The sequence below is a fragment of the Athene noctua genome, chromosome 5 (genome assembly GCF_965140245.1).
Source record: "Athene noctua chromosome 5, bAthNoc1.hap1.1, whole genome shotgun sequence".
NCBI lineage: Eukaryota > Metazoa > Chordata > Aves > Strigiformes > Strigidae > Athene > Athene noctua.
This window is the reverse complement of record NC_134041.1, coordinates 13,500,808-13,644,986: the sequence shown is the minus strand read 5'-3', so window position 1 is coordinate 13,644,986 and position 144,179 is coordinate 13,500,808. Positions and strand designations below refer to the sequence as shown.

Sequence of the window (144,179 nt, the reverse complement as noted above, 5' to 3'; positions counted from 1 at the left end):
TTTTATGGAAACGTCTTCACATGGATTTCATAAATTTTTTCATGAAACATGCTGATCAGTTACACATGTGGCGTATTTTCTTCTAATGTCTTACCATTATAATAGAATAAACTTCTAAGTGTGGATTTTCTGTTTCATGTGTGTTTTAATAGCCTACAAGTAATTAAAAAAAATGGATGAACCAATGCTTGCTGTTAATATTATTGATATATTTCTTAAAGTATTTTGTGAATATATTTGAGTTTTCTTTGCTTGCTTAAGGATAGATCAACGTATACATATGCACATATACACATGCTCCTATACCTGTAAGTGTAAAAGAAGTTTTCAAGGTAATATAACCAAAATTAGTATGAAGGCTATAGTAGGAAAAATTCTGTAGGAGGGTACAATTTCACTAGTGTAACATTAGTTTAAAATAAATAAGGATGGCTGACAATATCAAAAGTAACTGCAGGTATAAATTGTGTTGGGAAGTCTTTAAATACATTGAAGTGCTATGCTTGGTAATTATAGTCCCTGTTTAGCAAGATATTTTAAAAAGAAGCTTTGAACAATATATTATTTGTTCATTTGAAAGGGTGGGGGGGGGCGGGTTGGCCATGCCTTTTGCCAGATTTTTCTGTTTTATAAAAAATGTTTTATTGCAAAATTATATTGCTCAAGACAGGTTTTCTTTGGTCTTGCATGATTTTTTCCTTCTTCCTCCAATTTTGGGAGGAAGATTGGGATTTTGTGTGGCATCCTGTGTTTCTTCTATGAGGAGCCTTCAACTATTAGTACCAGACTCTGCTTCTATCATTTCATGTTGTTTTCAGTAGAAGGCTACTTTGCTGAACTGACATATACTTATTCTCATGTATAATTTTAATAGGTATTGACATCAAAACAAACCTCTTGGTCTGTAGAGGTGCTGTGAAGCACATACAAGTCAACGGCAATATTTTTATTAACTTCAGCTACATGTTCTTCATAAGTGACTTGCATATGCCTAATTGACTTGTGCACATCATAGTGTTAGGTAATGGACAGGTCGTGTCTAAAATTGTTGCATGGCAGGTTTAGAGGGAGGTCTTAAGTAAATGTAGTAGATTTTAACTAGTAGATAGCTGAGAATATCCAGAAATCATAGCACATTCAGTCTAGGTTTTTTATTTCATTTTCCTTTGCCCAATCCTTTTCATACCTTTCCTATGTAGCATTCATTGTCTTCTTCACCTCTTCTCCCTTGTGTGATCTTTACCTGCTGTTATTTTTGCAGTTGAGTTGACTGCTGTATAATTTTAGTCTCCTGAAACGCTCGTTAGTTTTTCTAGTGCTCTTTATATGGAGCACTGGAAAGACTTTATATGGAGGTACTGGTTTGATCTTGCTTTGCTGTCCAGGTGCTAAGTACAAATTCATGTCTGTTTTTAGAGGTGCTTATGTAGTTGTGTACTGTATGTTGCTGCTCAAGAAGACCATGCAGACAGCTGTAGTATTTGGCATAAGTCTGACCAGGAAATATTTTCCTGTAATTTTGGCATATTTTCAGCACTTTGAGGTAGCATGATAAATTAAATAAAATTCTGTTACTATTATTAACTTCCTGTCAAAAGTACCAGAGCTGCTGTTGATGTTTGTTAGGATACACTTTTTATGTGATTAAGAAGAAAATTTCTAGGAGGTAGAAAAATTGGGGGCAAAGAGCAAACAAGCAGCGTGAAGCAGTGTCTATGGGACTGTTAGGTCTTTGGAATTTAGTGACCAAGTATACATTATCATGCCTTATGACCCAGAAGTGAATCTGGGCATGTAACTATTAAGTCTCTGGGACTCAAGCAACATTACTTTTCTTTTTTTTTTTTTTTAATATGGTATTAAGGCATATGCAAATGCTCTTAGTCTTTCCCTGTTTTGATATTGTGAAAAAGCTTACACTTGTTTTTTGAGTGCCTGAGGGATTACCTTCCAGATGGTCAGAGATTTCTGCCACTGAAAATTCATGTCTTGTCCAAAGCTGTGGGGGAGAAAGGGGCATTCTGCCTTCACAACACATTTATATAACTGATGGCTAAAAGACCATAAAATGATCTCTACCTGCATCTCCCAGCCCTCCAAATAGGAGAGACTCTTCTCAAGTCAGGTGTTTGGTGGACCAAAGCTCTTGTCATAGAGCTATTAAATTTGTTACTTATATGCAAGTCCTTGAAACACTATTGTTGATGTTGGTAAACTGCACAATGGTCTGGAAGATAGTAAGATATTGCCTTGCACTGCTTATTTCTGAAGGCTCTGTTACACTCAGAGAAGTTATGCTTCATAGTGAGCATACTAAGGGCCCTAGTTCTTTAGCAAAAAAGGGAAATGTGAGTTGTGAGAGCAGAAGAGCTGAGCTGCAAGAAAAAAAGCATTGTATTCTTGCAAGGCATTTCTTTTTTATCTGGTTAGCTGTTTGAATAGGCTAGTGTGAATTTCTGGCAACAGGAGAGGAAGGAAGTCACAATTGCATCAAAAGATGGAAAGAAAACTAGAGGTGATTATGCAAGGTGATTCTGATCACATAAAGAAATGGATTTACAGATGGCTTGCTGAACGCTGTTTAATATTACTTTACAAAATGAGATTTTTTTATGTGCTTGGTCAAGGGTATCAGAAATCTATAGAAACTGTGGGTGGGGAAATAACAGGTGCTGAATACGTCTACCAAAGTGCCCAAGCTACTGCTAAGATTATTGTATGAAATTTGTAGGACAGCAGAATATTATCTGTGTGGTAAGATTGATCTATCAGGAAAAGAAAGTAATTCTGTAAACAAAAAACTTACTGCAAGATGGGATTTATTCAGCATTTTTGCAGGCAGAAGACCATGAATGCATGAAAGGTTGCTATTGGTAAATACTAGGAGAAACAAGCATAAAATAATGAAACAGAATAGTGTTTTGCATCCTGTGAAAGCAGGGGGGGGAAAAAAAGAGAAAAGTGAGATACAAAGGGAGTTGGAGGAATAGCTGTTGAAGGGTTGGATATGTTGTAGTGTCTTTTGAATTCTAGTAAATTTAATTCACTTGTCTTCAGTTACTATTTAGAGGTTCCTGGGGCTGCAAGGGAGTATAGTGGCAACTGTGGATGTTCAGCTTTCATAGAATGGTGACAGCCCATCTCCACTGTGCCAGTTACTAATAAAAGCATGACTAAATTGGCCACAACTTTACATAATATTGAAAAACAATTAAAAAGCATTAAAACGCCTTAGTCATCTGCCTAGAGGTCAGATCTAACTTAAAGACAGACAGGATTTCTCTTTCACAAAATGAATTGCAAGTTCCTGCTGTGTAGAGGTGTTTTCATGTTTTGTAATATAGCACCAGAATTTATTACCACTGAAAGCAATATATTCTCATATCATAAATGGAACAAACATATTTTCATTGCAAACTGAAATTGCTAGGTTTTTATATAACCAAACTATATTTACGTTTCTTATGGATGCAGAAATGGTTCAAATCATTGGATGTCCAAAAATTATAAATTGAAACCACAAGTATTGTTTAGGAAATTCCACTTTCACTTTGTACATACTGTACGGAATTAGTGAGAGCACAGCATTACCTGCATGGTGTTCTGGTGACAGGCAGGAGAGAGGATTTAGAAGCAAATTTGAAGATGGAGAATGTGTCTTACTCCCACCTCTGCTAATTGTTTGGGCACAAATAGTTTAATCCAGTAGTTCCAAAGAGAAGGCAAGATCACAATGGAGGCTAGGATTTCCTGTTCTGTGGGGAAAGGAAGAATAAATGTTGAGTGCTGATATTCACAGTTGATTTAGCATGAGTTCCTTGAATTATTTGATAGCTATTTTAAGTTTCTGTTCCTACTAGTTAAAAAAATAATTGCTGTTGAAGTCTAGCTGATGTATACATTTGTTCTAGTAGTAAGGAAATGGTTGATCAGAAACTGAAGCAATTGTGTTGCACCTCCTGCCTCTTGTAGCTGAATTTTTAATCTTTCAGTGTAATTCTCTGTGTAACTGCTATGTAAAAAATATTTTAAAAATTAATTCCTCAGGGACCAGATGCAGAGGAAAGACTGAATAATACTGACCATGTGTTGGTACATTTTTATGCGCTCCGATTGATGATAAGGAAATACGCTGCTAATCTTTCAGAATAATCTTCAACAGATCATAATCTTTAAATTGATGGTATGTTCAGCCTTTGTATGTTTCTTACATCAATATTTTTAAAAATGTTTATTAGTTTATTGGTTTTTCAGTGATGAATGATAAATGACACGTTTGGATTCATACAGCTTCAGAAGGTGTGTGGACAGGTACTTTGTAGAAGTGGGCTACATCTTATTCTGCAAAAAGTTTGATTTCACATTTAAAATTAGAAATCTGAGTATGCCCATGAAGTTAACCATTACTGAAAGTAGTTTTGCTGGCCTGGGACATTGCATATTCTTAAGCCAAAGCTTTGCTCATTTATTCTGCTATGGGTTAATCAGAGTAAGCCACTAAAATGCATATCCCACATTATGTATCCATACCCTAGCTGGTCCCAGGTACTTTGTTAGTCTGTTTAACTTGTACTCCACTGGCATAGCAGAGCCTGCTGCCCTCGCTGGGAGGGAGATTAACTGCAAGGAGAGAACAGATGGTCCTTCTGCTCCTCACTGAGGAGGGGGCAGAACTAATCTGTGGCTAGGACGTGCTAGCCAGCATGGCTGAAGGCGGCCTGCTGGATGGCAGGACTTGCTTTTCAGTTTGCACAGACCCCATATGGGCTCTTAGAAGGACAGGAGGGCTTGGGCTGCTTGGTGCCAATATGTTTTCCCCATGGCTGCCTTCCTGGAACTGCGGTCCAGGGCGATGGTTCTGCTGGCAGAAGCTATCCTAAACTAGGGACAAATGTGGCCTGCAGATTATACATCTGAATTTCCTCCTGAGCAGCATGGCACTCTGAAGGATAGGAATGGTTAGATTTTCTATGCAATTGGAAAGATTACTTAAGTCTTATTTAAATTTGACAGGTGGGGCAGGGCATATAATATTATAATAGTATTAAATAACTCAAAAGAGATAAAGATCAGAAAGGGTTACTTGTATTCCTGGATGTTTTCTGGTCCTGTGTTACCTGCAAGTGAGACATGTTGCCATAGGCATGTTTCAACCACTCTAAAATTTCAGTAATATTTTTCTGTTTGAAATAGTAAGATGAAAGTTACATCTCTACCTATTTAGCAATTTATGATTCATTTTAGTTTGTGAGAATATAATGAACCCTGTAGTTACTATAAGGTTTATCTCAATTTAACTGTAGCATAATATTTAAGCTTCATGGCTCCCCACTGACTAGGGTTTTTTTTTTTTTCCATTGGTTACTTAAGAGTCTGAACCATGACTTCCCGCTAGAATAAAATAAGAATGAAGACTTCTTGCTGTAGGTCTAAATTTTATCTGGGGAATTGGAGCAGAACAACCACTAAGTGAAACTGCTCTAAATCTCAGCCATAGAGGACGTAACCTCTGTTTCTTCTTTAGCTGTCAAATAGAGTGCCCTAGTTCCTTTTTCTTTTGTTTGTGGTTTCCCTCTGATATAGTTTTTACTAATAGGTACTTTATTACAAAATATTCTGACTTCTATCTTACTAGATGCTTAGGAACTTTTACAAATGTCTCCATGAAAATATATGGTGTATCTGTAAAATGGATAAATCTGCACTCTGCTGTAATGTTTTAAAACTGGAAACTGTCTGTGCACAAAAAATATGGTTAGATGGAAAATTGTCCGTAGAACAGAATATTTCTATGTGGTTTGAAAACCTAATGGCACTACTGAAAAATGTTAGACTACATATTAATATGTGGGTTTAAAAAGTAATTTAGGAAGGACTGGAGAAAGTACTATGCTAGCTGTGGCAGGAAGACTCTTCATGCCATAGATTCAAAGGTCGTTTATGTCAGTGGTCGATCTAAATATTTTATAGTAATAATTGTAAACAAGTGATAGGTGTTTGTTCAGTTACTAATGAGCAAACATCTAAGCAGCACTATGAAGCAGCTTTCCCAGTTGCCATTCTCAGGGATGCTTCCAGGAGCACTGGTGGCTTTTGAAAGGCTATGGAGAGGGAAATGTTTTCGTTTTGGTGATGGAGGGTGGGGGGAAGAAAAAAAAAAGTACTTTTTTGTGGTGTGCATACTCTGCAAACAGAGGGCTTCCATTACTGGTCACAAAATTCTTATTATATTGCACTATCAGGGTTTTATGCAAACATAATTATTTCTTTAACACCATGAGAGAGTATGCATGAGTCATTTGGTAATTATGTGCCAAATTATGACTCTTCTTAAATTCAGCTAATACTAAATATAAAGCATTTAAAATTACAGTGCAGTTCTTAAAAGATTATCATTATCACTGTATTGAATTTTGTATACACCTATGTGAGTTTTATCGCTGGTAATAATAGATGCCAGAGATGCCTTAGAATAATAGTGATTAGTAACGTGACATGGAATTTATTTATGGTAGTACATCACCCAAGAGGTAAGTTGAGTTTTTAGATACCCTAGATAATTGTTTCTTACTGGTTTCTAACTGTTTCTTTTTCCTTTCTTTTTCTGGATGTAAAATGGAGTTCTTTACAAGACACATTGAGACTGAAAAAAAAATATAAAGGGAGGGAGAGCTCATTTTACATGTCAGTGATTTTATCATAAAATGCAGCTATGGAACAGACATAATCACTGTGCGACTATCGCCTATATCTGGGTGTGAGTATAAGAGAAAGCTGTAGAAACTATGGCTGACTAGATATCACTAGAAAGGAAATCCCACCTACTGAGGAAATTCCCCCCATCTTTTAATGTGCCAAATGAATATGCAACCTGCACATGGTAACAGACTGAAGTCTCAGTAAAGCTAGTGTACTATAAATTGAAACAGGGAATAATTAATGTATTAATGCATTTTGTGCCTACTGTGCTCATCTAGTAATCAGATTATTTTGCTAAATGTAATCAGAAGAGTACAAAAGAATAATTATGTAATAAAGCTAACTTCACCAGAAATTTGAAGAGAAACAAAATTGCTGAAATGAAGCAAATAGTAAATTATTTATTCTTACTGGTAATTGTCATTGTAAAATAAGAGTAATTTTTAGGTGTGCTTCTTTTCAAACTGAATTGAAAATAATAGGAGAAGAGGGAATCAGGAAATCAATATAATCAGAAATAACAGCAATGTACATGTTAGTTGACTACCCAAGTAAAAAAATGTGTTTCTGGTTATAAAATGTGAAATTAAGGAAAATTTACATATCTATAATATGTGATGAAAAGGTGAATTGTTATTGAGGCAAATGGATATTGAATGCAACCCATCCCCAAACAGACTAATGCAAAAACATTCTCAGAGTTGAATTCTATGAAATGGTAATTTTCTTAGTTTGTAAAGCCTTTCTATTTTTTCTTCATATTATTGATATTGCTTAAAAGGACAACAAAATTAAAGACAAATTCATTTTACCAGAGGTTGTTTCAGTGGCCCGCCCTACTGAACTGGACCAAGCTGTCTCCAGCATGGCCCTGCCTGTATACATTTCAGAGTAAAGTTAACGGCCCAGGCCCAGGTAACCATATTCAAGTAAAACTTTAGTCCAGGAATATTACTTCTGGACCTCATTTAGTGAGTGAAGTAATCTGTTTGTTGCTAATAGTTTGGTGTGGATTTCTGTTTCTAATGCTCAGTGCTGTATATTGGGTGAATTTTGTGTAATTGTTTAATCGTCTAAGTTTGACTGAATCCCTGTGTTTGAGTGGCTTTTCATGAGTAAGGTGTGAAGTACTCATGAAGAGTGCTTTGTATCTGGAACAGAAGAAGATGACATTGTCCTGTAGAAAATATCAAGAGAGCATCTTCTTTGCATTAATTCAAGGAATAGCAGAACTTAAAATCTGTATTGAAGAATATAGCCCTAAGCTTAAATATTTTTTGAAAAATAGTTTTAAAATAGAATCTTAGTGAAGAGAGTTTGGAAATGGCTCAAGCCTTTGCACATACTTCATCTGTTTGTTGGCATATGCAGTTTGTTTCCTGTAGGTTATAGACCAACTTGATAACAGACTGTGTGCTAATCTTAAGAAATATTTTATTAAAGTGACCAGAAGTATTTTTTTCAGTGACAGGGAGATTTGAGCTTATTGAGTTAATCTGTGATGGTAGTGCAGAAAACGCCATTCTCATTTTGTTTAGTTGGGTCCTGCTCAGTTTACATGAAACAGTGATTAGTTTTCTTTAAAAAAAAAAAAAAAGTTACCACACAAGGTCTTTTGTTCCTTAAGCATTAGTTTTTAAAAATTGCTTTATCTTACATTTACTGGTATGTTAATTAGTATATTTTACCTGCATAATATTCAGATTAAAAGAAAGAAATGTACTCAGAGGTTTAAAAAACAAACAAACAAAATCCCTAAAAAAAACCACTTCAATTGATAGTTTTCAGAATTTAGAAGAACTTACCATTTTTCCAGTTACTACTGTGAAATAGCAGGATTCTCATCTGGTACAGTATACACCACCTTAGTCAAGGAACTATTGTTATAGAGCAGATAAGATTAAAAAAAGTCATTGGATTTGATGAAAACCTGCATGAACAGTGGGGAAAAAAAAGCCAAAGTTACCATAGCAACCACCAGTGCTTTAGACAGAAGCTAAGTAAAAAGAGGAGAAATGTAACGGAAAATATGAGGGCCATTTCATAAAGCATTAAAAAATAAAAATGAAATTTTAAGGCAAATATGATTAATACTCAGCTTTTATCACTTAGAAATCCCTGATAAGTAGATTGTCTTTAAAATAAAAATATGAGGACCACTATTGATAAAGAAGTTTTAGTGAGGAGTCTCTTAAACCCTATTAAGGAGATACTTCTGTGAATTTGGTGAAAAATGGGCAAAAGTTTTATGAGTTGGGGGTTTTTTATTTTCTGAGTAACTGCAGTCTTAACCTGTGTGGTAGAATAGTCTCTGAAAATGCCTTGCATAATATGAACATGACCAAAAGTCTTCCAAATAAACATGGTCCTACAGTGGGAGTTCTTCATGGGATGGTATGATGGGTCAGCTGTCCATGTCATGCTCCCTTCAGTGCAGGAGTGGTAAAGGCAGCTTTAAAATGCTTGAACATCAAAATTTCAAGAAAGAGCAATGTTGGTAAATTTAGGGGTGCGAGTTGTCAGTACGTAACAGGTTTATGTAAAATAACGTGTAAAGTCAGTTGCCTGTGCCTTTGTGTCTGAACTGATGTTCTGATATCAGGGATTAATTCAAAGGCTGAGCTTTTATACACTTTTTTGAATGGAGTCAGCGTTCTGCAGTGATTTGATATTGGGTATGAAGTCTAGTGTTTTGCCTATATATTGCTTCACAGTTGTGCAGAATTAGATTTTATGTGGGTGAACATCAGATGCACATAGGATAAAATTGCAAGTGTAATTTCTTTTCTACTTCCTATGCAGCTGTTAAGTCTTAAATTTGATCGTAGTCTTCATAGAGCAAAACAGGCCATGTTGGAACAAAACTATGAAAAATGCACTTTAATGTTCTATCCTGAAAGAGTGCTTTGGATGAGTATTGAAACAGTCTAAAAGTTTGAGTACAAAAGGGGAAACAAAACCCACTTTATCCTTTCTTTAAAATACAGTCTGACTCACTTCTTGCCTTCTCTTCAAAGGACTGTGGTGGTGTCTGCTTGGTTGCAGCACAGTTATCCTCTGACATTGTTAGAATATAATTCTATTGTATAGTAGTAGATAGTACTTAACTGTCCTAGACAGTACTATAGCCTGGGGCTTTGCATACATATCAGTGTAGTTGTTACTAGTGTCTGTTTCTTCTGGGGAAAAAAAGGCATTGTTTTTTGAATAAACAGATTTTTGTTATTTTATAGATCACTGTGAAATGAAAATGTTTTCCTCTTTTCTCCTATAGAAGTTTATAGAAGGATAAAAAGTTTTGCATTATTCCTCAAAGTCTTCCTGTGAATCCAAGTGAAACATTTGTGGTTAGTTCCTTATTGTGAAGTGGGCATAGTATTTTTTTCTCCTCTGATATTCATAGAATCATTCAGGTTGGAAAAGACCCTTGGGATCATCGAGTCCAACCATCATCCCTACTCTACAAAGTTCTCCCCTACACCATATCCCCCAGCATCTCATCTAAATGACCCTTAAATACATGCAGGGATGGTGACTCCACCACTTCCCTGGGCAGCCTATTCCACTGTTTAACCACTCTTTCTGTGAAAATTTTTTTCGTAATGTCCAGTCTAAACCTCCCCTGTTGGAGTTTAAAGCCGTTCCCCCTTGTTCTGTCACCAATCACCTGTGAGAAGAAAGTAGCACCAACCTCTACACAGTGTCCTTTCAGGTAGCACGTGATGAGGTCTCCACTTAGCCTTCTCTTCCTCAAACTAAACAGTCCCAGCTTCAGTCACTCCTCAGAGGATCTGTTCTCCAGGCCCTTCACCAGCTTCGTTGCCCTCCTCTGCACTTGCTCCAGTACCTTGAGATCTCTCTCGTATTGTGATGCCCAAAACTGGATACAATACTCAAGGTGTGGCCTCACCAATGCAGAGTACAGTGGGACTGTCACCTCCCTACTTCTGCTGGTCACACTATTTCTAATACAAGCCAAGATGCCATTGGCTTTCTTGGCCACCTGGGCACACTGCCGGCTCATGTTCAGTTGCTTGTCAGTTAGAACCCCCAGATCCTTCTCTTCCACACAGCTCTCCAGCCGCACCTCCCCAAGCCTGTAGCCATGCAGGGGCTTGTTGTGGCCCAAGTGCAGGACCTGGCACTTGTCCTTGTTGAAACTCATCCCATTAACGTTGGCCCACCAATCCAATCTATCCAAGTCTCTCTGTAGAGCCTCCCTATCTTCATGCAGATCAACATTCCCACTTAACTTGGTGTCATCTGCGAATTTACTGATGATGCACTCTATGTCCTTATCAAGATCATCAGTAAAGATGTTGAACAGAAATGGTTCAACACCGAGCACAGTGTTGAATGGTTCAACACCCAACACCGAGCCCTGAGGAACACCACTTGTGACTGGCCGCCAGCTGGATTTAGCTACATTAACCACCACTCTCTGGGACCATCCATCCATCCGGTGCTTGATCCAGCAGACCATTCACTCATCCAGGCCATGGGCAGCCAGTTTTTCTATGAGAATCCTATGCAGAACTGTGTTGAATTATTTTTTAAAATCCAGGTAGACAATATCCATAGCTTTTCCCTCATCCAACAGTTGGGTCATTTGGTCATAGGAGGAGATCAGGTTTGTCAGGCAGGACTTGCCTTTCATAAACCCATGCTGACTAGGCTTGATCCTCTGGTTGTCCATTATATGACTTTTAATGGCAGAGATGACCCGCTCCATGACCTTCTCTGTCACTGAGGTCAGGCTGACAGGTCTATAGTTTCCTGGATTGTCCTTTCTGCCTTTCTTGTAGATGGTGTGTCACATTTGCCACCCTCCAGTCCAGTGGGACCTCCCCAGTTAGCCATGATTTCAGGTGAATCATGGACAGCGGCTTGGCAAGCACATCTGCCAAGTCTCTCAGCACCCTTGGGTGTAACCCATCCGGTCCCACAGACTTATGTGCATCCAAGTGGTGTAGCAGGTCTCTGACCACCTCCTCTTCAACTGTGCTGTCCTCAATCTGCTTCCCCTCCCCATTTCCCAGCTCATGAGGCTGGGTGTCCAGGGAACAGCCAGTTCCACTGCTAAAGACTGAGGCAAAGTAGGCATTGAGCACCTCAGCCTTTTCCTCATCCTTAGTTACCATGTTTCCCTCTGCATCCAGTAAATGAGGGAGATTTTCCCTAATCCTCCTTTTGTTGTTAATGAATTTATAGAAACACTTTTATTATCCTTAACAGCTGTAGCCAAGTTGAGCTCTAGCTGTGCTTTGGCCATCCTGATGTTCTCCCTGCTTAACTTTACTACATCTTTATAATCTTCATGAGAGACCTGGCCCCTCTTCCAAAGGCGATAGATTCTCCTTTTGTTCTTGAGATCCAGCCAAAGGTCCCTGTTTAGCCAGGCCGGTCTCCTTCCTCTCCTGCTTGTTTTTCAGCACACAGGAACAGACTGCTCCTCTGCCTTTAAGACTTCTCTCTTGAAGTATGTCCAGCCTTCCTGGACTCCCATATCCTTCAAGGCAGCCTCCCAAGGGATTTTGTTAATCAGTCTTTTGAACAGGTCAAAGTTAGCCCTACAAAAGTCTAAGGTGGCAGTTTTACTAACCCCTCTCTGTTTCTCTAAGGGTTGAAAATTTGATCATCTCATGATCACTGCACCCTAGATGGCCTCCAACCTTTACCCCCCCCACAAGCTCTTCCTGGTTCACAAGAAGCAGAACCAGGAGGGCACCTTTCCTGGTCGGCTCACTCACCAGCTGTGTGAGGAAGTTATCCTCCACACATTCCAGGAACCTCCTGGATTGTTCCCTCTCTGCTGTGTTGTGTTCCCAGCAGATATCTGGGAGGTTAAAGTCTCCCACAAGAACAATGGCAAGTGACTGTGAGATTTCTCCCAACTGTTAATAGAAAGCTTCATCCACCTCACTGCTTTGGTTGGGGGGTCTCTAGCAGACTCCCACAGCAAGATCTGCTTTATTGGCCCTTAACCTAATCCACACACTCAACCCCGTTATCACTATACTTGATTTCTGAGCTGTCGTAGCATTCTCTTACATACAGGGCCACTCCATCACCTCTCCTTCCCTGTCTATCCCTCCTGAAGAGCTCGTAGCCATTGATTGCAGCACTCCAGTTGTGTGAGGCATCCCACCATGTTTATGTTATAGCTACTATGTCATAGTTCTCATGCTGCATCATGGCCTCAAGCTCCCCCTGTTTGTTGCTCGTACTGTGTGCATTGGTACAGATGCATTTGAGATGAGCTAATGTATCCAATATCTTTTTGTGAGCGTGGGCCCCATTCCCTACCAGGCCCTTTTCAGGTGCTTCCACGGTTCCTAAACATCTTTCCTTTCTCTCAAATGAAGTGGCAGAGGGAGAGCCCTCACCAGTCCACCATCCTTCAAGCTTTGGCATGCTTCTTTTGAGCTTACTCCTAACAGGCCCACATATCACCCCCTCCCCCCCTCATATCTAGTTTAAAGCCCTGTCAGTAAGCCTGCTAACTCCTGCCCCGGAATCCTTTTCCCCCTCTGGGACAGCTGCATCCCACCTGTCTCCTTTGCCACTAGCAGACCAGGTGCCTTTTAAACTTCACCATGATCAAAACCCCCAAAATTCTGATGGTGGCACCAGTCTCTGAGCCATGTGTTAATCAGATATGTTTTCCACCCCCTTTCAGTGGTTTTCTCTTCCACTTGAGGGATTGATGAAAACACAACCTGAGCTCCTGAGCCTTCAATTAGCCACCCCAGTGCTTTGAAGTCCTTTTTGAGTCACTTAAGACTTCTCTCTACCACCTCATCGTTACCTGCCTGGATAACCAACAAAGGGTAGTAATCAGAGGGCCGCACCAGAGCAGTGACCTTCCTTTTAATCTCTAATATGTTTGTGTAATAAGTTTGTACGAGTTACAAATATATGTCTATATTGAAGTGAGAACTGAAACTGATTAAGCTGAAATCATGACATAACAGCTGTTGTAAAAAAGAAAGGTGGTTTTAATTTCTGTAAATGCTTAAGGTCCCTATTCTGGAAATTTAGGTGGGAGCTGTAGAAGCACACTTTAGTACTGATCTCTTGTTTATTTAATTGCCTCATCTAAAAGCCGTTCTGTAGTGCCTCTATAGCATGATTTCTTCTCCAGATGAAATGCAACAGACTTCTTACCACAGGGTGTGAATCTTTCCTTAGGAATAATTATGAGAAAAATGTATTCTGGATCCATTCAGTGTTTAAATATGAGTCCTAAATGGCATGTTTAATGAATTCTTGTCTATTATCAGGTTGGGATTTGACCTGAGAAAAGAATTTTTTCGGTGTGGCTGGACTTCACGTTGTAAAGTTTTGTGCTGGGGCAGCGCCTTATAAAGCAGCCAGTTTATAAGCACAAACTGGAGTGGAACAACCAGGAACTGTGATGGCAAAGGCTGTGTAGATGCTCGTTCCTGCTGAAGTTGGACTTTATTACAGGGAACTGCTGCTCCCTGATGATCCCTCTTTCCTGCAGACACTGCCCTTGGTGCCATTTGTCTGCCTCTGCCAGAGGTTTAATCCAAGAGTCCTGTAGAAATCTTCCAAATCTCAGTGTGCAGCCTTGTTATCACAGAACACAGTCTGTTAAGGCTGTTGAGATTAGATATGGTACACTCTGACAAGGTGCTGTTGACATGTACTTCAAATTAGAAACTCATAAACATTATGACATCTCTGTTGAGTTCCTACAGAACTTAATCCAAGCAAAATAGGTATTGTTTTATGGCATTTTTTTGGTGCTGTCTTGTTATAGATGTGTGGAAACTTAGAAGTGTAGTGCTGTTAGTGGGTCATGCTGTCTTGAAATATTAAGCACTTTGTGACAAAATGCAGTCCGTCACTAATGTCATGAGGTAGGAACACGACTGAGCTCTGTTTTGGTAGATTAAACTAAACCCCACTAGGTGGTGCAAGCAAATAAATCACCTTAGAAAATACTTCTCTCCAGATGAATAAATTTTGAGATAGGACGTCTTTCACTAAATTAAAATATAGTCTTTGGTTTTTCATTTGTGATTACGTACAATAGATAATAACATTTAACATTTAACTGTCTTAGACTGCTTTTCCACATAAAAGAAAAAAATGGACTCTGGTTTTGGCTTAGACTTGCGTATCTCCCTTTCTTATAGTGTAGGCTGGTGTCACGATGCTGTGTTCATAGCTGGGGTGGTGGCTGACATAGGAAGTAGCAGAGGACTTCTACTGTGTTTTGCTGTGCTATCAGAAGTGGCTGCTGTGAAATAATATCCTTCCTAGGGGCTTACTGAGACATTTTCAGCCTTACCATCTGCTTGGAGAAAAAAAAAATCTCTCAGGATCTCTCTTGTTGCAGTTTATCCTCTGCCAGTTTCACTTTGGATTTGCTTACCTTTACAGCAATATTGTGTACATAAAATTAAAACTTTTTAAAACGAGAAAAACAGATTTCAAACGGTAACTTACAGTAGTCTACTGTCAATTTACTGTCCTGATAGAAGTGGAATCAATTTCCATTAGGAAGTAATTTTTGAAATATAATGTACGTGGTTGGTTTTTAAGGGTTAATGTAGTATGTCAGATAGATCAGTGGTTCCATTATGTTTTGCTTTAAAAAAACTAAACCAGAAAACAAAATCCCAAACCTGGAAACACTCCGTTGTACTGGAGGTGATTATAGCATTATCAGTTTGTGTTGCACTGGCCATTGTCTTGATTTCAGACTATATAAACTCTCAATAACTCATTTTTAACTGTGTTTTCCTCCTTTTCCTCCACATTGAAAAGACCTCTTATGTAATAATGGTTTTAAAGATGCACTGACCCACAGCTGGTCAACATCTTTTTATAGCCATGAGATCAGTAGCAAAAATATTTGAATAACAAAAAACCCCAATGTTCTTGAGATAAGTAGAAATTCTTGGGGTCTTCCACTTATGGAGGACCATCAGCACTGTCTTTTTCTTGTCATAAATCCTATTTTATGGGAGTTTATATGGCTTCCCAGTGGACCCCAGTCTGCCAGTTCTGAGAAGGTGATGGCACCATAGTCTGCCATGATACTGAGGAGAAACCACTGCCTCTTGTAAAGGACAAGTGCTGCAGTGAAAATGTTTTTGGCTGCTTAGCAGTCAGCTTGTTCTTATGGCTGTTTTGCCTACTCCATGTCTTTCAGGCCTTTGTCTCTCAATGAATACAGTGCATCAGTAAATATTATGTTATCACATTTCAGGCCAGAACTCTGTAATGACAGTAACTGCAGACACTAAGCAGCTCTCTAGTGAAAATTCAGTACTTTACAGTGTGGTATATTTACTGAAATGTAAATGTTTCATTTTAAAGTGACTTATATATTCATTGGTGTGGATGGGTGTTCTTGCCACATTCAGCCTAGTCCTGATAAATGTAGCAGAAGCAGGTTTTTGATTTGTGGGGTTTTTTGGGGGGGAAATAAGGCAGGGAGATGTTGAAGTATAAAAAGCCTGTGTCCCTGAAATCTCAGTTGACCATCAGCCATGAAGAATACATATACTAGCCACAAGTAGTCAACACATACTCCGAGTTTTACAATAAGATTTTGTTAGAATGTATAGCCTCTGTAGGGTAGATGTAGAAAAATTACTATAGAGGTATTAGACTTAAAATGCAGAAAAAAAGTCTTTTTTTCTTAGTTTCCTTGGGTAGAGGACCAGCATACTTGATTGCCATCGTACACTTTTGGTTATCATTAATTCCAAAACCAGAGTAGAATTATATGATGATGAAAGTAGGACTTCATAGTATGTATATTAAAATACTTTGATATTGCTGCTGAAAACAGTTGCTGCCTATTGTTTTGGTTACTTATGTGACAGTAGTGTGTGGGAGTCCCACTCATGAATGAGATCCACTGTAGCTGAGCAATGAACATATGCAAGAAGGTTACACACCTGCCGCCATGGTGCTTACATTCAAAGTACTCTAACAGTTTTGGTGACAGATATGTCATGACCGACATTCATCAAAATATGAGAGAAAACAGATGATTTAGAAATCAAGTTTGTTTTCTACAATATTTGTAAAATATGAAGTTTAGAGGTGTAGGACAGAATGTATTTACTAGTCTTCATGTATTTGATAAGATGTAGCATGCAAAACTTTGTAGAAAGAAATCTTTTGGCTATTGCATGTCTTTGATTCCCTCACTCTGGATTTTTTTTTTTTTTGAGCATATTACTGTGCAATTGGAGTTGTTCCATTGTTTCTATAACTATTAGTTATTCCATTTGCAGGTGGCAAAAGAGAAATCTGGCCTCGTTATCTATAGTAAATGAACCAAGAAACTTTTACTTCTTGCCTTAGTTTCATAGTTGCGTTTTATGTATATGTGTATACATACAGAGACACATATATATATAGGATTGTGAAGGACCTTAGCAGCATTGGAGATTTTGTCCTTTTATGTAAGGTGTATTAAGAGCCTGGCTAAAAGCTGAGTGACAGATTGGCATTGTGATGTTTTCTGCTTTACATAGTCTTTTGCTGGTAGTTGATAAAGTATACTTAATGCTGATACAACGTTCTGTAGATTGTAAACATTTGCAGGAAATTAATTTCAAATAATGGTTAAATAATGGAAGAACCTACCACTGGAATGAGATAAAGACCAAGATTAGGTTAATAACACTAGGACTTCAATCTTAGTTAAAACTGCAAATCATTTTAATGTAAACCCTTACATTTGTTTAAAAAAAATAACAACATGAACTCTAACAAAAGAGTGAAGCAGATTTTTCTTTTTTCTGTGTTTTGTTTTTGTTTTGGAAATTAAAACCAGATCAACCCATTTAATATGTACTCTACTGCCATAAGACAGTCTTAGAAAGTGATGGTTAGCTTAAGTTTGGGCATGTTCTGGCTCAATACTGAAGGTTTAATTTCAAAAACTAAAGTAAAATTTAGTATTAGTCTTTGTTTGACATTTTTGTTAGCATAATAATGTTACTAACTCATAAATTATTTTTTACTGTGGGCAAGGTCCAGCTCATAGGTGTTCTTGAAAAATATACTTAATTTTTTAGGAACTTAAGATTTCGTAGAAGTAGCTTTTGCTTTATTACATTATAAAGAAAATCTTTGCTTAAATGTTGCTTAGCATTTTTTGTGTTAATGATTAAGATGGTACACAATTCATATCAACATAGGTATGGATATAAACTGAAACTTCTGTGAAAAAGCTTCTTTGCACTAAATGGTTTTAGCTCTTTACTTTTGCAGCAAGACAAATAAAACACTATAGAGAATTTAAGGTAGTTGAGAAGGAGAGATGGGGAGGGACATGCCTGTAACCCTCCGAGCTGCTTCTGTTACTGCTTTAGCTTTGTCCCTTGGAGACTGCATAGAGAAAGGGAGCTGATAGCTTGTGGCACCCTCAGAGCTACTGCATCTGTCCCTTCCCAGCAAGGAGAGAGTGAGGTAATCGGAAATTTGGATTTGACAGGTGTCTGAGATGCTGGATTTCATGCCAAATGTTTGGATTAGAAATCAATCACCTTGGAATGTTAGAAATCTGGCATGTCCAGCCTACTGTTTGGTTTTGCAACCAGGAATAACTTGCAAATCCAGGCATATGTCTCATACAGGTATAGCTGGCAGATGCTGCAACTACTAGAACATTGAACTGAGTGGAAGGAGATGGTGTCCCTCTCTGTCCCACAAACCTCAGACCTAGTGTCTTGCCTAGATGGGCAGGGGAATTCCCAAGTTTGTATGCCTGTTGGGAGGTTGGCAGTGGTGTGCCATGTACTTGACCCATGGAAAGTATGGCTTGCTGCTGCTGCTTTTGTTCTGGGAGTGGACCACTAAAATAGTTTGTGCTTAAAGGCTGTAAAGTTTGTAAAGTCGCTGAAATTAGTATAGGGCATTATGGTTAATATGCAGTGGTCTGTGGTGGACAGGAGATAAGTCCTGTCTAGTCCTAATACTGTGAAGTAAGTGAGGTTAGAAAGGCAGACCATAAAATAACCAATATGAAGAAAAAGGATGACTGCTTTACAGGGTCAAACATTAATAGATTCATTGTTCAACATCAGGAGACTGTAACCTGCAGTACCTTGGCCTTAGAGAATATAATCTAGCTAAGTGTTTGTATTTGAACTTGAGGTTTCATCTGCCATTAACAAGAACGAACAAAACCAGAATCCAGACAAAAATTGCACAAGTCATCTATAAATAACAGAAAATCACAGTCTAGAAGATAAGACTGATAAAAAGCTTAAGAGTTGCAGTCATTCTGTGCAGCTTTCTGTGAAGAAAAGCCCTCCTAATGTGCTTGGCAATCTAATTTTACCTAGGTACGTGCATTGACAGGAGATCTAAAGCGATTATTGCTAGTTGGTTGGAATGCTACTCAGTTCTGTCTGCCATGGCCACTCCTAGAGTTGGCTATAGAGAGGAACAGTACTAGTAAAAGAAGGGAAAGCAGTTGGTTGAGTTTTGTGGTTCTATATAAAAATAGCATTTTGCTATTTATTCTTTATATATTTCTATATAAAAATAGCATTTTGCAGTTCTTGGTGTATCTTGGTTGTCTGCTTTATGGAGATGTGTTAACTGATCATGTTGTATCCAAAAAGATCAAATGCAACATCTGGTGTTCAGAGGAGACTTGATTGCACAGTAAACCATTTCTCAAAAACCCAGAACTGTAATTTTCTGAATGCCCAGTGTAGAGCATGTTTCTTTCAAGAACATCTGGTTCTATTACTGGTACTGATATATGCTCTTTTATACACTTGTAGAAAGAAGTTCAACTGGTGTCTTTTCTTGTTCTTGTTTTTTCACATCAGTAGGGGCTGGAAGCTGACAGGCTGATTAGCAGCCCTGCTGTAAAGGATCTGAGGCAGTGGTGCACACCAGGTTGGAAGTGCCATCATCATCTGTAAGGCAAGCTGCCTACTGAGCTACATGAGGAGGAATATGATTAGCAGATTGAGCAATATTGCTATTATTTCTCTTTGATGCTGGTGAAGCCCCATCTGAAATACTGTGTCTGCGTTTTGGTCTACCCCTTCAAGAAAGATGCTGAGATAGTGGACAGGGGTTGCTAAGATGGTCAGGGCCTAGAGCACACAACCTGTGAGAGGTGGTTGAGAGATCTGGGCTTGCTTAGCCTTGAAAAGATGGGAAATGTAATAGTAGGCTGCAACTGTTAGAGATACAGTTGTGGAGATAGTTAAGGTAAACTTTTCTTTTGGTAACAAGGGGAATTGGCTGTAGGCTGTGGCTTTGGAGGTTCAGGTTGTACATTAGGAGAAATATTTTTGCCAAGAGGATAAAGTAGCATTTGAGCACGTTACACAGAGGGGTTGTGGAGATTTTGAAGACTTGGCTAGTCAAAGCCATGGCTGACCTGATCTGGTTGTTAGGAGGCTGAAACAGGTGATCTCAAGGTTTGTTAGAAACATTTCTCTAATTCTGTGTAGTTATCTACACTGATTAATTGGAGTAAAGGGGCAAAAAAAAATAGAGTAGGAAACTTGAAATGGAGGGCATAAGGTAGAAGAGGGTGATATGGGACCCAGAACAGAGGTTGCCACTGCTACTTTGACAGATTCTTGTAGTGAACTAAGCAGTCTCATAAGAAATTACGTCTGGATGGTGCATTACGTAACTCATGAACTGAAAAATAGAAATATGTACCGTAGGTGTAGAAATATTGGGACTGAAAATGTGTGTATTACAGAGTTTCAAAAGGTGCTTGCTGAAAAGTGTAACTATAAACAAATGCAGATACATTGTTTAAGTTGAACATATGCAGGAAGGAAGTGTTATTAAACAAAAAATGAATCTCACTATAAAGCTAATTGTGGCCACTAAATAATGGAATTGCTATCCTGGCACATTTCCCACGTTAATTCTTTGTTTTAAAAATGTCTCCCTGCTGACTTTTCTGACTTTCTGTGCACTGGCAGGTGGTGTTGAGTTAGTCGACGTAAAGATTAGGCACTGCTGATAAACTTTCAGTTATGAACAATGAACACACCAGGTTTACCCAGCTGAAAGTATAATTCTAACGTGTACTGGTAGTAGTATTTAAAGTGCATGTGTGATGTGGTGGCAGGGGAGGGTTTGGTCTTTTTCTTTGAGATTCCTGTGAAATTCAGTCATGGGTCTCCAAACTACTAGCATAGAGTGATAATAACCTGTGGGGTTTTTCACCACTTTTAAAAAACATTTTACCATGCAATTAGGAAGGACTGGGTCCACAGGGGAAATCTGCAGCCTCAGTTACTAGATACAGCACATACGCACTTCAAACTAGATTTAACATTTGCTCAGCTAGGATGTTCTTTTCTGACTGGTTTGGACCATCAATAGAAGCTCCTCTGATATTGCTGGACTTGTCTATATAAACATGCCCCGAGTCTCGGAAATTTGACAGAGACACTCGTTCTCTTTCTTTTTTTTTTCTTCCCCAAATCCTGTCTGCTGTGAGAAAAAATTAACATTAAGCAGTGAGTACCTACTTTTAGCTGTGGACTCAAATGGTGATTTTCACTGATAGAGGAGAGACTTAGATGGTCTTTTTTATCTCCAATTTTTGATTAACATTTTGTGCTACAGCATCATCATCATGTTGAAGTTTAAATTAATTCAAAAGAGATTTTCTAATTTACCTAAAATGTGGAATATTTGAGATAACAAAATGAAGCCCTACAGGTCATGTGTTTTCCTGTAGCAGCAAAGTCAGTTCTGCTTACTTAAGCTAATATTCTTTTTAATTCCTTTCCTGTGTCTTGCCTAAGTATAAAAATAGTAGCAGGAAGAACAGAGAGTCCCTTCAGCAACTAAACATATTATGGCAAAAGTAATTGGCTAGAAAAGAGCAGAGACAATATTGGTCAACCTGTTTTGAAACAGAATATAGACTTCTATTACCACTTTTTAGGATCTTGGGATGGTTAAGAATATGTGGCTTGACAAAGGTTAATCACCTGAAATTCTTTAGATAAGAAATTATGTGTGGATCACAGAAATGCAGAGGAAACTTGTTTTAGTCTAGTTTTATCCAGTTCATGAATCAACAGATTTTAATTCAATGTGTGGCAGACTCTGGGAACACCAGCAGACCTGTTTACGATCAGATCCAACAGAAACCACTGTGCCTTCAGAGACTGTAGGTATTTTTTTTAAACTCCAGGAATAAGTCTGTATGACTAGTTTGGGTCAAAATCTTTCACATTTATTTGAAAAGAAATGAACAGGTTACAGAAAGTTATTTGCATTTCTAAACCATAAGATGCTTTGCTGCTTTATTCTACAGGAATATCTCTCTGTAAAGGCCAGCACGCTGAAGTAAAATATTTTTTCTTTTCAATGCAAGTCAGTATCTTCCTTCTTCAGATAATTATGAATTTGATTGATTCTAACATTTAGTTTTTCATTGCATCAGAGATAATTTTTGCCTTCAATTTATTTTTTTTCTTTATCTCCATATTGTATTGTTCATTTTCGTGCAATCATCTTTTTAAGCCATCTTTGATAGTATGCCACCTGCTGCCTTAGGTTCTGCAAGCATCATGAAGTGGAGGTCACAGCATCTGTGGACCGAAGAATGTTGGTGTGCTTGGCTGTACTTGTGAAATGCCTGTGTATTTCCACTGTAGACATAGCTCCCTCCTTTCCTCATCTTTGAATATGCATTAATCGCTTACCCATTCAAAGACATGACTTTCAGACTCCGCAGCAATGAACTGCAAAAGGTGCATATTAGCATTCTGCTAGAGAACCCTGCAAGGTGTCCCAAGGTAAGCTGTCAGCTGTCCAGCTTACCAAAGCTCAGTAGTATGGTAGTGTATGAAGTTGTTTGCATTATTAGGTATAACAGGTTTCTAGAGAGGGACGTCCGCACTCATGTGAGCAAAGGTTGCAGCAAAGCAAAAAAGTGTACACTGAATGCTTTCTTAAGTAGCTGAAAGATTTGTTTGCACCCTTTAACTGAAGAAACTGATGCCATGAAGGAGATGTTTGAGGAAGTACTCTAGAATGATTATGCTTCTCTTTGTGACTATCCATGGGGTAAACGTGCTTGTAGGCAAATCTTGCATTCCCTTAAAAAGATAAGAAAAGGATTGATTAGCACACCTCTTGGGGAAGAGCAGAGTTAACCACGATCTCAGCTTTTCAGGCACTGGCATTTTCCATGTACATCAGTGCTTCTGTTGTTTAAACATACCCTATTCTTAAATATGTGCAAAGTTAGGATTTAGCAGATAGATCAAGTACCTGGAATTAATCCAAGGCCTAATTCTTAATCTTCTGTAGTATGGACATGGTAGATAAATTTCTCAATGGCCAATTTTAAAAACTATTCACTCAAACCCGACATAGCCCATTTCAGCCTCTCTTTAATAGGAAACCTAATAACTTTTTCTGATGTGGTGCATAAAGCTCTGGTATTTTGATTTCTTTTTATTGCCAGATGCAAGTGTGTTCATGTATTTACAGTCAATAAACCTATCAGTGCTATACACAGGTTTAGATTAATACTTTCAACCTTTCAGTCTGGGGTGTCTCATTTAGGCCAATGCTGTGTTGTTGTGTGCTTTGGTCACATATTGACTGTCCTATCAGTTGCAGTATTGCTGCTTTTGAGCCACTTATAGAAGTGGGATAATCTGTGCCAGTATTTTTATTCATATTATTCAGAAGTTGTCAAACAAACCAGGCTGCTCTTTAGGAGCAGTGTGAGTTGTGTACATCTACAGCAAATAAAAAAGGTAATCCTCAAACCCCTTTTTCCATAATGCACTTTTGCCTCTGATATCCTCCGCTTTACCCTGTTCACACTCTGACTTTGATTTTGTGTAGTTTCCAAGAGAGGTGGTTATATATTAGGACTTACATCAAAGAACAATAGTTTCAAAGAGGTGTGGTTTTACCTATGCATGGGTCATATATGTGAAAGAAAGTGTGAGCTGTCCAAGCCATCAAGTCTAGAGACTGTATAGGAAGGAAGAAATATTGGCCATAGTTCTATTGCCTCATTTAATTAGTGAATGTTTATATTTGCCCAGACAGACAGGTTTTATGGCTTGTCCTGTTACCTAGACTCTTCTCTCGAAGTGCTGTAACATCCCATTTCTTCCATGAGCAAACCAGTTAGTGATTGGATGTTGCTCTTTTTTTTTTTTTTTTTCCCCCCTGTATTTTTGTAATACTTGCATGAGATAAAATATATCTCTGCCCTAAAGCCACTGCAGCTATTCTGTGTAGCAGACCATAGGCTGGATTAGCATTTGTGGCAAAATGTGCCACCTCTTGATGCTAGGGATTTATTTTTCTTTAGCACACGTTGACTCTCTCAGGATTTTTCCCATAAGACCGAGCATGCAAATATAAATAACAAATAAGATTTTCCACTAAATATCTTGACACATTTTACTGGATTTAGATTCACTTTCCACAGTTTCTGTTTCATGCTTACTTTCCTTCATCTAAGAGCAGTGACAGTGGCAATATAAAAATAACTTTTAAATTGAATTTTTTGAGATCCTCCTCTTCTGCTATCTCTTACTGCTTCCCACTTCTCTTCTGATTTTATGTTTCTTTCTAGTCTTCTCCCTGAAAATCAAGATCTCCTTATGCTTTGCATTACCAGCTGTCAGGTGTGATGCTGTATATGCTGATATGCCACTGTGTTAGCTTGCTTTGGCACTGTTGGCAGCACTCTGCTGTCATGCTCAATTGAGACAGAAAGGACCATTTCTTACTGGAAAACGAATTAATGAAAAACTGCTTTTGTTTTTGTAATGGAATTGTTTTGAAATAAACATACAAAAAAATTAGTTATTGTAACAAATTAGCCCTTAATTTTATAAAAGTTGTGTTAAATGTAAATGAACTAAACAGTGAGGCCAACTAATTTTGTGAAAATACAGCCTCAAATTGCCGCACATGATTTCAGCACAAATTCCATCAACTGAAATTTTTTTGTATTTATTCTTTTTCCTGACAGATCTGGTTTTGAGCAAAATTAAATGTCACACCAGGCATCTGGAAATTGTCTCTGGAAGGAGAGTAGTAACCAATTTACTTGTGTCCTTCTGTGAAAGGGAGAGGCAAGGTCAGGATGATTGTAATGGAGATGATCTTTCTCATGACCTGCTTTCTTCCTTCACCCTACAAAAGAGGAGGAAGTAGAACATCCTCTCCTGTGTTGACCTTCTTCTCTCTAGTCATGGCCTTCCTGTCCCTTATGCTTCTTAGAGGATTGCCTTTTACAGGTAATTCTGCTAGTTTAGGAGGCCCAGTGTTAGTGGGCTGCTAATCTTAGGGCTAGTGTAAAATGAAGTAGCAGCTTTGCAGCAAGTTTCTTTCTCCTTGGTACTGACTGCCCTGATTGTGGCTTTTGTTTGATCCATCTGCAAAACTGACCAAGCTAACAAATGTAATTTTCTTAAAGACAAAATATGATGCATCTTCTGTGCTTGTGAATTAGACAGACTCATGTACTGTATTGCGATCATATGTGATGTTTAATTGTAGCATGGTGCCCGATACTATTTTGGTTCATGCCACCTAGCGCTGTCCTGGACAACGCTTGTGCATAGTTCAGGGCATAACATGTGTCCAGAGTAGCCAGTTTTGGATGCAGTCTCTGTTTGGGGGAGAGAATTCAGCCATGTAGTTGTGAGCTGCATCACATTGCCGGCTCTTACTGGCAATGAGGTGTCTTTTGTTATTTAAAGCATGATTTAAAATAGAGCCTCTGTGCCCACATACAGGGGATTTTAGTAGCTGTTCCTGGACTTTTTTCAGGACAGACAAGTCTTGACTTTACTCCTGTTCTTGGAACTTTCAGGATGGATGCTGTCTCATGGAAGCCTTTTGTATATAGTATTTCATCCTCTACGCTGCCTATAGGATAGCAATTTCTTGTTGCATCATCCATTTTTTTAGAAGGAATGATTGCAAAACAGGTTTTATTGGTAAGAAAAGAAGCAAAAAGAAATTTAGAGTAAGCTGCCTTATACCTGTTATACAAATGTTTAGACCGGTAAACTGGTGCTTGCTCTTGAGAAATGAAAATGAGTTCTATGGAGCCTTCATAGTAATATCATTCTCTTCAGAGGAGTTTATATTGCTTATAGCTGTTAAAATGAGTACTGAAAGTGGTATGGTTAACTTGACATTGTTACACCGGTAAAACTTAGCATGCTGGACACTTTGAAGCACTTGGAAGCATTTTCCAAACTGACTTTATGTAAGATGTACTGACTGTATGAAGGTACCACTGTCATAAAGTTCAATTACTGTCACAGGTATCATCACTTGATAGGAAAACTAGACAGCTAAATCAGCAAAATGTCGTTTTCTCACAAAATTTTCACTTTTTATTTGCTTAAAATACAACATAACTTCTAGGGGTAATTCCTAGCTAAAATTTTTGATTTTTGGCTAAAAAGAACATCACTAGTATTAGATGCTTTTAATTTTCCAATGTGTAAGGTACTATGAACAGTGAATATAATAAGTGTACAGATCTGAGCATTGGTCAGAACCATGAGTAGAAGCAGATGAAAATAACCCTAGAAAAATGAGTTGAAATATTTTGATAGTTGATCAAAGAAGAGAAAAGAGCTGGGAACAAAGTGTTCAGGAAAACCTTTGTGAAGCCATGTATGTGCTTATGAATTTAGGCCACAAAAAATGTTAAAAATCAGTCATGGTTAGTAAGAACTTGTTGATGTTTTAGGTTGGCTCAATAATCTGCAGATCCTTCTCACAATATATTTTTGTTAGACGGATCTGAGTGTATGGTACTAGGAGAAGGTGGTATCTTCTTTCACTCAACAAAATGCCATGCAAATGGCTTTAGATGGTAGCACTGCAGTATCATAATAATGAAGACTACACTATTATTGTCAAATTTACAAAGATCATTTACTCTGAGTTATTCTTACACTTTATTTAGTAACCTCAAATGCCCAAAGTTTATTGATACATGCTAGCTCAAGTTAATGACTTGCTCCAGGTAGAGGATATAGTTGGGCAATATTTCATACAGCTTTTTTGTCAAGAGTTTTGAGCTTCCATGCTTTAATTTATGTAGTTTCATAAAAGATTGAGATACATGTTCATCCAGTTGAGAGGCTTATCTGTAGGAGAGAATAATCAAAACTGTTTCGTAGACTTGACAGCTAGTACATCACTGAGTACATACACAAGACGTTCATGGCACTTAAGCAAAAATTTTGAGAGAACAGTTCAGAACTTTCCTTCCAAAATACCCTTGTGCGTGCATTTTTACATATTATAGTTGGGTGTGTATATACGTAGACACATGTATGGATATTATAAAGCACACCTACCTAGCCTGTATCTATCAATATACATATATACAATATATACAATATATATATATACACCATATATATAATATACATAATCTTTAATTTCTATATATAAAAAATGTAGTTCAATTGATTTTTTTCAGAAAGTAAATTAGAGAAAGCTAAAAAATAGTCTTTCTTGATGTTGAACTGCTCCTATTAGCCTAATTTCAATTTAAACCTAACTGCTTTAAAATACATGTTTATACAATTCTCCCCTCCCTATTTTTGTAGTAAGGCTTCCTAAGGCTCAAAACTATCATGATAATTTTTCTGTATCTTTTTTAATCCTTTGACATTTGAAGAAAGGTCTTTTTCTGCAGTTGACAAGGAGGGTGTTTGACTATGCAAGGGAATGCTGACTCTGTCTAGACAGAAAACATTGCCAAATGTACAAAGTCCTTGATAGAACAGACAAGCCTTCCCCCCCTCCCCCCCCCCAACATTCCATTTATAGTAATTTTAGCTCTTACTTGCAGCTTCAAGTATTTAATTTTGGGATTTGAAATACTGGGTTTTTTTCTTCCAGATTTGCAGTGTCCCTGTAAAGACTGTAGAGATAAGTGTTCAAGATTTTGATGAATATTTTGTTCTGTGTACAGGGGTTTCCTATCTAGAACTATAGCTAAGAAATGGGTTTATGTAGCTGGTATCCATAAATCAAGGTGATGTGTCAGCTGACAGGCTCCCAGTAGAACAGAAGTCATCTCAAATTCACACTGACTGTGGGTAGCTAAATAGTGGTATGTTTGTCAGTCAGGACTCCACAAATGATAGAAATTAGAAAGGAAAGGAGTGGAAAGGTTCCTTTTGCACAGTGTAGTAGAGTTGTTGAGCCCACTCTAAGCTCTGACGGTTGTATTGGACTATAATAGCAATATATTTCATGTTGCAAGTACAAATTCATCATTGCTCTCTTCATCAAAACTCTAAAAAACATGTAAGTAAATGAGCTCTTTCAGTGGACAAGTTTCAGTAGTTCCGAGCTTGCTTACTGAATTTTTCTTAAGCACATCAAATGGTTCTGCACAGGCTGTTGCTGTGATCTTTGAAATATTACCACGTTTCTTTTGTTCTCTGCTTTTAAATTTCTTATACGGTAACACTTTTATACTTCATCATACTCTTCATTACAAATTTTCTGGGTATTCAGGCTCTATTTGGAGCTTAAAAGCATTTCAAACCACCACAGAAAGTCAGAAAAGGACAAGGGAAGAGATGTGCATTTATTGTCCTCTCTTTTACCATAGTCTGTTGACTCCCAGTGCGGAGATCAGGCCTGCAACTTCTGGCTCTTACCCAGCAGCCGATCTGTAGGTAAATTAAGCCAGCAAGCATGTATCATTTTTAACTTAGAACTGGTATGAGGTAGTAATTTGAACCTGGAAAATAATGTCTTGGCCATAGTTTTTGTCTGAAGTAATTCTGCTTTAACTTTAGAGAAAGACCTTGTTTTTGTAGGGATATTTTTTCCCCCCCTTCATTTCTTGTCATGTTACTTAAATTCCTATATTTGAACTCTTCAGAAAGATTGAGAAATGGTTGATAAAAACTGCTGTTCCAGTAGATAAAAGCAGTATGGTTGAAGGGTTTAAAATATGTTTTAATATTAATTTACTATCATTTCAGTATTCTTTTAAGAGACTGCTTATGGATTCTGAATTTTGGGTTGCAACTACAGTTTATTCGAAGTTTAGAGGGATATGATGCATTTTCTCTGAAGTATTCTACTCTTTTTGTTCATGCTAGTTCTTTGGCTTTTTTGAAACCAGTAGTACACACTACTGTCCTGTCAAATGCATGAATATTTGTGGTGTTGAACTTCTACCACAGCTGAACACTGATGTGTACTAGCAGTAAAAAATGGGAAGCTGTGAATAACCCCTCTTGCCTTTTGAAATGGGCAGGATTGGATGAAAAATCTTGTATTGTTACTCGTGCTGAATCTGCTCTGTAAACACATAAGCCTTTTTTCCTGCGGGGATTTCAATCCAGTTTTCACCAGCACTTTGTTCACCAAAAACTACATTTAAAGGGTTTTTTTTAGGGTTGTCCAGCTAAATTTCTGTTTTATGTGCATTGGTCAGGGAAGAATCCACAATGTTACATAAATTTCTGTTTACTATAAATTTATTCTTTCACTCAACTTTGTAAGAAATATATTCAGTTAAGGTGTTCAAGTACACTTTTTATTCATCTTAACCAAAATAATCTCCCAGATACCATACTTTTTAAAGTAATGTAGCTGAAATTTAAATTTCAGTAATTTAACTTGGTAAACATTGTACTACCTTTGATAAATGTTAACTTAATTTCTTCCCAGCCTTCCAAAGGATGAGTTGGCAACAGAACCACTAAAATATGCAGAACAACTTCCTGTAGCTCAGATCATACACCAGGTATGTCTTTATATTTTAAATATTTCTTTTGAGAATAAACAACATCTGTAATATTTAACCTGCTTTCCTAGGTCACACAGAATCAGTATCCCCATGTTGGAAGTATGTAAAAATAACATACTCTTGTTCAGATTAGAACTGTTAAATGATAAAAGTCTTACTCTGGCAATGAAAAGATGCTTACTGTATGACAGTTAACACTTCAGAGGTGCTGTTAAATTTGTTTTCTCTACTGATATAAAAGAAAAAAAAATCCATTAATTTCTTTGAATTTGCATCTTGACCTAAATTATATTCCCCTTCCTGAAAAAGCAGCTGAAGTGTGGAATCATTATTGTGGAATAATTGTCATGGTAAGTTGAGTAGGAAACACAATCTCCCTTCCTAAGACAGTTCTGAATTAGCACTATTTCTACCTATACTGGTGTTGTCATACTTTCTGCTTTGCACAGGGTTTTTTTGTTTGCTTTTTGGTTTGCACAATAAAAACAGAGATTGAGATTTCGCCCAGATTGTGCCTTCTAACTGTGTCTTTCTTTAAAATCAATATTCTTCTATTGATTTAAGTAAAGAAATGAGGGATGATGTGGACATCTGAGCTGGGATTGAATAGAAGGCTACAGTTTTTATTATAGCATGTCTTCCCACCCCCTTCCCTACCAATTTATGGCAAGGAGAAGGAAGAAATCTTTTCTGTGCAGAAGATTCTGTACTCCCTTCCTGCTCTTTTGTCAAAGTTCAGGGTCTGGTTCTCAACCCGTCCTGCTGGTGGATTAGATGCCCAGTCTGCATTCACATGTCTTCACATTCTTCGCTGTTAGCCACAGGGGTCTCTGCCTATTTTGTGGAAACACTCATGCCAAATAACATACATAAAGCTTGTTATACACTGTAAAACATTGCGTATTGAGACTTAGCATCTCCCTTCTTGATGATGCTTTAAAGAAAGCAAAAAGACCTACTCTGTTGCAGTCATTTGGAATTTTCTCAAAAAAAAGCTTTTTTTTAACTTGGTAGATGTGAGTCGTGTTTCAGAGACAGGTACCTATAGTTTTCCTAAGTCATGACTGAATAGGTCAGGTTACTATTTTCCTAATGATACCTTGGCAGTATAGAATCTTTCACGTAACGAGGTATACTCTGAAAAATTGACCTGAAGGCTAGGAAAGATAATGACAGTTCATCACGGGAGGCAAAATGGTACAGTCCATTCACTGCCTCGAAATAAGGAAAACTTCCAACCTGAAAATTTGGTGTAAGTCAAGGTAGTGGTAAGCCAGATAGACAATGTTAGATAAAGCTGTGGTTTCAGGCTGAGCTTTTCTTGATTGCTTAAAGATCAACAGGAACGATTAAAAGTCCACTAAACGTCAAAGTTGCTTACAAAGTCTTACTAGTATTAATTATTACTGCGGATTTTTCTGAACACCTTTGTCAATCAGAGTTTTTAAACAGATGAGTCACATGCTGCAGGCAGTGCTGGTTTTACCTTAAAGGAAACATAAGCTTTATTTTAAAACTTTAAAGTGTACAAGTCGTTTCTGCGAGATGTAAACACGAGGGATTTAAAACTTTTGGCTGGAATCTGCACCTCCGGGAAGAATCTCTGATGTGTTCAGAACATGGAAGATTGGAAATCAGGACCAGTTTGTATGTCAGGAACTCCCTGGTGTTGTCAGAGCTTTAAATGACCCAACAGCCTGCAAATGTCACATTTAAAATTCTGTCTTCATGCCTGACTCTCAGCATAAATGAATTAAACAGCAGAGCAGGCAGCCAGTCAATATGTTCTTAACAGTGAGAGTGAGCAATGAAACAGTTTGGGGGTTGTTTAGAATCAGTAAATAGAAAGTGCACGGAATGGCTCACCTAGAGGAAAATCTCAAATAGGAAACAGAATTAACCTTTAAGATGGTCGACCAGACGAAATGTCATAGTAATATTTTTACAACATTAGGTGGGTAATAACCACGGAGGGTTCATTTGGCTACTGTGTGTTACACTGCAATAGAATATTGCACTGTGGAAAGGCAGAAATCTGTTTTTTATGTGCTTTTATCTGTTTGCTAAACAAATTTACTGGTAGTATAGAGTGGTGGTCCACACAAGGCAGCAAAACAGACCCAACAGAACTGCAGATGTCTTTGATGTAGAGAAAGAGAATAAAATTACTATTGTTTAGCTATCATGTCAGGGAGTCAGGCATCATGCTCTGGTTTTGTATAATGGCAATGCCCTCTTTGAGCCTCTAGGAGCTGTAATCAGCTAAGCATACTCTGCACCAGTGTCCTGGTGAATTAGCACTGCAAAGATTATAATGTATCGTTTCTGAGGGAGCTGGGACAACTGGGACATGTAGTGCAAGGTCCATCTTAAGTTTATGTGAACAAGTATTTTTTACTTGAAGACAAAAGAAAGAAATTATAATAAAAAAAAAAATGAGTAAAACCAGTTAATAGCAATTGTGATATGATGCTTTATCCAAATGTGTGATCTCTGTTTTAGTATGGGCCTTTGTTGTTGGTTCTGTATCACATGTAAGATTTCTCTCACATTAATTCATGTTTTGTTTACCTCTAGGCAGAAATAAAGGCATCAATAATGTATACTTATAGCGTAAATATACCTTAAAATTTCACAGTGGTAGACAGGTATCTTAAATCAGTATAATGCCTAAATCAGTATAATGCCAAAATATGTTTTAATTATAGTTAGTAGCCAACATGGCTATCCAAATTTCACTGTATATTTATTCTCCTGAACCCTACTAAGAGTCTACATATTTTGCTTTGGTATTTACATGTTATTAACTTTGGTATTAACATTCTCTTCAGTACTTCATATCTGGTATTTTTAAAAATATTATGAACAGAAATTTCCTTTTGCTTTATAATCTGATTATTTCACAAGATGAACAGAAATTTCCTTTTGCTTTATAATCTGATTATTTCACAAGAAAATTTCAGACTTGGTACATCCAAAACTATTTAATGAAAGAACACCCAGAATCTTATTCTGGGATTATTCTTAAACTTTATGGCACCAGTAATTATTTATTATTATAGCAGTATAAAAAGAATAACAACCCTATAAAGTTCACGTTTCCAATTTTCAGAAATGTATTATATTTAGTGCATTAGATCATGGTTGATTAAAAAGACATGTGAAGAAATGAAAATGAATAGCAGAATGAAAACAAATACTGACATTTAAGCCACTAGTTTTTAGATATGAACCAAAATCGGACATCTCTAAATAAAGCAGCTTTCTCCATTTTCAAAAACAAAAAGGGAAATGTGCTTTTAACTGAAATAAAAACCCACTAGTGCTTGGTAAAGGAAGGCAGTCATTAATATAAACTTCTAAAATGGCAAAAGTTAAGCTTTTTGAAGAATACCCACATAACACAACCTTTTTAATGAGATTGTGTGCAGTTGTGCATACAATGCTGCTACTTAGACTAAGTTTATGAATAGTAAGTCAAAAAAAAGGGCAGGTGGGGAGAAAGAGGAGAGACTACTTTAATTCTGCACTTGTCTTTAGTTGTAACAGGTCTGGTGAAAGAACAGGGGAAACTGCGTTTGGGAAGATTGTTTTCATTTATCATAGAGGATATTAATTGCTGGCATTCCAATTCAGCAAGGTATTTTAATAAAAGTACCTAACTTCAGTGGCAGTGCTCATGCTCTGAATGTCACTATGTGTTAATACACTTTGCCTAACTGGGATTTAGGATGTTGAAGAGATTTAAATTGTTACAGGTGTTTTACTGATGGAAGAATGTTTTATTGATGAAAGGCACATTTCAGTGGATAAATGCCAGATCTCCTGATGTTGTTATAATTGAAACCAAAATGAAACAGCAAATTCAGACCATGATCAACTTGCAAACTTATTTTTAGGCCATTATAAAATATTAAGCAGATAAATTAACGTGCTGTTAAAACAGGATGGTATCTCATGAAAATATAACTTCCAGCCCATAGTGTCAATTGCACAATTTACTTAAAATTTTACATGCCTTACAGTTGCGCATTTACTTAAAATAGAGTTCCTAGGTATTTTCTCATGTAGAAGAATGCATGGGGGAATGTTAGATATAATTTATTATTAAATTAGACTGAATTTCCTTTTGAAGGTATGCATTTTTTTTTGGTAGAGTTTTTAACCAGTGCATTTCTGTAGTCTTTGTAGAAGCCTCAGTGGAAAATGCATTCTATAATCTTAGAAGATTACTGGGAGATCACACTAGCCCTGTTAAGTGAATATGTCTGTCTGTTCCAGATTCTAGTTGAGCAACTTGTGTGAGTACCATTAGCTTTGCTGAGTTTAGACTCAGAGGACATTAGGATGTTGCCACATCCAGTCTAGTTTCAGAGTATTGACTGCAGTCCACAATAAGGGAAATTAAATAATTTAAAATAGATGAGAGGGGGATCTCCAGAATTAGAAATGCACAGGCTGATGGCCATCAAAGATGACCATAGAGTTGCAGTTCCATATTAAGCCTTGCAAGAAGGTCTTTGTTTCTGTAATTTCTGTGCTGCTTTAATGAGTTTGCCCCTCGCCCTGCCCCAGTCTTTTTGCTTTGAAGTTTAGTTTTTATTCATTCTAGGGATCTTACTCTCACATAGTAGAGGGGTGTTAGTTTATTGCATTTGTTGATGTTATTCCTGTTTCATGCTGATTTAGATGAGAGAGGTTTTCTTTAGCAGCATTGGGCAGAAATTGTTGAAACAGTATTAAGAAAATAGAACACTATGTTGTGTAGATTTTTTGAAGGGGTTTTTGATTATAACAACAATTTTAGGTCTCAGGCTGAAATGTTTTCACAAACACTAAAGTGGTTTCATGTGGCTCATGATCTTTGTGAAATGCTCGATATGAAAATTAACCCATCACATGCTTATACAGTCTTAAAAGAGTAACTTCAAAATTCAGGGATCACACTGGTGCCTTGACCACTGCCTTATAGCTGCCCTATGGCAGTTGTTACGTTTCAGGAGGTCCTCTTGCACTTCGTCCATATCTGTCCTGACATTGGAATCTCTCTGGAGTTCCTATTTATGTCTTATAAAAAACATCAATTGTGTGCAGGACTTTGGTCAAGTATGCAAGGTGTTTAATAGCACAGCAGTAGCCTGGATTTTTATTTTTTTGATGCAGATAGTAATTTTGGTTTATGTATAATAATTTATTAAAAGTTTTAAAGTACTTGAAGTGATACTTGAATTTTACTGTGTCTTTACAAGCTAAGAGGTTCAAAAGCAAGTTGTGGTGTTTTAGATGTGTCAGGTTGGATGTATAAAGATTTAGACACAGCTATTTATACATTCTCTGAAAATCCATTCCTGTAGCTGTGTTTGAAAATAACTGTAAAGCATAGCTTGCTTTTTAAAACTCTTGTCGTAATACTCAGCTAGATGATGTCAGAGATAAAATACAACCTTTCACCAAAAGGTCCAAATTTTGCTCTACCTGTTAGCACAGACAGGTCTTTTCAGGAATGCTTTTCTTTCTCAGAACGGAATTTTTTCAGGATGATTAAAAATTTAATTTTTCATATCAAAGATTAGAAAGTACTCTCACTTTAGAATTCATTTTTATTTTAATAAAATGTATTACGTGGCTACCCAACAAAAAGCCTTGTGTCATGTCACCTTGCACTAGGACACCTGCCTGGTCAGGCTTTATTTTTGCAACTCTGAGCAACGTACTGAAGACAGTGTTGTCACCCCCTTACCACTGCCACTTCTTGTGGGCACTTTGGAATATATGGAGAACAGCAGCTTGTTCTGGCAGTGTTCATTTTTCTCTGTTCCAGACTAGAGGTGACAAAAGCTGTTTCTGATGCATTTCATGGAAATCTGTCAACATCCTCTGCCATACTAGGTGGCCTGAAGTCCTTTTTGGGGCTCAGGCATTCTGACTATATTCATGTGCAGAACTAAACCCAGGTGTGCTGTACACCTTTTGCTGAACCAGCCTTTGTTCATCTAGAGCACTTGGGATGTATAGCAGTTAGAAATTAATGTGTTTTACTGAGATTTTTTTTTTTCCAGTTCATTAAACATATGATTGTGAATTGTGTAACCTAGAGGTGGTTTGCCTGCATTTTATAACTCTAGTGGAAGTGATCTCAAGTAGAATCACAACTGGATGTTATCTAGTAAATGAAGAACTTGCTGCTTTCCCTAAATTATATACTTTATGTGCATTTAATTTCTCTCGCTGTCGCTTATTTAAATTGTTTTTGCTTCTTTTAAATTGAATGCTACCTAGTAGAAAATTTGGTGCTCAAAAGGAGCAAAACAAACTTTCTGTGGAAAGCTATTACTGCACAGTTTTGCCAGCCACCAGATCAATTATGTTATAGAGCAGAAAAGGTATTCCTGCCAACACTGTGTGCCTCTTGGTGCATATAGGTGCTTTGAAATTCACTCCCCAATATTTCTTCTAATATTAAGGTTGATTTAAAAAATTGTGAGTAGCAGTCTTGCTGTGTGTATAAGTCAAGTCATATATATGCAGTGTGTACTTTTAAATATAGAGAATGAGTACTTAAATTATTTTGATAGTACTGTTTTCTATAAATAATAAATTAAGAATGGAATAGTCCACTGTTTCTCTGACTCACTCCAAGAAATCACCAAACACATTCTTAACGTGGTTGTAGATGGTACAGGTCTTTACTGGCAAAACATTAAACCAGAAACATTTTCAAGCATTTTTTCATCTAGTGAAGTACTGCAGTCAGTGATGGTAGTCAGGGCTTTCATATGTAAGCTGGTTTACACAGGCAGTAAAGGTGTCTTTTTTTTTTTTCTTATTCAGAACTTTAGTAGCACTTTAGGCTAATGAAATCTCATAAACGACATTCCTGAAATAGACTATATTTCTGAGGGTAGCATAGAGCATTTTTGTAAAAGATTTAAACTGTAATTTTTTTGATTTGCTGTTGTTTTTCTCATCAGTTTTTTCCAATCACAGAATACAATGATGTGGAGTTAGCATAAATTACTGATGATCTGTTTTTACAGACAAGGCACAGCTGCTTTTATTTTGTTGTTTTTCATCTGAGTGTGAGGGAAACCCTCTGGAGTCAGAGACCTAGTAAAGCAGTCTCTTTTATTCCATCTTCCCATTAAAAGACTGTTGTGGGTGATCATTCTCTGCCTATCCAGGATCATTATTTTTACAGTTTCTCAAACACAGGGAAAGATCCATTTCTTTATATCTTTGTTAAGTTGAAATATTAGATGGAAGGTCTTCTCTTAGTCTTCAAGACACAATAAAGAAAAGTGTCTGAGAATAATGATTTTTTTTTTCTTTGAAATGCTGCCTCCCAAATCTTAAAAATTTAGCAGTAATTACGAGGAACTTCATTTCCATAAGGTTAGACTACCAAAATATTCATGCATGGGGAATTATTCTTTTATCTTCACACAACACTGCTCAGCAGTGTCACGGATGGAGTGAGGCACTTCACTTGTAAGAGAGAAGTAGCAATATGTTTATTGATATAAAACAGTGATTTAATAAAGTTTGATAGTAAATGCAACAGTGGTTTAACAAGATTTGATGGCAGAGTTTCACTTGATATTTACTGCATAGAGGACAGGGTCAGACACAACTGTCAGGGAGACCATCCCATTAAGTCATGAGGTTCAGACTGGAACCCCTTGCTTCCTAAGCTCCTTCTTAGAGAGGAGTCTAGGTGCAGCTGGATCCACTGCTAGTCCCAGACTTGGCCAGCAGCTTATGTCAGAAGCATTATATGTGCACAATCGATCCTTTGTATCACCTAGCTAAGATTTCAAAGTTTTAGCATGAGTTTCCTCCTGGAATCCACTTTGAGTAGGATGCCACCATCATGACCAGACACATCCATTACAATTGCCAGTGGTGGTTATCACTGGAATGGGGATACAGGAAATACAGGTCAGGTTGGGGGGCGAGGAGTGCACCACCACAGGCAGAGCCAGAAAAGAAGCATGAGTGGGTTGTGTTGCTGACCAAGCATTACAGGGGAGCTAAATGTAGTATTAAATTCTTCCAATTATAGCTGGATACAATAGATTGAATAACTAAAGGCATTGGAAGGTATCTTTCAGGAGAAATCTGAACAGTCAGTTGTGGGATGGTTCTTTTGTACCATTTCCTACTAGAAATACCACACTGAACATTTTCTGTAAGCCAGGAAGGGGAAACTTTGCCATGGCCTGTTCCAGATGTCCAAAGCATTGGAGATGGAGGATGGTGGCTTTTTCTTGCCAGAAATGTTGCATGCATGTCTATCCTTTCTTCCCCGTTTATGCATTGAAACATGTAGCTTCACCTTCCTTGCATTTTTTAAAAATGAAACCAAAGTATATTTTGTAAACAATAAAATAATTATGGGTTTTTTTCTTATTATTACACAGCTGTGTTAAGAACAGTTAGTTCAGCAGTTATCAAAATATTCTGTTTAACGTGCATGTACATTATTAGCTTGTTTGGGCATCAGTAGGAATTTATCTTCATTCTTCATTGGTAGAGGATGGGAGATCAGTTTGACAGGCAGCTTGGAGTAATTTGATTAGGGGCTGCCCCTCAAGTGGCCACACTCCACTGTCCCCCATTCCTGTTAGTCCTGTGCTCATCAAGCACAGCAGTGAGGTGAAAACTACTGCCTAACAAAAAGGGAGGCATTTTTCAGCCTGGCTGGGGGTGCAACTACAGGATTTCAAAAGCCTAGTAGAATAGGTAGTATCAGCCAAAATTGATAAAGTGTATGGATATTCCCTGAAAATTTTTGTTTATATTTCTCATTAGTAGGTGAGAGAGAGTGAAAATAATTGCTACTCTGGAAAGTTGAAATGCAAATAAATTTAAGGCTTTTGTGCATGTCATGGGAGTGCTCAGTCTGCCCTTGAGAATACTGGTAATATGAGGCATTATATGTGAATGTAGTGTCATCCATTTCATGGATTATGAGACATCAGTTTCATACCCACCAGCATATAGAATTTTCAGACGTCCTATTAAAAAATATATGAAAAGATACCCTGGCTCTATAGTAGCTATAATTGTTAGATGTGCCATGTTGGATTTGCAGCTTTTTTAAGAGGCAATTCCTGTAATCGTTTCTTTTTAATAAGCACTATCTAAGATGTAAAATAAAGGAAGAGGTTCAGGAAGTGACTGTAACATGTCAGGCTTTATAGAGTGCTGTAGACCTATGTGGTTTACTCATTTGAACTTCAGATAACTGCATTTTAAGGGTCAGAAGTAGCTGTATGACCATGAACTCTAAAAATTACTATATTTCATATATTAAAACAAATTTTGTGCTTTTTTTCAGCTGAATCAGCCATGTGTTTGAACATCCTGTATGCCCAAACCTTTCAGTGTGCACTATTGATCTTTTTATGTCTTTGTTTTGGCTTTGGACTGATTGTATGATGATGTCCTTTTCTTGTGGTTTACAACCTGCTCACAACTGTGATTTTATGACTGTGGTTACTATTTCTATTGTGTTGTAGGTATGCTCAGAGCTTTACAGAAAGACACAGGTTCAAAAATGTTACAGTTTAAAGTAAACTTCACATAGCATGTTGGCAACAAGCGAAACAAGGTTAACAGTGAGAGATTCTGATTTGTAGGCCATAAAGGACTGTAATGTTAATCACTTCTGACTGCACAAAGTACATCAATACTTTATTTATATTCTCCCTTCTTTCTGACTATATTGAAATCAGGAAGGATAACCAGAGAAAGCGAGTGAGCAGAGGTTAGTAGATGTTTAATCAAAATATTGTAATTATGGGGGGAATATAAATGAGGAGGACAATTACAGCATGTTAGTACATGTACGTGACTATAGAAGGTATGCACAATATTACAGCTGTTACTGAAGAAGCAATATGACATGTCCCATGGGTTTCAGTTGCTACTGTCATGTGAACTGTTGCACAGTGCTGTAGATAAAACATCCATAGCTATGTCACTTTGTTTTGGACAGCTGATATTAGAACTACTGCTGTCACCGCAAATGTACGGAGGTTATTTTTGAGTGAGTTCTGTGATTTGAGACTCTTTTCTCTCCTTTGTGGTCACAATAATCTTGGCTAATGCCTGAGCTTTTTTGCTAAAACTACCTCTCTGGCCACTTTCACTCACAACACTGTAGTCCTCTGTTAAGAATATAATTCACTTTTTTCATCATTCTTTGCTTCCGTGAGATTTTTTTGTGATACGCTGGTCTGCATTCATTTGCATTTGTCATTTATAAGCCTGGATTCTTAGATGTTCTGAGTCTTTTTGGATTTTTCTGCACTGAGTCCCATTTATTTCCTGTTCCTTCAAATATTGGAAAAGTGAATACTATTTAGGTCACTGTGGTGAGTTGTCTCCAGTGGGGATAATTTAATAGGTTTTTCAGTGCATAATGGTATGCAAATAATATACCTCTGCCTCATGTGGGAATAGACTAAATATATGCACAAGCTTTCTGTGACCTTAATAGGTTTGTAGGCATCATAATATACCATGTGCTGCTGTAGCATAGTATCTGGTGTACAAATACTTCAACTGTGGTTCAGGGCAAAGAAATATATGAAATAACTCTGTGGATTTAGTATGTGATCCACACACCTTACTGTGTATGGAAGTGTATATCAGCGATATGATTGATTTACTTTTGTAACATAAGCAGTAGGTTTTAATAATAGTCACCATTAATAAAACAGAAGATGCTTAATGTCTTAGACTTAGAACATGCTAATTCATTATACTGTATGATGTAAGATGAAACTGAAAAATATACAGTAAAATGATAAATAAGTTACTCTGTTAGACTGTTTTTATGTTTATGATGTTTCACATGTTAAAGTACCTTTTAAAATTTTTGCTTCTTTTTAGTTTATTTTTATTACAGGTTCTAGAGCAATTCAGGGAACAGATGCTGCATTTTAAAAAGCTTTGCTTTAGTGAAGCTTTCTGTGCAAGAGAGTGCATTCTTCCTAAAACTTCATTTTACTTAAATTAACTTGTATTTCCACTGAGGATGGCTTATATTAAGCACAAAGGGAGGCTTAGCGGTTTAGGCTTCCATCAAATAAACTGCATAACTAAAAAGAGAAGATGCCAAGCCTCACACTCTTGTACTTGAAAGTATTGTGTTCTCTCTCATGGGAACTTGAGATTAGAGAAATTATAAAGGCTTTGCATAAAAACAGGGAGTTAGAATTAATTTTTGCTTAAGCAGGGAAGTGTCAAAAGCCTATTATGGTAATTTTTCAATTTTGTCTTAACTGTTCACACATTTTAAAATAGTTGTACAATTGAGTGGAGGCATAATTGATGTGTTGTGGTTTCTTTTTTTTCCTTGGGCCATCATAAAATGTAGCTTAGGTGCACTTAGGAAGAAGTTGGTGTGCTAATTAAGTAGATGAAAATTTTCATATCATAGTGAGAAAATTTGCCTAATGGATTGGAATAGTATTCTAAGAATAATTCCCCTATTATTAATTACATCCAAGTACCAAATATCAATATTACATGAAGACAATTAAACCACAAAAACCTTAGTGAGAAAGTGTAATTCCTAGCAGTAGAATTTTGGGGTTGCAGAGACTATCATGTGCATTATTTTAGTAAAGAGTAGCAGTATAAGTCTACATTTAAAAAAAAAAAGTTACTTTATTCATGGTCATTTAATGTAAATTAAAACCTGAAAATATCATTGAATGAAGAGCTACTGCTACATTTATTTTGTTAATCTTTATTGAATTAAAAAAATATAAATCTTGTCTGTATCATAACAGCTTATAAAGTGCTAGTGTAATAATCTAAAATTTATGCTTGACCTAAAATAATTTTAGGACTTTCCTAATTAAAGGAAAACTGATCTATCAAAACCTTTTAATGGCAATTTAAAACCCTTTTTCTTTTAGTAAATACAGTATTTAACAGAAGTAGTACTGTTCCAGAGTTGCTTTCAATTTGGTGATTGGTTTTGCTGTTCCATAGGAGGAGTCCTTAGTGGAACAAGCTTTGTGTTTGAAATGAGACTTATTGGCTAATGTGAAAATAATCATGTTGTGGCTTAACCCCAGCTGGCAACTAAGCACCACACAGCCACTTGCTCATTCCCGCCCACTGGGATAGGGGAGAAAATTGGAAGAGTAAAAGAGAATACTCATGGTTGAGATAAAGACAGTTTAATAGGTAAAGCAAAAGCCATGCACACAAGCAAAGCAAAACAAGGAATTAATTCATCACCTCCCATCAGCAGGCAGGTGTTCAGCCATCTCCAGGAAAGCAGGGCTCCATCACGTCTAACAGTTACTTGAGAAGACAAAATGTCATAACTCTGCATGTCCCCCCCTTCCTTTTCCTCCTTCTTCCAGCAGCTTTATACGCTGAGCATGACGCCATATGGTGTGGGATATCCCTGGGGTCAGTTGGGGTCAGCTGTCCCAGCTGTGTCCTCTCCCAACTTCTTGTGCACCCCCAGTCTCCTCGCTGGTGGGGTGGGGTGAGAGGCAGAAGAGCCCTTGGCTCTGTGTCAGCACTGCCTAGCAATAACGAAAACATCCCTGTGTTATCAACACTTCCCAGCACAAATCCAAACCATAGCCTCATACTAGCTACTGTGAAGAAAAGTAACTACTCCAGACAAAACCAGTACAAAGCAATACTCCAGAGGGATCACTGATTAGTAAGACTTTTGTTTTTATATGCAGAGAAGGGGCCTCTTTCCTGGATTTCAGCTTATTTTCCTGCAGAAGACTCTTTGGTCTACATAAGAGCTGCCTTTTGCATCTCCAAATTATGCCCAACTTGTTGAGAATTTTTCTGGCTTTGTCTACAGTAGAAACTGGCAAAAAGACAGAGATATATTCTGCTTTTTCACCTATCCTGACACTGCTGAATGGCTTCTGTCAAGGCCCACTTTCAGTTTCTCTTAATGTGTACTTTACAGTGGTCTGATTTTTCCTTAGCTCTTCTCTCCCCAAAAGCTGTGAATGGGAACTACCTGACTAAAAGTACAATATGGTTGTGCAGTTTTTGTGAGATGAGGCCTGGATAGGAGGGTGCAGCATCCATTCTGGCTTTTAAATTAGTTTTCCAGTCTACAGGTTTCTGGTGTTTTGTCTTTGTGTCCCTGGATTAATAATGCCAGGAATAAGAAAGACAAGTGCGTGCATGGATATGTGCGTGTGGAGTGGAGGGAAAGGAGGGGGTATGCTGTTAGATCCTTAGGGAAAGGTCTAAATATTTCTTAGTCTTTATTACTTACTTTATTGCTTAATACTGATTGCCCTGGGCATAGAAACAACATTAGTGTGTGTGTAAGTACATGTGTTATTTGAGTGTAAGACTAAATTCTTGACTTAGTTTGTGTTACCTGTCACTAAATATATGCAGGATCAGGACCCTTCTATATAAAGATTACTGAAGTATGTTATAGTAGGTTGTCCAAGATGCAAGATTTAATTCTGTTTTCCGGTGTCAGGTCAGTGTTCTGTAACATTTTCATTTCTCACATAAACTTACACAGTTTTTATTAAGCATCACTTTTTTATTTTTTACACATGGAAGCTTCTCTGATAGACAGTGTTTATTTAAGTGGTATTTCAGTGAGTAGTAAAATTAGCATTAACAGTTTTGCTAGGTTTTTCTTCTATCTACTATTTTTCTTCTGGGCTTAGGCAGCATAAAAAGTAGCTGTTACCAATAAGCTCACATTGATAAGGAAGAAATATGAATGTTATCAATCTTAGCTTGATGTATTTTGCAGTGCTATGATGGCAGATACCTTTAGGAGCACTTTTCCTCAGGTGAAGGCATTGTTAGCTCCAAATACATCCACACATCTATCCCACTTAACCGTGTAAACTTAGTGGGGTGTTATTGGTGATTTTTTGTGTTAAGTTAATTATATTTTGTTTACCCTTCAGTAGCATGCCGTGAGGAACACAGCAATGTAACTCACAAGCTCTTGACAGGTCTGATGAATGGCTAGAGATAGAGATATTGGCAGGCTGCTCTCTAGTGCTCTGTCTAGAATTGTTTTCCTAAATAATTCAGAGGGTTGAAATTTGATGAAATCATTTCCATTTGAAGAATGAATGGAAGGGGTGAATGAATGAAGACTCCAGTAACGGAGCAGTTGAATTCATACTGTTGGACAGACAAGACAGCACCCTGCATTGTCGTTCCTGAACAAATTTGTTCCATGAGGTTGTGATTCAGCTTTGTGCAAGTGATTACTTCTGTGGTGATGGGCTTTGTTGCTCAGTGTATGGCACGTGCTGTAGCCAGCGCTCTCCTCCCCTCAGCCTCCCCCTCAGGGTGAGAGGCCCCCCACAATGATAGCAGTCTCCTCTGGCTCGGTGTTCCTGGAGATGCCCAGCTCCAGTGGTGGGGCTCAGTGCATTATGGAGTGATCATATGTTTTCAGGAGGGAGTGCTTATCACAAAAGACCATCTACAAGTACATGGATGACAGATGATGAGTAGTACTTACAGGGGACTGAGTGACAACATGACATCAATAGGTTAGTAACCTGTAGTTAGTTTAGTTGGTAGGTAGGAAAGGTGCAACTGGTTTGTCACTAGATAAAACCATCTGTGGGTTTATCTTTTTTGAAAGACCCTTTTGGAAAGATGTTGATAGTTGTTTACATGTAGCAGTCTGGGAGGGGTGTATACTCAGCTACACTCATTCTTCCAGAAAGATGGTCTTCGTTGAGCCCCAAATAGCTTTCAACTGATGAACCTAGTGTCATACAGATGTCATATGGGAACAGTGAGTATTTATGATACCATAAATCTGCCTTTCTTTCCTAATGGCAACTGCCTACAAAAACTCTTTGCAGGAATGGATCTACTCTTTGAGGCTCCTTGTTCTTCGGCATACCAAGCATAAGTGGTTTTCTGGTGTAGGTGTAATTATGCCGAGCCACTAAATACATGTCTGTATTACTGCTGTGTCCATGTTTTATGATTTGTTTTCAAAGTTGTATAGCCAAAGCTAGAATAGCCAGAAGTATTAGGCTGGCATTTCAGAATAGTTCTTTTTCCTTTTCCTTTTTTTCTGCTCACATAGAAAACACTTGCAACATATACATGGGTGAGAGTACTTGTCTGGCTTATGAGTGCAAAACTACTGAGTACAACAGTTGCCTTTAAAAGCTGGGAGGTGGTGGGAAGCAAACTGATCTATCACTAGCTGTAATATACTGATTTCTCACTGAAAATGTAAATGTGTTGCAATAATAACGCATTCATATTTGATCTTTTTCATATAAATATGCAGGCACCTTTTGCCTCAGCTTTGCTTCTCCCTCCATCCATTTTTTCATGCCTGCCTCTTAAATGTAATGCTGTTTTGAGTTGTGCAGCTGGAGCTAGAAAATGTGGAGCTCTACTGCACACACAGGTACTGTAGCACACAGCTCCATGCAAAGGCGAAATTTTAAATTATAGTTGTAAATATTTAAAAAATTAGCAGTAAAAACTACATGAATAAGGAATATTTATTTGGATTCCAGTTTCTTAAAATGTAGCTGTTGAGATATTTTATTAGTTCTTGTACTCAATATAGCATATTGAGTATAAGATGTAATGCTGTCTAACATCTGGTGTTAATATGGGTTGTCACCTGGAAATAAACTAATAGGTACTCATGGGATATCAAAAAAAAAAAAGTGTGGTTAAAAGCATCACTACTGCTTTGAAACGAATAACATAATTATGAACATCATGGTTTCTCTATATAAATAGAAACAACTTCGTTTGAATTTGAATGATCAAAATTGTTTCATAATAGAAGTTCTAAGACATACAGTTGATTTTATGAGATTAAGAAAAAGACCTGCCATAGATTTTATTGATTTAAAAGCATTTGAATGGACCCACCTTGTGGCCCAGAGAGACGCTATGGGAAATCCAAGTTAGAGGAAACGGGAGTGCTGTGCTCCTTGGAAAGTTTGGGCTGGGTGAGGCCGGTACGTGGAGGAATCATTGCAGACTAGAACAGGTAGGAGCCCACGCATGCATGTACTGCCTTGTCTCTGTAGAGCTGAGAGGTTGGTTGTGGTTCTGCTCCCACTGGCAACGTGATGTTGTATTTGTATGGACAAGATCGGCACTGTAGAAGACTTGGAGATAATCTTTTCCCAGGGACAGGTGATGAATACATGCTGCTTGGAAGAATAGTGCTCTAGTGGAGAATAGCTTGGCCCTACTTACACAATTGTATTTTTGTGAATACAAAATATCTTTGTCCCTCTAGCAGCCTCTACACACCCCTTTCACCTTTGTTCTTTGCAGCTGCTGCTGCTGTTTGCTTAACCCAAAGTTGCGGTAGCAGCGAGCTGCTTTTATATCTGATCATATTTAGAGGTCCTCTCCACTGAGGTCTGTCTGCCTCACTAGTGAATATTTTTGCCATTTTCTGACCCCCTCCAGTGTAAGGTTCTCAAGGAGTTTCTCTCTCCATTTGTGGCATGGCACTGTGCACTGAATGCCTTTAGTCTTGTTTCTGCTAATAATCCTCATCTTGTTTAATTAAATATAAACATTTAAAAAAAGGATGCTTCTCAAGGTAGTGGTGGCCAAGTTTTGAATACCAAGTCTACTTAATTAAGCTGCTCATCTTTTATTTTGGCATGCTTCAGTTGGCATGAAGCTTTGTGTTTGGGAATGTAATTCATGTATTTGCTGTGGATTTAGTTGCCCTTTTGTGAAAAATCATGGTCATGGCTTCATATAAGAGTATGAATTTGATTATAATTTAAAAAATAGTTTGTTTACTATACCTTAAATATATGTAGTTGGGTTGTCGGGTTTTCTTCTGAATACAGCTTTATATTGTGACTTTTTTCACCTCTACCCTAAAGCATACGTGAGTTCCGTAATGTAACTCAGTGGCAGCTGAGCAGGTAAGAGCTCAGCCCTTGTACCTCAGCAGAGGTAAGGGCTCTGCTCTGCCAGGCTGTCGAAGGCAGATACGAGTGGTTACTGCTGCCAGTACAGAGATGTGTGTGTTAGCTTTGGATGGAGCACATCACATGCCTTAGTTTGGAGGCCCCCTGGTACAGTCCCTATTGTGTTTGCCAGGTGGGCATCATTCATCTGAGCACTGGCTTGTCCAGGAATTAAACTGCACTGGGTCCCAGGTGCTGGGAAAGCTCCCTTTGATTAGAAGAAGTATATTATGTATTGTGTCACAGGTTGGAAGATTAATGAATAATTGTTAAACTGCTAAAAGCACTTTAAAGTGCTATGAAATGCTGAGAGATAACACTGGAAGTAGAGGATAATACGTAGAAGTTAATTTGTAAAAAGCCCTTATAGATTACATATTTTAGAAGGAAATTAAAAACTAAAGCTATCGTAACAGTATTGTTGTTTATATTAAGGTGATTATACAGTTTTCAAAGTAAATATTTAAAATGCAGTTGTTGGCATTGATATGTTAATTTAGTTTAACTGCTGTTCTTTCCCATATCCTTCATGAGGTTTTGTTGTTGATGAGTGAACTTTCTTCATTATTTTATTAATATTGGAGATATCAGTAATCATAGCACTGTGGTTAATAAATAAAACCTGGGAGATTAGACAAAAGTGCTTTAAATTGTTTTGCAGATTAACAGGCACCATTTATGTTGGAGTTCTCTTATTACTTTAATCTTGCTGTGGGCACAAAGGAGGATTAAACTATTACTAGATGGCTGGAGTTACTTGATTTCTCCCACCTCCCCTGCAAGGACCCCAAATCCAAACTGTAACTGACAAATTAGAAGTGCACACTTCCACTAAAAGCTTTGAGGACATACTTTATGCTGTGATTTGCTTGTGATACATATAAATTCATTCTGAAATTAAACTTTGTCATGTGCTTTGTTGTAAGAATTGAGAGGATTACTCAGTTTGAAATTTTAAATAGCAAGTAAACCTGAATTGTTGTGGAGTGCCTCTTGGAAACAGGTAATGTGCTCTTGGCACAGTACACCACATAACAGAATTTGGCTTTTCTGAGGAGTTTCCTGGTCCTTCAGTTTGAGACCAGTGGGTTTTTTAATGTGATGAGAAGCAGGCGCAGGTTGTTTCAGTTTTGGATCTGAGGTTGGCCTTGGTTTTCACAGACCCATTTTGAAATGTGAATCTTTCTTTTTTCAAATTTCAATACTGGTCTTTAACACAGATCCTAACATACAATTAAGTATCTTGAGAATCAAGAAAGAAAACCTTTAGTATTGCAATGGAAGAAATAGAAATGTTCATTTAAATGGAGAACGACCAAGAAGAAAACTTGGAAATTTACACCCCAAAATACACCAAATTCACCCCAGTGATCTAGTAATGATGGCAAGTACCACACAGACAGGCAGCAAGCGTACTTCACTTCCCTGCGAGTGCTTGCTCACCCCAAGATTAGTAGAGGTGGAGAACTCCACAGAGGGACATGCACAGGATTTCCCCCCAGTGCCGTCACTGCTGCTGTCTGCCAGGCAGCCCCAGAACCTGGGGTGATATTTTATACCACATGTGCTGCAATAAATAGGACAAAACTGGGTACAGGGTGCTCTGCACTGAAACTCCAGAGAGAATTAAGCAGGGATTAATTTGAAATATGATAGCTGCCACTTTAATGGACTTGTTGGAACACAGCACTTAGAATGTTTTATTTTTGTGCAGTTACATATGGATATTTTGCACTCGTGGTACAAACAGACACCATCTGCCTTAGGTTGGGAAGAACATCCCCCATAGCAAGGGTGATGTGCACATTCATTTTTAAGGTTTTGCCCACTTTTTTAAAGCTCTGTTTGGAATAAGAGGAGACTGAAGAATTTGTGTATCCATTTTCCACTCGGGAATTACTCTATTCCTGGCTGTATGCACTGACTCTGTCATCCTGATTCTGGGTTTAACCCAAAGCTTTCTGTATGAATGTCCTTATTGAGGACACTAATGCAAAGGGAGTTCTGTTAGAAGACTGTAGAGTTGGATTATAATGATATTTAAGACAGTGCTTTCTATGTAAAATGTTAATACATAATGTTTTAAATCTTATTCCTGTTCTGATGTAACATTTTAAAATGAAACCATTCTTAATCTAATTACCATTTCAGCTTTAATACTTTTTTATTATTTTTTGCATAAAACTCATTTTAATTGCAGTAACAAGTATTGCATGTGTTATGAAACACCTTCGTTGAAAGTCTTGGATACTTTCCATTTGGGTCCCTACAGACCCATCCAGTCTGAAAATACACTGTTTTATCCTCTTCTTAATTACAGTACTTGGAGCAACTCTCTGTTAACTGTTTTTAAGTTCCACAGGATAATGAGTCGACCAGAACTGGAGAGCATACAACAGAAAACTGTTCACAGGAGGAAGCTTGCTGTTGCTTAGCTACCTATCTTTTTAATTTGGAATCTCCAGCAATTCGATAATGACTAGCCCTTAAGCTGCTAAATGTATTTGTTCATGACACACTGTACCATTTTATACGTGCACTTCACCAATGTGTTAGTGCTGCTGTTGTAGAGATAAAGAGGGCATTTATAATGGGGTTGTATTGTGGCATAGATCACAAAGCCTAGTATGTCAGTTACATAAGCAGGACTTGGTATGCTGAGTTCTTAGGTGGGTCTGCTACAACAGTGAAATTCAGAATAACTTGAGCCAAAAGAGCTGTTATCTCTGCTCCTCCATATCAGTCCCAAATATGAGAAAGTTATGCATAATTTGTAAGTACTGCAACCAATCTATAGTCTTTTAATAGTAGACATTCTCACATCAATTTAGGCATAATGAAGATACATAATTAATTGCAAATTAAAAGACTGCAACACTTAACATTTTTTTGTCCATGTAGCATTCTCTTGCAAGTGAGAAAATGCCTGACTTTCACAGAAATTTGCTGGAATAAGACTCTGAACTAGGCAATGTTCACACAAAAAATACAAACTATTTTTTTTTTTAAGAAATCTGTGAAAACTTTATATTCACTAATGCTTTCTGATCAGTCCTAAAATTGATATAAAGAGATAGTTTATCTAGGGATTGCTTATAGCCGCTGTATAAGCATAGAAAGAAATTCTGTCTTTTCTAAATCTTTTTCTAGTATGTAGGTCTAAAAAGAAAACTTTTTCATCTGCTGTTAAAGTGATTCTTGCTTACTTTAATAGTTTTTCCCATTAGGAGAGATCTATGTGACTCTTTCCGCCTGCCTGCACAAAATAGTCAAAGCAGCTTCTGCAGCAGTACAGCTGAGACGAACGTGTGTGTTTAGAAGGACATTCTGCCTTGGCCTCTGACTTCATTACACAGCGCTGCTGGCGTAGCTGTGACAGCTCGGAGGGATCCGCACTTCCTCGCTGGCATAGGTACACTGGCAGTGCTTTTGGCAGCGACACAGCTGTGCCAAGAGCAAAGAATTGCTGGGTTTGCAGTTACAGTGGTGCCAGCTGAAAGCTCTCTGCCAGCCTATGTTACAAGTACAATTTGCTGACATAATTTATGGAAACAGACTCCATCTTATGTGTAAATGGGTGTGATTCACAAGCGCAAAATGAAGCTTTTTGTGAAGGAACTTCAGTGCTATTTGCTGCTTAGCTGATGTGCCCAGCTGGACAAAGATTTGTTACTGAAGTTTTCTATATTGTATTTGTTATGATTTTAGAAGGATGAAATTGTTAGTTTGACAGCTAATTAGATTTTTAATTCAGTAGTGAACTTTCTTGGGAATCTAGGATCAAGTTAACTTAAAGAAAATTACATATTTCAGCTCTTCCAGATATACTTTGTAGGTTTAAACATGAATCTGTATAATCCAGTTTTAGGTATTCAGAAGGTTTTGATGTCTGTATGCCCCTAGTGGAAAATACTGGCATATTTCAGTATAATTTTGTGCTCAATTAACCTCAGTATTGACTTACAGATGTACAACAGAGTTGCATCTCTTTGCCCTTTTATTGTGGTTTAATATTTATGTGTAGATTTCAGTTTCTGGGTTTGTAAATCTTTCTCATCAAGATAATTTAGTTTTAAGTTTACTAAGTATGTAGCTCTTGTATGGCTTCATATGTATTTTTTTGTCATGCCTTCATGTTTTTAATATTTCACATTTTAACACATTTTTACATTGCATCCCATGGCTTTAAACCTACTGTATGTATGTCCTTGATTTCCCAGCGTGGAGCCACAGCTGCTCTGGTCTCCTTTTCCTTGTGGAATTCCATTGAGGCTTCAGTACATGGCATGACAAAATGTAAAACCATACTCATAGATCACCTTATAAATATTTATTCATATAAATTCTTTAAAGAAATTAAATTACGTGTTCTCTACAAAATAGGAGAGAGAGGCTTTTAGTGTCACTGTCTGCAAATTGAAGTCATTTGTCTAGAAGGGTCAGGTGCCACTTTGTGGTAAGGAATTTGTCTGAGATCCAAGAAGGGAAAGATTGATAGTACAAAGAGATTGATGAAACAGGCACTGCAATATGCATACAAAGTTACGGGTTAATTAGGAGGATTTAAACAAGAAAGTTCCTTTGTGTGGAGAAGTGTCATGAGCTGTTACTTTCAGAAGCGAGGTGTGCTGGCAGCCTTTTTGAACATGCAGACTTGATTTTCTGAGATGTTTATATGGAGATGTGTGGTTGTGAATATCAGCGAGGTGGCAGATTACCAACAGCAAGTACACTGCAGCTGCTGAGTGCTTCTTAGGAAATTGGGTGGTTTGCATATATAGACACCAGCTCTGCTCATATCTTTGGTTTTGTTGTTGTTAATGTAAATTATAATGCTGGTTCTGTGATTCCTGTATCAGAGTAAAATCATTAATATTTCAGAATGCCAGGTTCTTCAGGTGTCGCAAGTGACAAAACTATTTGTTATAGTTTTAATTACAAACATGGTACTTAAAGAAAAATCCTAAAGCTAAAACTATGTAGCTTAGAAAATGGAAGCTGAGCAATCAACAAACATTGTTTTCCTGTTGATAGGAAAGCTGTTTTGAAATAACAGACGCTGCAAACTGTTCCTTATTGCATTAAAGTTCACCAGCCACCTGGTACATCTAGTGGAGAACGACCAGCTTCCATACACAGATTAATGCAGAAATTGAAACAGTACCATCTTTTGTAATAGTTACTCACATGGCAGGAAGAGAATTTTAAATTTGACTTAGATGCAACAAAACCAAAATACTCTGTGCCCCTTGTGTCTCATTCTATACAGGGACAAAATAGTGCAAGTCTTTCACTAAGGCAGGAATAAAAAGCTCAGCAAGCACTTCAGTATTTATTATTGTAATAGTAAATCATCTCTCTTCCTAGAAGATCTGTAAAACATACCTGCTGAGGGCAAGAGTAAGCACAGGCACGAGCGACTGAGTTATGCTTCTAAATACTGTAATTCTGATATTTTTGTTATGATAGTCTTAACTAAAATTTTGCATTCATATAGCTTCACCTTATTCTTAGCCCCAGAGACAGATCTTGGGGCACATAGCAGCTCTTATCTTCTACAATCTATTTCTCACTGAATATGGAGTAGCTAATTTTTTTTTAAATAAGAGGAGGAAGAGGACAGACAAGTTTTATCTTGTCTTACTGCTAAGTGTGAGATAGAAAAGGCCTAAACAAATGGCAGTGTATTGCTTTTTGCTGAAGATGAAAAAGTTGTTGAAGGGACAGGTATTTGAATTGCAGAATATATTCCTACATTAAAGAAAGGCAGTTAGACTCAATGAGGCCCTTGGGAAATGTGATTGACATTAAAAACAATCCTATTTTGTTTTATGATATTCCTGTAATAATGAATCTTATCTTCTTATGTGGTTAGATATCTGTTTATTCACATAATTCTGAGTACAAAAGGAGCTGTAGAAAACATTCTAGGTAGTGGAAAAGCAACACCATCTTTTCTTTTTCACATTTTCACTTGTAGGAACTGTTTTTCATACAGCATTTTTCTCTTGTATTAACATGAGACCAGATATGAGAAATTCTGTCCAAACAATGAGTTTGAACATGTCCCACAATGCTGGTGCACACCATCAAAGTGGTGTCTCAGGTAAAGTTCTAGTGGCATGCTTGTGGTACTTAACCTCCCTGCTTGAGTGGCAGCTCACCTCCCATCGGCCTTTCTACCACATCAAGAGGAAAGATGCTTCTACTTTATGAAGAAATACAGCTTATTGGTATTTTTCTCTACTGCAGGGATTTTTTTTTTTTTTTTTTGCACTTGATAAACACAGTGCCTGTTTAATGTGAAAACTGAGTATGAATTCTTTGTTTTTCTCTTTGTTTGGTTTTTCTTTTTTTCAGAAACCAAAACAAAAGGACTGGCATCCTCCTGGAGGATTTATTTTAGGACTCTGGGCATTGATCATCATGGTTTTCTTCAAAACATACGGAATCAAGCACATGAAACACATCTTCTGAATTTGAGCAGGATGATCGCTACTTTGGATTCACTGGTGTCATCCCGTTCTCTGTGTGTGTTATGGTTGTAGTGAAAAAGTGTTGAGATTTTGCTTCTGAAGGTTCTTCTGAAGTCATCTCTTCTGCCCCTTTTTCTGAAGAGTCTTAACAAATGTTTTTAATGTTAGACTCTTGTTTTACTTTGTCTTGTTTTAAACATATTTTAATGCTTTTTAGAGCAATTTTTCTTTCTGGTTAAACTTAAAAAAGAGGGACCTAAACACAGGAACAGAATTTCTGAGGTTGATTGTGAATTGTAAATGGGCTATTTTTTTCCCCTGTACTTCATAGTAAATCTTAGAAGTAGTCAGCCTATCACTAAAGAACTAGACATTGGGCAGAACGTTATTTAAGATGTCATTTTATCAATAAAAACTTAAGCTACTTTACAGACTTTGGCATGACATATTGAAAGCTTTCTTCACAAAAATAAAAATACTCTAGAATATATTGATTTTTTTTCTTTTCCTTTTTTCTTCCCTGTTAAGTACAACCTTTAGATCAGTCCTTTCAAGTTAGGCAGTTTTGAGTCTAGGATTCTAGGAGTTGGTGAAAGTGAAACAAAAATATATGATGACCTCACTGACTCTACTTCAAAAAATACCAAAAGAAGGTGAAACTGCGACTTCACTGTGTCCATTAAAACTCTTTATAGGTGGTGTATTTTCACTCTATATGATATGGAGTTGGATGCTTTCAGCATTTTCAGTGCACTGGATTTTTACACAGAAGAAAATCGACTCTGGCATCAGGATGAAAAATGTTATAAATTGTACTACTGTATTCTTAGTTTCTGAGCCCTTGGAAAAATGAGCTTTATCACCTAGGTTTTGTAAATTCTGTTTTGGCATACTGATTTGTTCTTCTTGGACATTTACTGATGAATGTATGCTAAAAGGGTTTTGTCTGTATAATACATTGATGAATGTATGTTGAAAGGGTTTTGTCTGTATAATATACTGATATTAGTGAAGAGAAGAGCAAATTTGTGCATGTATAGAAACAAGTCTGTCAGCAAGGAGAAGCTTTTGCAGCTTGCTTTTGAAACCTTTTCTCTAGCTTAATCATAATAAAGCTTACACCATGTACACATCATGTAAGTGCTAGATACATATCTCTAAAAGTTATTTGGAATTATCTGTATTCACACATAATATCAGAGCCAATATATTTTTCTTAGAATATGTCATTGAGCATTTTCATATTGCATAGAACATACAAATCTGAGCACATAAACATTTTTGTTGTCCTTTTTTCTTCTCTTTCAGATTGATTGTGGAATCATAGCCTTGGGTTAGGGATAGTGAACTTGTCAGAGCTGTGCGAATACACTGCGAGGGAGGGCTACAGAGAAGGCAGCCATTGAGGCTTCCAGCTGTTTTTAAGGGCTGATGCCAGAGAACAATAAAACCAGCAATGTAGTACATCTCTTGAGCATTAAAACCTTATTTTTTATTCTCCATACATCTTCTAGGCTTGGAGAGGATAAAGGTACAGAATGATCCCTTATCAGGAGGTAAACACTTGCCTGTTACACTCACTGTTGTGCTTTTTCTGTGAACAGTGGGAATTGTTTTTAGTAGCATGCGCTAAGCACCAGGAATAGGAATTAATCTCTATTTAAAACAAAAGCATTCCTACACCACTGTCTTTACAGTTCGGTAAACAGATATTCTGTGATAAATAATACTAGATTTCTTCCAAGTTTTCTGATGAGAAGTTTTTGTGTAACTGATGGGCAGGTATTGCCTGCCAACAATGAAACTTAATGTGAGAGATGAAAGCTCTGGTTGCTGGAAGTGCCTCCCTCGGAGATGGAACGGCTCAGAGCAGCATTCTAGTGCTGGATCTCTGGATCTCCTCACAATGTGTTGGGTTTTGGGGTTGTTTTTTAGGATAGCACCCTTCATAAGCAATGACTTTGTATCCAAAATCTGATACAATGGTGACTTTTCTTAAAATCAGAAAAACTTCCCCTGCCCCACCCTCAGCTATTTGTAGTGCAACACTCATCTAAGATCTGTTGTAGACAGACTGCATGGAAATGCAGAGACACAGTATAGAAATGAATCCTACAGAATTTCTTACAGGATTTGCTTAGCTTTCATTTTTTTTAATTCAGCCTTTGATACTGTTTTTCAATTGTAATGAATATTTTAAATTATTTATTTTATGGGCAAGTTATCGCACTTAAAAAAGTGGCAAAAATGAAGTTGATAGAGCTTTGTGCCTTGCTTCAGTTGCAATTACACTTACTCAGACTCCTCAGGCCTTACTCAATTTTTCTCTTTCCCTCTTTCAGCCACCTTTTGCAGGAAGTGATAGAAACATCTACAGAACTCAGCTGAATTTTGGAAGTAGCATAAGATACCAAAGATGCTGTCTTTTTAAAAGCTTATCTGCTTGGGGAAGAGGAGGCAATTAGGTGGGTTATTAAAATGCAATTTATGAATAGAAGCACTCAGTAAGTGTGCCTGTGAAGGTGATTAATTTGAAGAGAGAACAACAGTTTGACTGGAATGCAGCAAACTATGCTTCAGGCATTTCTAACATTTTTATATGCACAAAGTGAGGAGTTGAAATAGATCGTTCTCAGTGTCACCATAAAGTTGCCTGTGCTACACTTACAAGACAGTATTTTCTATACTGTGCTAACTTTTATTCCTTGAATAGTTTTAGTCTGAAAGGAAGTATAGACATGTCAAAGAATGTAAAAAAAAGTCTGTAAATGTGTTTTGTTTGTTTGTTTATTTATTTGAAGTTAGTAATCTTTTAATTTTCCCTGAAAGCCCTTCAAACTCAGTTTGGGATCTGAGCTCTGGGAACCAGCCAGCTCATTCTCACTCACAAACCAGTTGTGTTTTACAGGGCAAACAATGTGCTTGTGCAGTATAGATGCTTCCTCCATTGTGCACAGATTATCTTTATAATGGAATCCAGAAAACAAGCCAGATGGCGGTTTCTTAATGTTTCTTTGCATAGAAACTTCTAGAGCAGAAAAATTTCAGCATTTTAAGTCCACAGAGATAAGTCTGTGAACCAAGTATGCTATGCTTGCAAAATACTGTACGTTCATGTCTGTACTGTGTAACTGCATTGACAGGTCTTACAATGGGTTTCATAGACACTGTTTCGAATGCTCATGGATGATAAAAATGTAAGTTGTTTCATTTCAGTTTTTCAGCTCTCTTTCAGGATCACATATTGAAGTGCATTACTGTTATTGAACTGAAGAAATGGTAAGTTAAGAGTAGGGTTTTATACTCACACATTCTTTCATTTTTCTGCACTTCATTTGATTTCTGAACTGTCTGTGAAATGCAGTACACATTTGAGAACGCTGTTTTGTATGACCATGCCTAAATGTTTACACAACTGTATGACTTTCAGCTACGCTTCTGTAACAGACTGTAAAGTGAGATTCCTACAAAAATCAGTGAAGAAGCCTGAGCAGTGATGAGACAATCAGTGTTTCATTGGTCTATGCCAGCTGAATCTCTTTATATTTATGTGACTCTCACCATGAAAATGCTGTCATCTTAGCATAAGCAAAGATCATAGACTTTTCAAAAGTATCTTCACAATTATCATTAGCGATAGTGCATCTAGAGAGTGGACTTTTTTTTTTCCCCAGTTGTTTCCCCCTAAAAGCTGGTCTCTGTTACTGATTACAGAAAAGCAAATGTAATCTGATTCTAATTCTGTTGCTGAGTGTCTGCAAATTGAGCCCATTTCCATCTCTTGTTTCAGCAGTCAAGGGATGTCCATTCTTTGGTACCACATCCATGAAACATACTGGAAATGAATGGATCTCATGGCCTAATGTGCCTTCAGTGGGCATCATCACATGCTAAAGCAGGGCTGTGTTGCACATATACTAAATCAGTGATTTGTGAAGAAACAAAGACCAGATTCAGCCATGAATTTATCATACGTGGAGAGGATTTGCGAAGTGATAAGGACAGGGAGGTGTTGCACTTTATTCCTGTAAAAAGAGTTTTGGAGGACTAACTGTCCCACTGAGACAGACAAGTGAAGTCTGCAGCCCTGGCAATCCTGACAGCAACAGCACGTCATTCAAGGTTTTTTTGAAGCTTGAGAGCTGCTTCTTTCTCTTCTCCGATGGATGCTTAGAGGGGAGGAATAAAAAGAAGTTTCTGGGCTGAAGACTTAGAAAAACTGCGCCAATTATCCCTTCAATATAGATGGGGAAATGAGATGCTGCCAGTTGCTGGTAAATAGATTTGATCCAGTGTGTTGTCTTGTGAGCTGAAAAGCTTCTACAAGTTCAGGATTATATGGACTTCATAAAAATAGATGAAGTGGAAGGCAATTCATGAAGTGGGAATGGTGTATTTCACAGAGTCTGTGGCATTTGGAGAGAAGACAACGCTTTGTCTGTGGTACAATATGGGGCCAGTGATTGGTGGCAGCAGAAAACTTGATGTCCCTGTGTGCAGATCTTCCAGCTCTGTCTGTGTCAGAGCTGTGTGTGACCTGGTGGAATCTTACCATGCTTCCAGACTAATTCACATTTGGACTGAGGACGAGCATAAAATATTTCACCCAAAAGACTAATCATCCATAAAGTTATGAACTACAGAAAATAGCAGTGTATATAATGAAAGTGTCTTCTCAACCATCTAGCTATATTCCCCTGGAATATGAAGATCGAAGCCAGGCTGGAGCTGACAGAGTGGAAAGTCGTGGCTCAGTCACAATGGCTGTCCTGCAGAAGTTTCATTTCAATATTCTACAGATCGATCACATGTGTCACACAAACTTTTCTCAACCATCACTTCAACACTTCTGAACAATAATGAGCATAATAGTTTTTGTATTTTTTAAGTGGTGAAAGGCAAATTTTAAAAAATCCAAAACAACAGAGAAGAGTGTTTCTCATAGAAGATAATATCCTCTGCTGTGTGCACTCTATTATTTCTGCTTTCCCTCTTCCTGTGAACTTTTAAAAATAATATGTTATAGTGAAATGCATCTTGAAAGCATTGGTGTTTTATGATGAAAACTTGTATAGGCTGTATAACATACTCGGAAATCAGTATTTCATAGCACTAATTTAATTTGCAAGTTTTTTAAAATGTTACTTTTTCTCCCTTAATGAGTATTTCTGCCCGATTTAGTCAAATTGATAGTTTAAGGTTTCAGTTCAAAGTTTATGAAGACATACATCTATTAATGTTTGATTGTGCCATGTCATTTTCCCTGTGCAAATTTTAACCTTTGTCTTTCCTTTCTTTTAATGTGTATGCACAAAGAACTCAAAAGCCTTGTCCAAAACTGAGCCAGTTTTGCTGCTCTGGCCAAAGGCTTAATAGAGATGTGAATTGCATCAGCAGAAGTTTGTTTACAGCAACCTGTTGAACAGAACAAGCTCTACCAGAAACAGACTGTTTTGGTGGTCTAATGGCAGTGCTGGCAAAGCTCTAGCATAGATGTTATTTCTTATGAAATGACTTTTTTTCACACTGATGACCGCTACATAGCTTTGGTGACACAGCTCTGCAGAGACCAGGCCAGTAGGCTGTGGTTTATCTGGGAGATACGTGGCATGTCATACTAGTCCCTATGTCAAAGTTGAATAATTTGAAATAGCAAATATCTTTCTTTTCTTGCCTGCAACAGGACTTACCAGAGTAATGCTGTTAAATATTCTATGCTTGACCAGGTCCACTGGTTTTGCCTGTAGTGGGCATTTTAAGCTTCAGCTCTGTCCTTTCTTTATATCAAGTTCCAATATAATGGCACTTATTTCCTTTGTCAGATGCTTCGATATTTACTAGTGAAGAGCATCACTAAGCATTAGTTCATTTTTCATTAAGTTACTTTTTCTGTACCGGTTTTCCTGCCCAGGTTAAGTTTGTAGCTCAAAATATTATGGCTCAAATTGTGATAATTTTAGGGTCCCCTTACCTCCTTTGGTCTTTATAATGCAAGTAGAATGGCAAAGAGGGCCATTAGTATATCCCTGCAATATATGTTTATATTTTGTACAGTTGTTTTACATACTCTTCTCTGCAGTAGTCCCTATCTTTGATTTGTGTCTCTGTGTGTGTGTACAGGTTTTCTGCACTTGCTTTTGTTGCTCATTTCTGTATATCTGCTCTTTCTCTGCAATATCATTTGCAAGACAAGGAATAGCTTTTTAGTGTTTCATCTAATGCTCATCTACAGATGTATAGCCATATTAAAAAAAATCTGCTGTGTTAGGAAATGTTCCAGTATTGTCCAACACAAATGAACATTCCCACAGAATACCTGTAACCTCCTTCAGTTCAGGCTTCGCATACCGCTTGGTTACAGCAAGGGTGCAATGGGGGCAAGCAGATCCTCAGAGGTTATAAATCTGTTCACTTTTGCCTTTGTTGTTAAAACATAAAACCTAACCTAAACTCTTGCCTTAAACTCATCCCCATCAAACGATTCCCTTCAGAATTCCCTTCCTTTTACTGTTAACAGACTAACATCATGCTGTATGTCTGGATCGTAAGTAATATGCTTTGACTGATGTGATAGCCAAAGTGAGGTCAGGTAAAGTCATAAAACACGTTGCTAAATATACATTATTCCCTTTATCTTTCCTGTACTTCAAGAAGTAGCTAGTGTCCTAAAAGCTACAGATGTTATCTTAACAGTTGTCTGGGTTATGGCAGATTTAAATATTGCTAGGCATCTCCTAAAGGAGATAAACCTGTTCTGAGAAACCAAATTAAGATTACTTTCCTTGGCTATTAAAAATGGTCCAGTCTTGGTCTCAGTCTGAGCTAGATGCTTTGATATCTCTTTCAGTAAGATGAGAATGCAGTTACTGTTGATTCTTGTGGCTGCCTGGCACATTGTCAGTATGGCAAGACTGTAACTGGGCTCCAGTGTACAAGTTGATGTTCATTGGGTACAACACCTTTTTTTCTATTTCTTATTTACCTCTTTTTTTAGACAGAGTCTATCTCATGTATCCAGTGGCTAGGAGTTACCTATGGTAGATGCCAAGGGAAGAGTACAGAAAAACAGTATATTGTGACATTTTCCTGTGGAAGTCTACTTGTAGCCTTAGGCTGATGATGCATCCTCTTAGCCTTATTTCCTGTGCTCAGATGAGTTCCATAGGTGAGGATCTTCTCTTTTAACCTGTGGTACGATAGCTTCTTTGGAAGTCTTTTAAGGGACACCTTGCAAAACCAGTTACGGAATTCCAAGTGGATTCATTACCTGGATCTTCTTGTCCACTTGGTTCAGAGAACTTTGAAGAATTCTGGATTTGCCAGGCATGACTTTTCTTACAAAAGCTGTACTACACCTTAGCCAAAGTATCTTCTTCATGACTGCTAATTCTGTTGTTACAATTTTCCATCCATTTGTCTGGGTTGTTGGGGTTGCTTGTCTGCTGTTTCCCGTGTTTTCTGTCTTCCTGACAACTTCCAAAGTACTCACAGTCAACAAGGACACCTTGTGTTCACCACCTGCTGAGTAGTTTCTCTGGCTTGGTCTGGTATTGAACGACAGACATAGGAAGAGACGTCTTCCTTTTCTGCTGGCAGGGCAGGCCTGTGTCCTGTGACAGCGGGTGCGATCTTGCTGGCACCCCTGGGAGGCTGCCACAGAAGGGAAGGAGATGCTGGTTCATGACCTCTTTCCGCACGTCTGCATTTGCTGTGGAGCCTGTGCTACCGTCAACCGTGATAAAGGCACCATCTTTGTTTCCACTGTGATAATGAAACTGTCCACATGGTAGTCAAAGAGTATCATTTGACATTTTGTGTTTTGTTGTTATTTTCAGTGTAGAAAACATTAACAATCTAGTAGTTTTAATGGTATTTAGCATAAGTAGAGCCATTTTACAAAACATAATTTGAGTTTTATACTTTTCTGCTTCAGTACAAAGAAATTTCTCACCACCTTAGACTCTTGCCCTTGCATTTTTCCAATTTTTTTTTTAAAGGAGATTGACCTTTATTTTTTTTTTTCTTCTCCTCCTTTCTCCTTGTAAAATCTTAATACTTGTGATATGCAAGGTGTGCTTTTGCAGTAGGCATCTGGAAACTCAAAGTGAACAGTATTGATGCACCAGGAAAGGTGAAGTATTAATACCTGTAAGGTTTCTGTACTTTATTCTCTCTTGCACTACATTTTGCTATCTTACAATTTCTTGTTTGCTATCTTTGCTATCTTACTATTTCACTGTATAACTGTTTTGGGTTTTTTTATCCCTAAGCTATGTTTTAATTGAACTAAAAATTGCATCTCCTCACATCAAATAAAATAATTAACTTTCATTAGTCAGAGGTGATTATCAGAATTTTTCAAAGTTTTTGTGGCACGTGATCAATTTGTAGAATATTGAAAAGAAATGTCTGCAGGACAGCCATTGCTATTGAGCCACATTTTCCACTCTGTCAGCTCCAGCCTGGCTTCGATCTTCATATTCCAGGGGACCATAGCTAGATAGTGCAAACCGCTTTTTATTCCTTTCTCTTTAGATTCCCCGCACCCCATCCCCCAATGTTTTTCCAGCTATTTTTAGATTATTGCATTCTTGCCTTCTTATTTTGGGTAAAAATCACTTAATTTCCTATGAAGTTTGCCTGAGAAGTACTGCAGGATAAGACCCAGGTAAACACCTCTTGCAGAATTTTATAAATTTAAACTGTGTGTGTGTATATGTAATACATGGAATTGTCATTGTGTGTTCTACTGGGTAGAGCCAGGAGTAGCTGTCAGCAGACCTGAATCTCTCCAAAATCTAGTTCTAAGGCTGTAACTTGGTCTTAGTAAGTTTCTTAATCTCCTCTTTGCTCAGTGTCCTTACCCAGGAATAAACAGCTTGTCTTTCTGAGGTGTTTTAACACTTTGGGTGGAGGGTTTTCTCAAAGTGTGTCGTGATGCTGTTTGTTAGCTGGGCAGCTTGCAAACACTGTGCCAAAATAACAGAGGCAATGGTTGAATTTTTCTGTTCTTGGTTGCAGAGATATTTTCTTTACTGTTCTCAATTTCAGTTGCACATATCATGGCAGAAGAGCTATGGTTCTTCAAGATGAAAAATAGCTACTCTGATGAAGCCAAGCATAAAAGTGTAAGGTATGCAAGGAGTTCAGAACTACAGTAACATAGATCTTAAAATTGCTGATGTCTGTAAACACTGTTTTGCAACAGTTTTTAATATGTGAAATGATGCGTGCTGAAGATCATGAATCGATCAAATTACAGTGAAGAGTATAAGATGACAGCGTAAACCAGAGAATGGCAGCAGTGCCTAGTTTGTACTACTTATCTCAGGTCTGACAGCATTTTCTCTCATAAATCTGTTTGGTTTATAACTAGGCCATAAAACCTTACTTCAGGCTGAAACGTAGCAGGATATGCTGTAGTTCAAAAACTGCTTTTATAGAAAAATACATCAGTAATTTGTAAATTAAAATTGCAGCACTTTAAAAATTATTTACATTTCCTTTGCACTCTGATAACTTGTGCTTTTTAGGCTGGATTTATATTCTGTATAAATCTGTGTGATCAATCCTATTTAAAACTTGCTGTCTGCTTGGCTCCATCAAACTCCTTTTGCAGGGAGTTTTATATATGCAGGTGTGACTTACTTGTAGAAGATACTCTTTCATACTTTTTGTAGCTAGATGGGGGAACTTGCTGAAACTTCACAGGAGGTCGATGAGACTAAGGTGAATTTGGGGTTTGTTTTGTTTAAAAGCCTGGATGTGTGTAAGGGTAACAAAAACACAGAGTTATTATTAACAGAAACTGAAGAAGGAATATTTAGAATCCTTAGCTTCACTCTGTTAGAAATTAGGAGATTTAGTCTCAGTTTAGCCCATGTCTCATCTTCACATTCTTAATGCTTCATCTGAGCTACTTGGTATTGAACAGTCTTGGAGATAGGAAACAAGCATGTGGAGCACAACAGAGTCTGGCAAGTCCCCATGTTTCTGCTGTATACTAAAAGTAGATCAGTGTAATCTATTTTAAAATGATCTGTTTTTAACAATACCGTAACTAAACATTTAGCATACATATCCTGCAGCCCTCGGCTAATGGAAAAACTAAGAGCTCTATTTTAGAATGACAAGATCTTTTATTATTATACCACTAATAAAATAACCAAAGTATGGTGGCATCAGAGGACCTCCTGTGATCTGTACCATCTCTTGCAGTCACATTAGAAACGATCTGTAAATCAGTTTGACAGAGTTCATCAATTTGAGCAATATATACCGGATACACGCCCCAGTACACATGCTGAAAGGGATGTTCAAATTACCATTAGTTCAAAATTCATTCTGTTTTTTGTAGAATGTTGTGAAATCAAGTGGAAGGAGTAAAACACAATCAGTGAAAGAGGAAGAGTTAAACACCAGCTGACAAAGACAGGTTACAAGCAATTGGCAACAGTAGAGCTTTGCATTCAGTTTGTATGCTGAGTGGTGTGCACCAGGAAGAACACAAAAAGAAAGCTTTTAAGGCAAAATAGGTTATGGTTTCTTGCTCTTTGATAGTGGGGAGGGCTGCAGCAGGGAGAGTGGCTCATGGAGGCCTGCTCTTCAGGTCCAGGCAGTGTTACAGGGCTAACACTGTTTTGCCCCTGACAGGGCAGTCACTTTGTCCCCAGAGAATCGGGGTTCCTGCAGGGCAGCTGCAGCTTTTGCTGTCCAGTTTTGGAAAGAGGAAGACTCTGTGTTGTAAGTGGGTTTACATGATAGAGAGTTTGGTCCCAGTTCTGCGTATCGCCTCTGAGGTCATCTTCTTGGATTTATACTTTTTAAGGTATTATCTTTGTTCGAGCTTTAGTATTTGTCTATGAGAGACACCTGTTGCCACCTGAGGTATGTTTCATGCAATAGTTACTCCTACTGATTAGTTTGAAGAAATCAGAGATTTAATATTTGTGAGGCAAAAGGAAAAATAATACTGTAACTGAAATCTTCTTTATTCACAAGCCACAGTAATTCACACTGTGAGGTTCCATATACAGCACTAGCACTGTCCATCCCCTTGCTTTGCAGGGACTCGCCCTGCGAGTGTACTTCACAGAAAAACTGGCAAATGTCACTTTGCTCTTTTCAAGGAGACAATTTTGTATTCGTGGAACTCTTAACATCACAGCTCTAATGCTGTCCAGGATCTCTGAGAACAGTGATGGTCTTGGAACAGTGGAAGGCAGAGATTTTTGCAGGTGGAGTGTTGTAATCTTTTTGGCTACTGGTAGTTTAACTTCTTGATTTCAGAAATGTGGTCATGTTGTTCCAAGCAGTTGTTGCCAGGTGTGTAGTCTATTGTCTCAGGCGGGGTGCTCCTTCAGCCTCTTGCAGGACTACAAGAGGCAAAACAGAATACAACCCCTCCAGCCTTAGCCTGGTCTCTTCACTGCATGCTGCTATAGCCAGTGATTTTTTTTGGATAAACTGTGCCCTCCTTCCTTGCACCCCTAATTAAAAAAACAGCAGCTTGATAGCACAGCAGCAAATGCACATTAATATCAAACAGAATTTTCACCACCGTTTTCATATTAACATGAGATGTCAGAATGTAAAGTTAGCTAGATCTGCACATGGGACCATTCTTGCTGTTAAAGGCTTTAGGCTGGAAAAGAGCCCAAAATTTTTAAAAGGAATGCAACATTTCCAGATCAAATATTAATTACATGCTATATAGAATCATACTTTTAAAACAAATTTTATAAATAAAAAGCTAGGCCTTTCAAACCATCAGCAATAGTCATTTTGGATTTGAAAGATTATGAAAGACAAACAACCACATAACTGTGAATTAGAAAAATACTGGCCTAGGTTTCATAAAAACCTCCATTAAATAAATACTTAAGTTTTCACTATGAAAATTCAGTGGCATTGTACTTTAAAAAACCATAATGAATTAACAATCCGTTAATGATACTCAGGTTGTTTTTCACAAATCACGTACACACACAGGAAGTCAGATGGCCAGAAGAGGCTATATACTGGATTAATACACAGTTCGATAGAAAGTACTCTTGATACGCTCTGCTCCTTCATCTCATAACTTCCTGACTGCTGTTGCAGTTATCGGCTGCAAATCCTGTTACCCTTCTCCTCTAGGTTGCCTTGCTGTCCCAGAAGGTCCAACACCCCCAAGGCTGACACAGTAGGTGGCTGTGGTTGCGGCCTTGTGCACTCATCCCTCAGACCACTGGTTTAATCTCAGGGTGATTTACAGCAAGTGGTTCTGGTTTCCAGTCTGGTTGGAAAAAGTGAATATTGAATGTCCGTGCCCAGTTCTCAAACACTCGTTTCTCTGTGATGAAACGATGATGACTGCCCTTTCGTCCCCGCTCGTGTGAAATGTACATTGTGCATTCATCAGGTCCCAAAGGTTCATAATAATGATAAGGTACTGAAAGATGATTAGGATCCCTGTGGAAAAAAGAAAATAGATGGAAGCCCAGGATGTTCTTTTTTACTGACTGAATGGATGCTATCTTTAATAAACGGATGGGCTCAAATCCACCTTTTCTCCCAGTTAAACCAAATTTCTAGGTAGCTGTATTTTTCTTGCATATTTAATACATCAGAATGGGAAAAAAGTGTTTTCTTTGTGCTTTCTATTACTCTCCTTTAATCCCCTCCTCCTAGTTAAATAAAGGACAGCAGTAGCTCAAAACCAAGCAAGAGTGCTGCAGGGCTGTGTTACTACTCTGAAATTTGAAGCAAACTGCTTAAGAGATTATATCTAGATAGTGATTTGTAAAAAGCCTTGCAGAGGTATTTACTGAACTGTGGGAAGAAAGGGAAGGGGAAGATAGAGGGGAGGTGGTTATCTGTGTCACATCAGCTCAGCGGAACGTTCCCAGCATGGTGCACGAGGTTCTGAGTGCACAACTTCAATGGGTGTATCTGCATGCCACGTCAGTGATACAGACTGCTGTTGCTGGGATTATAATCAAACATCTGATGTAGAAGTTAGTTCTTTTTCATTTTACAATGGCAGCTTTCATGTGTCTAAGCTAAAAATTAAAACTGTTCACCCATAAGTGTCTTGTGTCCTTGTGAGCTCATCGGCATTAACCAGCAGGAGGTGAGTACTCATGTGGGGACTCACAGGATATGCCAAAGACCAATTAGATACTTTGGATAAAGCTTGTTTTAGCAATTCTAACCTCAATGTCTTAATGTTACATTCATAAAAAGCACATATCTATTATAATAAGCCAAAGTGATTAATTCTCATTTTGTTTTATTTTCTATGTTAAACTGTACCCAATACATTTTTACTTTGGGCACAGGCATTTTGGGCTGACAAGAACTCATACAGCAGCTCTGTCATAAATTCAAAGATAGCTGTCCCAGACAGAATAATGCAATTCTACCCCTCTCCACAGTTGCAGCCAACAAACTATTTTGTAGTGGCAGAAAAGTTAATGCAAATACTACCACTTAGCCAAGCCTTGGGACTGTTCTATGTTAAAGCCTGAGTTGAACAGGGCCTTAGTACAGAGCAAGAAATCTCATGCAGATTCCGGGCTGTCAGTTCTAATATAGAGTTGATTATTTTCATTTTGAAGAGCTAATATTTAAGCTCACTTTCAACCGAATGCATCCACAATCTGTCAGTATTCTGTCCTGGTCATTATTTTTACTGTGTAATTCTGTCACCTATGCAATTCTCTTAATTTTTCTTATTTTACCATTATCCATATTGTCTGTGCAGTGGTTATGTATGACATTGCTGGTGTCTTCCATTTACACCTTAGGTTAACGCTTTAATTCAATCAATCTAGCTTTCTGGTAACACAACACAGTGATCAAGACCAAAATAACAATAAAATGACATTTCTAGCATTAGATGGATTCTAAATTTACTGTATATATTCTCACTGGAATGTGTAAGAGTAAAAAAAAATCCTCACCTACAGAAAACATTTTTAAAGTAAAAAATATCCTTCATATAGAAATTTAATGTTCGGGGGGGTGGGGGTGGTGTTTAGCTACAACTATTAGATCTTAATCTTCAATTAATTTTTCACATAATTTTTTGATACATTGGACCTCTTATTATAATCTTTTAAATGAATCATCTGTATGGTTACTGTAAATCTGACGGGATACCTTTTAATGTGATTCATTTTTTCTCAAGAACTACTGAACCAATAGGCCTCTGCCTCTCATTAAGACTGCTCTTCCTTTCTGCACTGAAGCTGGATTTTACTCTTGTGGTCTTGAGGGTAAACCTATATTGCTTGATGTAAATTTACTGCTTTAAAGTTAGGATTAGTAAAGTTGAAATCGTATCTCCAACTGACTTTGAACAAGTGCAGCTACACTGGAAATAACTGCTGAGGGCCTGGTATTGCAAAGTGAGCCTGCAGGGCCGCTGGCGCTGATACCTCTGGGTACATTTGGCTGGGATCCTCCCTCTGCTGTCCCACCCCACCCCATTTTTTATGAAGGCCCGAGTTGGGTTTGTACATGACCTGGAAGAGCAAAAAGCAGGAAATTAAGGCTGTATGTCTCTTCCCTGTTCCTTCACTACACACTGAAGTTAGCAATGGATGATGGTGATAACCGTAATCAGATTTCTCATGGAGATCTATAGAAACGCTAGTCATTTTTCTTTCTCCACTAAAACCCCAAAGTATACAGGTGGATCAGGTGCAGAGAGGAAGAAGAGAAGGCTTGATAGTGGTCCTCTTTCTTCTCCCTCACTCTGATAACTTAGTATGTACCTAGGGTTATGCTCTTCTGGTGCCTCTTTGAAGCCACATTTTGAAGACTGTACCTCCCAGTAAGTACTTTATCACTTATGTCATCAGTATTCTATCAGTGGATATTTTAGTAATAGGTTTCCCTTTTGAAGACAGGGATTCCACACCATCAGAGGCTCTGAAGCTAACATGAAGAGTATCTTAAGTGGATGTCCTTAGCGCTAGGCTGTAACAGGGCACCGTATTTTGTGCCGTGTCCTGTCAGGAACAGTCCAGGAACAGCAGCTGCACAGGGCCTGGCAGGCAAGAGAGGCAGAGGAGCAGAGGAGAGAGGGTCTGGGCACCCTGCTGGGTTCAGGCATCCCCTGATGGGTGCTGTCAAGGCTTGTACGGAGGTCTGCTGGCTCAACTGGTGATGAATGCAATGCAAAAATAAAAATGCTGGTGGCTTTAGACCTCTCCAAGACTACTCTGCAGCTGACTAAGGCTTTGAGGCTAAGTTCCAAATTTTCTGTTTCGGATTCAGTAACTCTCAAAGGCAGCTGGATACCTAGGACATTTTGTCTGAAGTCTTTACCTTTCATAGGAGTTCTGGATTCCCCTAGATTGCATGCTAGTAAGGTTTGGATTTGAACTCTGGCTTAAGTAACTACACCATAACCCAAATTAACTGTACTGTGTTATCTTCTAACTCTGCAATTAGCTTGTGTCACCAGCAAATGAAATGCATGAGTAATTTCTATACGGAAATTGCTTGCCACCTCATTTATTAACATTAAAACAGATGCTGTTTTATCACTGACTGATACTGGACATTAATCAGTATTTTGTCAGACTTTGCATGCATATTAATATCACAGCTGGGAGGAATCTAGGAAAGTTCCTCTGTAAAATACACTATACTTCCTGCCTAATAGCCTGCCAGCACAGCAACTGTGTAGTGCCTGTACCCAATGTCAGTCATCTACTGTTTGCCACTTCAGTGCACATTTTCCTACAGATGGTATCCACCCACAGTGAAAGCTGAAAATACAGCAGTGTTTGCCTCAAAAGAAACAAGGCAGAAAAACAAGGCCATCCCATCTCACATTCTGGTCAACCTCTTCCTTTACAAATGAAGAGCCATTATAAATCAACCCACTGAAAGTGTATGTACTCACATGCTTTGTAAAATAATTCATATTTTGAAGTGTCATTAATATGTTGAGTGATGGGCAAGCTTCTGTGCCAGGACTATGCAGATTTCTGGGTAATTTTTTGCCTTCTATTCCCTGGATCCCATTTCCTTGACCTCTGTACTAGCCCCGTTTTCCAAACCATTAATGAAGTAACGAGGTGATGTTCAGGCACATGGACTGGACCAAAGGGCATAACTATCTCCCGTATGGCTTACAGTCCTGTAAGCACCCCTTCTTCCATTAAGACCCAGGAAATGTAGCTAGCAACAACTGCTTCTTTGCACTTGATTTAAAGCAACTGAAAAGTGGAGAGAGGGAGGTAAGAAAACACTAGATTTAAAAGCTATACCCAAAGGAATAAATTAAAGGATTTAAAGTGCCAATTTTCAGGCAAATTATCACAGATGGGAAATGGCCTGGCAGTCAAATGAGGATTCTTATAGGAAAATTATCTGGCTCCATAATTGGAGAAAAAATTATTCATATGAGTTAAAATAAGGCTCAAAATGAAGCTTTAAGTTTCTCTGAGTTCCAGAAGGCCCGTGAAGAGGAGGGGGGTTAAAGAGGGCTCTTCTCACTAACACCATTAGTTTTCCTTGTGCGCTTGAGTACCCAGAGATACCTGCAAGGAACCAGCCTCTCACTGCTGCTGATACTGCAGTGGACAGGGACTGGAGTTACTGCAGACTGCATGCAGGCTTCTCTGCGTCCTTCCCACCGATGCTGCTGAGCAGCCACCAAGAAGAGCAGCAGCACTGCAGTGCCTTCAGGAACTGTGGTGCTATCCGCCTGTGCACCACAGTCTGGCTGGTGAGCTAGAGAGGCAGGAGGAAAATCCCTCATGTCCCAGTTCAGGAGGCTGCCAAAGGGAGCTCAGAGAGGGAAAGGCTTCCCAGCTGGGCTGCTAGTTCACTCCACAAAGGCTAGGAGTGGATCCCAGGGCACTGGAAAAAAATACAAGATGGCTTGTCTTTCTTGTGGTGAAAGAGAGAGGTGCACACGCTCTCCAAAATCTTTGCAATGTGCATGGCAGCACAAGCTTTCATCTTCTAGAATGTGCAAGTCAGATGTATTTAACAGTATGAGAGCAGAATAAAAGCCATTAACCCTTACTACAGCATAAATCTGTAGGAAAGGGATTCGGTATTACATATAGCTTTGCTGTAAAGTACTAAAAATTTGTAATAATCAGGTCACCAATTCCAGTTCAGCTATAAAAATCAATGTCCAGTGAAAGTAAATAGAAATGAAACTAAAACACGTTGTTGCAATTAACAGTGACAAATCTTTTAGTCTGTACTCCAGACTCCTTCCTTCAATAGACTATTTTCCCTGCACGGGTGGGAAGCAATTTGGTTAATGATCTTAGGCTAATAATCTGTAGCAGAATCAACAGTATGATATTCACAATACCTTTGAGATGTCCTTCACGTTACAGATGTGATACTAATTTAGTTCCATGACTCTGATCACCCACACTCATTACTTACTCCACAAATTAATACTTAAAAAGTAATGAGTATCTGCTGAAGTTGTAAATTTGGTGATACTAACTCTGAATAGAAATAGGAGTTTTGGTTGGTTTTTTTTATCTTAATGATTTTTTTAGTTGCATAGCAACTAAAGTACCTATATCATCTTGCATACGTTAGACAAGGTGGGGTATTTTGTTGATTGGGTTTTTTTTTTTTTTTTTTTAAATAGTAATTTGTATTTTGTCTGACTGAAAACCAGGAAATATGGCTTAAAATTACAGAATATTTCCTTCTTTCTGCTATTCTGTTGTCTTATTTCTTTGAAAGGAAGCACTGTTTAACTTCATAATGAGTGGCTGAAGAGCAATTTAAGAAGGTTAATGGTATTTATGGGAAGAGGTTCCTTTCACAGCTCTTCATGGATAGTGTCTTCCAGTCATGGCAACTAAAGTTTGCCCCTTCAACATCTGGGGGATAAACCTGAAGTAAGAACACTTTATATTCTTTTGACCTTTTCCCTTTTTACAACCAGGTGAGTGTACCTTTGTTAAGATTTTTTTATACAGGCTGTAAGCATTATTACATCTTCTGTCAATGGTTACAGCCTTTGCTGTGTTACAATTTAATATATCGATTTGATTTCAGTGTATCAATTCTGTGAAAGCCTTTCATATGGTCTCAGTGACAACTTTAGCCTCTCTTTTTAAGAATTTGGGGTTTTTTTAAAGTGTATGTATCTAAACTGATCTGAATTCACCTGAGAAGTTAGGATTGAGCACTGCTTTGCAGTGAATTCCTTTCTTCTGCATTTTTAGATCATTGGTTTATTTAAGAGTTACTTCTGTGTGCCACTGGAATACAGCCACGCCTGGAGTAAGACAGACCAGCCACTTACAGAAACCGAAGAAGTGTGTTTTGGCCAACTGAAATGACAGGTGAACTGAAATGCTGTGCTGTGGAAGGTATTTATGTTGTCTGGAATATCTGATCTAGTTTGTTACTTTCCTTGGAGAATTCATGATGAAATCTGGCAGTACCTCACAGCGTTTATCATCAGTGTTTTGTTATAATTTGTAGAAATTCTCACGAAGTGGAATTTAGTGTTGACATTTTATACTGTAATTTCTTCAGGGATTTCTACAAATGCATATTCCTCAATGATCCTTTTCAGTGCTGAGAAGAAAGTCAAAGCAGTCCTGTTCTTTGATAGATGAGCTAACCTGTCACTGCAGCCTTGGTCCCCTTGCCCCTGAAAGGCATCTTGAATTAGTCAATGAACCAGACTTCAGTGAAATCATTACATTTGCAACCAAAAAATCAAGCAAGTGCTTCTTAGTGAAAGGGATTCATGTGCAGGAGATGAAACGTTACACTGATGCCCTCGTTCCAGACTGCCAGTACTCGGCTCTGTGCACTGCTGGGTCACCTCACGGTGCAAATGGGATCAGGGCTGGGTGTGGGCACAGAACCACATTTTTCTAAAAGGCCAGAGCGTGAGGCCTATTAATGGATGGACAGGTGATACTTAGGTCAGTGTAAGGATTGCTGGTGTAGACCAAGTTGTTATGAATTTGTACTGGATCCGTGCTTTGCACCATGTGGCTGACCTGATTTTGGTCCAGTACCAGAAGTCCTGAAGACTGTTTATCACTGATTCACAGCGGGAAACCTTAACCAGCACCTTGGGTCTGAGTCCCAAATATAGCTGGAGACACAATGCAGCCACAAAATGTACAGAAGCTGTTACTTTCTAAACAGCATGAAGGGGTCACATAGCTTCCACTGACAGAATCTGTGTGCTGCTTCTACCACTTGTGGCCACATACATGACCAAAATGACTGTATCTTCTGTGGGTCCAAATTCTGGGGTTGTTTTTGGGGGGATTATTCAGAAAGATAGTTTACTGGAAGATTGGGTTTCGTGTGACAGAGATTCAACAATCTTAATTTGAGTTGCATAGAAAGTTCAATCTAGAAACTAGTCACTGTGAGAACTCCGTTCCTCTATTAATTGGGGGAAACTTTAAAAACAAATTAAAAGTAATGTTTCCCAATACTCTTTTTTTCAGATTAATTTCATGCCAATTATTGCAATACTTTTAGCTGATAAATATTCAGAGACTAAAAGAAACCAACAAGATAGATTAATTCTCCCACACTACAAACAAAATTTTAAAATATTTTATATAACATAATCAAATGCTGTTTGTTGTTTTCAGATCTGGGGACATGTTAATTAATTGCTTTAAGACAACTGAAGACATGTTGCAGAGAAAAAAAAAATAATTAAAAGATTCAGATATTTATCTGTAACATTCAACCTTGTTGGCTAATAATGGTTCCAAAATAAATCCTACCTGCAGAAATCCGGTGGCACCATGCCATAAACATTTATCCTGTCACAGAGCTCTAATGCGATAGTCATTGTGAACCAGCCCGTGCTAAGCCAAGTGTTGGATATCTTCCTGAAAGCAAAAACATAATTAAGTTTCTAGGCTGACAAATAATTCTTGAGATATCTGAAGCAATTTCTAGGCTTTTTTTTTCATTCTTGTGAAAGGTTATGAAAATTGGGCAACCAAGACTACTTTGCTTGCTCATCTTTCAATGATTTTGCTCGTGTCTTCTGTCAGTGGACTAATCTATGCAGAAACTGCCATTGCTGTAATTAATTTTGGGCACAGCAGTGTTAATATTTAGCTGACCTTTTGGTAAGTTTACTTTAAATGACTGAAATTTTATGTCCTGTATTTATATTCTTCTTCTAGTAATCTATACACATCTATAATCACCTAATGGAGCTTACCCACTAGGTGCTCAGGAAGATGCATCACAGGGGAGAAGAGGGCTGCTTAAAATGCTGCCTCCCACAGCATACAGAGGAGCCTGTCAGCTGGAGTGAGATCTGGCCTCAAGTGATCAGTCTAATGATTCTTCCTCCCACCCCATCCATGATTTGGTTTCCAGAAGCTCCCAGACAGTCACAGTGACTGCTGGTAGCAAACTCTTCATTAGCTGCAGCTATGCCTGTCCCTTAGCCAGCCTGGGAAACCTTCATCCTAAGTGCTACCCCTCTGTCTGCCCCGAGTCCCATCCTTGCCTGGTGGGACCTTTGAATATGAATGACAGTGCTGCAAGGGAGCCCTCTAAGGCAGCTCCTTTCTAGCCACCTCTACAGGCTGGGAGAAATCCTTAGAAGCAGCACAACTGACACTAGCATTATTTATGCCAAATGGGAGATATCTTCATGTAACTGCTCACAGATGTAAGAGATTTGCAAGCTGTGCTTAAATTTTGCTGTATCACAGATTCTGATCTGCAAAATGGCAACATTAATGTTTCCAGTACTAGCATTTGCTTGTCATGGCTGTTTAGTGTGTGAGAGCTGGGTACTACAAAGTTACTGGTTGCCCTGCACGTGCACTGGAAGTCCCAGTCCTGTGTTAAGTTCGGTCCCTATGCTGGCAATCTTGGAATGGGAGGGTCAGTGAAAGAAGGAGCATGTCTTAAAGGTGTCATAAAAGCATATTTAGGGAGAGCCCTACAGGATCAAGTCAAGTCAGAAACTGAGTCACATGAAGTTAGGTATTTGCTCCAGAGAAAACAAGTTCACTCAAAGATCTTTCAAATACTGTTAAAGAAGACAGCAGATCTCTCTAATGGCTCTGCACTCAGCTAGGAAAGTCCCACAGGAAGAAGTTCAAGCTTGTGTCATCTGTGACTCAAACAGGCCTCAGATTCCTGATGACAGCCTGTCACAGTGACTGGCTCTCCTTTCGTCTCCTACTAAAGCTGAGGCACCGTGAGAGCAAGTGCAGGCTACTGGATGGCTTCTGCACTGTGTCAGATTGTACTAATATGGAAACTACATTAACCCCATTCCACAACACCTCTGTCTGACACCTGCAACATTTTGACACCCCACACCCCACCCCACCCCCAAAAGCACAGCCGAGAACATGAGGCTCTGGTCAGAGCAGTCACCTGGGAACCCCAGGTCCTGACCCCAGTTCCAAGGCCATCTTTTAGAGTTTACCCAGTGATAGCGGAGTGCACAACAGTCCTGGAAGCAGGGACCTGAAGTCACAACAGCCACTGAAGGTGCCATCAATTACTAATACGCAATTCAGCAGGCAGGAGCCCACCATGCAGCTTCCCAAGCTAATGCTGAACAAGCCGGTTCCAAGTAGGTCACCTACAGGGCAGCAGGAGGGAGATGTTTGGAGCACTATCAGATTGAGGAATGCCTTGCACCAAGGTTTCCCGTTTCCTCAGTGAATTAGACTATTGCCAAGAAAAAGAGGTGGTTATCAGTGCTGGCTGGTTAAAAGGCACTTCTAAACGTAAGGGAATTCTTTAACCAAAAATACTTGAAGGATGCTGGGGAACCCAGGTAATTTGTCCTGTCCTTTGTAGGTCACCTGGTAATGTATGAACTCCTGAAACGTAAGTTTTTCACTGCTCCTAACATAGACTTTCAGGCTAAGCTAGCATTTGGAGAATAATATGATTTAAGCATCTCATTAGTTCCAATTAAGGGGCCTTATTTATTTTCTGAATTTGCACTTAAGCTTGGAGGGGTGCAATTTTTCACAATGTCATAGCTGGGTCATAAGCTGAGCAGAGGCCTTCAGGCACTGCAACAATACAAAACAGGAAATAATTTTTGGCTCAAAATTATTAGGAAAGGGAAAGATAAGAAAAAGCCTAAAATATTTGCTTTCCTGCCACTCGAGAGTTTCTGAGCCTAGGAATCACTAGGTAATTCAGGAACATGTTCAGGCTAAAAGTACTTTGGAGCTTGCACAAGGCCACTGTTCTAGGTGCTTAAGACATTACATTCCAAATGACAGAGCAATTATATCTAACCCATGACCGAAGTGGCTGGGCTTTGCACAGGTCAGGAAACCTAGCTAGGCTGTCTGCTGAGTTAGTTTTCTTTTTGCTTACTCACACTTACGCTGTAAATTAGTGTTTTCAAGAAATAGGAGAAAACTGAATTTAAATAAACTAGCTTAAAAGCTAAACAATTAAATGAAGATTTTTAAACTTACTCAGGTATCACTTTGGCATCTTTAAATACCATGTCTACAGGACAGCAATACAGAAACAGAGTTACAATGTCTTGCCTTTTCATAAAAGATCTGTACAAGAGTCCCACAAAAGAATACTGTTTTTATACCTAATCAGCTTTAATGAAAGAATATGAAGAACTGTCATGTGCTTATTAGGGCAAATTATCAGATATTCTTTTATATGATGAACTAACACACTGTGCTGATAATTCTGTAGTGCACACTAAATTACAATTAGAGGCCTTTCTGCTCCACCAAAATCTCATTTATAATCTCTATGGAAATACTCTTCCTGCAGTTACTTCATTTATGCTTCCTTTATCTAATTACTATAATATTGGTTCTGAATCATATTTTCTTAATGTACCCTTATTCAATTATGAAGTTATTTTCAAGTGCAGTTACTTTATAATACCAAGTATATTGCTCTGCAGCCTTTGTCATTCACTATACTATTTAACTGGCAATGTTTTCTGAAGGTTTCCCTTCATTTCAAGATCAGGGGTTTTTTTGAAAAGCACAATACACCCAATTACCTTTTTTCTCATCATTTTCAAGACAGAAATGAATGGTTTGATTATTGCAACTTTGCAATCAGCCTTCTCTCTCACTCCTTTGTTTTTTGCAGGCACTAATGTCAAGAGCTCAGCAGAAACCTCCCAGGGAACTGCAACATTCTGGGCTGAACAATGTTCTGCTCCTGCCCCCACAGCTACATAAATTTCCTTCCCTTACAAATTCCTTCCTACCTGTGTGCCTTTTCATCTTCCCTCTCTTTTTCCGTGCTGACTATTCATTTATTTTCATCTCCTGTTTTAATCTTCTTAGTCCTTCACGTATGCGGTATGTGCCCTCTAAAGCAGCGGTTCGTACACAGCAGAGCCTGCAATTTCTTAAAAGCAACAGGACCCGTTCATGAGGCTGAATTTTGCTAGCATCCAAGTGCCCTTGATTCACACTGGGAGCACAGGGTACCCATAACCAAGTCCACTATAAACTTGTTATAATGTCATTAATGTCTCAAATGCCTTGAGAATGTTTCAGGAGCCAAGACTGAGCCTGGTGCCTGTGCAGAAAAAGAAATGCTTTCATCACATGCACAGCTTATAGGCCTCTTGCTCCAGATGGGTGATGTGGAACCAGAAAGAGCAGCTTGCCTGAAACTGCACAGCAAGTGCCAGGAAAGGAACGGGACCCTGGCTCTCCATGGCAGAACTGGCCAGACTGAAGCAGAGGAGATGAACTGTTCCTCAAAACTGGGGACTGCATGTGGTCTGACACTGAAAGAGTAATCCAGGCAGGGAGGTGGCAGTGTGCATTCCTCTTCAACTGGGTCTGATCCTTAGGGCTGAGGGTAGCCCATGTTACAGTCCAACTATAGCTTTGTTAACTTTCATGACTTTGTGAATACTGGACATATGGAGGATCCTTTTCCTGAAGGGTTCAAGTGCTTATTTCACTCTACTCTGGGTGAAAAGACCTGGAAAAGACCGTAACGCATCAGAACTGGCAGGGTATCTCCCCTTGTTTTCCTTCCTTCTTGTTCTGGCACAGGCAGAGTCTCTGGCAGAGAATCACAAGCACCAATTTGAGGATGAAGAGAAAAGGACCTTTAACAGTAATAAACTGACTGAGTTGCTGTGTGCTTTAGTCAGCTGCTGTGAGTCAGTCAAGAATTTAGATGTGTAGTTTGATCCAGTATAACTGAACAGAGCTCTGCAAGCAAACCATGTGGGCTGTGACAAAGGCAGCAAATGCCAAGCAGATACAGTCACCATCAGCTAAGAGGATATAAGAGTTTCCTTTATAACACTGGTTCTGCCTTTGTTGTGCAGCCCAGAAAACAAAGTCTATACTCTTGAGTCCTCCCCATCCTCAAGAGGGTCGAGCCCAGCTCCAAGCTTTGGTGTGTACCGTACAGTATTTGTGAAGCTAGAAAATCTCACCATGAGTTACTGCACAATAAACCAACCTCTTTATTTGTACCTAAGTGGGGGCCCTGTTCCTTTTTTACAGCAGCATATTTAATAAGTAAAAAATAGGAGTTCATTAAAAATAAATGTATTTCTTGCTAGGAAGTCTTTGGTTTAAATGCTGATTTTCAAACATTATGTGTGAAAATGCTCAAGTCCTGCAGTGGGTCACTTACTAAAAATTTGATTTGAAGATCAGCCTGCAAGTTATAAACAGTCTCATAAAGATGTAACTATCATAATAACTTTCCTTTTCCCAGTTGGAAATGTAAGATGAACTGTTCTGAAGCACCTAATGTATGACTAATGTTTATTTGTTTTACAAGAAGCTTTACAGCTGCAATGTTCCAAGAATGCTTAAATTCAATAAACAGCTATTATAATTCACTGAATGGTAGCATTTCCTCTATAAGAAAACATAATCTATCCATTCTGATTTTTCAGAATCAGTAAAAAAACTTTCAGGTATATTACCCAAAGTGAGATTTAAACAGCTCCTGCCTCCTTGGCTGTATAAACAGTACATCCAGATTCTGGTATTCTAAGTTGATGAGGCAATATTCCATACAAATTATTCTGATGCATATTTTTTACTTATGTTACAAGTGATGTTATTTGGCATGTCATACCATATTACAACTCATGAAGCAGAGGATTTAATGGGTATGATGGTCTCTCTGAGCAGATCTTAAATTGGTATATATAAACTACATTATTTTACTACTGTATGACATCCCCCAAATGTAGCCACATAAGTTCTCACCTGTCTTTCCCAGTTTCCCGTTTAAAAAGGTCATCAAATTGAAGCATCTTGTGGCGAGAAATCATATATGCTTTTAACTGAGGCAGTATCTGATTCATCAGCTGCAGGTTATTATATACCAACCCTTTACCATCTCTCCTCATGTAGCTGCTGGGACCCCAGAAGATAAACACAGCACCGTGGCTCATATTTAAGAGTTCATTGCGATTTCGCAGAATCCTCTGAATACTGGAGTGTGCAATGACTCGAAGGCTCGTTTTGTTTCCAACATCTTTTCCATAACCTCGAGTAGGTGCATCATTCATTCGTATTACGCACTCTGTCTCGTCGATTCTGTCACCTTGTTTACTTCCCAGAAGGTGTCCAGAGCTGGTTACCAACGCACAACTCTTGCAGTGCATTTTTAAAGGCTGCAAAGACACACATACTTCAAAATTAGCTTTAGACATCTTCCCATTCATTACATGATAACTGTATTTTACATGTGCGTGGCCTATTTTACAGCAAAAATCTCAGAGGACTTTACATAAATCTCTCCCAGCAGGCTTACCAAATAACTGGGGACACATTACCTGTACATTTTGCAGATGGGGAAAATGTGGTATAGCCCTTAAAGGTCCTCTGTGGAGTTAAGACGACCACTGTTTAAATCCTCCTTTCCACTGCTGCTTCATATACAATAATCACAACAGCTTCTATACTGTTCCCAGCTGTTTAGGATTGTACTTCTTCCACTTACCATAAATGAGCTGTAATTGGAGTATTTTTCATTTTTCCCGGAAATAATCAATTGTAAGTCCTCATAAGCACAGGTGTGAATAGCTTTTCAACCTTGGGGTCAGGACATTTTGCTAAGGGAAGGGAATTATACCTTGGTCCAATCCTTCCATGCTATTTCCAGGTTGGTGCCATAACCACTGCAGGGCTCTCGTACCTCCTTTGTGGTTCAACAGTCAGAGCAGGTCATTAATGTCTTTGTGTATTTTACACGACAGTGAGTTAGTGCACTGAACTTTTCCTAGCTTATCAGGTCATGTTTAAAAGTTACACAGTAAAATGGAACAGGAGGTGCCTGTTCAGTGAGTGGCTGACCTAATGAAATCAGGAGAGTAAAACAAGCTTTCATGAAAATGAATGATAAATCATATTACTGAAGTATGCCACCAATATAGGTATCAATGAGTATGTAAGCGTATCTGCTGCTCAGCATGAGAACTAAAAAGGGGCAAAGGGTTAACAGTATCCCCACAGTGCTGCTTTTTAACAAGAATACAATAAACTGGGAGATAAAGACTGTTTGAAGGTGTGCCTTGGTGGCCCTCCATGAACAGTATCTTGCAGCATTTAAGACCGGTAACATTAATTACAGAACATACACAGTATCATACCCATTCTTTGGGGAAAAAAAAAAGGCAAACAGTCTGAATTGTGATTGCTCAGTCATCTGAGGTTCCTTGGAAGGCCATTTTGGTTCATGATCATTTTGATCTACTGATCTTCTTCCCTAAGGATGTCCATCAGAATTTTATTTTCATCGCTAACCATTGTGGCAGGTGCATCTGCCCAATGAGAGCAGAGCTTTGGGCTGCCTTTGTTCTCAGGGCCTCGTGGCAATTCGGGAGCCGCTACTGACTACAGGTCAGATTGGGCCTGGGTATAAATGGGAGTCCTCTGGAGGGACTACTTGGAGCTTGTCCCCTGGATCAGCACGCTTCGGTTGAGGACTCTCCCCTTGGGTCAGGACACTGCCCAAAGAAACTCCTCGAGGTGCCTTGGGTCAGGACACTGCCCTGAGCAGGTCCTCCAGGTTGAGAGCCCTCACTTGTCAGGTGAGTGATAAAGCGTTTTGGGTTGTCGTTAAACCCTAGGTAGCAGGGCTTTGTAAAATATTTGGGGTTGTCATTAAACCCTAGGGAGCAGGGCCTTGTTATGCGTTCTGGGTTGCTGTTAAACCCTAGAAAGCTGTTCTGTTCTCATCTCACAGACATTCGAACCTGTAATTTACGGAGAGCTAGTTACCTGTGTTAATAATAATTTTTTATTATTTTTGGTGGTCGGTTGTTTATTTGAGAGCATCCGTAACAACCATAAAGGATGGCATTCCAATACCTTCCTGGTGAGTAACAGGCTTGTTTAATTCCAGAGGCTTCAAATCGGACGCACAACATGCTGAGAGCCGTCGTCTCCTGCACTGTGGCACTGGCCTGATCCTGTAGGATAGTGAGGAGGTGACAGTGTTCATTGGCTCTGAAGAGCGCTACACCAACCTAAACCCATCTTTGACAATGAGGGCCTCAGCACCTCGAGATCAAACCCTGTGGCTCTCCATGGCAGCTTGTTGTTTACACCATTACAAACATGGCTAGCACATCTCCAGGTGTAAACCTGGTGGGTTTATTAGCAATGAGAAGAAGTTATGGTGCGATATAATTACACTTAGTATCAACCACTTGGATATAGGAATCAAATGACTAAATTAGTGTGCAGTGAGGCACAGCTGAAAACTCTAAAGCTGGAAAGAAGACATAACCTAGGTTTGAGACGACCTCACCCCCCAGTTTGAAAATGCTTTGGCCCCTAGTATTTGAAGGGGGTATTTTACTTAAGTAACTTGGTTTTAATTTTACAGGTAATAAGTGCTTGCAGTCTGAGCTTTTTTTCTATGAGAATAGCTAATGAATGATGAAGTGCTTTTTAATTAAAGAGAAAATAACTAAACTATACAATTTGCATAATGATACAACCAGTGTGCCTTGTATCTCCATTTTCCCCAAACAACAAAGTTCCTTTCACATATATGGACTGCAATCCAGAGCTAATGATATGGGTAGAAATGTTCATGCCTTTGTGAGCCAAGGTTCCTAATGCAGTATTTACATGCATTTTCCTTTAAGCTTTCATCTGCCACTTTGATGAATTGCCTAGGAAAAGGCTCTAAGGTGAACTAGCTGCTCCACCATCATGCTTGGGAAAGCAAGATGAAGTGCTAATGAGGTTAAAGGAAATGTAGTCAGCACCAGTGTTAACTCACATGGGTTTGAATATCCACATAGCAAGACATTTTCACCTAAACAATCTCTGCTGGTTTCTGGCTTACTGAGCTACAACTTACTCCTTTCTTTGAAAAGTCTGACAGAGAATTCATCAATTGTTAGGAAACAAGGACAACCATCAGTGGAGCTGTGGAAACTTGGGGAGGGGGCTGAGGGAGCGAGATGCCAACATCTGCTAGATGATAAACATTAACACCCCCTAAAACATCTGTCCCAGATCTTGTTTAAAACTGTTCCTTATGGGAAAAAGTCTTTAGACTGAAACATTCAGGTATTGCCTAGCTACTTCTTGAATGATGCATGGGGGCTGAGCCTGCTGCTCTGGGCAAGTAATTTTCAGTCACCTCACTCAGATTCTTTCAGTTGAAGTCTACAAAACTCACACCTAAAAATTGTCAGAGGAATTCACAGCCAACAGCCAAGACGTTCTCATACCAGCTGTTTATAATGCTTTGACAATATTGAAAGCAAAGGGAAAAAAAGCTATTGGCTGTAATATCATCTCATTGGGAGGCAGTGGTTGCACCAGAAATGTCATCTACTTAAGCAATAATAATGGAGGCACAAGGCAGTTCTTTGGGATTGATGACCAGCTGAGAAAAGTTGATGGCCTGAGAATAACCAGGGGCCATTAAGCCAGAAGAACATTAACTCCACAGAAAGCTCTCTGTTACGGTAATTATTACAGTGATATCTGGGAAAAAAAGCAAACCAGAAAAAAAGCAAACCCATGACATATGAGTTATATTTTAGGTAGGCAATGCAGCCCTCACTTGATGAGCCTTGCTTCAAAATGCCCAGAAAAGTGATAGGGCAAGAGGCAGTGAGTTTTATGGCATCTGTATTAATTACCTTGGAAGGTAACATACAATGCATGTAAAAGTGGATGATATTTAATCATATCCAGTCAATAATCAGCCACAGATTCCTGTGTACCTGAACTATATGTACAGCACCGTGCACGACACGGCAGAACATGTGGCTACTTCTACAGCACAAGTCAGTCAGATCAAACTACCTCTCACTTCCAGTCACCTAAAATACATGTGGGGAGGGGGAGAACGGAGGTTACAAGATAGCGAGCTCACAGTGCTAGAACCCCAGAAGACGGCAAAATCAGGTGGTGCTTTTTGGGAAAAGATGGGCCATTCCAAGGGAATGACTGGGAGCAGATGAACCTTGCTAGGTTCTGGTAAGCCCCATGACAGCACCTTAGTGGCCGTAACAAATGAGAGCTGCCTTGCACTGCTGTAAATACCATGGGCAAACTGACTCTGGGCAACTTTCACTTACACAGATCATAGCCCAGTAAGTACATCTGATCTGTTTAATACCAACCAACAGACAAACAGAAACAAAAAGCAGTGCCACAGTTGTTTCTGTATTTTCCAATTTGAGGCAATCTGCTCTGTTATTGACTTTTAAATCCATGTTGTCCAATGACAGAAAAATGTTGTTATCAGCCACTTTATTGCTCACAAAAAAAAAAAAAAAATCAATGGAAAAATACTATTCCTGATTCAAAATATGGTCTGCTTAGATATAATTATTTTCTTTGTGATGAAATAAAAATTTTTTTTTTCTTTTGCTTATAGAAGTCTTTTGATTTTAACTCAAGATTTAGAAAACAAGACAATTCCTTCCAGTAAAAATGGGAACATTGGAAAACACACATTTTTTCCTATAGTGAGTACTTAATGACCTACCCTTCAAGCCCCCTGGGTTCAGATCACTCCATTATCAGTAGTATAAAAGTTTCCTTTCTATAAATAAATAAATAAATAAATAGTATGTTATCTTGGCATTGATGACCTGGCCAACAAAACAAACACACAAACAAAAGATGAAAAAGATCTTCCGCAGTGACGAACAGCTCATTACTGAGTTCAGCAGAAAAAGACCACCTGTCAGTTCATGAACACCACCATTCCTCACAGATACATCTGGAAATATTTCAGACGATTTCAAAGTGTATTGGAAGAGAGCAAGAGAGACATAGAAAGGTTAAAGAATATCCAAATTCATTTTGGATGAATGACCTTTAACTAAGCATCTGAGACTGAAAGTGTAAAATATCAATAAGGTACTTGACAGTTACGTTTTTCTCTTGCACTGCAACACCTCTACAGCATTTTGTTATCCAGCACCAGCATGCTTGTCTGTTTGATCTGGAATGAAAAGCTATAGGGCTTCTTCACTCTATATTAACTACTCAAACCATATTACTGAACCAACAACCTCCTCTGCAAGAGGTCCCAAACTGACCGCTAAAGTAAAAGTAGTGGTAGAAGAAGACTGATGTACCGGAAAGCAAAACTGTTCCCATTTTCAATTGAATTAATGCAGTATAGGACTATATTAATGGTTGAAAAAGCACACATAAACACTACAAGAGACAGTTGTACTGGTTCAGGGCAAAGTGAGCTTATTTCAGAGCAGTGTGCTTTTCTCTTTTTCTTATAAAGCAGATAATTTCACTGGTAGGAGTTTCACGTCTCCCCTACCTAGTGCCCATTGTGCCTGCCCCAAGCACAACAGCTAGCTTGTGACACTCACTGTGTGTTACCTCAGTATTTGCTATTTATGTTCATTGCCTCGTGCACAGAACTTAATCAGTATTTCATATGTGATGTTAATAAACCCTGTGTTCACCTCATGTTCAATGTAATTTATTACTTATGGCTTGTTCTTGATTGCTGGGTCATCAGCCACTGGCAACAACACCGAGTAATTAATGCATTGCCAGTAATACAATATTTTGTCCTGCAGTTTCAGTTCTAACTTTTACTTTCTTGTAGCTTTGAAGTTTCTCACAAGCTGCTGGCTCAGGACCACTGCTCCTCTAGGCTGGCTGCTCCTTCCAAGCTCGCCTCTCCCAGAGGCTTCGAGGACAATCCCCCTGTCACAATGGGCTCCCCAACCTCTGCAGGAGCTACAGGCATCCCCAGCCCATTGCTGGCACATCACAAACGGCTGCTCCAGCTCTTGTGAGCCTGTCACTCAGCACTGCTCCAGGTAAAAAGCTTCTACTGCCATTACATCCATCCCTCATAAGCAAGCGATACATATTGTTTCTATCAGTGTGCCTTCTTCCTTTATATTTTCCCTAGAAGACTGATGATTGTAAGGCCAAACCTATTTTTCTTTGAGAAATTCCCAACAATCACCTTAAAGTAGAATAGAAACCCTGAAGCTTCACATTTGCAAAGTAACTTCTGTTCTGTAACTCAATGCAGCAAGCTGTGGGGCTTAAGCTGTCTCATTAGTGAAGTACAGCTGTGCACTTCACAAGTGATTTCCACAATGCAAGTACTCTGGGAGACATGATCCTGTGAAAATAATGCAAGTTGCCTGATAATTTCTGCTTTGTAATATATTAATGTTGGAACAGTGCTTTCATAATAATATGAAAAGACCCTAAAATGAAAAAACATTCAAGCACAAAGAGTTTACTTTGGTATTTTTCAAGTCCCATCTACCTGACACACTATAAAATGATGCTCTCAAACTAGTCTTCTCTGAACAGTAAAAATAATTCAGATGCATACTGGGATATTTTAGGTAACACTTCTGTGTATGAAAAGCTGGAACAAAAAACCAGACTGAAACACTTAAAGCGTGAAGAGAGTACTAAACTTCAACCAACTTCAACTTGCTGTAGTACACGCCCTTTTCAAGTCTCTGGGTGCTTCAATTTTGTGGTGCCAAGTTCTGATCTAAGAGATGATTTTGCTTTGACCATGACATTTTCACACGTATGTTCAGATAGGGAATGTAGCTCAATTTCTACACTCTGCATGCCAGCTCAGACTTTCCCCTCAAGTTTCATAAATTTTCATTCCTTAACCCTTATACTAAGAGAGCTCTTAAAGAGGGGAACAAAAGTCCTCTGAGCAAATACATTTATAATTTTTGTTGAACCAGACTTTTGAAATGTTAGAGAATCTGCCATGAAAACAAACTCCATTATCCACTGAACTAAAAGCAATGATTGCTTTGAAAACTGTATCACAGTGACTGATATCACACAAGTAAACAGAAAGGGTTAGAAGATACCACTTGCCCAACATTGTTAATCCTTATGCAAATCCAAACAACAAGCATTTGCTGCAAAACTTTGCAATTCAAAAAAGGTCTGGCAAGTCTGTTCATAAAGATAAATGCATGTCTGTTTAAAAAGATAAAAGATAAAACAAATGAATTTCTTATTACTTCTCTTTGTTTTTGGGCTGTGGAGCTTGAATATGCAAATGTCGTAGAAACATTAGCATCTTCATTTCCCATTGATTCTTCAGAATTAATTATATAACTGGCCTCTGCCTTCAGACATTTGATAAATAGAAACAGTGAAACAGACAAACTTCAGCAAATGCATTCATCACACTAGTGATCACAGTGCCCTAGGTTTTATTCCTCCAAGGAATGGAATATTTTTGTTTCCACGATACTATACTGATGGGCATCTGCAAAACCTGTAGTAAAAATACAATTCTATAATTCTATTTTCAAAAGGTCCCTAGACATATCTAATTCAATTTCAAAACATGAGGCTATATTATGAAAAGAAAAATAGAAAAACAAATGCACTCCATAAAGCTTTCACTGGGATAATTTTCTTAGAAAAAGTACCGTTAAGCACATTAGTCAATGAAGAGTCTTCTGCTTGTGTGAAGTGTTTTCCGGCACATTAACTCTTTTTCAGGGGACTGCCTGCTAGTCAAAGCTTCCATTAGATTAATTAAAATATGGCTCCTCTCACTGGAAAGAAAAGGCATGAGTTTGGTTACAGGACACTGACCACCTATAGAAACCAAGCCCTTTCTAGTTACATAAAATACAAGCAGAAACAGCACAGGAGACGGAACAAGGCAACTTTTAGTATACGGAGCGCATTTCTCTTCTTATTTGGAAGCATGATTACCAGGTGCTGATGTTTTCCCCTAAGCCACCTGAAGTGAATATAAGGTGCAACCTTGCAAATTGTCAGCACATATAAAACTAAGATTTAGAGAGTAGTTTCCATCCTGCATCCTATAAATGTGTCCCATGAGGAAGATTAGTATCAATCATAGGCTTATTGGAGAGGGAGATAGGATACAATGATAACCTGAAGCTATCAACTAGAGTAATGGTCTAAGAAGAAAAAGCAATCTAAGAAAAAGGAAAGAATATCCTCAATGAAAGACAGAACTGGAAAATCAGGCATGAATGTATCATGTTGATGAACATGAGCTGTTATACAAGAGAGAGAATCATATGAACAATATACAGGCTCTAAAGAAATGGTTATTGCCTAATGTTTATTTTAAAAGGAGTGCAAATAGACATCCATATTACATCAAACTGCTTTTCTTTCGTTCTGCACTAAAATGCAGTAAAGCCACAGGCATGGTGTCTTAACTATGCAAATTGTTGTCACTGAAGTGTCAGAAAAACAGGAATTACTTCAATGGTCTACAGAAAAGGTATTGGACAGTTTGGATTTTTGCTTCAGAAAGTTTTCACATCAACTTCTCTCATCTGCTTTGGTATGTTTTGGCAATTCTTTCCAGTTTAAATGATTCATGGAAATATGCCCTCAGCCGCTTTCTCTGCACCTGTCATGGCTGTGCAAGATTTTTTTTGTTTTGAGCTTCAAGTTTTACAGGGTCACTTTTTTTTGTCTAACCTAGCTTAAAAGCTAAGCATTACTGATCCTTGAAGTCGGTATCTGAGTTTAAATTCAAGCACTTGTTTCCTTCTGCAATACTATTTGGCTCATCCAAACGAATCTAAACTCTCACTATGACTATTATCACAAGGCAATAATGTGATAGCAATTGCAAGGACACAGGTGAGCCTTTCCAATGGCATCCAGTTTTAACATAATTTCAACACTGCATGGAGACTACCTAGAACAGTCCAGATGAAATTTAAGACCAAATATCTGACTAGGAAGTTACTGACCCCATTGTCTTGTATTTCTTCATCTTGTTGAAGTAGAGTGAAATAAAAAATAAGGCTACTCATTCCTTTGAAAGGGCTTTTCTTCAAAAGTTTTGTTCAAAGGTCATTGTTTCAAGAACTCAAAGATGTTCAGCATCGTGGTGTTCTCTGAGGCCTTTCAATTTTCATGTGGCTAGCTCTGTGTAATCTTCATCAGTTTATATTAACCCACACTGCTCTATATGCTCTTACTTCCGTCCCTCTGAGTTAACAGCACATCAGAAATTAGTGAATGAAAGGAGATTTTTTTTTTTCCCCCAGAAGATACTGCATCTGAGTTTAAAATGTTTCTCTGAGGAGGTACCAGGTTTGGCAGCACACCATGTTGTACCACCTCTGCAGCAGGATCCCAAGGTAGCCTCACTGGGATACTGACGCTAAGGACAGTTGCTGGAAACAGGTCCTGGCAGCAAAACTGGTCAAACCATCCATTTAATTTAACAGATACAAGATGCAGAAAGGCACTGGGAATTTCTCCCATGCACATACATATAGAAGAAAAAGAGAGTGTGTTTTGGGCTAAGATATTTGTATATTCAGTTTTGGACTAAACCAGATGAAAAGAAACCACCCTGAAGACATGTTTCTCTATCTATATCTGCAACTACACACCACTATAATTTTAACTGGTTTTGTACTACAACTAAATTTGAAAAATAATCCTTTGGATTCATGGGTCAGCTCTGAGTTTTGGGGGTTATTAAAGGGTTTTAAGCATTCCAGACACATCTCTCCAACTGTTAGCTATTATCATAGTCCTGAGCAGAAGACAAAAATAAACGAATAAGCACATTTATCCAATAAGGATGTTTGTATCAAGTCTATTTGTCAGTGTGTGGGTTAAAATGAAATTAAACACTTGGTGGATGGAAACATATAGCACTGAAATGCACCTACCACTGAGAGTTAATTAGACAGTCAAGTACAAGAGACGGTACTCTATCTGCAAACATGGCATTGCTTCTCCGAAGAGACGCTCTTCAATTTGTAGCAGAACATCAAAACTATCTTCTGAATAAGTTAGGGGTAAGTAAGTTCAGGTGCAAAGGATGAGGTTAACTGGAATCTCTGGAGGAACTAAGAGGAAAAGGCTGGCTGGAGAGAAAGGCAGGTGTCTCTCAAAGGAAGGTACCCTGGGCTACAAGGCAAATGAGAAGAGGGAGTCCTTGAAAAACTGAGCGAGGAAAGAGCTGATAGCAAGTCAGCTAATTACTGCAAGAGAGGGGGTTTGACCTTGCTAGAAGTAGCGTTATGTCTATTTCCATATCTATGTATTTCACAGACATTTATAACTGCACCATCTCTTATGGCTGTGGCACATAAATGATTTTATTTATGTTTTACCATGAAGTACGATCCCAGGCGCTTGGCTAACACTCTTCAGTAATGTTCCTTGCTTAAAGATGTAGCTTATATATAATTGGGGAGATGATGTAACTTAAATCCACAGTTATCCAATGCATTTGCTCAAGAAATCTGAAGTGTAGAAAGGTGTGCCACAGAGATGATGCAAGAGGTAGGTTTAAGAACAAATACCGCAGGAATCAGAAAAAAAGGAGTAATATTTTAGTGAGCAGCCACAGAGACGAAACCTTCCTGCAAAGAGGTGAAATGCAGAGCCCCAGGGGATTTGTGGGTGCTTTACACACTTTTATCTGCTTTTTATTTTACATTACTAGTGCTAAATTGTACCCCTTGGATGTGATGTATGTGTCATTTGAAGTGCATTTTACCTGATAGTGACATGAAACAATTCCTGCTCACTTCTTCCTGGGTTGGGGGGTGGGGAGTATGTTTCACTGGATCCATTTCACAATGGGAACAGGAGGCAAAGAGAAGTTACAAACAAGGCAGAGAAAAAAATAAGATAGGTGGATGGCATTGCTTTCTTTTGTGATAAAATGCACATAAAATTCAACCAAAAAGTTTTGGTGCCACTCCTGTTTAACATCTTTATTGATGATCTGGATGAGGGGATCGAGTGCACCCTCAGTCAGTTTGCAGATGACACCAAGTTGGGTGGGAGTGTTGATCTGCTCGAGGGTAGGGAGGCTCTGCAGAGAGACCTGGACAGGCTGGAGCCATGGGCTGAGGCCAACTGCATGAGCTTCAATAAGGCCAAATGCCGGGGGCTGCCCTTGGGCCACAACAACCCCCAGCAGCGCTACAGGCTTGGGGAGGAGTGGCTGGAGAGCTGCCAGTCAGAGAGGGACCTGGGGGTGTTGATTGACAGCCGGCTGAACAGGAGCCAGCAGTGTGCCCAGGGGGCCAAGAAGGCCAATGGCATCCTGGCTTGTGTCAGCAATAGCATGGCCAGCAGGGACAGGGAAGGGATCTCACCCCTGTACTCGGCACTGGTGAGGCCGCACCTCGATTCCTGTGTTCAGTTTTGGGCCCCTCACTACAAAAAGGACATTGAATGACTCGAGCGTGTCCAGAGAAGGGCAACGAAGCTGGTGCAGGGTCTGGAGCACAGGTCGTACGGGGAGCGGCTGAGGGAACTGGGGGGGTTTAGTCTGGAGAAGAGGAGGCTGAGGGGAGACCTCACCACCCTCTACAGCTCCCTGAAAGGAGGGTGCAGAGAGCTGGGGATGAATCTCTTTAACCAAGTAACAGGTGACAGGACAAGAGGGAATGGCCTCAAGTTGTACCAGAGAAGGTTTAGACTGGATATTAGGCAGCATTTATTTACAGAAGGGGTTGTTGGGCGTTGGAACGGGCTGCCCAGGGAGGTGGTGGAGTCCCCATCCCTGGAGGGGATTAAGAGTTGGGCTGACATAGCGCTGAGGGATCTGGTGTAGTTGGAACTGTCAACATTACGTTAATGGTTGGACAAGGTGATCTTCAGGGTCTTTTCCAACCTTGATGATTCTGTGAAAATGCTAAGATGGTGGTGGTGGTCATGGAAGACTGAAAAGGAGAACATGACAGCATGACCAAGAAGTGCTAGGCTGCAGAGGTTTTTCAAAGTATCTCTTAGTCTTTTCTTGTTTCAAATCACCACTACTAAATACCCTGACATAAAACCGGTACCTGTCAGCAGGAAATTTTATATTCTCTAACCACTGCTTGCTTTTTAGGTCTCTGTACCATGCCTGGCTGCAGCCCAGAATTTTTGTTTCATGTGAATGAACCTCTGTCAAACAGTTTCTTCACAGCAATAGGCATATTATAAAGTAGTTTTTCTGCACTGGACATGCAGGTCATCTTTCCAGCTTTAGTGCCCCAAATAATGCTCACCCACCTAAACAGGATTTTTGACAAACCTGGACCTCTCTAGAGCCACAATTTCGAGTCTCAGGAGAGATGGCAGGGTATTTTCTTCTTCTAGGGGAGAAACACGGACATGTTGGGTTTTTTGTATGGGAATCTTTCAGTAAAGAATTAGAAAGAGGAAGACCAGCTACTCATCAAGTGTAACTGCTTTACTCCACTGAACAAAGATGTGAGCAGGTGGTTCATCCTGTCTTTACTGCATGGCCCCTGGCTTGCCCTCAGGGGCTGCTTCACCCTGTAGCAGAATGGGCCAGGAGACTGCCTGCAGCTGCCCCAGGCCCACCACCTCACCGGCAGGGCAAGGTGGTTCTGCTGCCCACATGTCCACATATATCAGGAGGGTCTCTAGAACTGCCTGATGTTTCCCCTTCTTGTCACACCCTCTGAGCGCAGCTTACTGCACCCACCCTGTGCAGGTGTGACGCCTGACCCCCGCAGCCTGCAGCATCCCCAGCAGCGCTCTGCGCAGTGTCCCCATACCTGCGTCGTCCTCTCCGATCCCACACGAGGCCACCTGCAGCCCCACTGCAGATCTCGCAGGGCTGGCACGCTGTGACAAATACATCTGCTGAGGACAGGGCAGGGCGGAAGGGACACAGCGCAGGAGAGGCAACGCAGCGACAATCTGCCAGGAGATGCCACGAGAGCATAATCCTGACTCATCCTGCTTGGTGGCAGGCCTGGTGAGACCATGAATGTCCAAACCGCTGGCAAGGAGAGCCCTTGCGGACAGCTGGCACCCTGACATCCTGAAAACCAGTGTGAACAAAGTGAAAATTTCACCTTGAGCATGGCAGTGTCTGCACTGTGTCAGGCCTGCCTGTTTCCCAGATTTGCACATCCGAGGAGAAAACAACACGTCCTCCCAGGAGAAACTGTTGCTCCTGTTAGCACAGTACAGCCGGGAGGAGCCTTCGTCCTGGAAATACACATTTGAAGAAATGAGCAGCCAAACTCCACTGACGTGACAGCATTTAATTACAGCTGGAGTGTGGTTCAAATTTTTCCCTTTCTGTCACGTGTTCTGCTTCCCAAAACACAAAAAACCAGCAACAGTGCAGGATTTCTACCCCTCAAAAATAATAATCACGCTACAGCCCTACTATTATAATTAAACAGAAATTAATTACATTCTATAGAAGGGGACAGGTTCTGAAGGCTTAGCTGGTTTCCTTTTTAATTATTATATAACATTGTGAACACAGCAAAAATCTTCTTTTTAACATGCTAAACGCGCTGGGGGTTTTGTTTGCTTTAACAGACTGCAATGGATGTTACATTTGCATTTAATTAAAAAATAAAGTTATTAAAATAGTTTATTTTGGTGCAATATGTATTTGTTTAGCAGTTGGATGATTTCACATCAGAAATGAGATTTTTTTTTTCAATCAGAATTGAGCAATACTGGGAATCTGGGAAAGCAAATAAAAAGAACAGATCAATGTATTTTCTAAAGAAAGCTTGTTAATGCAAAAACATTTGGTCCTGTCACAACTAGATTATTTTTGAATATTCACCATTTCCAAAGCAATCAATCCCTATCCCAAAAGCTAAATAGTAAGTTATCTTTTTGACAGGAACAAAATAATACAACCCCAGAAACTGGAATGCATGAAAAAACCTCACACCCAGTAGCTCTACCCTCTAGACAACAGTGGTATGAAGAAACAACTTCTGTGGGTAGATGGCACCATCCCTTCAGTCTCCTGGGGCATGGCTGGCTGTATGAATGTAGGGTGGGTCTGCTGAATCAGGCAGAGCATTTGGGAGAAAGAAATTCTAATTTCCAGGTCCTGAGCAGCCTTATACAGGAATCAGGCAAAGATTTTGGCAGATGCAGAAAAAGAAGTGTAGGCATCCAGTTCACTTGAAATTCAAATGAGGCAACAGTGAGTTGGTTTATGTGCTTTCAGGGTTAGGCAGCAGCTAAGCAAAGAATTTTTTAAACTGCATTTTTACGTTTAGGAGTGGAGCTTTAATTGGGTTAAGTCTTGCTTTACACACCAAAGCTCTTCATGGAATCTAACTCTGTGTTCCTCTATTAAATAAAAGTCCTAGGGAGCCACTTCTTTGGAGCCACATACCTGATTCATCACTCTTTGGAAGGCTACAATAAATCTGTCATGGAAGCCTACTAATTGCTAGTAAATCACCGAAGTTGGAAGAGTCACAAGCATATCCAAGAAGAGTAAAAGTGAAGAGCTGACCATTCAAAGAGCTCTGGGGTGAAATTCTGTCACTTTACAGATGAACCTGTAATCTATGTGAAAATAAATGATGTATAATGATTACTAAATTTGAAATCAAATCTTCACATGGGGACAATTCAATAAGGTTAGGTGATTATAGGACTATGCAGCAGCATCAATTATAGAGCCAGAAATAGTCTCATGTCCCTCAGAGGCTACAAAAATTCTGCATTGCTTTATTCACCAACATCAGAGGACGTTCACTTTCATCATAGTCTGGGGGTTCTCGTTTGGAAGAAAAAAAAGAAAGAAAAAAACAAAAGGCATGAGACCAAAAATGACTGGCAATGATCCTAAACTTATCATCTGAACTACCATTTGCTCTGCCAATTGATGGGAAATGAAGTGTGATCAATTCTAGTCCACTGTACATCATTCCCATTGACTGACCTGCCAAATCCCTGATTGAATAATTAGTTACGATATCAATATCTGCCATTTTGCACAATGCTCACAAGACAAAGCCCTAAAGTTTTCATAAAATGGACAATTAACAGTGTTATCTGTAAATTTACATTTTCTTTCACATATATGACTAAGCCTTGATATTGCCAAAATATGGAATAAAAACATAACGGTACGTAAGTGGTAAAATCCAGAAGCATGAAATCGGGAGATCAGTGCAACCCCTGAAGTAATACAACATACATTTTTAATCTTACAGATGGATAATAAGCCATATCAGAAAGGATTAAATCTGTGCTCCTCATTTACAATAGTTCACTTTAAGTAGCAACCTGTCTATTTTTCATTCTGAATATCAAGGGAAACAGCACTAACTCAGGTACTCAGTGGAGACTGACAGCAATGCTGACATTTTAATAGCAGCTACTGTTTAAGAGCACTTTCACCATCCTGTGATTCTTAGATAAAGATTTAATCTACTTTTGATGCAGCAGAGCTCTGCAGCCCAGGCAATCTGCTGTTAGGGCACATGAAAAGGTGGGGGTTTCTTTACTCCCACCACCCAGTCCCACACCGGGTGTGTAACAAGCTGTTCCAAAGCCATAAATTAGACAAGGCGAGGCACTGCCCGACATTATACTTTACATTACAGTCCTAAGTCAGAACTGCTAGCAACAAGGACACTACATTTACTTTTCCATCTCAGGCACAAATGGTGTTAACTGCAAATACAAATCAGTTATTCAGTGCAAAAATTACACATGACTTGTAAACCAGGCCCTTTATAAGTACCTTGGCATTTCTATGTTTAGTTCACACGCATGGATGTAGTTTCCAAGTATCCAGATGCCATAGCAGCATCTAAAGACACGACTTTTTCCCCAACCATTCTGCTGCGGCTTTGGGTGTGTTCATCACCTTTCCCCTCAATTCTCTTATCTATTCCTCTCTTATCTGACAACGGAGAGCAAAACCAGAGAGGGAAATGTACAAACCGAAAATGCAAATCAATCATCCAAAATGCAGGAAAGTGCTAGTGGCTTACAAGGCAAAATGGAGAAACCATCTGAAAGAGAAAATATTCTACTCCACATCATGGATGACTAATTTCTTCCCACACTATGTTGTAATAAATCCTAGCCTTTGCTAACTCAAGAATAGGAAAGCTCTTTCCCACAGCTAATAAAGACATGCCCTGCTTAGTGCTCACTTTAGTGTGCATAAATGGAAGACATTTCTGGTTTGCCAGGTAGTGGCACCTCAAATAATCCCAAGAAAACAGATTCATCTTTTCTTCTGGGCTGACAGCAGGTTGAAAGCATAATGCCATAGCTTGGTATCCACAAGTGGCTTCCCTTGGACATTACACCAACCCTACCCTAGGTCTTTATCTTTCAAATGGCAGACAGTATTTCACCAGTGCGATCCTAGCGCTTGCTGGCTGATTGTTTTTTCAATCCCTGAACTCGACAGGTGTGTGTAATAGCTGGGACATGCTGCGGTGTATTGCTATGGCTGCTGCTGTAGTGCAGTAGTTTGCATAACACTTTGAAGTGAATGTTTCTTAAGAGAGGAAATCTGCATTACAGAGGCAGCACTTGTATCACAGACAAACTATATATTACAGTTCAATGCATATTTTTTTAATGTCAAACCAGCTTTCTTGTGCAACCCTCTGTCAACAGCATTTTCAAATTAGAGAAGTGACACAAGTTGCACTGACCACCCCACCCTGAATTGTTTCAACAGTACTTGCCTAACAAGTACAGGCTATGCGAGCTCTGCGCAGTGTGCAAACTCTTGCTACGGAAATGTGAATTACATATATATTTACTATTTGCAGATGAATACAGTCTGAAGCAATCTGGTTCTGTGCATTTTGCATGTTGAAACACCTTTCTCTCACATTCTGAATGAGGCCTTTTAACCCTTTTTGAAGACCAGTTATCCAACATAATCTTGCAATATTTTAAAATGTGTTTGTCCCTCCTGAGTAAAAGACTGGAATGAGCAGCTCGAGCCCACAGACAGACAAAATGTTAACACACCAACTTCATCATAAATAACTGCATATTTCCTGTGTTACCCATGGCAATTTGGGTCTTAGCAGTTGGTCAGCCTCTCTCTTCTTTAAAGAACAAAAAACCTTACCTGTGTTTTTCTACAGGGCTTAGCTCTGGTGAGTATTAATTAAGCACTGTATCACAGTTAAAAAATGCCTCCTTTCTCCCTGATAGCAAGACTAGTAGCAGGGGGTATATAAAATATAAAATAAAATATTCTCCCCTTTTCAGATTAGCCCAGAGCACAAACAAGTACTAGCATTCTCTTTGTTCTTCTTACCCAGAGCAAATGCTACATCAAGTTCGAGAAAGGCAGTTGCATCTTGAGCAAATTGGCTCCAGGAATCAATCAACTTATCTCATCCAAGAAGTAGGATGTCTAGACTTTTACATTTGTGGAAATGGTTACTAGGCATTCAGTAATAATGACAACATGATGGGCTGACAAGACTTTATTTTCCTCTGAGATTGGAAAATTCTGATTCTGCTTGGCAATAAATGTAAATTATTTACAGTGTAAAGATTTGGTAGATACCATGCAGTTTACTGCACATGGCTGTATGTAATTCTTATATACCAAAATGGTGCACTATATATGCATTGATAAAATTAATAGAACTGCAGGCAGAATGTTTCTACCTTGAATAATTTTCCACATAATAACCATTCACCTTAATACCATGCCTTTTCTTATCTGATTATTTTATTAAGAATTAGTAGGGGTTTTAATTCAGCTAAAGCTTACTGAATGAAGGAAAATTTGCAGCTGTTTAGCAGGTCAGGTAAAAAGTGGATAAAGAAGCCTCAGTATTGCATAATATGCCAATACCCTCCAAAATAACATTTACTAAACAGATTTTCACAAGCAGCAATTTCTATTTACTACAGCAGTAAACGAAGTTTTGCAGTATCTGAAAGAACTAAACATTCTCTGCGAAAATTAACCATACAGCATCACAGGAGGTTCCCCTTTATCCAGAATCAGTTAAATTTCGCTGTCTTTCTTCTAAGAAGGAGATTAAATTTCCCCTTTAAAACTCTGTTTCCAACTGTCTAATATACTTCAGCAAGCTTTCAAAAACAGGCTGGCATCACTGCATTCTCTCTCATATCTAGGCTGCTTCCTTTGCACTCACTATTTTTTCAGTGGTTTTTGTTTTCTTTCATGGTTGCTCGCTCCCCAGTATATCTTTATTTTCTAGACTAAAAATCTCTATGCTACATGTATGCTATTGCAGTGGTACAATATAAACGAAGCATGTATTGTAAATTAAGAACACATCCCTGAAATTCATTCTGAAGGATGAAGGGAGCACATCAAAAATTGAGGATGTGAATGTGAATTTTAGGATGTTCTAGAAATCAGCTGGGCACACTATAGATTTCAATCTTTTTCCTATTTTTTTTCATATTTGCTATCAGCATAGGGTTACTAACAACTTTGTATGGACAAACTGCAGCCTATTGACAGTTTATAAAATGTGTTTTCTGTATGTATTTCTCATTTGGTAAAAACATACAGCTGTTACTTTAATAAAGCATATTCTGGTAACTTCAATGTATGTACAAGTTCAGGGTCTACATTCTGGGTATTTTTTTCTTTTGGGAATACTGTGACAGTTGCTTATGACTTAAACCTGCAATTAACAGCATTTCTGAACCTTAGCAGACAACTTTCCTTCTAGCAACCTAATAAAGCTTTTCCTGACTCAGGCATCACCAATTGAGAAGGATGAATTACCGCTTATAGTAGTCTTAGATTGATGATCTGTTTACTGTTCTTACCATATTGCCAATTGTTACAATTTTATTATATATTTAATAATATGACATGTTTTTCTTACATCTCCAGCTCCCAGAGTGATGGGATTAGAAGAGAACAAGTTCCTCAGAGTGGCAGAGAAACTGGAAAGTGTAACATTAAGTACACAATGAAAATTCAAAAGTAAAGGAAAAAACCTCCAAATGCTGTACTAGTATTTATAGCTTACGATTTTTAAACCTATATATTAGTTGGACACAATTTCTAATTGTTTTACTCTGATTGTCCGGAGCTATATCTAGGGAATGTGTGAAGAATAGTAAAATAAACTCACTTCTGTAGTTATCTCAACTGAGATACTGCTACTTAATCTGTATCTAACTCTCTGCCCAGAAGCTTTGAGTAGTCCTAACTGGAAAGTGTTGCATCATACTCTCCTCTTTAACCCTGTGTCAGGATTCCTACCAGGGGTTTGGAGAACAGTGCTTCAGTTGCTCTGCCTCCAACTAAGCCCAGCACTTCCTCTGACTCAGTTTAATTACGTTCTCCTTCCCAAAATCAGTTTTGCAGCAAAACCTGAACATTTCCTGTATACACAAATCTGCAGGGTAACATGTCTTCAGCAACACATCAACTCCTCTCTGCTTGGCCACCTGCTGCTGGCTCCATCCCTGTACTCCAGGACATGCCACGTAGGTTTCAGCAAGTCTATTCCTACTGCCCCCCTCTCAAACAGATGCACTGGAGCCTCTATTTGCTTTATTCTTCCCACTTTTAAAAAAGACTCTATTGTGCTGCTTCCCCTCCACTTTCCCTGAAGAACAGGCCACTAAGGAGTCTCCTGCCATATGTCCTGGTAAAAACAGTAAGGTCATTTGGACCACTCTGCTCTTGCCTTCCTCCCGAGAAAAACCCAGCAACTCGTCAACTCATTCTTGCAGCCAAAATTTCTGCTCACCCTGGGAGAGGAAATTTCTCATGTTTCAGTCTCTCTGTCCAGTTCTGGGCACTCACATACACTTCTGAGTGACAATGTGAATGAAATATTTTTTTAAACAATTTGAGTGAGATTGTAACTGTCTCATTGAAACACTCAGCAAAATCCTTCATACCCACTGAGAGAGATGTCACAAGCTGCCTTAAAAATTGATCCCGAATGAATGAGTCACCTTTTTAGCAAGTAAGACTTGGCAGCACTGATTTGCATCACAAAGCTACCACTGCCTTCTGGCATCCTGAAGGCATTGTCAGTGAAAAAGCCAAGGACTCAACGGATACAGATGCAGATGAGAATCACTTACTCCTAGGGCAGGCTTCAGCTGCAGAGCTGGCATGAACTACTGCTCCCTACCGCCTTCCTACCCACACAGGAAAGCTTATGATCTGTCTCAGAGGACACTTTCAGCTTGTGTTAACAGAACACAAGCCCGAGCCCTGACGTTGTCTCTCTTCAGGCTGGCAAGGTACCTACTTACATGCAACACAGAGGCCCATCAATCATACAAGCTATTATTTCCCAAGTGTTACTGGACAGTTCAGCTAGGATGAGATGCTGTTGTTCTCTGGCACAAATCCTACATCTTCTACAGTGAATCATCATCATCAAGAGTTGATGGAGCAAAGATATGCCATGAAAGTGCACCATGGCTTTCATCCACGTAACTTCATTTTGGCATAAAAGAGCAAGGATCTTCTGAAAAGCTCTTCCTTGCTTAGCAGTAAATAGATAATATTGTAATTTACCATCAACAATTCTATTATTACACTGAAACTAACTCCATTTAAAGAACTTTCAACCCCTAAAGGGTTTCAAGCAATTCCCAGTAAATTTCAATGTCTAGATATGTCAATAAATTCAGTCTCTTAAGCAGCAAGAATAATCCACCATGGGAATAATACTGCATTTACCAAATGTATGCAAATAAATTAACAACAAATATCAGTTTGAAAACAAAAAGAAAAATACTATTTGCATTTATCAGTATTAAGGCACGATTTTGCCCCATTTCCTTTCTTCCGTACCAGACAAATTGCAAAAGTGTGATTCCTTCACAACCAATAATCCCGCTGAGTTTTCACCTTTTACCCCAGTCTCTGCACAAAATTCGTTCCAGCTGCTGAATGTGACAGGTATGTATGCTTGGTGATGAGCATTTGTGACAGCATTTAAGTTGACCCAGTTTTCAAGGTAGTTCATGTATCTTAGTGGAAAAAAAAAAATCCAGATCAATGAATAGGATAGAAATGCTATTATTACATTACTGTCTCTACTGACTCCTCCCAAACAGAGAGACACTCTTCCTCTGTATTCAGCTTTTCCCATTCTTAGGTCCTTTTTATTCTAGGGGCACGTTATTGTTACAGTAAAACAAGTATACTATGCCAGAAAAGCAGTCCTAGCAGTTATACAGCTATATGGTAAGGAAGTGCTGTGTATACCCCCTCACAATCAAGAGAAATTCTACCAGATTTATGGGTACAAATGCTTCCACATTACAGTTTCTTCCAAAACAACTGTGCCCATCCATGATCACACCTTCTCTCCTCTCTCAACACCTACAGGGCTCCTTAGCATAGGACTGGCACCTGATTTCCTCCCTTCACCACCAGCAGTAGCCCAGACAAAGTTATTCCCATTATCCACATCCTAAAGAAGCCAACAACCTCCACTGTCATTTCAATAAAGCATTTCCCTCAAAAGATCTAGAAATTCCTATTTCTTTAGGCTTTATTTCTGGCAAACAACTACACCTGATTCTCCCACTGAACAACTACAAAATCAGACTGACCAGTCATGCTTTGAAAGCTTCCTTTGTTCACTTCTCTGCTTGGTTGTCACATGGGCACGCTTGCTTGCTTACTATTAAATAGGAATTTCATCTTGCTATTTGCAGTCCTGCTTCTTAAGTGCTTTTTACAAGCAAAAATAATGGTAGTTTATTGCTCTGGAGCCAAGTATTCTCTGGTCAAAACCAGAAAAGCAAATATAAAATCCCTCCTCCCTCTCTTCTACATCAGATTTGTTTAATAAAAAGGCCATTTTGTTCTTCTCCCATGTATCTCTGAGCACCTGGGATCCAAATGTCGAGCTAGGTTCTTTCTCTTTCTTAAATTACAGAGAGTAGGATACTGCGCTCTCTGCCAGTTGGCAACTTGGTTGATGAGAGTTAGGCAGAAAAAGAATTCGAAGTTCAATACTTCTTTCCATCACTTAATGCAGAAATCAGCCAAAGGAAAAGAAAATCTAATGTGAATAATGAGAAGAAATGGTGAACAGAGACTGTACAACAGACTTGCCTGAAGGCTGAAGAAGCTAGTCAATGCCCCCAGGACTTTAATGATTTCTATGTGAAATGGTCATTAGGTAATATGCAAAAAGAGGAGTAGGGTTTGAACCAAGCTCTTCTCAGCATTTGGCCTGCTCTCCCACTTGCTCAGTTTGAAGTACTCTGACCCCCACATTAGTCTGTAGTTTAAGATTGTATCCTTACAGAAATAATTGTAAATCACCTCTGACCAAGGAAGACATGAAGGTTTTTGCCTTCTGCATTCTAGATAAGCATTCTAACCTCCAGGCTACTCTTCAGGGCAAAGCAGAAGACTTTCTTGTTTAATCAAGGACAAGATGTTGTTTTGCAAAGGTGATTTTGATCTCTGATTTTTGAGAAAAGGGCGAAGGAACTTATTTCAGGATCAGCATTCAGGACAGCATAAAGGAAAGTGTTTCTTTAGAGCCATGAATAAGCATCAAGACGGGCTATTTAAGACATAACCCTTCACTCATTGCTTTCTGTTATCTCTTGGTTTGTATTTTTGTTGGGTATTTTTCCCCCCAGATAATTGTATACTGTCTGAAACATACATTAATGGTTATATATTTACTAAATACTGCATAAATCAAGGAGTTTTGACATTTTATGTGCATACAGTTATACCTCCAAGGCTTAAACAGTATCTACTGAAATACTTAGGACATTCAAATATATTATTGTGGTTTACACATTTGATTCACAGACATTTCTGAATGCAATACAAACTCTTCTTTTCGATAAAGAGATGTTATATCCTGCAACTCAAGTCCAGTGCAAAGCATGACTGTGGTTATGTAACTTGTTTTTGTGTTTGTTCTATGCACCTTTATCTACATCACTAATTTTGTAATTTCAAGTAAATCCCAATGTGTATCTCCTGTGAGGATATAAAATACTGTCTTCCCTTCACATTTACAGGGAAGCATAGATACTGCACTATTTTTCTTGAACACAGATTTGAGCATGTTCTTGAAAGAGAAGTGCTCACCTTATTGATTCAAACAATATCTGAGAGGCATCAAAACTGCAGCAATAGTTAAGCTAACATGAATCACAAACTCTTCTTCAGCGCATTTGAACTGGGATCTTACTGCCCTGAACGCTGATACATAAATAGTTATCTGACATAATGTAATTTCAGAGAAAAATCACATCAGTGCATTGACTTAATACCAGGTTCTATATGAGAGTCTCATATACTTGCCTGATTACTTAGAATGTGCAGCCTAAACACGGAAAAAATATCTAACCTATACAAAATAAGATTAATAAACTTATTGGACAGATGCACTTTGAAATTTTAATTCTGCTTCAATTCCTGTTTAGCAGAAGTTCATTAAACTCCTACATCATGAGTCTGACCTAGAAAAGCAAATAAGTACTCTGTTATTCCCTTTAGAGCCCTGAGTTACTAATAAGGAATTATAAATCTCCAGTCACTTTGTCAAGCAGCCAAATACATCCCAGTGAAACCCAACTGCAAAGTTCATAAAAATGAGACCGACTGAAATGCAAGACTAAAAATGTGATTTTGTTTTATAGACCGTGAATTAATACCATACTATTACGCTTTTGTGAACTACAAATATGGACAAGTAGGAATGCAGAGAATACAGCCACCTTCACCCACCTAAGTCAGATCAAATCTTCCACTGGCCCTTGTTAGTCTCCTCCTTGAAAACATCAAGTTATTGCACTTATATAGCACTATTCATCATAGATGTTTAAGCATTTTATGAAGACAGATAGGTAGTTTAGATGTGGAGAGACTCGGGAATCATAAACATTCACATGTGCCTCAGCCAAAGTCACCACACAAGCCAGTGATGGATTTGGTAATGGGACCATAGTACCCTGGATCAACCTCCAGCTCTAAAACCCACAGCGTATCATGGGCACTGCTCCAGCAAAATGATAGGCATATACATTACTGGAAATTTATGAAGGGTAGTACTGAAGATGTTTTCTGAAACAAAGCCACAGTCCTTCTATACGTAGGGTGAAGTCTGGGCTCTGCTGGAAAACCTGACTCACTGACAACAGTTCTCTTGGCTTCAGCAGGTCTAAAACTTTCCATTCCTTTCTAAATGTTTCTTGAAAATCTGCTTTGGATGTGTTGACTCATTTATTGGATGACCTCAGTTACACTATCCAGGCTATGTTAAATATAGTAGCTTGAATTGTCATTACCTACAGCGATTAAGCCTATAATTAGATCCCCTTCAATGTCTTCTTGACTTGCAAATGCATGCCTTTAACCTTGCCTGATGCTGTTTTACCATTTGACCCTGGAATATCTTTGGTTGCTTTCCTGGTGCAATAGTTCCGAAGTCCTCTGAAGTAATCTGGCCAAAAAGCTGAATGCTACTTTTAATAGTATAATGAGATTTATCTCTAATCAGGTTTCCTCTGACTGACTACAAAAGACCTAAGGCTCATTTACAAATCATCCTACTGCAGTTTATCCCACTGCTTTTGCAGCTGTACACCAGAGCACAGATTCGCCTGTAGAGCATTCTGAATGCTGCTGAAACTTCAAAATATGCAATTGTACGTGTAAACATTGGTTTAGGCAGGAATACGGTTATATTAATAAGACTGGTGAGGTCAACCCTTCACTGTTTGAGACTCACTCAATTCGCCATGAGGAAACCCTCCTAATGAGGCCACAAAAGCCATAAAGTCCTGCCTGCTCCCAGACTGAAGATGGCATGTCTTATTCGCAACAGTCATGGTCTGGCCGTGACTGAACCTTCCCAAGTTAGATATTGTCCACGTGGCTGCTGCCTTCTGAGGACAGAGTGGTCTGTACTATGCATATTTTACATATACTCTGTAAAGCAGTTTGGGACTCTGCGGTATGAAAATTATTTAATTTATAACATGGTTTCACAATTTGAATTCAACCTGATGTATTTGTCATGCTTATTTTTAATTCTCTATCCACCTCTAAAGCTGAGATAGCACCATTAATTACATAGCTGGAACACTGTACCTGTATAAAAATGTGAATGAAATCGCTAAATTAAGATTGCCTCCAAGAAACTGTTGCTTAGTCTCATTAGCAATACAAAAGTGCAGTAATTGAAATGCATGCAAGAAGCTGTTTATTCAACTGGCCAAGAAACCTGACAGTTACTAAAGACAACCTTAATCTACACAAGGAGAGGGTTAATTAAAGATATGCAAATAATTTGTTTTCCTGTGTTTCAAGTAGGAAGTAGCTACCTACTGTCCCATTTAAATAGGTGATGAGAAGACAATGGATCCTCTGGAAGATCACAATGAGATGTAGAAAGTTGTTTAAAAATCATGTGCTTAAAAATACAATGTACTAGAAACACAGAAATTAAAATCTTGTACACTTGCCTCAATTTGCATGTATTTTAGCATCCCACTGGGTAAACAAACATGTTTTGTAACTACTGACACCTTCACATGAAATTCAGAGACCAAAGTCACTGAGGGGGTTTTCCAGCCACACACAGTGTTTCAAAGACAGCATGTCACGGTCTTTCCAGCTCTGACAGAAAAAGACAGACATGGCTTTGGGCTGTGAGAGAGCCCATGTTCTGCTGTTACACGGTTAACACCAGCTAAAAATCCACCAATTATTCTGTAAACTGAAGAGTAATGCTAGCAACTGGACAGTCTGTGTTTCCACTTCAGGCAATTTAATATCTCCTATCTTTTATTTTCCTTTCCTCTCTATTCCATAAAATGCCAATAAATCCTCCTTTTCTTTAATCTACGCTTAATTGGGTTTTTGGCTGTTATCTGGGGAAATTACTTTTTCGCATTCCTGAGGGAAACAGAACAGTGTCCTCCGGAGAGCTGAGCACAACAGTTAGCCTACTGGTCAAGGGCAGGGGAAATACTGTTATCTCTTTTTCAAGGAATTGCCTCAGAGGGGTCAGTGGTATCATTATGAACAGAGAAAGGGCTAAACTGAGGATACAATGCACCATCAGGGACTTAGATACATGTAATAGACTACTGGTAGTGAGAGGTAGGATTATACACAAATATGCTAGGAATAAGATATCTCCAAAAATGATATTTCAAAAGCAATGCATTCACTGAAATATAGAGCACATGTGGAAGTCGTATAATTTTAATTATAAAAGTATAATTAAAACAGTACAATTGTCTTAATGTGGATGCAGACTTAGAGGTATAAAGGTATTTGTTCCATGATAAACTAGTCTTGGAAAACAAGAATAAAAGGCATTTCTGGGATAAGGCATCTTGACACTATACATCTATGCCCATGGCAGAAGACAACTATTCCCATTAGGGATGTGAACATAATAGAATAGAAACTGTACATAAACCAGTCCCAACAAAGAGGGCACATTTTTACAAAAATGGGGAAAACAGGGTTCTTCATTAAAAAAAAGGATAAAGAAGTAGTTATCTTTTGTTTGTACATCAAAGACACACCATTATCAACAGAAACAAAACTTTGCTTCTCATTGATGCTGTCCTGAGGGTTTGCACATACATACTTTCCACTAATAGTTTTCCACATTGTGTAATTATAGAAGATGGAAATAGACCCAGTTATGAAGTACATTCAATGGAGTTATCTCTTTGCAAGTCTGAGCCTAGCATTTTTATTATTTTTGCTGCTTTGTATCACTGTGCTGCTTGAAATATTTATTCAGAGCATTTGTGTTCCAAATATTTCCATTTTCAGAATACAATTTAATGTATAGACAGAGCAGCAAACTGTCTGCTTCCTGACAGGGCTGATAAGAACCAAAACGTTTACAACGTAAAACTGTCTGAGAAGCAAAGCAACAGACCTCTGCAGGACAGGTGCTCAGACAGGAATATCTACTAGTAAATCTGAAATGTCTCACACTGACAGAACCATCCTACCTGCTATCCAGAAATGTTCCTCTGAAACACCAAAGTAACTCATGAATACAACCCAAACTATTTTTAATGTAAAAATACTACATCTTCCCTACCGTGGCCAGATACATTCTGGTCACCAACACATTCAAAACATTTTGCTGTAACACCAACACACATGGAGGTTTTTTTCCTCCTAGCTCTAACGGGATGCTACTGAACAGTCTGTGATGTGCTAGGATGAACATACACACTGTCTTACACTACTTGGATTTCTTCAACAACTCTACACAGCATGGAAACTTATGTTAACAGTTGTCCCAAGCACTGAGCACCGTTATCTCCAGCTGCATTCTTAGGCAATGCCTCCTGCAATCCTAATCTGCACCTGTGATCTACGAAACTGCTGTCCAGTATCAAGTTGCCCTCCTGGTACAATTGTACAAGTAATTTGCAGAAAGATCACAGCATACATAATTCTTCTACAGCTACTTTGTTGAGAGGGCTTGGGAGGAAATAAATAGCCCTGAAACATACTCTGCTTTATGAATTATTCTGATGCAAATTCATACTCTAAAGCATTTCTCTTGTGCTAGAAGAAAGGAATATAAACAACTGAGAATATATATTTTATATTTGGATTTACAAGGGCCATTATGAAAAACTGATTAACTGTAACAAGCCTCCAAACAAATCCTAATTCAAAGAGTTAGGTGAGAACCACAGTAGTGATGAACAGCTAACCAATACATTCACCTAAGACTAAGTCACAGTCAAAAGATGTTCACTTCCATTATTTGTATTTAATGTTGTGGATTTTAAAATATTTTGCCCTAGATCTTTAAAACACATAGACACTTAAATATGTTTGAAATGAATGAGAATTTTCATCAAACTACTTTTGAAGAACTGGGCCTCTGGATTTCTCAGGGTATTATCATCACAGTTAATACATTCACATAGGAAAGAAATTGGCTTAGTCAGGCAAACCATCAGCTGAGGTTTGCAGCACCCTCCTCACTGAAGAAAATAATCTCATATTAAAATTTTTAACATTTTCAAACTCTTTCAAACACTAATATTGTTCTGTGCAGCCTGATCCCTTCCTAGCACAATGGCTAATATGCTGGTATCACTGTAAAATCAGGGTTATAAATCCACGAAATACTTAATTGTACTAAAACTCCTAGGCACTGATCCCCCCACATCATGGCATACGTGTGCCAGTGAGGTCCAGCAGCTTCCCGGGGTGCAGGACCCCCCAAAGAGCCAGCAGGGCAGAGCCTCACCATCCCAGCCAGGGAGTGGGACAACTGCAGGGCACCCCAGCCCTGGGCAACAGGCACCTCCGCCAGGACAGGGATGTGCTGAGGCCAGACCAGGATGTCAGTCTGTGAGTTGGGCCCAGCCTGGCAGGGCTGGGGCAGAGCTGGAGGCTGGCATCCTACAGTGTTGGTGTTACTGGGGCAGGGACTCATGGCCTTGGGCTGGGCTGAAATGAGGCTCCTGGGCCCACAGGAGCAGTGGGTAGAGCTGCTCACATCCTTCTCCAAAGCAAAAGCAGAGCTGCTATGCAACTCGAAAAGTATCTGCAGGTTTTGAGAAGAACACAGGTGAAGAAGACAGCTGTGTGTGGAAAGGGTCCTGTCATAAAGGAAAGGCTGGGCAGGAAGGTCCCAGCTCCATTTGTGCTGCAGTATCCAGCCCACAGCAATGTCGGTTTCAGATCTCATGATCTGAAATTAGGCATTGAAGAAAGAATAGATAGGTCAAACAGTATTTATTACTATTTATAATATTTATGGGTACCAGGCACAACATTTAGATGGCACTGCCCATCACTCCTAGGTATACAATGATTCCATGATCATGTGGCTAGACCAAGCCACACTAACCAACTGACATCATTTACAATTTTACCAGCCTAAGGCATGTCAGGATAAAACACCAGGCTATGATCTTTCTCCCATATGTATCACTCTGATGAGTTTTATAAGATGCTGGATTTTAAACCTGGTGTCATTATTTTATAATAAGAGATGAGATGTTTCCATTTAAGAGCCCTGAACGTGAGATATTGAGTTCAACACCAGAAATAATCAACCAGTGTCAATTCAGGACAGCTTATGTCCAACCAACCAACCTACAGTTAATTGCAAACAGCCCTCCTTTAATTTCTAAAACCAACTTGTGACCAGCCTTTCAAAAAAGTCACTATGAAATTCACTTCAGAGAATCTTTTTTTTTCATTTCTTCCTAATGCAGCTTTAAATTAACATGTTTAATAAAGCAAGCAACACTCCAACTCTAATAGCCAGAATCAGTCTTGACCCTCATTTTATCTTAGCTGGAGATAATTACTTGATACTAATGTAGAGTGCCAAAGACATTCCTGAATTTCACTAAATTATTAGACAGATTTTGGTTCAAATCACTCAGCATAACACTACATAGCTATATGTATCAGTTCATTTTGTAGTACTCTTGCTTGCTTGCAGATGAAGGTCACAAACCTTGACTGTACTTTCAAGTAAATCCACAGGCTTCAGGCCCAATCCCATAATCTGATGCATGCAAGTAACCACATCAACTGGTTTGTACAAATCCTTCCCAAACAGGAAAGTGCATACTTGTTTCCCTGAACCACATTAAGTGCATTTATTACAGGTGTAATGCATGGAGTATTATATTCCGAACTGGGTATCATATGTGTCATACATCAGCTATGTAGCAAGTACTCACTGCTTTTTGTGGAGGTGTGTCACATGAGCTGTCAATAGAGTTTGTCATGCAGTACCTTGAAATTCAGTTATATCTCAGTGGATGACTGGTTAATTTTATGAAGTCTAGACGAAATGTCTGAAAATTAACATGCATAAATTTGAATCAATCGTTCCTGTGCATTTAGCAGTCACTGCACTACTGGTATCTATAGAAAAATGACCAGAGCTGTCTGGAATATCAATAAGAAACCCCACAATCCGTGGTTAACTGTCAACAAATATTGAAGTATCTACATAATCACAATTCTATCATTTGAAAGGATATATGATCTCTCTAAATGAGGTGATCATGCTCTTCGCAGCTATTAGCATTAAGTAATGGTCAGTCACAGTGGAAAACCTCTATGAATCAGCCTTAGTGTATATAGCACAGTGTTATGTGTCACATGAGCAAAGACTGGCTAGATTTTCACTAATCAGTTCTGAGAGTGCCAAAGATCCACTGATTGTTTCATCAACTCAGGTTTATTCCAAGTATAGCTCATCAGATTACAAATCTGACAGATGCTGAAGTACCTTACAGTGTTACACAGCTGATGAGCAGTGTCACAACAGCAAACCAAAATGAGGCAGAATCTTTCTTTCAGAATATATTCTACAAAATATTAAGCTTTCTTCTTCAGAATATACTTCAAAAATTAACTGCATCATGCCAAAATTCTTTAATATTCAGATGCCATTGCTTAACTGCATACACCAAAATATCTTGCTTTCACTGTGTGTCTGCAGTGATGCTTCTACACACGTTGGAGTAATATGAAAAATGTGGCCTTTTGTATTCTTAATGGATCAGAACCAATACAAGGACACAAGATGGTTGATCTGAGAAAGCAACAGGTACACAGACATTAATTGAACAATGTACCTGATATATGAGGTAATCCCCACAGTGGATGTTTCACATGCATCAGATACGTTGCTTTGATATCAGTGCTCTAAAGAAATATTTTAACCTTCCTCTGCAGCCTAGTAAACAGTTAATAACCTTAATCTCATCTAGTACATTTTTAAACACTGTAAAACATTTGGTTCTGTTTTATCTACCATACACAGTCAACCTAACCAGGAGTGACACACAGAAGCATATATCCTCGCACTTGTATTGAGAACCCCATTTCTGCTGACAGACAGATCACTTTGGATCACAGGAGTTTAGAGCCTTCAAAACATTTTGCAGTACTGTAGGAACCTTCCACTGCAGCGGCACTTACAAGAAGCACAGAATTTTGTAGGTAATTCAGTTACTTATTTTATGCTGTGATGCTTCAACCTTCTTCTTGATTTTTTTCTGGTGTTTGATAGTGACATTATTTAAATTACTATATAACTGTACCAATATGAGATAAACAATGACTATAACACCTCTACCATTTACAAAAACTTCTCACAGTTCAGATGCAAGTGTAGTGTAACAATCACTTGACTGTTACTTTATGCTTTACCCTGCAACTTTTTGCCCTACCTACTGCCTTTTATCTTACTTAGTCCTCAAATTCTTTATGTCTGGTAATTGATCTATTTATTACGAGTTTGTAGAGTTCCTGACACATTTAGGCTTGGTTCCCTATCCGTGCCTTAAAATACATATACAGAAACAGAAAAGGTCTGCTGCAGTTCCCTAGGGACACTGCTCACCAACAACGCCTCAGTGCTCGTTTCTTTCTAGTTCTCTGGCCAAAAGCAATGCAAATTTGTATGTTCCACTCAACCGCAAACTACTCCATCTAACAAAGCAGCTTGATGCATACTGCCAAATGTAGTAAGTAGAATTTAACCATCCTTAAAAAAAATGCTCTATAATCTATAATTTGTAGGATTCATGGAGTGTATGCTGATTTAGACAGAGTAACAATTGATGTCTCTAGTAGAACCAACAGATATTGTCCTTTATTCTGATCTTTTTCAAACAGACTCTGTCTTTAAATGCACAAAAATCCATGAATTTTCATACCATTAAGGTACAACATTTAACCGGGGGAGAAGGAGCCCTTTTTATGGCAGGGGCTTCAGTTCTGGATACAAAAGCACTAACACCATGTTTATGGATTGCATCTTGTTGATAGTAACTAATCAGAAGCTACCCACATGCCGATTTAAGTAGCCACACATTCCTAAAGATACAGATCACTTCATGAGAGGCCGCCACTTCCTGATCCCACTGACAACACTTACATGCACCAGGAGAAGCCAACACCACCTTGGAATCAGACTAGGATAAGCAGGAGTCCGGCACTACCTACTAAAGCCTTCACTAGCATGATAGCTAAGCATGTGCTTAAATGTTTAATTATTCTTACTGAAGTAAGAGACAAACTTACATGCTTAAAAACCTCACTGAAATAGAGCTGTAATTATGGTCTATTCTTCCTGACAGTATCTTTCAATATCACTAAATAAATATTCTTCAAAGCATGTGGACATTTCTGGATTAATACTTAGAACAGTGGCTAAGAGGACAGGAGAGTCACTGAGCAGTTTCTCAGTTAGAACCTGCATGCTGCTCTATCCCATACATGAGATATCCCCAAGTATTCAGATAGCCAGTGCAGTGAGGCTTCTAAAATACAGTAACATCCATTATTTGACTAAACATTATGCCTCCCCAAGGGCCTGTGAAGCAATAGAAAGCCAAAGTGAGTTAGGCATCTAAATAGGCATTAAAACTGATTCTGAAGTAGCCTTTCCTAAAATCTACTATACTGAACAAAAAAAAAATTGAATAAAATCTTCATCCTACTAAATAATTCATGATAAATACAATCTCTGGAATTTGCACACATAATTAAATGCTGCCATCATCAAACATTTATAAAGTTTGAAAAGTATGGTACAGTGGAAAATACCGAATCTGTTAGTTAACAGAGAAATGTGCCTTGCCCTGATTATTCACTGAACCCCTGACATGATGTTGGAATTTGGAACCTGAATTACTGCATTCGATGTTTGTTCATAACAACCTTACAGACTACAAAGGAAGTTTGGGGGTTTGTTTTCTTTTAAGAATCTGAAGTTGTACAGTGAAGGCCACTAACAGGAGGAGTGGGAATTGCTGGAAGGGAGCTAAGTGAGTCCTGGCCTCACAGATTTACAGATGTAGGTAAATATTTCAGTTATGTATTTAATGGTCAAACTTACAACTTTATAACAGCACTGTGGAAGGCAATGAATGATTTGGCATATCTTTACCCCTCAAACTAATATCCCACCATAACCATACTAACTGATTCCTTCAGAAGAAAAGCAAAGTACTGATGATGGCCACCATTTGAACACAGATTCTCTTCACAGAAAACCTTTCAAAACATCTGTGCTCTGAAAAATTTTTTCAAAGCACAAAAATTTTTTTCCCTAAGCTTTCTGAAAAGTGTTTTTCCCTCAGTATCAGGTTTACTTGATTCTACTAAAATGCAATTTTTCATTTTTAAATGCAACATAGTTTAAAAAAAAAATACACAGCTTTCCAGATACCAAAATATGTTAATATAAAATACGAAAATCTGGCTTTGAAATATCTAAAATGAAAAAAACTTTAACATAGTTTTTAAAAATGCTTTTGTCTTCTGGTAGGTTCTCCCTAAGAAAAAAGACAGATATACTGATATCACATTACTTCTTTAAGACTGACCTCTTTATATACAGCACAGTATGGAAGAACGGTGAAACTCACCCTCTCATCACTATAATAATATGGCTCATTGGTAAACACATAAAGTATACGAACTATATGTAACATTTTCAGATCCATTCCATTAACTTAAAAACAACTGAAGAAACTCTCTTACCATGCAAATTATTTGATATTAAATCAGTAATTAAAATAAATGTAATTGCACTTGGGATTCCTTTTTATTTTAGAGCAAAGTAAGTAAATAGATCATATTTGTCTTCATGTTTATGCTTTCTTTGATCATCAAAATACAGGGAAATACACTGCATATTAAAGTAATTTTGTATACTCAATATCATTAATTCCTTTGCAAACTAGTTACCAAACCACAGCCTCATTTTAGGACAGCATATAGCAATGCTTAGGATTACCTTTCTCCCATAGGTTACTTAAGAATGTCCATTAAAAAATGCAAAGGTGCAGGCTATTATTAATTTACCCAATAAATCGCCAAAATAACATTTGTTATATCCCTCAATATTCCCGACACACAGTATCATTAGGTTTTTAGAAGGCAAGTTTTGTTCTCCATGCCATCACCTACATAGCAAAAATGAATGTTCACAGCTGTCAGAACACATCTACAACTGTATTCAAACAAACAAGCTATTAATAAAAACACCTGATACATAATAACAAAGAGTATTTACAGCTGCAAATAACTGACCATATAGGATAGCTTTTATTCAGTAACCAATATAAAGATTTGGGTGCCTGGAATCAAATTTAACTTCACTTTTATTACAATGTAGTTCGGGAAGGTAACTAACCATAAATTTGTTCCATGTTTAAATTCAAACCACCTTTTTTTTGGATTAAGGCTTTCTATGACAAAAGAAATGCACCTGCAGAAACACAATTTAAAGATAGACCTGCATAATTAAATATGACTGAGAAATTCTGCACAGCTCCAGGCTGGATGCCTGCCTGGATTTACTCCAAAGTAGCACAACTGTTCGAGCTCTGAATATCGGGAAATTTGACAGTGGTTGCAGAGGAGCTATGGCCCTCCAAATCCCCATCTGTTTCCGAACAGGTAAGCTGTCTGCAGTAGTTTAGCTATGGACATGTCTAGCATTAGCTAGAGTTATGGAGCTCAAGCCTAATTCCTGTTTAAAGATATGGAAGTCTGAGGTAGAATCAAGCTGAGGTATTGATCCTTACATGTAATAGGCAAAACAAGCATCGTAAGCCCTGACTAGTACCATAAGCCTCCAACATGTACTCAGCACAAAGATACAACTGAAGTCTGCGAAAACTGAAAGGCAGAAGTAAAACAAAACATGAAACAGGATTAACTAGGCAAGCAGGAAGCAGAAAGTAGAAAGCAAAGAAGAAGAAAGGGCTAAAGGCAAGAAAATGTGAAATTTCATGAAGAGTGTTACCCTGTAATATGAAAGAAGAAAACTACACTTATGGAGTAGGCAAACATCAAAAGTCTCGAAGAGAGCACTAGAAAATATAACTGATAATGTCATGGGACAATTTTTAAAGAAAATTTCTTCAGTAAGTGGGAACGCAACCTGTGGTCCTTCAAACACATCTCACAATTGTAACTGGTATTCAGAGAGGATCAGCAAAAGTAACACTCATCGACTTTCTTCCTGACACCAAAACCTGGTTAAGAAAGGTGGTGATCAAAAGCACACTCCACCTACCAGCCAACCAGATAATACAGTGCGAGGTGCTTATGGGACAGAAAGAGCCTGAGGGAGGGGGGCTGGGTCACACTAACTCCACACAGGACCACTCCACAGCGAACTGCAAGCACAGTGGTCCCCAGCATGATGATAAGCACAGAGGTCTTGGGCTGACCTGCTGCACTGATTTTCAACCTACAGCTATAGGGAGGAAAATTTCAATCCCGATCTACAATGCAAAACCATCCGTGGGCAAATGAGCTATTAGAAGTAATGAAACTACACTTGTTGATTAAAATGTGCTTGGATTATATTCTATTTCTAAAATCTGCGTATAAAAACAGACCCTGTATCACACTTCTGTATGGAGAGTTAAAATATTAAGAACTAAATTAGCACAAGGGCATACCACCTCTTCAGAGACACACTTGCATAACAACCAGGAAATCTTGCAGAGAACACTTAAAATATTGAAAAGGGCTTTCCTTACACCCGAAGTGAAAGACCTAACTTATGAAGAAATGGGAAATGTTAGTTCCACGCACATGCAGACAGTAGGAATCATTTGACCAATATTGTATAGGTGTTCAAAAGATTGAATTATACTAAACTGTGTACAGACCACCTGAGAACTGAAATCTTGGAGGCGGGGGGGAAAAAAAAGTTTTATTCCAAAAGGAAGGAAAACTACAAAACCTCAAACATTTTCTGGTTTAAAAAAGCCAGGGATTATGTTAATAAATGTACAGGATGGGAGAAAGGCAATGCACTTTGCATTTAATCAATTCACTTAAAAGCTGTGAGTAGATGGTATATGAACAAGACAAGTTTCTAATTCAAGAACCCCTACGCTAGAGTGTTAAGATTCATGACACAAGTTCCTCCGTATTTCAGGTTTTCTCACATTCCAGGAACCAAAATAGTTTTCAGTGTGCAAATTACAATAATGTATTATATGATCACATATAATATGTATATCCTCATATAGCTAGCTCTCCAGTGAAAATACATTCTACCATAGATATCAGTCTGTTACAGCTCAAGCTAGAGCAGTTCGGTCCTTTAGCTCCTACTACAGCATCCTTTGGTTTTAAATCTGCAGGCCTGCAGTATAAGCTCTGATGTCTGTCACATACTTTACCAAATAAAATACTGATACAACTATTAGAACAGCTCAACATCTGAACTTAACACATACATGCTGGCAGGACTGTGGCTTTCAATTCTACATAAATGGAAGTTCTTGGGAAATGAAGCAAAAGGAAATGTATCTCCTAGCTTCCTTGAGATAACAGACTGCCTGTCTCAAAAAAAAATAAATTGGGGGGGGTCAATAACAAGAATAATAGAAAACTATCACAGAATATGTTTCCGTATTTATTATTATCCCTTAAGATGCCCCATAGAAGTCATTGATGAATTTGGTATTGACTCCAGAACATCACAATCCAACACAAGACATATTCATTTAATAAATCCTAACCAAGTACAAGATCAAAGTGCTGTCTACATTCCTGGAATGCCTAATGTGCTCAACACACTGGGCTACCTGACATTCAGTATGAAAACCAAGATAACCCTAAGGAAGAACTACTCATTAACATTCCAGAAGACACAACCACTACTGAAGGATGTGTTTGAGTAGATAGTTTGGAAAAGCACTGAATTTTAGAGGACCATCTCACAGGAGGTGAAACAAGGGGCTAGAATACAGCACCTTATGCATTCCTATCAAAAGAGGTGAATAACTAAGATACCTACAGGCCAACAGTTTTCCAGAGAGTGACAAGATAAAGCTTTGCAAAAGGGCAAGGAGAAAGAGTAGGTTTAAGACTCTAACTGTTCAAGTAAGGGTATAGTTCTCTATAACCTGATGGACAAGTTAAATAAGCACCTTTCCTTCTGGAGAAGAGTGCACAGTCAGTAACTATTTAAATTTAAGGTGGTGGTACTATAACCCTAGGATTACAGGTTGACCTTCTTCTCATTTCTTAATATGGCTCATCTTCTACCATAAATCTCTTAGATGACATAATATAGGAAGTCTTCACACTGCCTGCCATGGACCTCTAAAGATTGTTGCTTCACTACCTACAGCACAACCCAGTTCTCCACGGCAAGATTCAAAGTGAATAGATCAAACTCATGTTAATACACATGTGCAACCCCTTCATCATCACCACCACTCTCTAAACACATATGCATGATATACATATATATATATGTGTGTGTGAAAGGACAAAATGAGGGAGAGGAAGGGGAGGAAAGACAAGACATGACATGACATGACATGGTACACCTATCATCAGAAATGCTGCTACAGCAAATTATTCCGCTCTGAGTGTGCTAATTTACCTGGTAAGTTTTAAGGGTAACTGCAGTACACATAAAAATACACTTTTGGTTATAAATCTCTGGCAGCTATAAATAACCAAGACATTACAATAAATGAGCATGGTGAATAGTCACATATCCATTTCTCACCGATTTCAATGGGATTCAACGTACCGTATCTGATAAATTATACTGCGCAGCAGATAAAACACATACAGCATTACATGAATAATAATCTGTATTTCTCTTTTTTAACTCATAATTCTATAAATAGTACTTGTGTATTTTATATTGATTTTAGGGCACATATAATATATTATGTCCCATTAGAATCAATGAGGAGTGAAAATACAATTACTGGAAATAATTTGGATTAAGATAAATATGATTGACCCTTTAGCCTTTTTCCACGTTTTCAACAAAACAGCCTGAGAAACAAATTTAAGATGACATTTACATTTAAGAGCAGCACAAAGGAATAAGAGACTTGTGACATCCAGAAGCACGGGACAGACCTACCAATCAGACAGTAAAACTGCTCAGGTGAATATCAAATACCTGAAGAGTTGATCTGACATTTTTCTTACCACTTGCTTCTTGTCTGTGCCCTATCAAACTTAATTTTCTATCTAAATCAAACACTGAAATCAACAGCACTTTTCTTTCAAAAACCAGAATTTAGATTCTATATCATATGCTTAATCTTCTGGAAAACAGCATTAACACAAGCGCAGGCAATTATATGAGAATACCAAATAAATGGATTTAACAGACTTTTGCAAAAACCACATAGATGAACTTATCAGTCAAATTTAAACGCTTGAATAAAACAATAACGCTACTTACTAAACATGTCTGTGAAGAGCTGATAGATTCTGTAGTTGCCAAGAGTAGCAACACACACCTAAGAATAGTCATAAACACTGTAGCTAAAAACAAAAGCAGCTGCCAACTCCTCTCACTGAGGGTGGGAAAATAAACAGCATAAAACAATATTGACAGCAAGGCAAATTACAAATGGAAAAAAATATATCAACATGTCATTTTGTAGTTGTATCACAAACATACTAATGCAAATTAGTAAATTTTCTCATGCAGGACACAGGCAAATTAACTTCAGAATCAAAGACTCTCCCATTGTCTTCCAGAACATTAATACTGAACTAGCGTAAGCGTATTGTTACCTCAAAAGAAACATTTCCCTTCCAATTTCTACAAACTTAATCATGTCTCTTCTAGTTCTTGCTTTTTTAAAGCACCCAAGTGCTATGGGGTGGTTCTTTCAAACTAATGAGATTAGAGACTTACATTATCACTATCTACTAGTAAAAGGGAAAATGTGTCTCACTGGACTTCAGAGCAGAGGTTTTCAGTATTATATATCTTAATGGTGTATTTCATTTGAATGCACGGCAACAGACTGCGCTGAGATGAGGAAATAACACAAAGGAAAAAGAACTTTTTTAAAAAAAGTCACACTGAGATGATATATAAAGTACAATCAGCATTTTTGAGACTACTGTTCTTCCAATACAGGATTAACCTTTACTGAAAGAAGACCAATGAGCTAGTTTCTCTGACTTGAGAACAAATGTTTCACTACATTCCACCTGAGTCTCAAAATAATTTGAGGTAAACACAGCTACGATATAACTAAAAATCACTTATATTGTCATCACTGGGCTTCAAAGCACAAACCTTTTCTTTTTTTAAACCAAATCCACCATGTATCACAAATTCACTACAGGTGAAATACATATTCTATCTGTATCCCATCCCATATCCCAACACTACATATCCCATCCCTATCCTCACTTTTACTGAAAGAAAGATGAACCATTCTGAAACTCAAATCTGAGCTGGCACAACTGAGCCATTTCAAAAGCTAGAAGACCTTTCCAAGAGTTTTATCAGTGAGAAAATACTGAATCTGGTGTCCCATCCCTCATATCTTCAAAAATAGTGATTTCACATACATGATTGGATTAAATGGCAAAGGCAGCAAAGAATGCCTGCTACTTTTGCAGTTAGATATACTACACAGGGTAAAATAAAAATTAACACCATTGAATCATTCCACAGAAAAAAAGAACATGACAATTGTGTGCAAAATACAGACACCAGGATGTGATGCTTTCTGGCTGGATGGCCGGGCACAAGGAGTTGGGGTTAATGGAGTTAAATCCAGTTGGCAGCCAGTCATGAGTGGTGTCCCCCAGGGCTGGGTTTTGGGGCCACTCCTGTTTAACATCTTCATTGATGATCTAGACGAGGGGATCGAGTGCACCCTCAGCCAGTTTGCAGATGACACCAAGTTGGGTGGGAGTGTTGATCTGCTCGAGGGCAGGGAGGCTCTTCAGAGAGATCGGGACAGGCTGGAGCCATGGGCTGAGGCCAACTGCATGAGCTTCAATAAGGCCAAATGCCGGGGGCTGCCCTTGGGCCACAACAACCCCCAGCAGCGCTACAGGCTTGGGGAGGAGTGGCTGGAGAGCTGCCAGTCAGAGACAGACCTGGGGGTGTTGATTGACAGCCGGCTGAACAGGAGCCAGCAGTGTGCCCAGGGGGCCAAGAAGGCCAATGGCATCCTGGCTTGGGTCAGCAATAGCGTGGCCAGCAGGGACAGGGAAGGGATCTCACCCCTGTACTCGGCACTGGTGAGGCCGCCCCTCGATTCCTGTGTTCAGTTTTGGGTCCCTCACTACAAAAAGGACACTGAATGACTCGAGCGTGTCCAGAGAAGGGCAACGGAGCTGGTGCAGGGTCTGGAGCACAGGTCGTACGGGGAGCGGCTGAGGGAACTGGGGGGGTTTAGTCTGGAGAAGAGGAGGCTGAGGGGAGACCTCATCGCCCCCTACAGCTCCCTGAAAGGAGGGTGCAGAGAGCTGGGGATGAGTCTCTTTAACCAAGTAACAGGTGACAGGACAAGAGGGAATGGCCTCAAGTTGCGCCAGGGAAGGTTTGCACTGAATATTAGGCAGCATTTCTTTCCAGAAGGGGTTGTTGGGTGTTGGAACGGGCTGCCCAGGGAGGTGGTGGAGTCCCCATCCCTGGAGGGGTTTAAGAGTCGGGTCAACAGCGCTGAGGGATCTGGTGTAGTTGGGAACTGTCAGTGTTAGGTTAATGGCTGAACTAGGTGATCTTCTTTTCCAACCTAGATGATTCTGTGATTCTGTGTATAGTTTTCTAAGGACAAGGACATTTCACCTGGAATCAGCATCTAATACTTGAATTATGCAACTCTGTAGGACAAATCCTTAACACAAAAGTGAAAACATCTAATTTCACTCTCTATCCCATTTAATGGTTGCAAGTCAGACCCCTTAAACAAGTAAGAATTTGCTGCCTTTCATCAAACAACCACAGCAGACATGCAGGAGGTCCACAAGTGTGGGTACAGATGTGAACTGAGTAAGTCTTATTCTAGCTAGCCAGGCTGCACCTCTCAATCAGCTGTCAGGATCCTCCTGGTCAACCACTTGGCAAGAAATTGAGAGTCCCCAAGCAAGTAACACAGGCTGCCTTTCAATATAAGCAGCAGCACTGTGGATCACTTCAAATCCACAATATGCCTAGTTTATAGTGAAATTATCACTTTGCATTTTGTCTTTAAAATGAGAGTCATAACACTGAACCATTCTTTAGCCTAAGGGCTCAAAGCACTTTAGGAAGAGCTATGCAAGTGTTAGGTATATCCCATTAAAAGAACAATCAATAGAATGGGACGGTCTCCTTGCCCTGTGTTTGAAAGCACCTGGCACCTCGGAGCCTGCTCTGCAAGAAGGCTTAAAGGAATAATATTACCATAAATAAACACCTTATTCTGTAACTGTGTCCAGTCTGCACTGCCCTCCGAACCAATTGGTCCATTACCAGGAACAATAGCAAGGTCTGTTCATAGCAGACTACTTGTACAGCCTTGAATAAACAGTTTCTCACATATGTCATACTATTTTCATTTCTGTATTAAGAAAGCAAATGAACTGCCAAACATCACTCACTAAAGCCCAATTGTAATTTGCCTTCTTTAAATGCTGCTTTCAATACAAAGCATTAGGTAAACACCATTTCATGGGTGGTGTGACCTGTAGAAAGCATCATTCCTAGAAGAATACATCTGCAGTGAGTGTTTAGAGAAATGTTTGAACAGTTTGCTTAGCACAGGAAAATGCACTCCTTGGGGTTATTGAATTTGCGGTCAGATGAGGGTGCTGATAGCATTTGTTCTATATCTTCACTGTTTCTCAACAGCCTCTGTAGGAATGTGTGGTGGTTTAAGCCCTGCTGGGACCGGAGACCACGTTGCCGTTGTCCCTCCCCCACCCTCAGCCGGTCGGGCTGGAAGTGAGGCACAAACCCCGGGTTAAAATAAGAAGAAATTTAATACAACAGTGTAATAAGCAATCTGAACAACAACAGTAGCAATGATAACAACAATAAACAGCAATAACAGTAAGGAAGACAAAAGATATATATAGAGAAATACCGCAAATGGTCACGGAACAAGCCCGCCGTGAGCTCCCCGCCACCAAAGCCACCAAGGAAAAAGTTCCCGCACTCAGACCTGACGTCAGCATGATATGAATAACCCCGCTGGAGATCCCTTCCCTCTCTCTGCTGGGGAAACTTAACCCTATCCTAGCTGAACCAGGACAGAATGAGAGTTGAGTGTTTATAAAGTGGGAGCTAGAGCAAAGGTTAGGGGTTAGGACACATGGAGCTTTCACCACCACTGTTTCAGCCCTCACCCAAAATATACTGCTAATGTGTTTACAAATTTATCAACCATATGCCTCACTGATGAAAAGACTGTAACATCTCAGGATGTGAAGCCTTAATTTTCTTGGGAGCGGGCACCCTCTCTGAAACCTGGGGCACATCCAGACATAAGAGAGATTCATCCTGAAATGCTGGGGTTTTAATATTAAAAGATTTCAAACTAAGACTAGTTAGCCTGGTTCTATTTTACACTATTTCATACTTTTAAATTATTATATAGGAGTGTTCAAGTGGGCAGACATTGTGAAGTGTCCAGGAGTGGCTTCACACAAAGCCTTCCCTTAGCCATTAGAACTACAGAATTGAACTATTCTATTTACCATAACAAAGGATAATACCAAAAGGATAGAATAAATTTAGAGATAGCATGGAGCTGCTCTAACTCTCACCAGGGGCCAAGAGAAATACATTCCAGGTCCAGAAATATTTTGCTGTTTGAATTTCTCTTCCAGTCTCAACTACAGCACTAAACCAAAAGCCTGTTGCAGTGTAGTAATATTTACAAACAGGATTTATATTTAAAATAGTAAATCCCTCAAAAAAGAATACAAAAATATAAAGCCACATTCTATTTTTGCATTCATAAAGGGTTTCTGTACCTGTACCTCCAGTTTCAATTTGCATGACACATCCTTCAATCTCATCAGACAAACAGGTTTTTTGTTTGTCTTCCTAGCCTTTTTAATACATACAAGTGCTCTTCTCCATTTCCTCAGATTTAGAGTAACATATTTAAAAGGCATTCAGGACTCACATTAACATCTAAGCAGCAGCAAAAACTGTCACTTCTATTTTATCCCTCTTAGCTCCCTGATTACAAAGTTCTATTAACTGAAAGACAGCACCAGTTCACAAAGATAATCAAGAAAGGTCAGGGGTTTATGAAAGGAAGCTCTGGCCTTTCAGGGCACCGCTGGGACTTGAGCTCAGTGCTAGCTTTGAGAATGAAAAGACAGAGATTCAGTGTCTCTCAATAGCATAATCCTGGCACCACTCATAAAACCATACAGATTTCCTCAGATCTGAGGATGACCACTGAAACATCAACCCTCAGATGAGATTCCCTATAAATGGTCATTGCACAGACACTGTCAGAGTAACACACAACAATAAGGATTGCGGAAGTCTGTATTTTATTAAAACCTAGACCTGTTGACAGGAAAACAAGTGTCACCTTCTATCACTGTCACCCTTTAAGGCAGAGAATCCTAAAAAGTGTTTTAAATAATATAATTATTTCCCCACTCCCATTTCTGTATTAACACTATGGCTCCAATGTCTTCTGCAGCATCCTAAATTCTCATGCTCCTTTAATATCGAGACTCATACACAAAGATTTTTAGAAACATTTGGTGTAGGAAGTATTTGGGACCTAACAATTATTAGCCCTAGACTGCAGCCTCCCACTCTTTTCCCTAATTTGTATGAATCTGACAGAGAAGGCCTGACCCTGCATGCTACTTGTCCTTTCTGTCTTCAAATTCTATTGATCTATAGATTTCAACACTTCAAAGAAGAACCAGGAAATAGTCTATGCACCAACATAAGAGAGGTGCTCTATTAGGTCATCAGTGGCTGATGCTTAACATCTTGCAGGCCTGCACCCCCAGCCTCTACTAATAACAATTGACTGGGCTGCAGCCCTGGGTACTAATCCTGCTTCTGCTGATTTTTAGGGAGAATTCCACAGAGTTTTAGCAGAAGCAAGATTGGGCTTTCTGAACAATGGTATTTCATTCGTAGTGTTTCCTGACCTTGTGTGCGTCTCCTGTCTCTGCAAAGCAGCATGTGAGAATGGCCTCAGTCACCCAATGCTATGCTTTTGTTCTCCCAAGAAATACAAAGAGAAAGAAAGTTACAAAAACATCTGCCAGTATAAGACCGTTAGGAGATGCACAACAAGAAGTGATGGATTATAATAAAGACAAAAAAAGTTGTTTGAGGCTGCCTTCCCTGACAGAGTCTCAGCATCACTTGATGGATTATTTGTCAGGGTCCACCATTTGTGAGTCATGTATCTAGCTTAAGCTACAACACTGTGGCAGGAATATGAGTATTTCAGTGTCTAATCAGAATGGTCTGGTTTGTACACCTTCACTCTGAAAGCTGTGCAGTGCAGATTGTATTATCCATGATAACAGGATTCACTACTTGCAGTTCTCCAACTTTCCTAATTTAAATGAGAACAGAATTGTCTTATCTTTTTACACTTTGAAAGGGAAGAGAAAAATATTTACTCCTAATCCATAGAAGGCAAAGATGACTGAGGTCACTTAGACTTCAGCTGCGTGATGTTAAACCTGAAAGACGACCTTCATTTTTTTCCAAAGATGACACTCCATAAATCCTGTATTTCTGTAGCCAGTTGCTCATATCTCACTACTGCTATACAGAAAATAATTCTGTATCTGTATTGTTGTATTTACAATTTCTGTACGTGCTCTTTAGACTTTGCAAATTTTAGGCAAAGAAAACCATGGGCTATCTGAACACTAAGCATACAGTGGATGCCCTTACAGTCTATGGAATTTCAGGGGACCTACCATGTTCATCTACTACATCAAATGCAATCACACCACAAGTGATTTTGCCACAACTCAATGCACAAGGAAACTCCAGATCAGCATTCATAGAGAGGTTAAGGACTGAGCTGGAAGTCTGAAGACTACTTCTACCCTTGCTCTTAAAGATGATCTTTCCAGGTATATGTTAAGATTTTACCTGCTCTTCCCAAACTGTTCTTGTTTCACAGGATTGTTATAGACTTCAGAACTATCCGTCAGGTACTTTATACTAGCACAACATTTATATTCAAATACATTTTAAATCATTTTATTTGTTGGCCTTCTGCAGTCAGGCAAGGATTTTATTTTCTTTACACAAGATTACTTGAATATGCAAAACAAGTCTGAGATGTGCTATCATGATTCTTCTCCCCATCAATGAAATTCATGTATTTGATTTTTAAACTGAATATATTTTAGTATGTCATACAGTGGATACCGAATGCACAGTATAATACAATATAAATATATACTAAATATTTTTAAGGCATAATAAATTAATGAACTTTCTATAAAGTAGTTGGTGCCAGTATGATGAATAGAATGTTTCCCTAAGGACCTGAGGGTGCCTATTTAACACTGTTCAGTGCCTGCATTTGCATGCCCCGTTAAAGTTTAGTAGAGCCCAAAATAACTGTGCAGCCCTGCTGCACACATCAAATACCATGCTTAAAGAGTTAACCTGCCCTAAGTCACCAGAGTTTTTGCAAAATGCATGTGGTTCAACATGCCATGAAAATCAGGTCACTTATTTCAGTGCCTCTGTACTAACTTAGAGTGAGAGCTCAGTGTCTCAGACATAGTTGATGACACTTTGACAGAACCTTAAAGCCAAACCCAGAAGTGTGGTCTTCAAAAGCCCTGTTCAGCCACTATCTAAATCTGTGCTTAAGACTGCTCTTTCTGTGTGTCTGAATATGATCTGACAGGGGCTAAATCTGGCAGCCTCCCAGGACATCTAACACTGCCACACATTATGAAGTTTGGGAGTTACACAGTCCCGTAAAACAGATTAGAAAGCTCCCTGGAAAGTTAGAAGGTAATGCTATGATCTCTAATTTATGTGCTTCTCAAAATACATGCTTTAGCAGCTTCTGGAGAACCAAGTCAAATGCTTTACATGCCATTTCCATGTATGATCCCCAACTCAAGACCACAAATTGCATTCTCTTTTCTTATCTTTTATCTGGGCTAAACCATCCTCAACCATGATTCTGTCCAAGCAGAAAGGCTGGACTGAAAGTTCACTTAAGTTTTTTTCTGTTGGGCAGCTCTTTGCAGCAGAAGAGGTACCTCAAATCCATTTCAGGTGCATAACTTTCCCAATCCACCGTAAATAACTTTAGTGTTATATAGATCGAGATCTGAAATTTCACTTCCAAGCCATGCATGAAAGTCAGGTATCTCAAGTGATTGCTTGTGCATCTATCCTGAGGTTGAATCTCCTCAGTTTTCAACACTTCAGCACTTTTTAAACTCCTACCTGAAATTCCTTGTTGGACACTAAAGTTCAAAACTATGGTTTGAACTTTTTTGTTTCACTATTCCCCTATGTCATAAGGAATTAATACTCCTGTACTTTAAGGCAGGAGTCTCCATTTAATGCTCCTACAGCATTTGGAGATCCTCAGAAACAAGGTGATATGTAATACACTAAAAAAAGCATTATTTTTTAATGAGTTGAGGTAAAGAACCTCTTGTTTCAGAAAATGGGAAGGCTATATGTGTGAAAAATACAAAAACGGCCACTTGAAACTCTATTTGAAGAAGAATGCAAAAGAAAATTGTTACTTGTTAAGCACTTCTTTTCCCATTATTTCAAAAAAATATAGTCTGATTAGAAAAGTACAATTTAGGCATCTACCACCCTCAAAAGCTTCTCTGTAGTATATTTTACCTACTGCTTCAACATACAACCTGTATCACTTCATTGGATGATTATGTTACCACTTTGAATGAATATTTGCACAAATTGCACTAGTTGGCTATTATCAGATAATTATTTTTAAATTCCTCTTCACAAGTTTTAGCTAGAACAACGTTAATTAAATAATACAGACACCCACAGTGAAATGTAAACCTTTGCTACCTACAGCACAACAGTGTGGCTCCTTACTACCAGTTTATACCCTGTTGGGTCTAAAATACTAGCTTCAGTCTTTCATAACGAGTTTAACTTTCCCTCCCAGCTTCATCATTCTTTTCATACAGTTCTGTTTCAAGTCTTGCGTTGTCTAAGTATGCTGCAACTATAGCACATTTCTGCTTTTGTGACTTAATGTTCTAATTTGAAAGGAAAGTAAGAGTAATTACTGATGTAATAAAACATGAACATACTATAGACAACTCTACGGAATTTTAATTAGGAAGTTTAGGTTCACAAAATTTCCCCTGTCCTCCTTTCAATGAGCTGTCACCCACTGCACATCTTATTTTCATGAATTTAATATTTTGAACACTGTCAGCTTTGACTTCATATCTCACAAGCATAAACATAAAGCAAATTATGATGCTGCTAAATAAGAGCCTGAAATGCAATCTTCTTATAGAAATATGTATGTCTAACACAGCTCCTCTTTTTACTGATGGCACTGTGCAAAAATATGAAGGCGTAAATACTAGCAGAGTTGATTCGTTTTAATTTTTTTGCACTTAAGCCATGGCCTCAGTCTAAAGAAGGATCTAACCAGACTCTGACAGTTAAAGATTAACAGTCCTGCCATACCAACAGGCTTGACAAAGGAGCTTAACTTAATCCTTAAGGCAGTATAAGATGTCTTATGTGTATTACTGCATAGGAGCACAACTTTAATAAACACAGCATAATGTAATTTTCAGTAGGTTTACTGATTTAAAGAACAGGATACCAAAAAAAAAAATAAATAAATTGACAGATCTATTTGTTTTCCAAGGGAAACAAAAAGGAACTAGAAAACTTACTTTTTAAAGATTACTTTTATTTTGAATTTCAAAGTCTCAGTGCTTCGCACAGACTGATACACAAAAAAGCAATTCCAATAAAAGAAAAGACAAGCAGATGCAACCTCATCATCTACAATCAAGAGGCGATGGAACTACAATTTCAGCTCAACTGGCTTACACACTTCTCTGTTATAGCTGGTTTTAGCTCTGATCTCAGTCACAAGGTTTTCATGCACTTCCCGTGAGCAATGCACTCAATTTTAAAAAGTCTTGAGAACTTAAATTGGTCCTTGAACTTAGTATGACATGGCTGAAATCACCTCTTGCACCTTCAAGTGGAATTAATCTTTTTTTATTTGCTATCGACCATGAAAATTAACTATCATACCTGAAAGTTCAAATGTTAGGACACTAATTGTCATGTTAAAACGATTTTTTTCACATTATGCACTACAAATAGGATATGTCATCTTCATAACACACTGAAAAATATCCCTAGGAAGTGGCATAATTCTAAAAAATCATTTCTGAGAAACTTTAATAAAGCTGATGCATCTTATCATCAATCAATTTATTCTATATGTGTCTGAGAGCACTGATAATGGCTCTGTCTGGTTTTAGCATAAACACTAGGGTGCTCCTAATGCAGCTGTTTCACTGTATTCCATATCAATATGAAACCTCAAAGACAGGTTTTCAGGCTCTTGTCTCAAATCTAGATTTGATCTGAAGATACGTGTTATTACAGGTTATATGTATATGTATGTATAGGATATGTTGTTATTCCATATTAACAGCAGTGAAAGCTCTGAGGGGAAGACAGAGCCAGCTGTACCTCCTGCTGAAGCCCAGGATGCTGCACATTCAATGTCTTTCATGAGAGCAGAAACATGATCCCCACACTTACAGGTGGTAACAAGCTGTGAGAAGTTTCAAATCAGCACAGCTGGGAGTGAAAGGTGATTCTAAAGCCTCATTTCACTTTCCAGGCCAAAATGTCCACAGACATAATTAAAGATACCCTGAAAGCTGTTCTGTATTGCACAAATTGCTGCAGATCAAAAGGGATCACTGTGCTGGAAGAAATCACACACATTAACACCAGAGATACCCTCCTGGTCCTGATATCCCTCCTCCACATCTACCAGCTGCACAAAGTACCTCATTTATGCCCTTAAACCATCAAGTGATACATCAACACTACTCCAGAGAAAGAATATTCAGCCTATCTAGGTTCATTGCTTCTTTGCGTTGTTACTGAGACATAAAGCAGATACAACAAAAGTGAAGAATCTAGCTCTCGTTTTGATTCCATTTGTTAAAAAAACCAAAAAAAACCGAGCTTTTGGCTATTCAAAAAATTAAAAGATAAATCAAAATTAGACCTATTAATATGATAATTACATACAGAAAGAGTAACATTAAGGCTCAGCAGTCTTATGTTAGTTAAGATATTATTAAACATCCTATCAGCAAATATTCCTCATTGACTGAAATTAAGATACAGTCATCAACATTTCTGAAGAAATATACATGGTAAGAATACCAGAAAACACAAATATTACCAATTAAATAACCTATGTATATAGAAATAGCCATGTTAGAAGCACAACCAACTCTTAGCTTCATTCACAAACATGATTTTCTAAAGCAAAGCAATTAAAATCTTTTCTTTGACAAATATGTGCCCAGTGAAAACAGCAGATTTTGTCATAAATGGCAACTTAGATGACTAAATCATGGTCTGTGAGCCTAATTTAGGGTCTCATTTCAAAATCTGAAAACCCGATCCACAACATCATCTATCATAATAGGTTGCTGTACAAAAGAGAAATGCTGAAAAATGGTCTTTTCTGTTGTGTACTAAACCTGTGGCAATCTAATGACCAAATTTTAAGTACCAAGAGTATCGTGTGGTATGTAAGACTTCCAACTGAACACTGAGAAGTACACAATTGTACAATAAATCTGTAGGTTGTAGTTATATTCTCCAATTGTATTAGGTAGGAGATTCTTGGTGGTGTGGCAGAGGACTGAAAATGCTCCTCTGGAGCAGGGTTAGGAAACCATCAGGATATGGACTAGCAGGGTTTTGCAAGGAGATGTAAGCAAACACTGACCATGCTCCTCACAACCAACCACAAGCAAGCTCTGCCCACGCACTGAGATTGTAGGACACAGAGAAGCTCTATGGTGTAAGCTACATAACCACTCTAAATATGCTGCTGAGCCCAAGATAATACACCCTGCCTCTCAGTCAAGCTTGTTAGTTCTGGCTTAGTAACATGCTAACTGCAGTTACTCAGCTGCCAGAGCAGAGCCGGTGCAACTCCAACCAGCTCAAAAGGAGGGCAGAGCATGCTCTCGTCTGCTGGCAAAATCCCATATAGACATATGCTTAGACATCATGTCAGCTGGCACTCGGCAAGAAGGGGAAACCCTCACTGAAGTGCTGGTTATTATGTATAGTCCCATTCATGTCCGAGGTAGTTCTCATGCATAATGTGAGCAATATTATAACAAACTGTCTCAGTCTTCGTAAGGCTCATGAATCACTATTAAAAACAGAAGGAAATCTGGAGCAGTGTTACAAAGAGAATATATAAGTAGATGAACAAATGAAAATAGCAGTGACTTTGTCACAGGCTTATAGTTTGTAAAATGTATTTTGGATAGTCATCAATAATATCAATAATGTCGATTTTATAGGATGTAAGCGTCAAGAAGGAAATTATCTAAACAAAACACAAAGTGTTTTGTTATATTTTGTTTTTTTAAAATAAGAGGAGTTCACCTACAGTTATCCAGGCACAGGCAGATGAACTGAGGAAGCACAGGCAGTATTAATTCTGCATCACACTGGCAGCTGCAGTCAGACCACTGGTTGTATTTTGAGGTTTTATGTTCTTATTTTAGAGTCAACCAATATGCTGAGATGTGTAAAACTAACCTTTTTACAGTAACATTAGGAATAAAATGGACAGCAACAAAATTTAGGAGCACATTTGACATTATACTAATCTCAAGGGATAAAATTCAGCCAGGTGTCTGAAGGACTGACCCAAAGATGCCACACTGAGAGCTAGAGCAGAGCAGGGAAGGAACATCACAGGCTGTACAACAGCACATATTCCCCGTGAGCCTCTGCGCTCTGCGTAAACACTGAGGATAAGGTTGGCAGAGAACTGCTTCCATGCATTTGGCCAAAAGCTTTCTCATGAGGACCCCGGACAAGTCTCAGAAATCACATTTTCTAAACATACCTTTGCTGTGGCCAAATGTTCAGTCTCTGCAAATACAAGGTGTATACAGTTTGGATGGCTGAAGATAAAGAACAGCTAGTATTTCAAATGCAGTATCAGTCCTTGGCACTGCACTTGAGAATGACCAGAAATGTTCTGGGCATGTCTGTACCACCGTTCTCCAGGCACCCTGTGTGGCTTCAGACTACCCTGACCCTGACTGCCTCGGAAAGCACAGTGCAGAGCCAGCCCAGCTCCAGAAAAATGCACCTGCCAAAGGTCCGGATTTACTTGCTCAGATACAGTGTGACTATTCTGCTTTCAAATTCAAACTAACAAGCCTGCCTTGAACTACACTTACATAGACTTACTGACCCAGCCTCCCCTAGCTTTGGGATCTCTGAATCACACTTTATTAGTCCGTAACCACGTGGTACCTTCCTGTCAGTTGCCTCAATTATGTGCTTCCTCAGATGCTTATGTTTCGTACAAGTCACAAGGGTGAATTTCACTGAAACAGAATAGAAATGTCTATCCACAGAGAATGCAATGCAGGCGAGAAAGTTTAGAAGGTAATGAGCCTGAATGTAACTCACGTCACTATCTACAAAACACAGCCTGGTGTGTCAAACTGGGAGAAAAGGTTTTAACATCATGCAGGCAAACTGGTAAGTAGCATGTACTTGGTGATGAATGCAGTCTCTAGAAGCTTATTTCTCAGCAAACCATTTCTTAAGCATAACAATAGTCCTTTAGCTTTCCTGTGCACAAAGCCTGATACAGATATACATTTGCACAAACTTGCACTGCTGAATTTTTCTTTTCCTTAGAGATAACTTTTAGACCGATGCTCTGCTGAATGTTATTACATCTACTTTTATGACCTGATATAGCTGAGGGCAAGATATATTCTAATTCAATACTGTCCAACAGTACAAAATTTACAGAATATTTTCTTTCAGCAATATTAACATCATGTCAATACCTGAGGATGCTAATAACACACTAAAATCAAAATATAGTATTTGCTAAACAAAAATGTATATTCCAAATGTATTGACTGTTTACTGGAAATATTTGCCTCCTCCTTTCCAGGTTATTTCTTACTAAGCTGTACATTCTGTAATGGAAATTTTTCTACAGCTGCAATAAATTTTTAACGTGTTGTATGCAACAATGAAGTACACATTCATATATTCTTGTTACTTAGAACAGTCCAGATTATTAAACCTGAATTAAGAAAACCTGATCTATACTGCCTGTATACCATATGAACCCATTACTGTTCCCTTTTCCTGGACAACAAGTGCACTAGTTCACTGTCATTGTGAAAAAATACTCTAGTAATCTATTAAGTATATTCATTCGCCCCCCCGTACTTTAAAACAGCCCAATCTTATTCTGAAGTTTTCTTACAAGGTTCCAGTAAGAAACGAGTATTTATTATTGCACTTAATATACACATCATGCTTCTCTTACACTGTATGTCTCTCTGAATACAGTTCAGGCACTAAGGGTATTACCAGTTTTGCCTAAACTCAGTTCAGATGTGGTATATTCACTACACAGATGTGTACATGTCTCAGCACCCAATTCTGTCCTTCATACAACACCATCAAGGGACACCTCAGAGCTCCACTTCTCCATTTGTATTTTGCACTTCTGTCACGAACAGACTCTCTGAAGGTAGAAGGTTTCAGCTTTGACTTGTCCCCTCACTTCCTACACGGCTTATTCTTAACTGTATTTGGATATTTTCAGAATGACAAAGGAAAACAATCAATAGCAGTTTCTGAACTGAAAATATTTGCTTTTCCAGTTGATAGCAAACTTCAGTAATTAACCTGGTCTTAAAATTTTAAGCTTTAACTGTTAGAGCAAAAGAGTGATGACTAATGGAGATTGCTTAGGGATGAGGTGAAGCATCATGATGTTTCACTTCACCTTCAAAGCAGCTTTTGTGCTGTCACATCTGCTTGTATCAGCACCAAACGTCTGCTGATTTGATCGTAATTGCCCTAATTAGAAGTCCAATTAATACACTAAGTTCTTATCAATGCCACCTCAGCATCAGTGACGTGCATACGGAGCACTACTGAGCAATACAGGTTAAACTAATAAGGAAGGTCACCGGGAAAAGGGAAGTACCTGCACTCTATTGTTCGGAGGATATCACATAGTTAGGATGACACTCAACATCCACTTATGCCCCAGGACAAGCAGAAAGGGAGAACTTAAGGAACTCTATTGAGAGATATCCATCAGCTATGAAAAAAAAATTACATTTCCTGTCATTGAAAATCTCATTTAGTTCAGACTTGCTTCCACTAAGGATTAAAACCCTTCAGAAGAACACTTTGTCTTCACAGGAAGATGAAAATAGCTTAAAATGCTCACAGTGAAAGACTGTGCGAAAAAAGTGCACAATATGGTAACTTCAAATGGTTATCAAATATAACACACTTCAGTACATACCAGACATACAACTGTGGTCACTGAAACTAATGATGAAAATGAGAAGAAAGAAGTAAGGGGTTCTGCACGAGAGACAGGCAAATCTCACTAACAAACAAAGTGTCACCAGTTCCCTGCCTGGAAGTATTTTGCATATCCATCAGATGAAGAATTTTGCATGTTCACAAAAGAAGATGGGAAAGCAGAAAAGGGAAACAGCACCCACTTATTACAATATGATGCACAGGATATTCATAAAACAGGAAAGAGCATATTTACTCATTCTTAACTTTTCACAATTCAGGATAAAGGCTATAATCCAGAATCAGTCAAAAAACAGAAGCGCAAAATAAAATAATCTTCATACTTCTGCAATTTTTCTTCTATGAAGAAAAAAAAAAAGAAAGAAAGAACTTTGTCTTAGCCAGTTGTAAAAACAAGATAACATATTATGACCAATTTCATGGTATCAGATATTGCTGAGAGATGTGACTTTTTCAAAATGTGAGAAAATTAAAACACAATTCTACATTAACTGTCTTGACCTGACCATCTACCTGCTATTTATGTTTGTACTGAAATCAATCATCAAGATTTTGTGATAAAGTCTCTAAAATTACCTTTCTGCTTCAGTTTCTAAGAAAGAAAAAAGCTGTAGCACAAAATGTCACAAACTACAAGGGGCAAGATCTCCACCTAGTATAATGACAATGATTTACTCTCCTTTATCTTCTCAATAACCAGGAAATTATCAGAATACAGCTAGTTTGTGGTTGGGTAGGTTTTTATGCATCACGTACATGAATGAATGTAATAATACCATGTATTAGATGCATGCCAAACATCCTTCATTTTTTGGGGACATCTGAATATTTAATAGCACCTGTACTCTTTTTAGACAATTCTTTTAAGTAACAGGTCCTGACATCTGCCCAGAGTCACTATCTCTACTAGTAAGACTTCATCTTTAATGACATTTATTTTAGAAAGAATTAGGCAATACTGATAACCATAAAATATTACTTGTTTATCCCAACAGCTAACATTTGTGTTCTCTCTCAAGCAGACCCTGAAGTCAGAATTCTATAAAAATTTGTCCAACTACAGAACATGGACTTTTTCTTAAAGTAAATGCATAAGCTGCACTGATATAAACTAACTGATACCTATATGTAAACATCTGAAAATATTTCAAGATATTCTAAGTTGAAACAGTGCCCGTCTAGGACTACTGGTTCTTTGCAGAGGTGCCAAGCAACCTGGAAAACAGGAAAATGTACCATTATTACCTGTCATTGTTGTGTGCTCTGTATTGCACACTAGGTATTGTCATCTAGTGCACACAGAAGCTGCTAAAAACCTTAGACAAGGGTCATCAAAATGAATGAATCCAGTATTATGATTTGTTAAGACTGAAAAAGCACACTACTGCAGTCGCTCAAAAGCAAGATATAAAGCACAAGATAGTAATTATTCAATTGTTGGGTAAATCTACTAACACAATAATCTCTGCTCTGTGGGTGTGGATATTCAATTACATTCTCTGACTGCCATGGTCCACATTCTTTTTTTTTTTACTCTGTAAACTGTAGGTTTTAATAAACCTACAGTTTATCAGCATAGAAGGTAACTACAGTACCTAAAAATTTTAAAAGAGCCAACAAAACACTGAACAAGGGGCTTTTTGGACTCCTATCTTGCCTAGATCTCTGACAGATGGAAGTGTCCCCCAACAAGGTTATTCTAGAATAAAGTCTCCCCCTTGTGGATCTCTCACATAATAAAAGCTCCATCCAATAATTGCATAATAAAGTCCGTGCTCCTTCCTTTGCAGCTAAGAATATCAGAGGCAAATAGGAACATGTAACAAAATCATGGTACATGGTTTACTTCAACTCAGTGGGCTCAATCCCACCTCAGGCAAGACAAGCTGTTTTGTTATAAGATACCTTATGATTCTGTGATAAACTCATCTGAAAGACACAAACACCCGCAGAATAATTTCTTCCCATCTCCACATAAATTAGTTCTGAAGGTTGCCTTAGTGACCTCCCATAAACTATTCAGCCCAGAACCATCTATGGTTTAACTAGGTAAAAATTCAAATTCCAAACTATTTTCTATCCAATACTTATTAAAAAGAATATAAAAATAGCAAGATTCCCACCCGCCCCCATTTTAAGTGCACAAAGTTTACTATTCTGGAGAAAGTAGTTTCATCCCAGAACAATTTATTGTGTCTCAGAGATTAAGGAGCTATGGCACTACTTGCAACACGACTCTTCCTCAAACACTTCATTAACTACACTATTCTCTGCATTAATTTAAAAAGATCACAAAGATTTCTTTGCATATGATAATTTACATTATCATAAATTAAGAAATCATTGTGATCACTTAAATTATGTTGATCTCAACGCTCTCCTAAGGTATTTAAACATGATTCTAATGAATCATACATTTTGTCTGCAAGATTGATTTTGATACGAGTTTTTTTATTTTCTAAGAAACAAAATCCTTGATGGCTTGAAATATTATTCAATTACATACATGACAAACTCATATTTTATTTGCAGTACCAACTGTTGAGTCAATACATGGTAAAAAGCTTTTTAACTATCCAGAGACATGTTTTCACATTCATTTCAGAACAGTAATATAATGGTTAAATATTTATTCCTTGCAAGTTCTGGTATTGCACTAGGTTTCCTACTTTCATTAACAGTCTCTTATTTGTATGCAGTAATTGCTTTAAAAATATTAGCATTGTAATTTCTTGCTAGCACTATGATAAATCAACAGAAAGTCTTATCCCCATGCCTCCCCACGGAAGAGCATAATTCTGCTTCCCTTGATGCCAGTGACAAAACCTCTTTAATTTCAGGGTTAATACTGAAAAAAATTCTTGAAAGATGTTAGTTTGAAAGTCTGAAACTCTTGTCCTTTCTAACTGCAGAACAGATGTAATAGCTAAGCGGTGCTACACTCTGCCAATATGCCTCTGTAAGAAACAACAGCTCCTCGAAGTAGAAGGGTAGCTGCTACTTCTCCGTTTCAGTCCTTGACCTCTCAACAGCAACTATCAGCAAACCATGTTTTCTGTTCTAAATGTGAGAGTTTTTAGAAAATAAACATCTGGTTATTGAGAACAAAAAAAGATACCATTCATTCATTTCAAACATCCATCAACAATGACTGTCAACTGCTGTTGCTCTGGGACGTGCAGAGGCAAAATGCCAAGAGCCAATCTCCGAATCCACTGTATTTCTGAATTTTCTTCTTTTAAGAGTTCAGCTCAACAAAAACAAAGTTTGCACTGCTAAACTGCAAAAAGCTGCTAAAGCTAAGAACACAGGTTCTGATCTCTGCTGCTTGATGCAGGGAAAAATGAGCTTACAGAAACCAGGAAGGCAAACCACTAAGAAACAAAACATCACAAATCTGACCAAGTGACAACAGACTCCTGCAAAAAGACTCTTCAACTCAGTAAAAAGCATATTACGTATTTTAGCTGTATTCTCAGAGACTGCCTGCTTATCTTGACAGGATGGATGAGGAACTACAATTCTTACTGAATATAAAATAAGGAAAATAATTGGTAATTACAATATTGCAGGCTATATTTCAAAATCATTGGTACTTTACTAAGTACCTTGATTTTCTGGCAAATAGTCTCCATACATGATCACCCAGCACTATTAAATGAGCTGTATTGCTACTAGTGACAGACATTTGTAATACATGATATTTCACAACGTGGACAATTGTTATTTTTTATCCCTGAAGAGAAATGTCTATACTGCTATACAACATAGCTTCTGTGTGTCAATACTCATATTGTAATCATGGATTAATAATAACTTCAGTACTTATCATATAGCTTCTACATATATGTGTGTATTTACTCTCATTAAATGCATTAGAATGGGTACACCACCATAAAGATGAAACTAGGTTTTGCCATTAAAGCAAACTATGGGATCCATAAACAAAGTCTTTCTAAAGTTAAGAATACGTTTCAGCTCCTAGATCTGAATGATCTAGACATTTAGTCTACTACTCACTGTCATTCATGCATGAACACATGCCAAGGATGAATTTCGTATAACGGTCATTCAGCTTGAGGTCATTCAACCTGACAAATAATCCCAAGATTCTACACGGGAAATTAAGGAAGCTGTATTGTGAAAAGTCTACCACCCACTGTCATTTCACACCGTCACCTCTGTGCCACCAAAATAACACGTACCATTGGTGAAAGTCATTCCTCCCCTACCTTTGCAAGCCTGTTGTCCTCATACAACAGGTACTTTTCATCTCCCTCCAGATCTCCCCTGTCTCTTCGAATATCATGTCCTTCTCACAGCTACAGAATTTTATCTTGCTCTCTTCTTGCAGCTCTCCTAATATTCCTTAAACCATCCTGATTCCTTCATTTTCTCTCCCTTTGGGCTGGGCTTTCATGCTGCTTGCTATTCAAGCTGTCTCCTCTGCAGTCTCCAATGTCCCACCTAAAACCCATGTTCTGTAAAAATTTTTCACAGTTTCTCAGTTCTTGTAACCTCTTTCCCTATACTCATCATCACCAATCCTGCACCCTTCTTTTTCCAAACCATTAATTCCTGTGATCTTTTATGTTCTCCGTGTTTTATTCCGCAGGAAAACTATGTATTCTGGGATTGCAAATCCATGTTAAATATATGGGTCTGCTAAATTACTAATACAAATACACTACTAAGAGTTAAAGCCCTTCTCTCCCCCATCACCTCCTTAGGGTAATACAGTGTCTTCACTGCTCTGTATACCACAGTGGCACAGCTCTCTTCATGATCTCATGTGCATTAAAATAAGACAAAGCAAGCTGGGAACACAGCAGGGACTGCACAATCTTCTTATTGACCCACAGAAGTTATGTGAAGAAGTTATTAAACCTTCAGCAGATTATTACTGTGAGGCATGAGCTATGTGAAATGAAATTCAGAAATGGACTATCTGTGGGTTTGGGGCCATATTACAATATATTAAAAACCCAGAGGATCATTTTTTTCCAAAACACAGGGAAACATTAAAATTACTCTGGAAAATAATAAACACTGAATAATGATTTTAAGTACGTTCTATTAATGAGGGATGGTTGAGAGTCAGGAGAAACCAATGTAAGGGGTTACCACTGTCAGAGGGCTACTCACATAATACACCCTAAAAAACCCACAGATGCCTTTTCAATTATTATTGCTTACAAATATCATGTGCATATATATCTACACCTCATCACTACAGTCATGTTCAAGAAGAACAAAAGAATTCCAAGAGAACACCTCACACAGCAGGAAGCCCCATGGCCAAACTTGCTTTTTCTATACAGACATTACATTTGAGAATTTCCAGAAGAACCATGTAAGAAAGCAAATAAAGCCTACAAGGGACCATCATGAGCTATTTTTCTGCGTTAAGAGCCCTACAGATAACTCTTGCATAGAAAGTGAAGCCAGAAGGAACAATAAAAACCTCCGTATATCAAAGTCACTAGTGTTCACACACAATTCCTCTAAACTGAGCCCAGTAACTTGTTTGGTAACATATCTTTCAGAAAGATGTCAGTCTGGATGTGAAAATATGAGAAAGTTAAGAATCCTCACTTCCCTTGCTTATTTTTTACAGTAAATTTTAACTGCAAGAAGTATTAAAAATACTAAACATTATCTGGGGTTTTGGCAGAGGGTCCTTGGAGTTTCCAGGTAAATGCAACAAACTGAACACTGCACAAGAAGTAGAAGAATCTGCCTTCTGAGAAAATTACTGGAGCTCAAGTATCTCTTCAGCATGGATGTGCCATCTTGCTCACTTTATGTCATTACATCTGTCCTGTGAGCTATCAGAGCTTCGTCTGCCTATCTGTGGTAAACGGGTATTACAGTCTGACAATCCAGCCTGGTAATTCCTGTGTCAAGGGGAGGGACATCATTTTGTTCACCATTAAAGAGGTGTCCTCAATTTCTAGAATGGAGACTACGGTTGACAACTTCTGCTTCCCAGGAGGAGGATGAAAAGGTCATTTGTGCAGGAGATATAGTTCTCTTCAGTTTCCCAAGATGAAATGAGCTAAGAATAAACACCTACCTATTGACTTTCCCTTCCAGTAACTAAACTTCCCTCTTTAACCCTTCCTAATAGCATCATAAACGCACGATTGTGGTGCGCCTCTAGCATCCGACACCAGAAACAAAACATTTCGGCCTCCCATCTTCTACTGGGCAAGGGAGGAGATAACTGACCCTGCACAAAGGCCTAGCTGCGGGCTGGACACCGGCTCCTGGGGCACTGGGGGCCAGGTGGCACAGCCCCCGCGGGCTGCCGAAGCCAGCCCCGACAGCGAGGCAGCCCAGGGCCCCGCGGTCCCGCGGGGCGGGGGTGCGCGGCCGCCTCGGGGCGGGCAGGCGGAGCTCCGCAGGTACGGCGGGCCGGGTGCCCCCGGGGAGGCCGAGGCAGCGCGGGGGTCCCGGCCGCCCCAGGGCCGGGTGCGAGGGGCGGCCCCGCGGCCGGAGGCTCACCTTGTGCTCCAGGACGCTGATGTAGCCCTCCAGGAGGCCGGCCCCGATGGGGAGCGCCGGGCGGTGCTGGCCGCGTCCCGGCGGGGGGCTGGGCACCGCCGCCACCTGCTGCTGCTGCTGCCGCCGCCGCGGCTCCGGGTGGCCCCCGCCGCCGCCGATGCCGCCGTACATGAGCAACAAGCTGGTGCACATGGTGGTGAGCGCCAAGCAGACGGCCAGCCCGTGGCGCTGCGGGGGGCAGAGAGAGGCGGCTCAGCGGGCTCCCCCCCGCCGCCGGGCCCTGCGGGGCGCACCGCTCCCCCCCCCGCCGCACTCAAGGCGCCCGCAAGTTTCACGCCGCCAGAGGCCCGGCAAAAGTGCGAGGAGAGAACTGGGGAACCCCCTCCTCCCTCCTCCCGCCCCCTCGCCGGCCCGCTCTCCCGCTTCTCTCCCTCTTCCAACCCTGCCCCTTCTCCCCCCGGTGTGCCCGGCTCCCCCGCGCCTCTCGTTCCCACGCAGCCGTCCCCCTTCGGGCATCTCATTCGTGCATTTTAACGACTGTTGGGGACTGTAGCGCTCCCCCCGCACCCGCGCGGCTACCTCCAGCCTCGTCCTTTAAGCAGATCGGTTTTCTAACCGCTCCTTAAAACGCACACACATACCCACACCCCCCACCAAACCACGAGCAACACGAATAAAAGAAAGCCGGCGGAAAGTTCTTGGCCGCCGCCGCCGCGGTTCTGCTCGCCTCCGCGCGATCCCCAAGAGCCGCGGGGCTGCAGCCCGGGGACGGCTGGAGCGGGTGGAGGGTGCCCGGGGCAGCCCCGCGCCGCGCCGCTCCGCTCCTCCCCGCCGCCGGGGCCGGGATGAGCAGTGCCGGCGATGCACTTACCATCAGGGTCTTCATTTTGGGCGCCTCCCGGCCGCCGGTCCTCCCGCTCCCCGCTAGGCTCGGCATGGCGGGGAAGCCGCAGACATGGCTCGGCCAGGGAAGCGCCGCCGTGGCGGGGATTAGGGGGGAATTACACCCGGCCGGACCCTCGGAGCCTGCCAGAGCCGGGTCCTCGGCTGCCCCGCCTGCCTCCGCCTCCGCCTCCGCCTCCTCCCGCCGGCGCAGCGGCGGCTCCAGGGCAGGTGGAAGTTAACTTCTGCCTCCCCCTCGGTCGCGCTGCTCCGCCGGCGAGTCCGCGCCTCGGCGGCGCGGGGGGGCGGCGGGCGGGCGGGCAGGGGCTGCCTCCCCCGGCCCAGGCTTCTGTCCTGCTTGTGCCACCGGGGCGCGACCCTCACGTTACACTATCTGTATTTTTCCCCAGCGGAAAATTCCTCCTTCTCCCACCGCTAGCTGGGTTTCCTGAAGCTGGCAGCATTCAGGCAATACTTCACGTTAGTAAAAAAATCGACGCCCTCAACTCCTTGTGCGGCACTAACACCACCCTCTCTCACACTGTCTTTCCCAAGCCCTAAAAACCGGTTTCAAAACCTTTTGACAGAAGATTTCTCCATTTCTTTAAAGTACATCTCACGGGCTTGCTCCCCACGCTGTCCTGGTTTCTGAAGACAGACATTTTCCCACTCCCATAAGCAGCCTTCTAAAGTTTTTTATTATTTCTTTCTTTGTGTTAACAGTGTACCGTTCAGTCGTGAAAACTTTATTAACAGACCTCAAATTACATAGATTTCTTGCTCTGGGAATTTCACATTTATAAATGTGCCCCTTCAAAATAAGCCATTTTAAGGTTGATTTCTTATGAAGTTATTAAACTGACAGCATAGCATTTTGAAAAAAAATCTATCTCCTAATCATGAAGATATTTCTCTTGAAACTGCTCATGGAAATAATAGTTCTAATATACGGCTTCACATCTAACCTATAGCTATATAACATTAAAGATTACATTAAGGAGAAAACGATCAGCAGGCTAACTCAACCATGGTCACAATAGCAGCTTTCTCAAGGCTGGAATTGTCATTGAAATTCATTTTTTATCTTTACTAATTCACTGCAGGACGAACAGTGAAACAAATGCCATCTCTAGCGCTGGTACAGCATGCAGCATTTAGTGCCTTTTAAGAAAGTAAAAAAGAAACAAGAATGTATGGTACATCAGCGGATAGCACAGTAAACACGCTTTATCATTTCAAAGAAGAATGCCATATTGCACGCATGCTTGCTATTTATTCAGTTTGTGGGTTTGGTTTCAATAGTACCAGTTGTTAAGACAAACGAAGCAATATAAGAAGAATCTTATCAGGTCTTGGTAATTCTTTATTATGTGGTTGCACTTGACACTCAAATTAGTGAAACAAAGGGCCAACTTGATGAATCATTGAAAGCAAATTATCTGTGGCTCTCCAAGGCTTCCTGCAAGAGACTACAAAAGGCAGCTCATGCATTTTACAGTGCTGTTTCTCAACTATCAGCAAGCAGGTTGCTGGTGACTGACCTTTCTAAGCCTTTCTAATATATTTTGCCATGCCAAACTGAAGCGTCATTTTTATGATTTAGGCTCATGGCTGTATGTTAGACATCTGTTACACAGTATGTCTGACCAAATTCATTAAACTTATGGGTTTTGGTAGAATAGGCTGATTTAAAAATCTACTGATAAAGGAGACAGACTAAATTTTCTAATTTAATGCTGAGCTTGACTTGAATAATGTCCAGCTTTCTGCTCGTCAAATATTTAATTAGATTGCCATGATGGTCATAGACAGTATTCTTGGCAGTCAAATGCTCACTGAAACAAATACAGTAGTGTAATGTAAATCCTATGGAGGTTTTTATGTGTAAGCATGGGAACTTTGGAAATCATCTGGAAAACAGCCCAGCTAGTTAATTTAATTTTAAATTTGTATGAATTAATAGTTCTAGCTATCTGGAGGGTGGTTTTTTAACACTCTTGGACTCTACATACATGTAGATATGCATCTGTATACCCAATAGTTAGACTTGCGAAGAGAAGAGCATAGGCTGAACTCATAAGCATTTAATCAACTTGGACACGAGTCAATATGGAGAACATCTTAAAGTCCATCTGACTTCCTGCTTCAACAAATTTATTTTCAATATGCAAGGGATACTGAACTGTCCATGCATTTCCTTTCCTCTCTAGAGCTAGGGGTAAAGACAGATTAAAACATAAACAGCTGCTTTCCCTAGCCCAGGAGAAAAAGTAGCAGAGCCTGGTTAGGTTTTTCAACAAAGTTTGACTGAGGAGAGCTTTTGATCTGCGTGGAAGAAAGTGGGTTGTCCCTTCTTCTGATTTACCCTTCTCACTTTCACCTTTCTGGTAGCTACAGGCTGACAAAACAGTCACATAAAATAAAAATCTGCTTGTGGCAGCTTCAGGAGGACCCAAGACACAAATGACAAAATAAAAATCCATGTACAGTGAGAAATCCTTGTATGGATCATACTGATGCAGATAGGGACAAACTTCTCAAGACTGTCAGTGGACTTGGCACAACAGAGCTCTTTCACCTAAATAAACCTGCCCAAACAGCAACTTTCCCTGAGTTGTCTGGATGGATGAAATAACTATCTTTTTATAATGCATTTTAACCCAGGTTGTCTTTCAAAGATTTCCTTGTATAGATATAAAACACCCTTTCAAACTACAGTTGATTCATCATGAAGTCCACAGAGAGACAAAGATAGCATAATCTACACCTTAACAGAATGAACAATTATAAACATACTTTCCACATGATGGTTGGCCTGGAATGAATACTCAAGTGAAGGAGCCTCCTACTTTTCATTTATGCCAGTGCATCTCAGCAACTGGCAGCCAAAATATTCAATGCGAGTTAGAGTGAGGGCAATGGCTACTATTTCTGCTGATGACCCAGATGTTGTTTGCTCGGATGTTTTCTCTGAGCACACTGGCTACTACCTGAGTGACTCCAACAAACCCTGCCTTGGACCTTGCTGTCCCTCTCTCCTTTCCACCATAACTGGAGGTAGGGTGTTTGTGTGTGCAGTCGGTACACAGAATGCCTCCGAACTGGAAGCTGCAGCTACTCTTCAGCCCTGTCACCTCCTCAGAATGAAAGCCCCAATGGTCTTAAATGTTGGGTGACTCGTTGATGGCAGTGTAGCTCCTTTGCTTCAAAAAAGAGAATATTTTAGAGAACTGATTTAGATCTGTGTCCAGTTTTAAAGAGAGTAAGAAAACAAAGGTTTTGTTTATCTCTACATTTCACAAAAGAGTGAGAAGATCTGGTGTGATATAAGTAGTTAAACTCCATGTGAGTTCTGCATGTTACTCTGCAGGAGTGCTGAAAGCACTTACATTCCCACCACACTATCTGTATGAAGATATTTTTCAGAAAAATATTGGTGACAGAAGTGCTTAAAATAGATTGGAAGGGGCAGGTTAATTATATCAGGACCACTTTGATATCCTTATGCCTTTGAAATGAAGAATCTGAGTTACTAAGATTCTACAGGTGGCTAAGCATGAGAAAATACTTGTTAAAAATATAAAATTAATCTAAAAGTGACTCCTGTTAAAATTGCATCATTTTCTCATTTCCATTATATTCCATGGTCTGTGAAGCCTTGGATCTGTCTCCTCAAGAGTAAAATCCTGGCCCCACTGAAATTAACTCCTATACATCTTTTATCCCTCTATGCTTGCTGGGACAAGGAGCTCACTAGCAAGTATAAAGCTCCCACTTCTAACCCTTGCAGCCTCATGAGGTATGAGCTCAAACCATGATCACTAGTGTAGAACAGAATATTGCTTGTCCTGGGCCTCCAGCCAGTGACATTTGGGAGGATGGCTGGGAGTGCCACATTTCAGGGGGGAGAAGTAAGCATTTTTTGACTTACTAGCTAGAAAAATGAGACAAAAGATGCTAAGGAGGTTGGAATATGATGAAAGTTTGTGTGGATTAATGGACAGAGGGGCAGTCAGAGGTATATAGGAAATGAAATACATCACACTGATATCACCTCTGCGTGTTGTTTTATTATTTATGCATATATGAAATTTTAACCTGAAAGATGTGTTTGCATTGCAAACACAACCAACGGAAAACATTCAACAGACAGCAAATAATGAGCTTACACTATAGATTTTTCAAACTGCCCAGTGATTCATGAAATGCTTTTCAAAATTGGAAATATGCATTGAGGATTGGTCAAAAAAAGGCAGAAACAATATTACAGATCAGTCAATACTGTCTCTCCTTTATGAAAGCAGGCTGCCTTTGAACTTCTGACAGAAGCAAACAGTGATATATACTTTAAAAAAATGAAATACTGCATGGAAATAGAAGTGCAGATAAAAACAGAAGGGGGGAAATAGTGAGATAAGATCTGCTGAATCTGCTGTTTTTTTCTTTTCTATTTCTTAGTTTTCTCCCCAATCTAGGAAGCATAAATAATGGTATTGGATGTTTCAGAAACAGTCTGTCTAGCTCAACTGAATGGACTCATCTGCTTTAAGACCACATGTGAAACACTGTTCTTCATTCTAACCACTTTGAGGGGTGGAGAAGTTAAACAAGGCACACCTTAGAATATACAGCATACTCAAAGGTCTACATCTAAAGTCAGAAACTTTGAGGATTAAGTTAAGATATTAACACAGGAGGCTGCAGACGAAGTGTACCCAGTACCGCTTGTGGAAGCCAAGAGGCATGACTAGAAACTGTTCTTCACGGCCTTTTGTTTTACCATCCACCACCAAAAAAAAGAAGGAAGACACACATCATCTCTATAAACAAAGCACAGATTTAACATATGGACTAAAGCAACTGAGGACATAATTACTACAATGTGGTAAGAGATTGGATACCTTTAAATATTCTGGGGGTACCTTTGCTGTAATATAACAGATCTCAACAGGATCCTGAACGGCTCAGCCTTCAGTGTACTCATGTCTGTTCCTCTGCAGAGAAAAACTACACCAACAGGAAGTCAAAGTGTTAAATGGAACAAAATTTCTGAACTTTCAAAAATTTACCAAGCAAATATCAGAAATGAGGCATTAGAGCAAAAAATGAAGCCAAGAAGGATGTGCTCATTATGAATTGGTTTGCAGTTCTTTATGTATTATTAGAGAGCCGATAGAAAACTCTCCTGCTATTACTAATGCAAACACAAACATCACTTATGATGACAGGCTGAACAACAGCTATGGCAACAA

At 38.9% G+C, this 144,179-nt stretch overlaps 2 protein-coding genes across 2 annotated transcripts in view; one reads left to right on the top strand and one right to left on the bottom strand.

The window, feature by feature from the left end:
• PIGK (phosphatidylinositol glycan anchor biosynthesis class K) overlaps positions 1–53,373 on the top strand; it is a 74,764-nt gene extending 21,391 nt beyond the window's left edge. The window contains exons 10-11 of the mRNA XM_074906410.1: positions 29,410–29,485; positions 52,825–53,373. Coding sequence (XP_074762511.1) covers positions 29,410–29,485; positions 52,825–52,941 — 193 coding nt within the window. The 3' untranslated portion in view covers positions 52,942–53,373. The remainder of the gene's footprint in view (positions 1–29,409; positions 29,486–52,824) is intronic.
• Positions 53,374–62,651: 9,278 nt separating this feature from the next.
• On the bottom strand, positions 62,652–139,196 carry ST6GALNAC5 (ST6 N-acetylgalactosaminide alpha-2,6-sialyltransferase 5). Its single transcript, XM_074906409.1, has 5 exons — positions 138,917–139,196; positions 138,046–138,273; positions 78,146–78,555; positions 72,692–72,799; positions 62,652–65,393 (listed from the first exon to the last, which is right to left on the bottom strand). Exons 1-5 carry the CDS (start codon positions 138,980–138,982, stop codon positions 65,162–65,164), a joined length of 1,044 nt encoding a protein of 347 aa, XP_074762510.1. The 5' UTR covers positions 138,983–139,196; the 3' UTR covers positions 62,652–65,161.
• Between the last annotated feature and the right edge of the window lie 4,983 nt (positions 139,197–144,179).

Excerpts from the sequence above, each read along its gene's own strand:
- ST6GALNAC5 (XM_074906409.1), bottom strand. The coding sequence starts at position 138,982 with ATGCCGAGCCTAGCGGGGAGCGGGAGGACCGGCGGCCGGGAGGCGCCC. Across the intron at positions 78,556-138,045 it reads TCAGCGTCCTGGAGCACAAG|CCTTTAAAAATGCACTGCAA; the intron begins GTGAGCCTCCGG and ends GTGTCTTTGCAG. Across the intron at positions 72,800-78,145 it reads CGGGAAACTGGGAAAGACAG|GAAGATATCCAACACTTGGC; the intron begins GTGAGAACTTAT and ends TTTTGCTTTCAG.